This window comes from Tursiops truncatus, chromosome 1 (genome assembly GCF_011762595.2).
Source record: "Tursiops truncatus isolate mTurTru1 chromosome 1, mTurTru1.mat.Y, whole genome shotgun sequence".
Taxonomy (NCBI): Eukaryota; Metazoa; Chordata; class Mammalia; order Artiodactyla; family Delphinidae; genus Tursiops; species Tursiops truncatus.
Window position 1 is genome coordinate 158,562,787 of NC_047034.1, and position 144,179 is coordinate 158,706,965.

The 144,179-nt window shown below is 43.6% G+C and overlaps 3 protein-coding genes across 14 annotated transcripts; all 3 read right to left on the bottom strand.

Moving 5' to 3' along the window:
* Window positions 1-2,238: 2,238 nt before the first annotated feature.
* On the bottom strand, window positions 2,239-56,105 carry KPNA6 (karyopherin subunit alpha 6). 6 transcript variants are annotated; one of them, XR_012326244.1, is made up of 15 exons: window positions 55,887-56,105; window positions 19,383-19,516; window positions 18,490-18,582; window positions 17,985-18,084; window positions 16,671-16,765; window positions 15,751-15,882; window positions 14,149-14,237; window positions 13,142-13,241; window positions 12,468-12,631; window positions 12,210-12,288; window positions 10,509-10,634; window positions 10,063-10,190; window positions 8,857-9,035; window positions 6,402-6,902; window positions 2,239-2,624 (listed from the first exon to the last, which is right to left on the bottom strand). XR_012326244.1 is itself a non-coding variant. In XM_019938226.3 (14 exons), exons 1-14 carry the CDS (start codon window positions 55,963-55,965, stop codon window positions 6,715-6,717), a joined length of 1,686 nt encoding a protein of 561 aa, XP_019793785.1. In that variant the 5' UTR covers window positions 55,966-56,105; the 3' UTR covers window positions 2,239-6,714. The 6 variants fall into 6 exon arrangements, 3 of the variants coding, with proteins under 3 accessions (XP_019793785.1, XP_019793787.1, XP_019793784.3); XR_012326242.1 differs by having other exon boundaries at window positions 2,239-4,668; XR_012326243.1 differs by having other exon boundaries at window positions 4,519-6,902.
* A 112-nt stretch (window positions 56,106-56,217) lies between these two features.
* TMEM39B (transmembrane protein 39B) lies at window positions 56,218-76,785 on the bottom strand. 6 transcript variants are annotated; one of them, XM_033838856.2, is made up of 9 exons: window positions 73,453-76,785; window positions 71,667-71,793; window positions 70,935-71,154; window positions 70,221-70,304; window positions 69,747-69,901; window positions 62,647-62,983; window positions 61,551-61,738; window positions 58,118-58,238; window positions 56,218-56,601 (listed from the first exon to the last, which is right to left on the bottom strand). In XM_033838856.2, the coding sequence occupies exons 1-9, from the start codon at window positions 73,454-73,456 to the stop codon at window positions 56,359-56,361; spliced, it is 1,479 nt and encodes a 492-aa protein (XP_033694747.1). In that variant the 5' UTR covers window positions 73,457-76,785; the 3' UTR covers window positions 56,218-56,358. The 6 variants fall into 6 exon arrangements, with proteins under 6 accessions (XP_033694747.1, XP_033694740.1, XP_033694751.1 ...); XM_033838849.2 differs by lacking the exon at window positions 73,453-76,785 and having other exon boundaries at window positions 71,667-72,841; XM_033838860.2 differs by lacking the exons at window positions 71,667-71,793; window positions 73,453-76,785 and adding an exon at window positions 70,420-70,502 and having other exon boundaries at window positions 70,935-71,071.
* A 136-nt stretch (window positions 76,786-76,921) lies between these two features.
* Window positions 76,922-117,062, bottom strand: KHDRBS1 (KH RNA binding domain containing, signal transduction associated 1). 2 transcript variants are annotated; one of them, XR_002176945.2, is made up of 11 exons: window positions 116,532-117,062; window positions 104,337-104,461; window positions 103,596-103,712; window positions 102,092-102,238; window positions 99,383-99,516; window positions 98,382-98,583; window positions 97,845-97,912; window positions 96,986-97,044; window positions 94,521-94,713; window positions 91,857-91,916; window positions 76,922-82,146 (listed from the first exon to the last, which is right to left on the bottom strand). XR_002176945.2 is itself a non-coding variant. In XM_004319800.4 (9 exons), exons 1-9 carry the CDS (start codon window positions 116,911-116,913, stop codon window positions 94,616-94,618), a joined length of 1,332 nt encoding a protein of 443 aa, XP_004319848.1. In that variant the 5' UTR covers window positions 116,914-117,062; the 3' UTR covers window positions 93,370-94,615. The 2 variants fall into 2 exon arrangements, 1 of the variants encoding a protein (XP_004319848.1); XM_004319800.4 differs by lacking the exons at window positions 76,922-82,146; window positions 91,857-91,916 and having other exon boundaries at window positions 93,370-94,713.
* Between the last annotated feature and the right edge of the window lie 27,117 nt (window positions 117,063-144,179).

The window sequence follows — 144,179 nt, forward strand, 5'->3', positions numbered from 1 at the left end:
AGCCAAGCTTTTCTCCAAGTGTTAAGATCACAATTCTTTTTCTGTTTGTCTATAGATAATGGAATAAAGCCCAGCAACCCATGTGCCTGGAATTTAATGCCTAAATGGTTTGTTTGGCTTCTGTTTCCAGCCAATCCTGCCCAATCCCTCTGCCTTTTTTGTTACATCTCTACTTTTACTATCTCCAGGATTTCCCAGGTTTTTGCAGGTGCTTTTCTACCTTCCAAAATTCCCTTCTTGGTGAAACAAAATCTTTTGAGGCCCACTGAGCTCAAAGTTCACTTCAGAACCTTTTCAGTACTCTGCAGTCTGTCCTAGCTCCCTGGGTCTAGACAGAGTTCTATTACAGCATTAGTGATGAGGTGTTGAAATTATTTACTTACAACTCCCTGAACGTTCAAGAACTGTTGGCTAAATACTTTAGTCCTAAAGCCTAGCAACAGTCTGGGGGCTGAGAAGGCAGAGAATGTTTTAAATTGTTGTGCAAATTGGGCATCTTTTTAGGGCTCTTAAGATGTTAAATATTTCCTCTAGTTGAAGAGACTTCAGCGCAGTGCTCTTTCCCACCCCTTAGGCAGTGTCTACCAGGTAACACTGAGAGGCAATATTCGTATAACAGTATAAAGGTGGAACTCAAGCTCAGAAAGCGTTGGAATTCAAGTCTCTCAAAACCAAGGCCCTCATTATTTCCAGAAAAGCATGTGGGAAATCTCTTGAGGTAACATATGAATCAGGCCTTCGTGGATTTCCATAGGAAGAGGGTGTTCTAGGCAGAGATAAAGAACATAATATAACAAGGTACACATGGGATGAGAGGTGGAGTGGTGCACCAGGAAGGGTCAATGGTGGTCTCCAGGGGCCAGCTGGGTAATGAGAACAGACAGGCAAGGAATAAGAAAATTTGATAGAAACATGGGTTAAAAAGTTACTTTCTTCTTTGCTGTAAGAGAAAATGGCAACATTAGCGCCTGCCAGAGTAAGGGAGCCCTCTGGGAGTGGTGGTTGGGAATGGTGGTGATGGTGATGGGTAATAGAGCTCTTGCAGATTGTTTTCATGCAGAAACTCAGGCCCAGGAGTGCCAGATAGTTTTAAAATATAGACACATCTTTTAATATTGGCAACGAATTAAAACTTAAAATGTACTGTGTCAGCCAACCAAAACCCTCCTTTTTGGGTTGTATCAACTTTTTGGCTGCTAGTCTGTAATCGCCGCTTTAGGAATTGATCTAAACCAAAGTGAGGAGTTTGTGAACTACTTTGGGCTCAAAGGGCTGTGGAGTGGTGATGAAATGTGAAAATCTTACAGAAACTCTAGAAAATGCAAATTAAACCACAGTGAGAGCCAGAGCTTCCATCAGTGGTTGCTGGGGGTTAGGCAGAAAGGAGGGATTCCCAAGGGGCATGTGCAAACTTCTAGAGGTGATGGACATGTTCACTCTCTTGACTGTGGTAATGGTTTCATGGATGCAAATATGTCAACACTTAACCAGTTGTTCATTTTAAGTATGTGCCATTTACTGTACGTCAATTATGTTTCAATAAAGCTGATTTCAAAAATTCTTTATAGCAGAAGCAGGCTGTAACAATTCTTAATTCCACTGTTAGGTCAAAAGTTTAAGCACCCTCACTTCAGTGACTTCCAAAAAATCCAGTCTAGGATCACTCCAAAGAACACGATTTAGAACTTTGCAACAGGTTTTTATTTTTGCTTTATATCTATTACAGTGTTTGAAACCTAAAGAAATACATTTTCTCTTCAAATTTGGATGTGTATATAAATATCATTTGTCTGGACTCAGCACACTCAATGCCATGGTTTCTTGGCCTGTATCTGCTCTGAAATTATCAAGCTTTGTCTGTCTACCCAGGGGCCCTGAGAACATGGAAAACAATAGCCAGAGTTTATAGTTCTTAAAAGCAAATAAATTTGGAAAGAAAAACTAGTAAGGGAAAAGGTTTGATTCACCTTCCTAGGGTCTATAGCTGGGAACCCAAGCTGTTTTTGAGGGATATCTGGTCTGTCCTGGGTAACTGGGACCTCATACCCCCTTTGCTTCTTTAGTGGTTCAATCAAAAGCAGTTCCCACAAATCTGGCTAAAAGAGCCAATACCCAAATCCAGGGCCTGAGGATTGTCACCATGGCAGAGTTTTCTCTTCCCAAACCCAGAGGCCGAACATCTGACCTACACAGGGGAGCAGGGCTAGAGTTTAGCGGAGGGGTTCAGGAATGTGCTAATGTGGACATCAGCAGTCAGGCTGGCCCAGAAGTAGTGAGGTGCGCCCAAATGCACTGAAGACCTTTATGACACACTACACAAATCTTTCTCCTGGGATGTTCTGGGCCTCAAATTTAATGGTGCCTCTTCTAATTCACAGCCAGGTTTGATTCTGCATGTAGCCCAGGCCTGATGCAAAATGCCCTCTCAGAGGAAAACAGCTTTAATTAACAGACTTACTTGGTTTATACTGACCTCAAAATTCTTCCCTTACCATGGTCTTCATCTGGGGGTGGGTCTAGGGAACAGCCAATGGGATGACTGAATCCTTTATGAAGGCCTTGGCCAAAGAGCAGCTATTGCCTACCACATGGATCCCCGCAGGGCCAAATTCTCAGCTTGTTGGCTTAACAAAAAAAATACAAAAGTTAAGACAGAAAAAACACTGGACAAGATTGGTCTAAAATGTGCAATCCTAAAACGGCTATGGAAAAAACCTACTCTGAGCAATTTCTCAGTCTCACATGCACTTATTTCTAGGATAGTCCTACCCGGAAGATGTTGCTACTGGTTGTGAGGCTTTCCTATGGTTCAGTGCACTGAGCCTTGCACCCTTCCCCAGCCTGCCAGGGAGGCAGACAGGCACACACAATCCTGAGGTCCCCAGCCAGCCTCTTCTCCCTATGGGTCCCTGTAGTGCCTGCAAGGACCTGGAGAATCTGGCTCCTTGCCTTCAATTGAGAATCCAGAAGCCAAGCCCACAAGATGAATCTACTGAGGAATATTCAAGATGATGGATACCAAGCTGAGTGAGTCTTGGGGAGAAGAGACATGGCCTGAACAAATGAGCTGAGGCCTTCAAAGAAGGGCCTGTGGGAGGAGGAGGGAAGTACTGCTAGGCGTTCATCTCCTTCCCTTCTATTTTGCTGGAAACGGGTAATTGTACAGTGTAGGCGGAGGGCAGGCAGACATGAGAAAATTGAAATCTAGTTCATTCTGCTAGAGTTTTCATATTAAACTGGTTTGGCTGAAGAGAAAATGAAGGTCAGTGCCTGAGAGCCTTCTTTCGCTCTTCCGTAAGTGTGGTATAGCAGCTATAATCTGTGCAGTTCAGCTCTAAATAGGGCTCTTGGAAAGAGGCTTCCAGGGAAAAGAAAACAGGAGTAGATCTAAAGGTTCTAGGTAAGGAGGAACACAAAGGGTCCCGGAAAGCTGAAGTCATCAACACGTTACTTGGAAGGGTCTTCTGTACCCATTGCCTCAAGTAACTAGGCTGGCCAGGTGAGGGTGGAACCTATGTGGTTCTAACAGAAGGTTGCAGCCAATACCATGGCCGGTCAGTCAGCGGGGATAGCTCAGAACTGAAGGCAGGCTTCTAAGACCAGAGAGCCTGTTAATACTAGAGAAGATGACATGGGGGTGGGATGCCCAGAAGGGCTGGCAATAAAGAATAGCTGGCACTGTTCAAAACAGTATTTGAACACTTGAGCTAAGAAAAAGGCTCCTTGTCCCCTTAATCCACACCTAAGTATCTCCAACCCACCAGAGATCTTAAAATGGACATAGCTATGTGCCAAAGTATTAAGATTCCAAACACAAGTCTTCTCAGGCTACTCCCTACAGCAGGTTGGGGAGCCCCTCCATCCCTGTAACATCCATTCAGAAATCTGTCAGAAAGCTCTGACTTCACCTAGGCCAGGGTCTGGAGTCCAGATGGGGACTGCCCACGAAGAGTGGCTGTCAAGCCTGGGCTAAAAAATATTTTGCTTCCCAAGATGGCCAAAGGAGAGAAGGAGATACAAAAGATGATGTTACTGCCTCTGTGGGCTGGAAGAACTTCACCTGTTGACTGAAAAGGGGGTCAGAGGAATACAGTGGGAAAGCACAGTCTGAGGAAGACACTAACAAAGGAAAGCTCCTAGAGGCCATGTTTATCTGAAGAGAAATTTGTCCTCGTGCCCTGGGAGACTTCAGCCTTTGGAGTCCTTGTAGAAAACAGGCTTCGAGTAGTAACCCATGATCAACAGAGTCTTCTCTTTGGTGCATGGCCCAGATCTGAAGCAAAAGTAGATTTGGGAGGAACAGCTGGGGAAGGCAGGATGTGTATGTCTCACAATAAGAATTTGGTCCCAATGTCAGGGACTTAATTATTGCTAGAGATGTACAAAGTAGATCTTACTAAAATAAAATGCTCTGCCCTTTGGACAAGGGGTGGGGGGTGGCTTTCTTTTGAACTGTAGGAAAATGGTTTTGTAATGGAGTCGGCAGGCCAAGTGAAGAGGGTCCTGCGCCTTGCCTACCTGGGAGAGTGGGGTTGGTAGTTATCATGCCCAACCTGCAGAGCAGCATCTGACTCACTTAGGCAGTACAGCACTGGTGTCACTTTTCAGTGATAGCCACCAGCCGCAACCACTTTTCTCAGAAAATGCCTCTGGAGTTGGATCTCAACACTGGAAAGAGAGGGCAAATTCAAGACCAGTGGCCAAAAACAACTGAATGTTTTATCTGTAAGCAGAGTGGCATGGATTTCACCTGAGCCAGAGGGGGATGTGTAGCAATGGGAGCAAGAATGGCATTGTTCCTGGGGAAGGGAAAATACAGTTTGGAGCAGGGCACCTCTGCCCGACCTCTGTGGGGAAGCAGGGACAGGGCAGATTGTGCCTTCAGCTCCACCACTGGCCTACACTTAGCCAGCAACTTCCTCCACCCCACCCCCAACACCTGGGCTTTACTATCACATGTAGTCCATTGAAGCACACAGGCAAGCCATTGAGGCACTGCAGTAGCTCTACTCAAAGGGGAAAGAAAAGGCATTAGGATTATATTTGTCACAGGAAGGGTAAAATCCAAACCATGTACAAGGATCCCAATCAGGGAAGACATCAATCACTCTCAAAAAAAGTCCTGAGGCTGCTAAATATCTCGGACAGGAGACACGGCAGCCATCTGCGATAACTTATGTGGACAAAGGTGTTTGAGACTGAATCTGAGGAGGCAGACTGCTTTCTGGGTTTCCTGATGTAAGCAGGATGCTCAGTGGTAAGGACTAGAGTGGTAGACTTCACCGGGCCCTGGGGCCATCCTTGCTCCCTCCATTCAGGTACTAGGACAATCAGACCAGGATGCCCTGCTATATAAAGGTTCCAGAGCTACGGGTTGGTCCCTGGTGGTGGCCCGGAACCCAAGCAGAGAGGAGAAGGATCAAGGTCAGGCTTCCTGAGCAAGAGAGCTTCCACATCTCTTTTTGGTCTTCCTCACAGTATCCTACTTACAGAAATTACAGAGACAGTTCCTCCTCTTGAGACCAATTAAGGTTGACCTACGTAATATATAGAATATAAAAAAATACAGAACTTTTTTGACATTCTCTCCTTTGGAAGTAAAATATACATGATCCAACTACGGAAGAGGAAGAAGAAGAAAGGCCAAAGGCAGGGATCCACTGGCTATCCCAATACATGACACTCTCACTCCAACCTCCTCTGCAATTTATGGGTCACCAGAGCAAGGACTTTCTCCTCAGGAGAAAGGAAGGACCACAGCCCTCTGTCACGTGCTTAGGAGAAAATACAGCTACCTCAGAGGTTCATCTCAACTCTGAGGGGAATTTTCAAGTAAACAAATGAAGTTGGGTCGCACCACTGGAAGGTGGGTAGGAAACATGGGATCAGTAGCGACACATGGGAAGCCCCGTCTGAAGGCCTGTGTTCCTCTCCCCTCACTCCCACTGGTGTACATGCCCCAGGAGAGTGAAGGGGATCTCCCAAACTAAAGAGGTCTGGGCAAGGGGTTAAAGGGAGGGAGGGGCCTTTGTCTCATGGTGACCTCCCCCTCAGCCTCTAGTCCCAGACAATGCTGGCAGCTGGGATTCCTAAAACCAGGAACTCATGGCTCTGGGAAAGAGCAATTGTAATACAAGAAAAATGTGCAAAAGAAAAAAAATTAAATAACGCAATCCAAGCATACAAGATTAATATTCTGTCCGAGCAAGAACACTTTGTTTTGGATTTCTCCCCTCCCCTCCCACCCCCGACCTGTGGAATATTCCATCTGCTCAAGTACCCAAGATAAGAGTTACAGAGATCAGGGCAGAGGACTGGGAAGGATGAAGGAAGATAAAACGGAAGGAAGTCACCACTAAAGAAAAAAAAATAAAAAATAAAAAAGGTGCAAAATTGATTACCTCAGTCCTCCTTTGTCTACCCCTGGGCTCCTGGGTTAAAGACATATGTGCAGCCAAAATCTAGTGTAAGGAAGAAAAACCCAACACGTCCCCTTCTTGTCACAAAACCCAAATGTGAGCCTCAGATGGTTCTGTCTGTCCAGAGGGTGCTCCCTCCAGGGAAGGGGGCGGAGCAGGTCAAGAGCACAGTTTCCAGGGCAGCAGAGGTGTGTGGTGGCTGATGGTGGGGAGGGCTGGTTTCCCGCCCACCAGAGGGCTGCCTTTCCGCTGGTTGGTGGTGCTTCCCATCCCCTCCCCTCCCCGGAGGCAGACATTATAGCTGGAAGCCCTCCATGGGGGCCTCAGGCTGCTGGAAGATAAACTGCTGTTGCGTTTCATCCACTTGGGGAGCCAGGCTGCTATCATCATCTTCTACGCCAAAGTAGTGCTCAATGAGGTCAAAGGCCTTCTGGTAGATCTCCTGGTTCTCATGGCTCTGGAGAAACTCAATTTTATCCAAGCCTATGGTGGCAAGAAGAAAGGAAGGAGAAGAGTAAACTTTGAGTGCTTTTCTCTGGGTCCATGAAACAATCTATTTTTTCCTTCCCTGAGTTATGTTAGCATTTATAAACACAAGTAATATGATCAGATCTCTCTTTGATCTGAAAGAGGAGAGCCGAGATCTTTACCTAAAATGACATAACACCAAAGGAAAAAGACCAAAATGTCAGTTATAAACCGGAGAGTCTAGTCCCGATTCTGCTTTTAACCTGGGCAAACCATTACTGTTCTGAATCTCTTGGAGATGAGTGATGAGTCAATCCAGCACTAACAGACCTTGCTAAGGAAACCATAAACAAAACTAAAAGACAACCTGCAAAATGGGAGAAAATATTTGCAACCGATGCGACTGATGAGGGCTTAATTTCCAAAATATACAAACAGCTTGTATAGGTCAATAACAAAAAAAACGAACAACCCAATAAAAAAAATGGGCAGAAGGGACTTCTCTGGTGGTCCAGTGGGTAAGACTCCGTGCTCCCAATGCAGGGGGCCCAGTTTTGACCCCTGGTCAGGGAACTAGTTCCTGCATGCATGCCACAAGTAAGAGTCTGCATGCTGCAACTAAAGATCCCGCATGCTGCAACTAAGACCCGGCGCAGCCAAAAACAAATAATAATAAATAAATAAATATTTTTAAAAATGTGTGTTGTAGGTGTACAGAATCTTAAAAAAAAGGGCAGAAAACTAAATAGACATTTCTCTAAAGAAGACATACAGATGGCCAATAGGCACGTGAAAAGGTGCTCAACATCACTATTATTAGAGAAATGCAAATCAAAACTACAATGAGGTATCACCATATACCAGTCAGAATGGCCATCATCAAAAAGTCTACAAGGGAATTCCCTGGTGGTCCAGTGGTTAGGACTCAGTGTTCTCACTACTGGGGCCCTGGGTTCGATCCCTGGTCAGGGAACTAAGATCCTGCAAGCCATGCAGTGCAGCCAAAAAAATAAAAAAGTCTACAAATAATAAATGCTGGAGAGGGTGTGGAGAAAAGGGACTCCTCCAACACTGTTGGTAGGAATGTAAACTGGTGCAGCCACTACGGAGGTTTCTTAAAAAACTAAAAATAGAGCTACCATATGATCCAGCGATCCTACTCCTGGGCATATATCTGGAGAAAACTGTAATTCGAAAAGATACATGCACCCCAGTGTTCATAGCAGCACTATTTACAATAGCCAAGACATGGAAGCAACTGGAGTATCCATCAACAGATGAATGGATAAAGATGTGGTGCATATATATAATGGAATATTACTCAGCCACAGTAAGAATAAAATAGTGCCATTTGCAGCAACATGGATGGACCTAGACATCATCAAACTAAGTGAAGTCAGTCAGACAGAGAAAAGACAAGTATCATATGATATCACTTATGTGGAATCTAAAAAATGATACAAATGAACTTATTTACAAAACAAAAAAAGACTCACAGACATAGAAAACAAACTTATGGTTACCAAAGGTGAAAGGGTGGGGAGGGATAAATTAGGAGTTTAGGATTAGCAGATACAAACTACTATTAACAAAACAGATAAACAACAAGGACCTCCTGTATGGCACAGGGAACTATATTTAATATCTTGTAATAAACTGTAATGGAAAAACAAAACAAAAGAAAGAAAAGAACTTGCTGCTAAAAACTCAGCTGAAAACATGCCTTCCGGCTCCTGATTCTATTATCAATTCTGGAGCTTTATTTTTGCATCTGTACCATAACCTACTTACTAGGTAGAGCCTATCAGAAACAGAACTCATCTACTGCTCCTCAGAGGAAATGGAACTGGTGGGATAAAACCTTGCATTCAATGATGACCCCCTCAAAACACACACCCTTACATATGTATACTATTTCAGAGTTTCTCTCTACTTACGGCAGAGGTGAGGTTGGGGAGAGGGCACCTACCATAGGCTTCCTCGATGAGGCCACAGTAGGGATTGACCCCTGAGCCACTGCGCTTGCCCTCTTGCTCTCCGAGCCGAAGGATGTTCTCCAGTCCATTGAGGGCGACTTGCACAATCTTTGAATCCATCACAGTCAGCAAGTCACACAGGGGTTTGATGCAGCCCAGGGAGACCAGGTACCTGAGGGGCAGAGACCAGGTAAGTTCTAAATTAAGACAAGGCAAGGGAGGTGCCAGGCAGGTGCTATGGGGCCTCTAGGTCTCCCTCACACACATCGATGCTCTCAGCAATTCACTCTGACTGAGCTTTCATAACCATCCATCCTTTATCTCAAACTCATCACCCTCCCAATGCTACTGGTTTAGTTCATTTCCATGTAGAAGGCTGCCATGGATTCCTCCTCTTTGTCTCTAATGTCTCCTTGCTGCAGTATTACCTACTTTGAACACATCATTTCCCTGCCTAAAATTTCTGTAGTCCCAGCTCTACAGTCATAACAATACAATCTGGCTCCTAACCTTTTCTAGCTTCCCCTCTCATTATTCCCTTCCGAGAATATTACATTCCAGTCAAACAGTAAAGGTCTCCAGGTTTCTGATTTTTGTACCTTTACTTATGCTTTTTCCTGTCCAAAATGCCATTTACAACCCTGTATCCTCAAAAGCTTCACTCAGTGGCTATCCTTTCTCCTAAGGTTTTATTTATACTGAATATATTCCCCTTCCTAAGCTACAAGCTGAAGGCAAGGCACTTCTCCAATTCCCATCACTCCTACTCAAGTTGATAATGGAAACCAAAATCAAAGAGCATCCTCGCACAAAATAGCTTTCCTATTTGCTTCTCCCAAGTATCACTGCCAAAAATGATTTCCCAAAGAAGCTGCTCTGAATGAGCCATAGCATGGTTCTCTTTCATTTGTATGGATAATTGAGAATTACATAGATTTAAATTCTCTTGAGGGTAGAAAGAGGCAGAGGAGAGAGATGTCTGTGTCATAAGTTTCCATTCTCCAGGAGGGAAAAGAGGTACATGGTTTATAGGAATCTACTTCAGATTCCCATGCTACACTCTAGCAGCTTACCAGTTAAACCCTACTGGACAGGGGCAGACCTATCCCAGAAAAGGCAGTTTAGAGGTCACATGTAAACTGTGAGCCAAGAGGTAGAGTACACATATCACTCAAGACAATGGGAAAGGACTGTGATACCTGATTTGTTCAGGGGTTCCTCCTGATGTGGCATTGGTGATGGCCCAGGCTGCCTCTTTCCTTGTACGGAACTCGGCTTTCTGAAGGATTTCAATCAACACAGGGAAGATATTTGCATCTATGACAGCCTGAGAAGAATTGGGGGGTGGAGGGTGGGGTGTGGGGGAGGAAAGAAAGTCACTTCAAGAAGGATAAGCAAATCCAGACCCCAAATCAGCTAAAAGATTAAGACATCTTCCCCTTCCTGAAAGTTCTTTTCACATAGGTAAGACGCTACAGAGGAACCTGGCTTCTGTTACACAGAATCTTTGACTGATAGCATCCATTGACCCCAATTTCAAAAGGGAAATAAAGTTTTTCTTCTAGAGGGCAATATCCCGCAATGTCTCATGTCCCCAGGCCTTTCTACCTGCTGCCCCCCACAACTTCCCTCCTGCTTGTTCTACCTGTATCTGAGCCCTGTTGCCAGCAGTGATATTTGAAATGGTCCAACAAGCTTCCTTTCGGATTGACTCCTTGGAGCTGCTCAGCAAGTGGAGGAGGCAAGGGAGGGCTGAACAATTAAGAATGACCTAGAACACCAAAAGCACAGGCAACAAAAGAAAAATTAGATAAACTGGACTTAATCAAAATTTAAAACTTTTGGGTACCAAAAGACACCATCAACATAGTGAATTACACAAATCACAGAATGGGAGAAAGTATATACATATCATATATCTGATAAGGATTAATATCCAGAATATACAAAAAAAATTTTTTTAAATGCAGGTGGCCAATAGGCACATGAAAAGATGCCAAACTTCACTAATCATTAGGGAAATGCAAATCAAAACCTCAGTGAGATATAACTTCATGCTTATTAGAATAGTTATCCTTAAAAAATCCAGGCAATGCAAGTGTTGGTAAAGATGCGGAGAAATTGGAACCCGGTACACTGCTGGTGGGAATGTAAAATGGCGCAGCCATTGCACTGTTTTGTGTGCAAAACAGTATGGTGGTTCCTCAAAATCTTAAACATAGAATTACCATATGATCCAATAATTCCACCTCTGGATATATACCCAGAAGAACTGAAAGCAGGGACTCAAACAGATACTTGTATGCCAATACTCAATGCAGCATTATTCATACTAGCCAAAAGGTGGAAGCAACCCAAGTGTCTACCAACAGATGAGTAAATAAACCAAATGTAGCATATGCACACTTGGAATATTATCCAGCCACAGAAAGGAATGAAGGTGTGACATGCTAAAATATGGATGAACCTTGAAAACATTATGCTAAGTGAAATAAGCTGAAACAAAAGGACAAATATATATGGTTCGGCTTATATGAGGTACCTAGAGTAGTCAAACTCCTAAGAGACAGAAAGTAGTATGGTGGTTACCAAAGGATGAGGGGAGGGGGAAATGGGAAGTTATATTTAAAGGGTACAGAGTTTCAGTTTGGAATGATGCAAAAGTGGTGGAGATGGATGGCGGTGATGGTTGAATAACAATGTGAATGTACTTAATGCCAGTGAACTATACTTAAAAATCGTAAAAACAGAAAAAGTTATGAATATCTGTACACACAGGCACATGCATGCACACACAAACACAAAACAATGACCTAGAAAATGAGTGTGGGCTTGAGTGAGACTGCTCACCTGTAAGAAATTTGTTAAGAATCCCACAGAATTATGCAAACTACTCAAGACGCAAAGAATACTCAGATCTCTAGCCTTTGAACAGAGAAACACTGTATACTGTGCTCTCAATGGAAGTGTTACTAACAGGAGAGTAACAAGAGACATGGGATTCTAAAGGTCTAGGAAGCAGGGGTGAGGTTCCATAGCTTTTAGTATTTCAAAGGTACCGTAACTCAAAATCTGTTAACAATTACTTTACAATGTCCCAGGTAGTGAGTCAGGTTATTCCATTTAGTTTTTCTTCAATAGCACCCAATGGATGATGACTTGCTTCCAATTTATAGAAAAAAGTGAAGGCAACCAAGTTGCCCCCAAATAATATAGAAAGTGGCAGAGCTGGAATTTTTCACTCAAGCCTATGCTTTCTCTCCTATATCATGTTGCCTCCTACCAGGACCAAAGTCTGTGGCAGGGAAGGATTTTGTCCATAGACAGCTGTCCTCCTCCTCCTTACCTGGGTCTGGATGTCATCCCCGGTGACGATGTTACCCACAGCTCTCAGAGCAGGAGAAGCCACTTTGTTATCGTTGTGCCTACAGAGGAGGGCGATCTGATCAGTAGAGGGCCAGCACATGGCATTCAACTCAGCTGACCACCAAGGCCAGCAGCACTCATGGCTCCAGACCTTTGGATAGGGCAGCAGATTGCTGACTGTAGTTCTGAGTTGGAGAAGCTTAGGGAATCTGTACCCTTTCTGACTGAGATCACTCACATTAGAAGTTCGACCAATCTCCGGCAGACTCCAGAGTCTATGACTGCCTGGATCTTCTCGTTGGGGCCATCAGACAGATAAGAAAGGGCCCAGCAAGCATCTGCCAGCAAGTCTGAGTCGCTGCTGAAGAGTAGGCGAGACAGCACAGGCAAACAGGGGGAGACCTGTTGGAAGCAGAGAGAGAGGGACTCAGGTGGACACGGTTACATCATCTCTACCACTAACCCTAACATCGCTGAGCCCTCCTCTACTTAGTAAGTCTAAGACCTGGAGATTTCTACTACATTAAGCCATCAGGCCCACATTTTCACTTTACCATCCAGGCATATGAGATCACCTACTTCATTGACGACTGCCTTTTTCAGTTTCCCAAGGATGAGACTCTGAGGGTACCCCAAAGACTTGAAAACTCCCATATCAAAATTCCTCCATATGAAGGAAACTGCTTTCACTCAGGAATTGGTAAGAAGCTCTCTTGGGACTTCCCTGGTGGCGCAGTGGATAAGACTCTGTGCTCCCAATGCAGGGGGCCCAGGTTCAATCCCTGGTCAAGGCACTACATCCCACATGCATGCCACAACTAAGGAGCCCACCTGCCGCAACTAAGACCCAGTGCAAGCAGATAAATAAATAAATAAATTTTTTTTTTTTAAAAAAAAGAGAAGCTCTCTTACCTTTGCAAACTCTGGGGGTGGGTTCTTGCCTCGGCACAGGTTTGACAGGGCCCAGACTGCATTCCGTGTCATTGTCAGTCGTGTGGACTTGGTAAGTAGCCTGAAGGGGACAGCAAAGCCAGATCCTGAGCAATGATGCTCTTTTCATAGAGCTGTTGCCTACGAACCCCAGGAGCAAATCCAATCAGGCCCCTAAGACTCTAGAAGCCTGTTTCTTCCTACCCATAGATTTAAGTTAAGTGAGCCTGTTTGGCCCCGGAGGCCGACCTACATCTTCACAGAGGATTAGGACCAGCTGTGGCTTATTAAGACCATAGCTAATAAGGACAAACAGAGGGCTGGACTGTGAGTAAGCATGCTAAAACGTTTAAGATAGGACATACTGTGCCCTTAACTGCGGCCACAAGTTCTAAACAAGAGTATTGTTGTCTTTGGAAATAAAAGCTGAAGGTTTAGTGTGAGGGCTTTAGCCATACACTGTGGAATGATTTTCTGTGACAGGCCCAAGAAGGAGTTATAATAGTAGCCTATGAGATTGTGGCCTCTCAAGAAAAGCTCCTTCCTGTTTTGGTTTAGATGTAGCTCTATTATAAGGGTACAGAGGAAGGGATGGGAGCATCCAGATGACTCTGCAAGGGGTCTTAGATCTGTGGCTTACAACAGAGCTCTCCAATGTACTGGGCATAAACCCATAGCAAATCAATGCATTCCGTAGAGAAGGTTAGATTCTTCCAGGTGGGCTAGTCCTTCCTCTCTCCTCTGGCTCAACAATGAGACAGGTATGACCAACATGAGATTCTACAGTGCTACAAAGTGAGGAAGCACAAGACACAGACCAGTGACACAATCTTCTTACTCTCAAAAGATACTATCTTTTACTCTGGCAATGAGAATGCACTTCTATCATTCTTGTATTCACTCATCGTCTTAAGGTAAACTGCTCCCCAAAGATCTGCCGCATGGCTGCCGGAAAGATACCCCAGGTGCAGATGATAATAATTACTCACGTTAGCAAAGGATTAAGGATGGAACAGTTCAAGACGTAATCTCGGCAGACGGAGCTGTCTCCAGCTATGTTTCCCAGTGCCCAGACTGCCTAAAAAAGGGACGATGGAACTGTCATCCACAGAGCCTAGAGGCTTCTGTGAGTACTTTATACTCACAACTACAGAGTGACACCCACCAGTAACCAGGACAAACACCCCATCAAGACCTTAAACACACTAAATAAGCTCAGGTACCCTCCTTGTTAAAACTGAGCACTTGCTCTATTTTAACTCTGGGAGTTCCTGGTTCACTGGGGGAGGCAGGCTGACATTGTACTGCAGCCAGAGAAGCCAGACCAAGACCTCCTTGTCCCCACCCCCCAGAAAAGGAGAAAATGATGGGAAAATTGCATTCTTGTAGCCTCATAGGACCAACCCTATATGTAGTAATATAGGAAAAAACCCTAGTACCACTCTCCACTTCTATCCAACCAGTGGAAGAAATGGGTTTTTATGATCTGTAGGTGCTGAGAAATGGGTATTGTGGTGTCTTTTTTCCAGCACCACCTCTGATGCCCAATGTGTGGAGTTTTTTCTACACCAACAACCAATTCTCTGATACCAACTGTGTCAATTCAGTTAAATTCTGACAGTAACTCGGAGTTAGGGCAGATCCCACAGGCTAGGGGCTCAGTCCCACAAGACTGCCCTCAATTTAGATACTAGCTGCAATTCCCAGGTGCTACCCATACTTCTTACCAACTGGCTATAAATTCAGGAGTTCCACAATCTCCTCCTCAGGTTCAATAATTCACTAGAATGATTCACAGAACTCAGGAAAACACTTTACTTACGTTTACCAGTTCACTGTAATATATACAACTCAGGAAGAGCTAAACGGAAGAGATGCACAGGGCAAGGTATGGGTTGAGGAGTGGGGTTGCACAGAACTTCCAAGCCCTCTCCAGTCACGTCACCTTCCCAGCACACTGAGTGTTCACCAACCCAGAAGCTCTCTGAATCTCACTGTTCAAGCCTTTTTATAACCCAATCTCTAGCCCCTCTAACCTCCCTGGGGAGGGTGGGGTGGAGGGGTGGGAAGAGTGGGGGTGGGGTGGGGCTGAGAGTTCCAATCCTCTAATCCTAAATTTGGTCTTTCTGAGGACTAGACCTCCCTTCCTGAAGCTATCTAGGGCCCCACCCGGAGTCACCGCTAATGCGGTGACACAGAGACTCAAGGTGTGTCCCAAAGGGGCTCTTTAGGAATAACAAAAGACACTTCTATCACTAAGAAAATCCCAATGTTTTTAGGAGCTCTTTGCTCTTAACCTCTTAACTGGGGATAAAGACAAAATATACTTTATATTATACCACTGGTACCATCAAGAATTAAGCCAGGGCTTCCCTGGTGGCGCAGTGGTTGAGAGTCCACCTGCCGATGCAGGGGACACGGGTTCATGCCCCGGTCCGGGAAGATCCCACATGCCACGGAGAGGCTAGGCCCAGTGAGCCATGGCTGCTGAGCCTACGTCTCCTGTGCTCCGCAACGGGAGATGCCACAACAGTGAGAGGCCCGCGTACCGCAAAAAAAAAAAAAAGAATTAAGTTAAATTTGGGCATTACCTGTTCCTGTACATCCTCAAAGTCCGAGTTAAGCAGCTCTATAAAAATGGGGACAGCCCCTGCTTCAATGACAATTTTGGTCTGCTGAGAGGTTCCAGAGGCAATGTTCGTTAGAGCCCAGGCAGCTTCAAACTGAAAGTGAGATTAAAGCCATGAGTGAGAGGTCATTCCAGATGAGCAGCCGTGCCTACTAGCTGGCTCAGCAATAAGCCTCCTGCCCCTGACTTAAAAACAAGAACAAAAAGCCACACAAGCCTTTCCCTCTCCACCTTTAAATGATAGGAAGAGGTACTGGCAGTGATATAACATAATGGGGAGACAGAATTGGGCTTCCATGGTCCCAGGTCTAGTCCTGCAGTACCACTGCATCCGTGAGTCCTTTGGCAAGTCATGTTTTTATTTCCCGAGCTTCACTTTATTCATCTCTGAAACCAGGATAAGAGTGAGATGGGTCTCTAAAAGTCCCTTTCAGCCAAGTTTCTAATAAGTTCCAATGGATTGACTCATTACCCATTTGTGAGAAGAGAGACCCAGAGAAGCTAAATGGTTCACCTCAGGGTTAGGAGTGGACTAGAACCTCTAGGGTTGGCCAAAAAGTTCGTTCAGGTTTTTCTGTAACATCTTACGGAAAAACCCGAACGAACTTTTTGGCTAACCCAATATATTTATATTTATAATTTAAAATATAACCTCTGAATAATCAGTCTGTCATATTCTGGTATCTTTCCTTTGAGATTGTTTTAGGGAAGAGTTTGTGGGTCTCTTATTTGATTGAGGTCAAGACCTCTGAGGTAACAGCATCTCTTAAATGTTCCCTCAATATCTTGTCTATATCCTAAGAGATGTGTCTGTAGAAACATGCCACTACAATTTCTCGGCAAAAGGGCTTTCATCTGGTAACTCTCCACCCCAGGCCTCACCTGTAATGTACAATTCTCATTCCTCTTCAGAAACTCCACAAACCGATCCACCACTCCTGGAGTATTGATAACTTCATCTATTGGAGGACTAGGTTCTGGAAGAGGGAGAGGAAAAGTCAGGAGAGGCTCTGACTAATGCTTTCACGGGGGTAAGTCCACCATCCTTCCTAGATACTCCTGACCATCCTTCTAAACATTCCCAAACTCCCTTTTGGTGAGGTAGTTTTAACAATAGCTGGTCATGGGGCTTCCCTGGTGGCGCAGTGGTTGAGAATCCGCCTGCCAATGCAAGGGACACGGGTTCGATCCCTGGTCCGGGAAGATCCCACATGCCGTGGAGCAACTAAGCCCGTGCGCCACAACTCCTGAGCCTGCGTGCCGCAACTACTGAAGCCTGTGCACCTAGAGCCTGTGCTCCACAATGAGAAGCCACCGCAATGAGAAGCCCGCGCACTGCAATGAAGAGTAGCCCCCGCTCACCGCAACTAGAGAAAGCCCGCATGCAACAACGAAGACCCAACACAGCCAAAAATAAATTAATAAATAAATTTATATATATATATAAAAAAAACAATAGCTGGTCATTTTTGAACTGTATAAAATAGCTGAGATGCCAAAGAGTAAAGCCAATCCTAATTTAACTATGCTCACCTTTGGCTTCCTAAACCTAAGCAAGTAACTAACCTTACTTACCTAAGCAAGTAAAGAATTAAGGGAGAGAAGACCAAGGGAGGAGCAACCCTAGTCTAAACGCTTCCCTTCCAAGACCAGCATTCTTTTCTTGGGAGGAAGAAAAGTCAGGGAATATTTTTCCCATCATACATCAAATTTTTACTGAGCACAAACTATGTGCCAGACATGGTTCTGGGTATCGAGGATACAGTAGTGAACAAAACCAAAAGTCTATGCCCTCGTAGAGCTTATATCCTCGTGATGAGAAATATCCTGGTATGTCAGAAGGCAGAAAGTGTAATAGGAAAAAAAAAGAACAGGTAGGGCAGGGTAAGGAGACTGAAAATGCTGCAGGGGTGGGGGGAGCTGCAATTTCTGATAGCGTGTCAGGGTAGGCTTTACTGAGAAAGTAGGATCTGATCATAGAAATGTAGCAGCTGTCACACAGTTATCTGCAAGTAAAGGATATCAGGCAGGGGAAATAGACAGTGCAAAGGTAAGAATGTGCCTGGCTTGTCCAAGGACACCAAAGCCAGCAGGGCTACAGCAGAATGAGTGAAAGGGAATAGTTGATGAGGTCAGTGAGAAGAAACAAGACGCTAAAGTCACGCAGGGCCCCCTGCGGAAGACTAGGCTTTGTACCTTTGGAGAGCAGTTTTCGGAATTTCTGTGTGGTTGCTAACTGCAGGTCAGAATCGTCAGAAAAGAGCATCTCCACCATCTCTCTTGTGATCACGCTCTCCTAGAACATAAAACAGGTTCACGACTTTGCAAACCAATACTAGAGCCAGATATGAGCTCATAATCCTGTTTGGAATCCTCCTTTCTAAAGACTTGAGGGCAAGAGGAAGGGGTAACAGCAGGCTCAGAAGGTGTTTAATCCACAGCTGCTTCAAGTTGGAACATTTGGAAGTGATTCTTAACCTCTGAGGCAATTGATAGCTTCCCTTAAATGTTTCCTCTGGTGTTTCCATCAGAGATGAATCCTTACTGACTCCTTAAGTTGACCACCTACAAAAGGGCCCATGGAATAAAGAGCTTAGCATGGTTGTTGGTAAAGCTAACTAGATGATGTGAACTGACCAATTTCTGTTCTGTAGAAGCAGGTACTTCCCAAGCTTGCCTGGGAAGCTTGCAAGGGTCTTACCCCAGTGGTAGAGCTCACATAGGAGTCCATGAGGAGACTATCGAACATGGCGGCTTCTTCATTAATCAGCTCCACATTTCTCCGTTTAAAAAGCTGAAAATAAAGAGAAGAGACGGTGGTAAGACTTCTTACCGAAACAAAGAAAATAAAGTATGACCCAATGTTAAATTATGGCATAACTGTCAAGGAATGCTACTGTATGAGAAAATGCCAAGCTTAATATACTGATATGGAAAGATATTCAAGGGCTTTACTTTCTATGTTATAGATTGTTTACATTTTTGGAGAACATTTTTATAAGCAAAAAAAAATCTTTTAAAATTCCTGTGCCCTTTGTATAAAAGGTGATGCATATAAAAGGCTGTGAAGGAAAGAAATAATGGTAAAGCAAAAGGGTGGGCAAAAGCAGGTTAGCATCTAGATCTGGGCAAGGAACCAATTTGGTGGTGGCGTGTGGTGCATGGTGCGTGGCAGTGTAGACGATGAGGCATTAATACAATCTCAGTTCTAGGGAGACTTACAAAGAATGGACTCAAGAAAGAGAAGTAAGGCAGCCCAGATGGCTGACAAAATTCTTAAAGGGCCAGGCTTGGGGCTGGGCCTTGACGGCCAGATCTAACAGTGACTACTGGGTAAAAACAAGGGGTTAGCACTAGAATGTTATATTGAAGATATAAATGATGTCCAAGTTGTTCTAAATTATGGAAAAGGAATAAGGGACAGTTCTTTCTCAAAGCTTCCAAAATTTCTTTACAACAAAGGAAGCTGGATGAGCGGCCCACAGAGATAAGCTACTTTCCCAAGAGGAAAGTGAGAGTGCAAGGTGGAGGTCAACCATGGTGGCTGGCCTGCCTCCCTGAAGAGCACGTTTGAGAATACTTGGGCTAACCCACTTGTTGCTCCCGTTTCTGCTTCCGGAGCTGAATGCCCTCCTCCTCTCTTCTTCGCCTCATTTCCTCAGGGTTTAGGGCATTGTTCTTATAGCTCTTCATTCGATAATTGTCTTTCCCTGGGCTCGCCATGGTCTCTGGAAGAAGGGAAGATACAAACATATTGGCAAAGGCTCTTAGGAGGACAGCATTTCCTTCTCACTGGCTTCTTTCCCTACCCACCCTCCCCTTCTCACGGGGACTCACAGGTTCCCAAGGAGGCCTAATAATCTCGGTAACTGCACCTGACATCTCTAGTACCACCCACACACAAACAACAGTCTCCTTTAATCATAACAAACTTATTAAGTAAGTGCTATTATAGCAATTGATATAAGCAGAGGAGTTAAAAGGTGTAGGCCCTGGAGGCAGACTGTGGGTTCAAATACCGGCTCTTCTACTTGTTAGCTGTGCAACTTTCAACAAGTTGCTTTAACCTCTATGCCTCAGGAGCTCATCTTTAAAACAGGGATATAATAATTCCTATTTCATAGAGTTGTTAGAAGGATTATATAGCTTAATACACGAGCACGGAGTTGTTAGAAGGATTATATAGCTTAATACATGCAAAGTACCATTTAGAACAACAGGCATATGGTAAATGCTCACAAGCTATGATCACTTCTATGACAAGACAGAAAAGTTATATGACTTGCCCAATAAACTCAAATATATTTAACCTACCCAGGTGATATACGTTATTGTGTACCCAATTCAGTGGAATACCATGTATTTTTTTTAATAACTCATGTGGCCACCCATCTATATTTTAAAGAAATTTAAAATTTTATTCTGTAATATTTGCTACATACAAAAAGATGAAACATAATGTAAAGTTACCAAGCAAAATAATACAATGAGCATCTGTCAACTCACCACTAAACCTAAGAACTAGATTATTAATATGCCTGAATCTAGTAGTAGGGTCTTCCCCTATCCCAGGCGCCTCCATCCCCACTCCAACTCCAGCCAAAAGAAAACGGCTATGATGAATTGTCATTATCTTTGCTTTTGTTTTTATTAATCACATATATGTTTACCCCTAAATACTGTATCATACTATGTTTAGTCTACTGAGAATTGTCGCCCCTCCACTGGGTTTTTGTTTTTTTCTTTTTGCGGTACGCGGGCCTCTCACTGTTGTGGCCTCTCCCATTGTGGAGCACAGGCTCCTGATGCGCAGGCTCAGCGGCCATGGCTCACGGGCCTAGCCGCTCCGTGGCATGTGGGGTCTTCCCAGACCGGGGCACGAACCCATGTCCCCTGCATCGGCAGGCAGATTCTCAACCACTGCGCCACCAGGGAAGCCCCCTCCACTGGGTTTTTAAGATTCACCCATGTTTTTGCATGGAGCTGTATTTCTTTAATTTTTCCTATGTCATATTATTTTACTGTATAAACACATCATAATTTATTTGCATTTCCCTGATGATTAGTGATGTTGAGCATCTTTTTCATCAACGTGTTGGCCATTTATATGTTTGCTTTGTAGAAGTGTCTATTCAGGTTCTTTGCCCATTTTTAATTGCATTATTTGTGTTTTTTTGCTATTGAATTGTGTGAGTTCCTTATATATTTTGGATATTAATCCCTTATCAGATATATGGTTAGCAAATATTTTCTCCCATAGGCTGCCTTTTCACTTTGTCGACCATTTCTTTTGCTGTAGAGAAGCTTTTAAGTTTTCTAGTTCAAGATTTCTCGTTTATGTGATCCTACTTATTTATTTTTGCTTTTGTTGTTTGTGCTTTTGGTGTCATATCCAAAAAAATCATTGCCAAGACCAAGGTCTTTTTTCCTGTGTTTTCTTCTAGGAGTTTTAACAGTTTCAGGTCTTACAATTAAGTCTTTAATCTATTTTGAGTTGGCAAATAACATCTTAGTCTTCACTTCCCAGACCCTCTGAAATAGTCTGCAGATCATACTTTGAGAACCCCTGCTCTAAGGAATGAATTGCTGGGTTTAGGCAAGTAGATGTTAAACTTCACCAGATAGTACCACATTGCCTTCCAATGTGATGCCAATTCACACTAGCTCAGCAATACGTACCAGGTTCCCACTGATGTATATCCTATTACTCAGAATTATCACTTTTGCCAATCTAATAAGTATAAGGTACTTCACTGGGATAATGATTTGTATTACTAATAGGGTTAGATTTTATGTTTATTAGTCATGTTTCCCTTTCTGTGAAAAATATCTGTTTATGGTACTTCGAATATTTTTCTATTGAACTACTTGTCCTTTTCTTATTGATTTATAGTTCTTTAGATATTCTAGTTATTAACCATTTGTTAGTTATTTGTATTACAAATATTTTTTAGGAGTTTGTATCTTTTCATTTTTTGCAATTTTCACTTTATGGAGTTCTTTAACAAGTTCTTAATTATAATGTAGTTAAATTTTTCTTTAATACTTAGCTTTTTCTGTGTGCCTTGTTAATAAATCCTTTCACGCTCCCAAGGTCAGAAAGATACCCTCTCATGTCTTCTGAAAGTTTTAAAGCTTGCCCTTTACATGCCAGTGTTTCATATACATGAAATTTGATTATTTGTGTATAAGCTTTAGGAAGTTAACACAAAGTCTGAACATTAATGACTTAGGTACACAGGTTAGGGAAAAAAAGAAAGAGAAATCATACAGCAGAGAGAATCAACAAGGCAAAACTTGGAACTTTCAAAGATGAAAAATAGTCAAGTCTCTGGTGAGATTTCTCAAGAACAAAAGAGGACACAATGTTAGGTAACTAAAGAGACTGAAAAGCGAATATGAACAACTTTATGCTAGCTAACATGTTTGAAAAGACAAATTCCTAGAATAATATAACTTGCCAAAAGTGACTCAAACAGAATGTGACTAGCCTTATAACCATTAAATATACTGAATCAGCACTAAAGAATATTCCCACAAAGAAAATGCCAGGTTTAAATGGTTTTACAAATGAGGTTTTAAAATAAATATATAAATTTATTTATTTATTTTTGGCTGCATTGGGTCTTCGTTGCTGTGTGCGGGCTTTCTCTAGTTGCAGCGAGCGGAGGCTACTCTTCATTGCGGTGTGCGGGTTTCTCATTGCAGTGGCTTCTCTTGTTGCGCAGCACGGGCTCTAGGTGCGTGGGCTTTAGTAGTTGTGGCTTGCAGGCTCTAGAGCTCAGGCTCAGTAGTTATGGAGCATGGGCTTAGGTGCTCCATGGCATGTGGGATCTTCCCGGACCAGGGACCAGGGCTCAAACCTGTGTCCCCTACACTGGAAGGCAGATTCTTTTTTAAAAAATTAATTAATTAATCAATTAATTTTTGGCAGTGTTGGGTCTTCGTTGCTGCACACAGGCTTTCCCTAGTTGCGGTGAATGGGGGCTATTCTTTGTTGCGGTGTGCGGGCTTCTCATTGCGGTGGCTTCTCTTGTTGCGGAGCACGGGCTCTAGGTGCGCAGGCTTCAGTAGTTGTGGCACGTGGGCTCAGTAGTTGTGGCTCGCGGGCTCTAGAGCGCAGGCTCAGTAGTTGTGGCGCATGGGCTTAGTTGCTCCGCAGCATGTGGGATCTTCCCAGACCAGGGCTTGAACCCATGTCCCCTGCATTGGCAGGTGGATTCTTAACCACTGCGCCACCAGGGAAGTCCTGAGCTTTCTTTTTTTTCCCATAAATGTATTTATTTTATTTATTTTTGGCTGTGTTGGGTCTCCATCGCTGCGTGTGGGCTTTCTCTAGTTGCGGCGAGCGGGGGCTACTCTTTGTTGCAGTGCACGTGCTTCTCACTGTGGTGGCTTCTCTCGTTGTGGAGCATGGGCTCTAGGTGTGGGCTTCAGTAGTTGTGGCAGGCGGGCTCAGTAGTTGTGGCTCACGGGCTCTAGAGCACAGGCTCAGTAGTTGTGGCACATGGGCTTAGTTACTCCGTGGCATGTGGGATCTTCCTGGACCAGGGATCGAACCTGTGTCCCCTGCATTGGCAGGCAGATTCTCAACCACTGTGCCGCCAGGAAGCCCCCCGGGCTTTCTTTCTTTCCTTTCTTTTTTTTTTTTTTTTTGCGGTATGTGGGCCTCTCACTGTCGCGGCCTCTCCCGTTGCGGAGCACAGGCTCCAGACGCGCAGGCTCAGCGGCCATGGCTCATGGGCCCAGCCACTCCACAGCATGTGGGATCCTCCCGGACTGGGGCACAAACCCGTGTCCCCTGCATCGGCAGGTGGACTCTCAACCACTGCGACACCAGGGAAGCCCCCCGGGCTTTCTTTTTAATTGCAGTGAGCAGGGCTACTCTTCACTGCAGTGTGCAGGCCTCTCATTAAGGTGGCTTCTCTTGTTGCAGAGCACAGGCTCTAGGGCGCAGGCTTCAGTAATTGTGGCAATGGGCTCAGTAGCTGTGGCTCGTGGGCTCTAGAATGCAGGTTCAGTAGTTGTGGCACACAGGCTTCGTTGCTCCACGGCATGTGGGATCTTCCTGGATCAGGGATCGAACCTGTATCCCCTGCACTGGCAGGCATGTTCTTAACCACTGTGCCACCAGGGAAGTACCAGAAAGGACATTCTTTTGATAACAATACCAAAGAAGGATAATATGAGAAGGTCCTACACTTTTCCTATATCACTTATGAACAAGGATACAAAAATTCTAAATAATATTAGAGGGAGGTGGGGGAGAGATAAATTAGGAGTTTGGGATTAACATATACATACTACTATATATAAAGTAGGTACACAACAAAGACCTGTAGTTCACTGTATAGCGCAGTGAACTACACTCAGTATTTTGTAGTAACCTATAATGGAGAAGAATCTGAGAAAAAATATACATATATATAAATGTATAACTGAATCACTTTGCTGTACACTTGAAACTAACACAACATCGTAAATTAACTATACTTCAATAAAAAATAAAATAAAAAAGAAGATAATGAAATAACATCATTAACTGTACTGAAAAAAACTGTCAAACTAGAATTCTATGCCCAATGAAAACACTTTCAAAAATGAAAGTGAAATAGACTTTTTCAGACAAAAGCTGAGACTCTGTCTCTAGCAGACCTGCACTAAAGAAATGCTAAAGTTGTTCAAGCAGAAAGGAAATGATACCAGAAGGTAACTCAGATCTTCACAAAAGGAAGAATACTAGAAATGGTAAGAAGTAGGTACATATACAATAACTTTCCCATTTAAAAAATTTCCTTAAACCTAAGAAGATAAAATGAGAATTATAAAAAATAATCCAAAAGAAAGCAGGTAAAGAGGGAAAAAAGAACCAAGAACATATGACAAATAGAAAACAAACTCATTTCCAGAGTTACAACATTATAATATTCAAATGTCCAGTTTTAATTTAAAGAAAATTACAAGGCATACAAGGAAAGAGGGGAGTATGGTCCATTCAAAGGCACAGAATAAATGGACAGAAACTTTCCCTGAGGAAGCCCAGACACTGGACAAACTAAGACAGACTTTCAAACAACTGTCTTAAATACACTCCAAGAGTTAAGGGGAAAATATGGAGAAACAACTAAAGGAAATCAGGAAAACAATGCTGAACAAAATGAGAATATCAACAAATAGAAAAGGAACCAAAGAGAAGTTCTAGAGTTGAAAAGTATAATAACTGAAATGAAGAATTCACTAGAGGGGTTCAACAGCAGATCTGAGCAGGCAACAGACAGAAGTAGCAGGCTTGAAGACAGGAAAATTGAAATTATGCAGTCTGAGCAGAAAGGGAAAAAGAATGAAGAAAAGTGAACAGAACCTAGGGATCCATGGAACTCCAACAAGCAAATCACAATATATGCATTTAGGGAGTCAAAGAAATGGGAGGGAAAGGGAAAAAGAATTCTGAAGAAATAATGACAGAAAATTTCCCAAATTTAATGTAAGACATGAATGTACCAATTAATCATGAGAAAAATTCAGACCCACATCTAGATACATAATCAAACTGTTGAGAGCCAAAGACAAAAAGAAAATCTTGAAAGCAGTAAGGAAGAAGTGACTCATCACATACAAGCCAACTTCTCATCAGAAACCATGAAGTCCAGAAGGCACTGAGATTTTTAAAGTGCTAGAAGAAAAACTGTCAAAGAATTCTGTACCTGACAAAACTGTCCTTCAAAAACAAGGGAGAAACTAAGAAATTCTCAGATAAAAGCTGAGGGAGTTTGTTAACCACTAGACTTGCTCTATAAGAAATGCTAAAAGGGAGTCCTTCAAGTTGAAAATGAAAGGAAATGAAAAAAAAAAAAAAGAAAATGAAAGGAAATGAAAGGACACTACACAGTAACTTGAAGGCAGTAAAGGTTAACTACATGAGGAAATACAAAAGCCAGTATTATAGGATTTTTGGTTTGTAATGCCACTTTTTATTTCCTACATGATTTTAAAGAAAAACATATAAAATAATTATAAACCGATGCTATTGCGCACACAGTATATAAAGATATAATCTGTGACAGCAACAACATAAAGAGGGGATTGGAGATGTACAGGAACAAAGTTTTTGTATGCTCCTGAAGTTAAGTTGGTATCAATCCAAACTACACTGTTATAAATTTGGGATGTTAAATGTAATCCCCATGGTAACCACAACCTCTCTATACAAATACATACACACACACAAAATAAAAATATTCACAAAGGAAATGAAAACAATTCACTACAATAAACCAACTAAATACAAAAGGCAGTAATAGAGGAAGAAAGGGACCAAAAAAGCATAAGGCATATAGAAAAAAAAGAACAAAATGGCAGAAGTCCTTCCTTACCAGTATTTACATTAATAGTTTTTTTTTTTTTTTTTTTTTTTTTTTTGGCTGTGCCACATGGTTCAGGAATCTTAGCTCCTTAACCAGGAATCAAACCTGGGCCCCCAGCAGTGGAAGCACAGAGTCCTAACCACTGGACCACCAGGGAATTCCCGAGTAATTACATTATACTTAAATGGATTAAACTCTCCAGTCAAAAGGCAGAGGATTAAAAAAACATGATCTGGGCTTCCCTGGTGGCACAGTGGTTGAGAGTCTGCCTGCCGATGCAGGGGACGCGGGTTCGTGCCCCGGTCCAGGAAGATCCCACATGCCGCGGAGCAGCTAGGCCCGTGAGCCATGGCCGCTGAGCCTGCGCGTCCAGAGCCTGTGCTCCGCGACAGGAGAGGCCACAACAGTGAGAGGCCCACGTACCGCAAAACAAAAAACAAAAAACATGATCCAACTATATGCTGCCTGCAAAGACTTACTGTATATCCCAAAATGCAAACAAGTTGAAAGTAAATGGATGAAAAAAGATATTTATGCAAATGGTAACCAAAAGAGAGCTGGGATGGCTATACTAATATCAGATAAAAAAATTTAAGTCAGAAACTCTTACAAGAGTCAAAGGAGGACATTACATACTGATAAAAGTATCAATTCATCAAGAAGATATAACAATTATAAATGCACCAACTAGAGCCCCAAAATATATAAAGCAAACACTGACAGAAGTGAAGGGAAAAACAGTTCTACAGTAACATTTGGAGACTTCAATACACCACTTTCAATAATGAATAGAACCTAGACAGAATATCAATAAGGAAATAGAAATCTTTAACATTATAAATCAGGTAGACCCAAAAGACATAGAATACTCCCACCCAACAACAGCAGAAAACGTCTTCTCAAGTGTGCATGGAACGTTCTCCAAGACAGACCGTGTTAAGCCATAAAGAGTCTCAACAGATTCTAAAAGACTGAAATCAGACAAATTATCTTCCTTCACCACATGGAATGAAGCTAGAAATAAATAACAGAAGGAAACTAGAAAATTCACAAATATGTGGAAACTACAGATTCTTAAATAATAAAGTTGGAGAACTCACACTTCCTGATTTCATAACTCACTACAAAGCTACAGTAATCAAAACTGTGTGGTACTGGCATAAGAATAAACATATAGATCAATGGAATAGAACTGATAGAAAAGAAAAAAAAAAAAAGAATTGACAGAATAGAACAGAGTCCAGAAATAAACTCACACATCCACAGCCAGCCAACTGATCTTTGACAAGATGTCAAGTCCATTCAATGGAGTAAGAATAGTCTCTTCAACAAAAGGTACTTGGACAACTAAATGTTCAGATCCAAAAGAATGAAACTGGATCCCTAGCTTACACCATACATAAAACTCAAAATAGATCAACAACCTAAATATAAAAGCTATGACTATAAAACTCTTAGAATAAAACATAGGGGTGGGACTTCCCTGGTGGCGCAGTGGTTAAGAATCCACCTGCCAATGCAGGAACACGGGTTCGAGCCCTGGTCCGGGAAGATCTCACATGCCGCAGAGCAACTGAGCCCATGCACAACTACTGAGCCTGTGCTCTAGAGCTCGCGAGCCACAACTACTGAGCCCACATGCCACAACTACTGAAGCCTGCATGCCTAGAGTCCATGCTCCACAACAAGAGAAGCCACCGCAATGAGAAGCCTGCACACCGCAAGGAAGAGTAGCCCCTGCTCACCGCAACTAGAGAAAGCCCGTGCACAGCAACGAAGACCCAACACAGCCAAAAATAAATAAATAAATTTATACATATATAAAAAATATAATAATGGTCAAAATGGTGAATTACATTTTACACAAAAATTGTTTTAATTGCAGCATATGTCCTCCATTTAAATCTAACATACAATCCCGGTTTTAACATTTTCTTTTTCTGACATTCTGTATTTGTTTATTTGCATTCATTCATCACAGGGCCAATTATATTAACTATATTTTCTTATTTTCTGTGTTCCTGATGTTCTGGTACTTGGGGGCCTTACAAACCCAGGAGAGACTGCCACTCCCACGGCTAGCTAATTCCCACAGATAACAATGTGCCTAAGAGCATGCCTTTGCAAAGGAACCAATCCAGAGTCATATCTACTTTATCTTGCCTGTACACCCAGGAGGCAATATTCCTGCGCTTCAATCATCCCAGGGCCCAAAAAGTAGTAGGCAACTAGAGACTACTCTCATAGCCCAAAGCCCTCCAGAATTATTCAAATTAGCCAGTCCTAAACTGTTTACTCTGCCCTGCCTTCACTTTCCCTCTGAAGCTCCAGGCTCTGACCTAAACCTTCTGCTTGCTCCTGCCCCTTCTGCCTCCTGACCACCCTGGTGTCTTCCTCTGTGACCCTGTGTGGCCAGTGGTGACCCACTTCCCACCCCCTAACCACCCTGCCCCAACCAGACCTGTGAGTATAATAAACTTCTTCCTTACAAACCTCATTCTTGCTTCCTCCTGTGGCCTCAGTGACTTTATCATACCTTACTCAATATTTACATTTTAAAAACAATCTCATTATTTTAAAAAACTGATAACTGGTTCTTTCTCCCTTTATAGGCATTTCTCATCCTCTAAATTTCTTATCTGAAACAGTTAATAAAAGTATTGCAAAAGGGATGAAAAATAAGCTTTATAGGCACACAAAAAGAGATAATTAACTCTAATATTGCCTCTTTTCTGGAGTGGTTGGGGTGATCATGATGAGAGTTGAAAAAGAAAGCTCCCAAAGGCAAGATTAGGGCTGGTTCTTCAAGCAGGAGATCACCTTGAGGACACAAATGGAATAAAGTACATAAATGTGAGGGGGAAGAGTAGTCTATAAAGAGAATCTGAGTGAAAAAGAGATACAGAATGGAAGTTGAGGAGAGAGCTGAAATAAGGAAATGAAACTTCAGAGAAGGTGCCTCTGTTCATTCTGGAAAGTAGCTAGGCAAACCAATAGCAGCAGCAGGGTCTTACAAGGTGCAAGTTTCCACATCCACTTGGCAAAGCCCAAGTCCATTTACTGTTTAAAAGTTCTAGGGGGCTGCAGTGGCCTCCCTCTGGGGTCCCTGATTACCCGTATGCCTGGAAACAGGCACAGGACAAATTTCTAAAGGGAGCATTGTGGACTGCTCTCCCCCATACCTGACACATGGTTTTTCATGACTCTGAGCCTGGGCTCTCCCAGAGGGCTCTCTTCCTTCAAGAAGAGCTGACAGTGAAGCTGGAAGGAGAACCAGGCTGTATTTCTTTAGTCACCATGGTGACAAGAAACTATCACAAATATGTGCTTATGAATTCACTGGAGAAGCCAAGCAGGAGGTTAGACTGGAAGGAGGAACATTTGCAGAAGCACATCTGGAATCAGCAACCAAAGGAATGCTGGACGCTCATTCAGGGACTATCAGGCAGAGGGGCTTTTTTCATCATGCTCTCCCTTACTTGCTGAGCCCAGATCAAGAAATCCACAATACAAACATATCAATACCTTTTCAAGCATCTGACTGTCTCAGGTAGCCTTTGAGTTTTCTTAGTCAAGGAACTCTCTCAAAGTGAATAGTTCCCTTAAATTGTACCTCTCATTTCTAGGAAATAACTGGCTAATGTTGCCATGCATTTTCTAAGCTTTGAGAACCAAGGAGCTAGCAATAAAAATACAAAATAAGTACAGACCCTGTTACGGCCTGAATTGTACTCCATCCCCCACCAATTCATATGTTGAAGTCTTAAACCCTAATACCCCAAAATGTGACTGTATTTGGAGATAGCATCTTTAAAAAGGTGATTACAGTTAAATGAGGATACTGGAGTAAGGCGTAATCCAATATGACGAGTGCCCATATAAGAGAAGATTAAGATACAGATGCACTTAGAGGGACAACACCATTTGAACACGAAAACTGCCATTTGTAAACCAAAGAGAGAGGTCTCAGAAGAAGCCAACTCTGCTAACATCTTGATCCTGGATTTCTAGCCTCCAGAACTATGAGAGAATAAATTTTTGTTGTTTAAGCCACCCAGTCTGTGGTACCTTGTTATGCAGTCTTAGCAAATTAATACAGGCCCTAATTGATAGATGAATAACCTGTGTCTCAAGTCACACACTAAGCGAATAGCCAGATTACTGCAGTATTCCATTTAATCAATGGTATGTTTAAAATTTTAAGATTCATAAAATTTAAAAAATTATGCAAATTTTCTTAGAAAAATGGCATACTACATAAAGCCAGCTTTCCTGTGTATGGGATGGGAATGATATTACGACAGCTGCTGGCTCTAGGACTTTGCAAACCAAAGTCTTACATTCATGGTCTGTATTTAACACTATGAAGCAGTCAGTCAGCCTTTTAAAATTATTTCTCAGGGGAATCCCCTGGCAGTCCAGTGGTTAGGACTCCACACTTTCACTGCCAAGTGCCCAGGTTCAATCCCTGGTCCGGGAACTAAGATCCCACAAGCCACACGGTGTGGCAAATAAATAAACAAATAAACAAATTCTCTTGTCCTGGTGCTAAACTGAGTGGGGGCTCCTCTTTGCAGAGGGCAAGTTTCTAATAAAATGTACCTCCCCAGGCACAGAAAATGAGCTAAACTTAATGCCTCTTCCTTCAGGAATGTTAAGAAACCTGATTCCTCCCAGAGTGAAATGGCTTTTTTCAGCCGGCCTCTCTTACTTCTCACTAGGAATTCTCTACCAAATGTGCATCAGTGTAAGATTCGTGAGTTAAAACATTGGCCACATGCCAGTTAATTAAAAAGGAAGAGCTAAGAGTGTACTGGGATATAGAAACTCTCTCTAGATATAATCTCCAATCTTCACAACAATCCTAAGAATCCACTTTACAGATGAGAAAAATAAGACTCAGAGGTTAAGTGACAAGCCAGGAAGCTAATAGTCAACCCTGATCTAGTTGGTCCCAAACTCCAGGTTCTTTTCATTTCCTGAAAAGGGAAGCAATTGGTAACAGCAAATCCATCTATATATGTGCTGCCAAAGGGAGCACAACAGCAAATCCATCAGAATTCTGGGTTGGGGACTGCTCTGTTACCAATAAACGAATCTGCTCCCATTCCAGAATTTCAGTTAACCACAAACTCAAATGCCTTAAAAGGTAAAGAGGTTATTTTTTTTTTTTTTTTGGCTGTGGTTCACTGCTTGTGGGATCCTAGTTCCCCGACCAGGGATTGAACTCAGGCCAGGGGAGTGAAAGCGCTGGGTCCTAACCACCGGACCACCAGGGAATTCCCAAGAAGTTAATGATTTTTTTTTTTGCGGTACGCGGGCCTCTCACTCTTGTGGCCTCTCCCGTTGCGGAGCACAGGCTCCGGATGCGCAGGCTCAGTGGCCATGGCTCACGGGCCTAGCCGCTCTGCGGCATGTGGGATTTTCCCGGACCGGGGCACGAACCCGTGTCCCCTGCATCGGCAGGCAGACTCTCAACCACTGCGCCACCGGGGAAGCCCAGCTAATGATTTTTAACGGGACAGTTATAATAGGACAACAGGGATTGGGCTCACACTCAATTTTCATAACACTGTGCCAGCCAAACAAAATTTAATTTTAACAAGGGCTAGGGTGAAATCAGCTGTTAAACAGCCCTTGGTTTGAGGACAATTAAATAATTACATAAACCCCAGCACCATGCTTCTCTTTTTAAAAAATGTTTTCTTACACAAGATCTAGCTGACCTCTACAACATCCAATGAGAAAGATTAGTCAATTAGGAGCATATCCACTTAACAGCTAGGGAACCAGGTTCAGAGGTACTGTGACTTGCACAAGATCATTTAGCTATCAAGTTGTGAAGCTGGGACTGAGATCTAGACCCTGTAATTCCATAGGCCTTCTCTTTTCATCCAACCTCAGAGAACAACTTCTTTTCATTCTCTGATAAGACACATAATTCTATTCAATTTGGCTACTGGGCTCCTGCCCTTAGACTAGGTTCTATCCATCTTGATCTATTTACTCACAGTCATTTTAACTTAAGAATTACTAGGGCTTCCCTGGTGGCGCAGTGGTTGAGAGTCCGCCTGCCGATGCAGGGGACGCGGGTTCGTGCCCTGGTCCGGGAAGATCCCACATGCTGCGGAGCGACTAGGCCCGTGAGCCATGGCTGCTGAGCCTGCGCGTCCGGCTCCGCAACGGGAGAGGCCACAAGAGTGAGAGGCCCGCATACCGCAAAAAAAAAAAAAAAAAAAAAAAAAAGGAATTACTGACCACTGACTAATTTTCATTAAATTTTTATCTTGTTAAAAAAAATGAAATAACATAAAAAAACCAAACAGTTACTGGCAATCAATTTTCTAATTAGTGCATAAGAACCGGGAGCAACTGAAAATTAGTACTGGGACTTCCCTGGTGGTCCAGTGGTAAAGAATCTGCCTTGCAATGCGAAGGACTTGGGTTCGATCCCTGGTCAGGGAACTACGATCGCACACACCGCAGGGCAACTAAGCCCGCGCGCCACACCACTGAGCTCGTGCACCTCAACTAGAGCCCGCGTGCTGCAAACTACAGAGCCCAGGCCCTCTGGAGCCTGCGTGCCACAACTAGAGAGAGAAAACCCGCACGCTGCAACTAGAGAGAAGCCCGTGCACTGCAACGAAGAGCCCACGAGCCGCAACGAAAGATCCCGCATGCCTCAACGAAGATCCCGCATGCCACAACTAAGACCTGACGCAGCCAAAAATAAATAAATCAATAAATAATTAATAAATCTTAAAAAAAAAAAACTAGTACCAAAGACGTTTGCCTAAGAGATTCCCCCCTCCACCCACCATATCTGACTTTTTAGGAATTCAACCTCATAATACAGGTTTTTCTTTTGCAGTGAGTTCTCTCCCTAGACCACAAATCCAACCAACCACAAAACTGAAGTATATCTGACCCTTTGTGAACACCTATACCATCAGAATTAATTAAATCAAACTTCCTCCAAAGTGGATGAAACCAGCTATGATGCTCGGATTGGAAGGGTAGGAAGATAACACACAATACACAAGTGACAGATACAGAGACTAATAAATGCAATCATTTTCAAAGATGTTCTTCTAAAACTTACATGGCTGAGTTTCTTATCAAAGATGACAACAAAGACCGGGTTAAATTTTGCCTGTCTTCTTGCTGGTCTACCTGGTAGATAATTGCTGTGAATGTATACAAAGTTGATGGCAAAATTTTGGTACATTTAAAAATTTTTTAAATTGAGGTATAGTTGATATACAATATTATGAAAGTTTCAGGTATACAACAGATTTGACACTACTGATTTATAACTTTGTTAGCTAAAATCAGCAATGTAGGACTAGTTCTAGGAATCTCACCACCTACCAATTCTTCGTACTGAGAATCAGCCAGACACTAATCTTTTCATTGACTACCTGACTCCCCAAGCTACTGCCCTATTTTTCTGTTCTAATGAATAGGAAAACTATTTTTTCAGCAGAAAAATAGTTTTTTTAATTAAAGAGGACTACCTGCCCTCTTTATTATGAATTATTTAAACACTTAAAGTTACAAATGTCATGACTTGGCACTGCACCCTAATTACTTTAGTAATTGTCTCATAATAACGACCTTCTTATATAAATACAATACCATTTCAAACCTAAGAAAATTAACGAAACATCTATTATCTAGTCCATATGCAAATTTCCTTACTTCAAAATGGCTTTTATAGCTAGTTTTTTCGCCCAAATCAGAATCTAGTCAAGTTTCAGCCCTGTATTTAGCCTTCTATTTAACATTTTATTATGAAAAATGTCAAATATATACAAAAGTAGACAGAATAGTAAATAAAATGAAACTCAATGCAACAATCATTCAGATTCAATAATCAACTAGCTGCCATTCATCTATGCTTCCATCTGTTCACAGACCCTGTATCATTTAAGGAAATTCCTGGCATATCATTCCAACAACATATATTTCAGTATGTAACTCCAAACAATAAAAACGGTTTTTAAAATTACATAATTATTCCAACATTTGGTCACTTTTTTTTTTTTTTTTTTTTGCTGTACACGGGCCTCTCACTGTTGTGGCCTCTCCCATTGCGGAGCACAGGCTCGGGACGCACAGGCTCAGCGGCCATGGCTCACGGGCCCAGCCGCTCCGCGGCATGTGGGATCTTCCCAGACCGGGGCACGAACCCGTGTCCCCTGCATAAGCAGGCGGACTCTCAACCACTGTGCAACCAGGGAAGCCCCATTTGGTCACTTTTAATCTACAATGTCCCTGTCCTCCTTTCCCCCAACCCTTTTATTTACTTGTGATATTGACTCTCTGAAGAATGCCTTAATGTCTTAAAGAATGCCCCACATTCTAGTTTTGTGCCATTAATTTATACCCCTATCCTGTGTGTTTCCTGCAAAATGGAAGTTGGGTCTAGAGGCTATAACAGATTCAGGTTAAAAATACACTTTGGCAAGAATACATATAGGTGATGTTCTTTGCTTCATACTACATCACATCAGGAGGCATCTAATGGCAGGTTGCCCAGATGATATTAAATTTGATGGTAATCAGATCTCTCTTCTTGAAAGTCATCTATGTACCCTAAGTCTCCATTCACATAAAATTAATGTGACATGTTTCTTGACTATTACACATTTTATGTGTAAGATATAATAACATAATGAAATAACCAACTTTAAAAAATAGGCATTGCCAATATTGTTGAATCTCTGTGTGCTCTGTTTCACTCTAACTCTTCAAATCTGACTTCCATTCCTTCTACTCCAAAGAAACTGCTTTTATCAAGGTCACCGATAACCTCCACATTGCCTTATCTAATGGATAGAAATTTCTGTCCTCTTCTTAACCCCTCAATAGTAGTTACTAATCCCTTCTCTCGAAACACTCAGTTTTCTTGGCACCACTGCCAACCTCATCCAATCTTCTCAGTCTCTCTTGATGGCTCCTCTTCCCTATATCTACATATTGGTTTCTATCTTCACTCTCTCGAGGTGATTTCATCCATTCCCGTAACTCCCAAATTTATGTCCCCAGCCCAGTCCTTTCTCTTGAGTTCCGAACTCATATATTCAACTACCTATGGAAATCTTCACTTTCGTATCCAAAACTAACTTAATTTCTTACACCCTCCCCCCACCCCCCGCCCCAGCAATACCAAGAGCAACAGCATTTACAAGTTACTTAATCCAAATCCTAGGTTAAAAAAAACCATCATCCTTGACTCCTTCCCTTCTCACACTTTTCTGATCTAACCTACTGACAAATCCTGAATGTATCTTGAATGTATTTACCTCTCTCTCACCCCATACAAGTCACTATCATCTCTTGCCTGGTTACTACGACAACCCACCCCCAACCCATCACCACACAACAAAATCAGAGCACAGCACTGCTCCCATGTAAAAGTAAAATCTTCTTCACAATTTAAGGCGCTGCCTATATCTTCATCTCATCTCATTCAACTTTTTACCCTCAGTCATCATATGCTCCTGTCACAATGGCTCTCTCAGTATTTGGAAACTATCAAGCTGTTTCCGGATACAGTCTTCACATTTCCTGTTTTCTTTCTGTCCACAATGCTCTTCCCTAGCTCTTAGAATTGCTAATTCTTAACTTAAGAATTACTAGGGCTTCCCTGTCACACTAACCCAAAGTAAGCTACTCCATTTTTGTCAGAACACCTGTTTTATTTCCTTCGTTACACTATGTACAATCTGTATCTGTTCTCCTGTGTAAGTTCTACAAAAACTTCTGTTGTATCCCCAGCATCTATGATATATACAAATATTTGCTGACTGAATCACTGTTCAAATATCTAGTCAATACTTACCGAGCACCTACACTGTCCCAGACACAAGGTGTAGCTGTAACAGTTGCTTAACAAGTGTTTGCCAGTAAGTGTAGGGTAAGGGAAGAAATGTACAGCAAAGGAATCTTCCTTGTGACTGGAGTGGAGCAGAACTTCCAAAAGCAGATTTTAGAAAGATTTCTTCCCAGAAACCCAGAAAGCACAGGTTTCCTCCAGAATTGGTATGAAAAGTGAATAGAGACGCTCTGTTGTAAGGACACACACACACACACACACACACACACACACACACACACACAAATAAACAACTTAAAAAAAAAAAAAGACTGCAGGACACAAATGGCTCAGAAAAAGACATTTTAGACAGCTACACCAGTGACCTTGTCAGTATTCATTCTATTTGACTTTCTAATTTGTCACTGATGATCACTTCTGCCTTCTTGAAACTCCACCCATGATTCTGAAGGCACCACCCTCTCCCAGTTCTCTCACCTTTCTAACCACTCCTTCTCAGGGCTTATACTGTGTTCCTCTCCCAACACCAATCTCTCAATGTCAGTGTGTATCAAAATTCTACTTTTGGTCCTCAGCAGAAGCAGCCCCCTTTCCCAAGTGACCTCCCTTAGCTTCAACCTCCACTTTTACACTAAGTACCAAATCTCTGTTGTCACAACCTTTGCCTGTGTGTATTTCCAAATGCATACTGGCTATCTCCACCTCACTTTCTCTCTCCTTAAACCAGTTTCTTCTCCTAGGTTCCCTAGTTAGGAGTTAATGCCATTACCATTCATCTGGTCTTAGAGTCAGCCATGAACTTTCTATTCCCCAAAGACAACAGGCTGGCAAACTGATCTTCACCTGTACCAAAGATTCTCTCCTTAACCTCCTTAACCAAACTCTATCCAGGCTCCTCTGAGCCCTTTCTCAACTAGGTTCAACCTTGGCCCATCAAGATTTGAACAAAAAACACTAACATAGTTTCTAACAGCTCAAGGTCACATCACTAGATGACCCTAGCCCCCCTTAAAGTGCCTGCCTGAGAGAATCTCAAGGCTGCCAAATGAATTTACTGTTTCAGCCAACACCTGAATATAGGGTTCCTGTTTCCCAGGTTCTGTGGGAGGGTAGGAGACTACCTTCAATAAGCCCCAGTAGCAAACCCAGTTGGGTTTCATGTGGACCACCTCCCCCTTCCTTGCATTTTGTAATTTTTCATTTCCCTGACTTTACTGAGCTCTCTCTCACCCCCACCTCCATTCCCTCATCCTTCCTTTAAAACACCCAGTTACCTCTGCACAAAGTTGAAATCAGTTCACACTTTTCCCTATTGCAATGGTATATTACTGATTAAAATCTGTCCTTATCACTTTGGTGTCCAACTTTATCTGTGTTTATCTTTGTTTACCTGTTACTACAAACTGGTTCCCACTGACAACCTCCAACGGCCATGTTTTAGTTCACAACTCATCACCTCACTTCTAGATCATTAACTCTTTGAGAGCAAAATGTGTAGCGCAGTGCACAGCACACACATGCTCTCAAATGTTCTATTCAACATTTTTAAACTTCAGTTTTCCAAAAGATCTGAAGTGGTTTACAATAAATTCAACAAAATAAAAATACCAAACCCAAAAATCTGGAAAAGGAATATACACATACGCATAGAAAATGGGGAAAGATGAATGCAGATCAGCAGAACCCAAGAGTCATTTAATTATTGAAACTGACTTGCATTTTGACATGTCAGCTACCTGTCAGCCAAAATAAAGCAATATGATTGAGCTCTTACATAATTCTCAATATCCATGATGGTGTCCTTTGAAGCACAAAAGTTTTAAATTTTCACTAAGTCCAATTTATCTTTTTTGGGGGGGTGGGAGACTGCTTGTGCTTTCAGTGTCATGTCTAAGAAACTGTTGTCTAATCCAAGGTCATGATGATTTACTCCTGTTTTCTTAAATGGGTTTTATAGTTTTAGCTCTTTACATTTAAGTTTCTGATCTAAGTTAATTTATTTTATTTTATTTTTACTGTTTTATTCAATTTATTTTTTGGTTGTACCGCGCGGCATGCAGAACTTCCCCAACCAGGGATCGAACCCACACCCCCTGCAGTGGAAGCAAGGAGTCTTAACCACTGGACCACCAGGGAAGGCCCTAAGTTAATTTTTATATATGATGTAAGGCAGGAGTCCAACTTCATTTTTCTGCATATGCATACTTATTCTTTTTAGGCAATATATATATCAATAGCACATTAGGATAATCAAAATAAACCAGTGATTCACACAAGTCCTTTCTTAATGAATTTAACATTAATTGAGATGCCTTCAAAGTTTTTATGATAGAACCAATCTACTAAACTAACAAACTCCTGTGATATATAAGTTCCTTTCCTGTGTCAAGTTACTTATTTCCATGTCCTGCTAGGACACCTCCATCAGGCACCAAGGCAGGCAAGGATCATGATGCTCCTGCCAAAAAAATCACACATCTGTGTCCTTGCTGCTAGATGTGAAAAGAAGCAGTCTTCTCAAGTCCAGTCCAGAATGCTTTCCAAAGTCTCTGACCGTGGTGGAAAGTTTTTATCTACTAAATCCAGACTAAAAGCCTTTTGAAAGCTCTTTCAAAAATGCCAAAGTCAGGGACTTCCCTGGTGGTCCAGTGGTTAAGACTCCACACTCCCAAAGCAGGGGGCACTGGTTTGATCCCTGGTTGGGGAACTAAGATCCTGCATGCCACAGGGTGCAGCCTAAAAAAACCAAAACAAAACAAAAATGCCAAAGTCAATCTCTAATCTCTGCAGAGGGTATGTTCCCAGGGAAAATTCAAATTTGATTGGTAATGATTTAGAAACAATTTGCTTAGCTTTTAAGTCTAAGCTCATACAAAATCCCCATTTTATTTATTTTTTATAAATTCTTTTTGTAAATATTCATTTGTTTATGGCTGCACTGGGTCTTTGTTGCTGCACGTGGGCTTTCTCTAGTTGCGGTGAGTGGGGGCTACTCTTCATTGCGGTGCACGGACTTCTCACTGCGGTGGCTTCTCTTTGTTGCAGAGCACAGGTTCTAGGCACGTGGGCTCAGTCGTTGTGGCGCACGGGCTTAAACGCTCTGCAGCATGGGGGATCTTCCCGGACCAGGGCTCGAACCCGTGTCCCCTGCACTGGCAGGCGGACTCTTAACTACTGCACCACCAGGGAAGTCCCTAGAACGCCCATTTTAGAGGTGAGAAAACTGATGCATAACTTGCAGAAGGACCCAGCTACTAAGTGGAAGACTCTAATCCAGATCTTTGAAGACTCTAATCCAGATCCTTCTGACTAAAGCCAAAGCTCTCTCTATTACATATACTCTGCTCAACAGCATACTAGCCACAGGGGTCTCCTTTGTTATTTCTTGGAAGAAGTGTGTCAATGTTTCTTCTTGGATTCTACCACCCTAACCACTGCCTGACTCAATCTGTCAATGACATGTGGTCCAGTTCTTGCCAAGAATAGGGAATACAGGGCTTCCCTGGTGGCGCGGTGGTTGAGAGTCCGTCTGCCGATGCAGGGGACATGGGTTCGTGCCCCGGTCCGGGAAGATCCCACATGCCACGGAGCAGCTGGGCCCGTGAGCCATGGCCGCTGAGCCTGCGCGTCCGGAGCCTGTGCTCCGCAACGGAGAGGCCACAGCAGTGAGAGGCCTGCGTACCAAAAAAAAAAAAAAAAAAAAAAAAAGAATAGGGAATACAAATATCAGAAGATACCAACACAGGGACTTCCCTGGTGATACAGTGGATAAGACTCTGTACTCCCAATGCAGGGGGCCTGAGTTCGATCCCTGGTCGGGGAACTATATCCCGCATGCTGCAACTAAGAGTCCGCATGCTGCAACTAAGATCCCGCGTGCCGCAACTATGACCAGGCACAGCCTAAATGAATGAATGAATGAATAAAAAGGTATCAACACAGATATGAATGGAAGTAGAATTTTGTAGGGACTGGCAGTGGTTAGGTAGTCATTTGAAGGCTATTTGCCACTTCAAAGGAAAACCAAAAACAACCATTTGAGTTAATCCTCCCTGTTCTGGTGTAGGGTTTGAAAATCTTTTTAAAAAGTTTAACATTGGGGGCTTCCCTGGTGGCGCAGTGGTTGAGAGTCCACCTGCCGATGCAGGGGACGCGGGTTCGTGCCCCGGTCCGGGAAGATCCCACATGCCACGGAGCGGCTGGGCCCATGAGCCATGGCCGCTGAGCCTGCGCGTCCGGAGCCTGTGCTCTGCAACGGGAGAGGCCACAGCAGTGAGAGACCCGCATACCGCAAAAAAAAAAAAAAAGAGTTTAACATTGGGACTTCCCTGGTGGCGCAGTGGTTAAGAATCCGCCTGCCAATGCAGGGGACACGGATTCAATCCCACATGTCGCAGAGCAACTAAGCCCGTGTGCCAAGACTCCTGAGCCTGCGCTCTAGAGTCCGCGAGCCACAACTACTGAGCCCGCATGCCACAACTACTGAAGCCCACGCGCCTAGAGTCCGTGCTCTGCAACAAGAGAAGCCAGCGCGATGAAGAGTAGCCCCCACTCGCTGCAACTAGAGAAAGCCCGTGCGCAACAACGAAGACCCAACACAGCCAGAAATAAATAAATAAATAAATTTTTAAAGAAACAAAAGAAATACTTAGGCTGAGTGAAGGCACTGTGCTGGATAGAATATCAACAGGCACACCTGAATAGTGTGGTATTAGTGAAAGGAGCTACAAAGCCAGACAATCTGATTTCTGGTCTGCTACTTAACAAGTGTACAGCCTTGAGTGTCACTTATCTGTATCTCAATTTTGTTACCCTTGCCCTGTCTACCTCAGAGTTACAGTGAAGATCAAATGAGAATACACATGAAAGCACTTTGTAAATAGTAAAATGCTGTGCTAGTAAGGTAGAATTAGGTTTGGTAATAGTTTTTCAAACTTCTGGAATTTCTCTCAGAGCTTTTTATGACCAAGAAATACTGCAAACAAGGAAACAGTATGGAACAGTTCTGACGGCATGAGGTTCTCAGGGTGTTTGTTATCTGTAAGCCTGTCAGAACTGTCAATAACCAAGACAATGGGAGAGACTTCTCTATGGACAACTGGATTAGTCCATAATGGGGCCATAATAAGGCTCCTCATATTCTGGCAGATCCTCACAAGAATGGGCTGAAGAATGATCACTCCAGGAAACAAAGCTGAATCTATAAATCAGGAGGTCTGGCTAAAAGATCATGTGGGAAAAACAATCTTCTGTACACACAACTATATATTCAAAGCTCAAGGCCTAAGTGAAGCATGGCACACTGAGATACTGCATCAACCAGATAGCTGATAGTCCAAGTTCTCTAATCCTAATTCTCTCCTAGGATTTACTAGTCCTTTTGGCCCTTGAATCTATATATAAATGCAATGCTCAGACCTAGGAATGGGGAAGTAAGGGGTGGTGAGACACATAGGAGAGGCCCAGGATAGCTACAGTCCAATTTCTCCAAAAGAAAAATTCCAAACATCCCTTGTAGACTGTGCAGAATCTGGAGGCTCTTACCTTCCTAGCGACACCCCATTGCCACTATCACTAGGTGCTACAAGGAACTAAAATGAATTACTTAAAGTAGGAAAACCAAAGCGCTTACCTTCCATTTCAGTCAATGCAAAAACATTCACTGAATATCTCCCAAGCACTCACACTGCTCAAGGAATCAAGGTGAAAAGAGAAATCCAAATGGTTATCTCCAAACTGACTCAAATAGACAAGTGATTTATTATTCATTTAATAAAATGTATGTGCCAGGCACTGTGCAGAAGCTTCTGCCTTCAGGAAGCTTTACAACCTAGTTTAGTCTCACAGCATCAAGAACAAAAAACAGGGCTTTCCTGGTGGCGCAGTGGTTGAGAGTCAGCCTGCCGATGCAGGGGACACGGGTTCGTGCTCCGGTTTAGGAAGATCCCACATGCCACACGGAGCGGCTGGGCTTGTGAACCATGGCCACTAAGCCTGCGCGTCCGGAGCCTGTGCTCCGCAACGGGAGAGGCCACAACAGTGAGAGGCCCGCGTACTCAAAAAAAAAAAAAAAAAAAAAAAGAACAAAAAACATAATGAATCTAAGTGTGCAATGATGTCAGAGAGTGGAAGTGAGAACTATTTTTACTGTGTGGTGAGTTCTGAAGTGGTCTTTGAAGGCTAGATGGTTAATATTTCTAAAGGTAGTGGCGTAGGGAGGGACAGCAGTTTACCAGGAGCAAAGATTTAGAGATCAGAAAGTCCACGGTTGGTTTGAGGGACAAGATCAGTTTGGTTAGAGAGGTATAAATACAAAGGCCCACAAGCAAAATGTCTTTGGGATGTAACAGTGAACTGCTGGCCCCTATTCTGCAGCACTCCGCCCCTCCATCCCCAGTCTTCAGACAAGGAGGGTTCTGCATGGCCTGTAGGTGCATTACACAAATCTCTCTGACTGGCTCTTCATTTCAACCTTTGGTAATAGGAGAAAGGGTTTTTCTAACAGCCCTTGTAACAAAATAAAAGCAGGATTTCTCTAACCTGTACATATTAATTCAAAAAGGAGGAGCTAGATTTGGGATGCAATCTTCTGAGGAGCCCAGGCCAATATGGGGAAGAAGAGCCAGACTGAGAGGCCACACAAAGGGAACCCTCTCTGTCCTCATTAGACATGCTATGGACAGACACTCAGTGCTGCCCCTCAAACCTTGTCAGCTCCTTCCAATATGATGTAGTGAGAAAGAGCACTGATTTGAGAGTCAGGTGAGCTGGTTCCAATCCCAACTGAATAACCATGGGCAAATTACCCACTATTTTGAGTCTCTGCTTCCATTACCTATAAAATGAGAATAATAAACTTTATAGCCCAGTATGATTGATGAGGTAACGTGAAAGTGTCTAGGGTCTAAATGCTGAATCAATGGTATTTCCTTTTTCTTCTCAGCCCTACTTTGAAAGGCTTCAATTCCCCATGAGGGCAATTTCCCAGAAGTCAGAGTCAAAGAGGACGACTATATTTTCGTGCTCTCCATTAGCAGGTGGTTTTTCCTCTTCCTTTCTCCTAACACTGTAGCTCCCTTCTCTTAACCTTTATCCTTCTATTCCATCTTCATTCCCTCCAAAGCTAGGCTGTAAGAACCAATAAGCCAGAGTTTTTTGTTTTGTTTTGTTTTTTTAGGCCACGCCGTGTGGCATGCAGGATCTTAGTTCCCCAAACAGGGATCAAACCTGTGCCCCCTGCAGTGGAAACATGGAGTCTTAATCACTGGACCGCCAGGGAAGTCCCAAGCCAGAGTTTTCAGAAAGGGCCTGTTCTCTACCATTTACCTCACCCCAAGATAAGCAATTCTAACCACGTCTCATTACAATTATTGCTTCTTTGGAAGATTTAAAAGCTGATGACTTTCAAATCTACATCTGCAGTGCATATCTAATACTCAAGGGGTTCCTTCTATCCATGTTCCATAAGCACCTCAAATGCTTAAAAAAAATTTCTTTTTAAGTCATCATCTCCATAAACCTACTCCTCATACATTCCTTATACATTTCATTATCCACAATCCCATGTCTGGAATTCTGAAATCAAAAGAGCTCTGAAAATAAGAAGCTTTTTAGTATATATAACACAAAATACATTTAGCAACAAAACCTGAACAAAATTAACATGAGACTATTTATAGCCCTTATTAATCCCACTCAATTAATATTCAAATGATTTGCCTGAAAATATTAATATTATTTGACTATACAGGGCTCTATCCCAGACCCTGCTGGAGGTGTTATGCACTCAAAAGGGTGAAACTGGTTCATGGGGGAGGGGGAGAACTTAGATATTACAATGGTATGTGGCCCTCCAAAGCTCAACCTTACAAATAAAGACTTATTCCCTAGTATCTAATTTTTCTTGCTGGATTTTCTTGAGTATTACATAAGCAGCATTGACACTCACTTCATAAAAGGCAGACAAAAAGTATGCAAGAACTATACTACAAAGCTATGGCAAACAGACAGCTATGACTGGGGGACTTTCTCTTGACTGATGGCTGAATCTTGAAGTCATATGACAAGAGGTGGCCTGAGCATGCCTGTTTTGCCCTGTGGATGTTATTTATGTTTGATCCTCAGTGCTTCTGTGTGTGACATGGGTTTTGATAATTAAATTAAAAATTTACATTTTATTATTTAATTCTACAAATTAAAATGTGTCCCAATTAATTATGCCAAGTGCTAAAAAGAAAAATGTTAACAATATCTGAACGACTATCTAGCAGCTAGTTAAAAGTTATTTTCTCATATCAGCAAAAGTTAAAATGTTTACTAAAAATAATGTTAAGAAACTGATTTTTCTCTATTGTTTTGTTTTTGCTGGAAAATGAACAACTTTAAATGATTTTTAAAAATCTGATTACACTGTTTCTGTATTTATAAATACTAATTTGCATATGCAATTTGATACATTACAACTTATATACGTAAATAAAAGTTACTCAGCAAATACAGCTATAAAACTTAGTTAAATGTAAATAGCTTTTTAACTTTTAACCTAAAAATCTTGTTTAGTCACTCTTAACCTTGCACTGAATAAAAAGCAAGCTTTATGCTTACTCATTTAATGTATAAAGCACAGACATACTTACTGTACGTAAAAAGATATAGAGTATATCTGCATGTTAAAATTTCATGGGAGGGATGCATTAGGGAAAAAAGATGTCTAAAAAGGCTTCTTAGGAAGGTGATAATGAATGGAAAGGTTGAGGAAACAATGATATAAGGGATTAGGGAACTGTACCAGTATCTTCTCAGCTTTTCAAGTCAGAAACTTGGGAGTCACCCTTGACAACTCTTTTCCCCTTATCCCCATATCCAATCACTAGTAATGGTCAGCTTTATTTCCTATTTCTGGACTGTCTCTGTCTCTTCTTCTCCATTCCTACTGCCATTACCCTAACTCAGATCTTCATGATCTCTTGCCTAGACTTTATAAGAGCCTCATTAACCTGTTCCTTTTCTCTTTATTCCAAACTTCTTGAAACAGTTTGTCTCTCCTCTCTTATTTCTTAGCCCACTCCAATCTGCTTCCATGCTATCAAAACTGTTTTCGTAAAAGACACTGATCAAGTGCAAAATGCTAAATTCAATAGACCTTTTCAGTCATTTTTCTCGTCCTCTTGGCAGCACTCAATCTTGATAGCCATATCCTTCCTGAAATACTCTTTTCCGTTGGTTTATGAGACATCAATCACTACTTGTTTTCTTCAAATTGTGGCTGCTGATCCCCTTCTTCCTGCACATTAAAGCTAATGAAACTTGAGGTTCTCTTTTCAGCCCATCTCCCATGCTATACATTTTTCATAGGCACTATCAGTGATTCCCATGGTCTTAGTTACCATATATAAACAGATGATGAATCCTCTATCTCCATCCCCAGACCCCACGCTTGAGCCCCAGACTTCTCTATCCAGTTGTTTTTTGGACAGCTTCCCTTGGAGGTCACAGAGATACCTCAAAAATGTCCAAATTTAAACTCAACTCAGTTAAAAGCATCACTATCCACTCCGCTGCTCAAGGCAAGAGGCCTAGGAGTCATGCTTAATTCCACCCTGCCCCAACCACTTTCAGCCTCCAGATGAAACCAATAACCAAGCCCTGCTAATTCAAATTCCTAAATCTTATTCTCCACTGTTACTACCTCAATCTCCATCAACATCTCTTGCTAGGACTACCACACTACTTAAGAACCAACTACTTCAAGAACCTCCTGGTTGGAATGTTATCGCAGTCTAATTCATTCTCCCCAGAGCAGTCAAGCAATATAAATAAATTAATTTGATCACGTCACTTCTGAGATTAAAACCTTTCAATGGCATTTCACTGTTATCAGGATAAGGTCCAAATATCATTCCCCCTATGCTACCAACCCACCTAGCCTACCAATCTTTTGCTTGTGAAATAATCATTTCACCCTGCCACTGACAACTATCCATAGATCAGCTCTCATTAGCTTAAAGGCCTTCCCTGATCCCCCTATGGCGGGGTGGACCCCCTTATTATATAAATCCATAGTAATGCGGACTGCTCCACTCAAAATATTTATCATTTTATAATGGTATGCGATACAAAATCAACTGGGACATAGGAAGAAAAACATACACATATGTTGTAACTAACACACATATATATGTATATAAATAACATATACAAATGTTACATATATATAAAAATAATATATACGAATGTTACATATATATAAGTAAGGCTTACCTGTATTATGCTTTAGCCTATTAATACTGGCAACTTCTATCTGTTGGTCAGGTGGCCAAGTTTTCCTGAAGGAAGACTGGGAGTTATACCAATCAGGTGAAGACACTAGTTCATTCACATTTATCATACTGCATGACACTGTAGTTTGTGTGCCTAGTTAAGTGGATTTACAAGATAGCTACTTTTAACTAAATTAACATTCACAAAATAAATAAACAGCTTAGAGTCCTACCAAGAAACTGTATCGGGGCTTCCCTGGTGGTGCAGTGGTTAAGAATCCGCCTGCCAATGCAGGGACATGGGTTCGAGCCCTGGTCCAGGAAGATTCCACATGCCGTGGAGCAACTAAGCCTGTGCGCCACAAATACTGAGCCTGTGCTCTAGAGCCTGCGAGCCACAATTACTGAGCCCACATGCTGTAACTACTGAAGCCTGCGCGCCTAGAGCCCGTGCTCCACAACAAGAGAAACCACTGCAATGAGAAGCCCGCGCACTGCAACAAGTAGTAGCCCCCACTCACTGCAACTAGAGAAAGCCCGCACACAGCCACGAAGACCCAACGCAACCAAAAATAAATAAATAAATTTAAAAAAAGAAAATGGGGCTTCCCTGGTGGCGCAGTGGTTGGGAGTCCGCTGCCAGTGCAGGGGACACGGGTTCGTGCCTGGGTCCGGGAAAATCCCACATGTCGCGGAGCGGCTAGGCCCGTGAGACATGGCCGCTGAGCCTGCGTGTCCGGAGCCTGTGCTCTGCAACGGGAGAGGCCACAACAGTGAGAGGCCCGCGTACCGCAAAAAAAAAAAAAAAAAAAAAGAAAATGAATGGAAGATAATGTTAATAATGCAGGAAGAGGAACAAAGAAACAGCAGAGCTGATGTCTCTGGAAGTAAAAGCTCCTAAGTACCAGAATTTCACCTGCCACATCACAATAAAACAAAACAAAATAACATAATGACCAGCTAATCAGATCTAAGTCAGCCAAAGATTTAAAATTATCTAGAAGATTATTTAAAATATGGACTTACACTCTCTCATGCACCTTACTCTGAATGTATAATATGCTTAAAAATAATACTTACTGAATACACAATGGTATCATGATCAGCAAGACATTTAAAAACACTTGTCTTGGGCTTCCCTGGTGGCGCAGTGGTTAAGAGTCCATCTGCCAATGCAAGGGACACGGGTTCGAGCCCTGGTCCAGGAGGATCCCACATGCCGCAGAGCAATTGAGCCCGTGCACCACAACTACTGAGCCTGTACTCTTAGAGCTCGCGAGCCACAAATACTGAGCCCACGTGTCACAACTACTGAAGCCTGCGTGCCTAGAGCCGGTGCTCTGCAACAAGAGAGGCCACCACAATGAGAAGCCCGTGCACCTCAATGAAGAGTGGCCCCTGCTCGCCGCAACTAGAGAAAGCCCGCAAACAGCAACGAGGACCCAACACAGCCAAAAATAAATAAATAAAATAAATAAATTTAAAAACACTTGTCTTCATCCTTTTATAATAAATACGGTGTATATATTTTTTGGCCTTGCCTCACGGCTTGCGGGATCTTAGTTCCCTGACCAGGGATCGAACCCGGGCACCCTGCAATGGAAGCAGAGTCCTAACCACTGGACTGCCAAGGAATTCCCAAAATGTGTTTAGATTTTAAAAGTTAACTTGTAACATCTAAAAATTTTTAATCTGTTATGAAATCATATGAAAATTCAGATTTCCAACCTCAAGGGGGAGAGGGATTGTGGAAAGGGATGCGAAATTATGCAGTAAGGCAACACTAGACCTACATTCTGTCATGGCAACAACTGGCTGGACCTCATCAGATTGCATGGGACTCTAGTTGGCCCGCCAGTCTACATTTGGTTGATTTTACTCGATTACCCATTAGAATTTAAGCTCTAGGATTTCACTAAAAATATATATATATTTTTGTCTGTTTTGTTCACTGCTGTATTTCCAGGGCCTAGAACAGTAGCTGGCACACAGTAGGCATTCAGTAAACATTTGCTGAAATTAACAAATAACAGGTGCCTGCCTGCCTAATCCCTAAAAATGTTTCTGACAAGTATTCATAATATGTTTCTGCCTTCCCCTAAAAGACAAATTGATTTATCTTTTATATTTAGCACAGGGCCTGACACATACTAAGTACTTTATTTGCTCACTGTATGACTAATAGCAATTAGTTATCACTTACTGAGTACTCACTGTGTGCTAAACACCACCTTAAAACACTTTACAAGCATTAGCTCATTTAATCACCCTAACACTCCTATGAGGCAGATGCTATCACCCCTGTTTTAAGAGATGAGGAAAATCAATCTCTGGAGATTAAGCAATTGGTCAAAGCTCTAACTGTATTACAGAATGAAATAACTGTAACACAAGATAAAATATGAAAAGAGCTATAGGAAAGGCAAGAACAAAGTGCTACAGAATTCAGAAGGACAGTTCACTTCCAGTTTGGAAGGCATAACACACATATTTGGGAAAGGTCCCTGAGGGAGGTAGCATTTAAACTAAATCTTGTAAAAGGGCCAAGATTTTCATAGGAAAAGATGGGTGGGGAAGGGATTGCTTTTGTCACTTTCTCTACCAGGAAAGGTGAAGTACATACCAAGGAGGTAGTCTGAGTAGAATGTAGGATATGTGGATAAATATTAAATCGAACAAGACTAGTAAAGTCAATAGGAAGGCCTTGAATACCATACCCTATGGGTTATGATTTTATCCTGTAGACAAAAAGAAGTCCATGAAGGTTCCTAAACTAAGGAGAAGAGTGACAAGACCAGAAGGGTGTTTTAGCAACGTTGCTGCAGCAGAACTGGTCAGGGTACGGAGGCTATATAGAACAGATTTAGAAGGCTCCTGAAGTAACAACACCTTTACAATTTACAATATTTTCTGACACCTAGTACTTCACTGACACTTCACTAACAACATTAATAAATAGTATTATCATATTTTCACATCAAGGAGCCTGAGACTTAGCAATTTTAAAGACCACAGAATTAAGTCTTTGTGGGACTATGCTGTGAGAATAACATACACAAAACAATTTAGGGAAGACATCAGTAACAGGATCACAGTATCCAACAACTGCCAATATAGGAAGGGAAGAAAAGAGTAAGGAACCAAAAATAGGTTAAGATTTCTATCTTACGCCCTAGTGTCTGGGCCAGTGGTCCCACCATTAACAAAAATGTAGGAAAGGTACACCAGGAAGGGGGAGTGAGTTTGATGCTTGTGGGACACAGTTTAGTAGCTCTCTAAGTTGCTGTTAGGAACTGTGGGGTGGGTGGGCAAGGCTGGAGGGAAACTAAGAAATGGGATAAATTACTTCCTGACCTGGAGGCATTATCAGAAAGGTTTTGTTACTTGCAGCAAACCAGAAGCAGCTTTTAGTATCCTAGAGCCCAGTGACAGGACAGTTCCAAAAACATCATGAAGAAATGAGATTCTTTCCGTCTTCTCGACCCTCACCCTTCGAACTGCCTGCTCTTATTTCTAAATTCTGCCTCATGATTCCAGCGTTGCTAATGGCAATTTCAGAGTCAGAAAAGGGATCTTTCCTTTCCAGAGGCAGAACACAGCCCTTAATAGCCTATATTTTGGTTAGAACCATACTACCTGAGTATTTCCTCTATTTACTAGCTGTGACCTTGCTTAAGTTACTGAACCTCTCTGTGCTTCAGTTTTCTCAACTAGAATGTGAGAATCTGAGAAATATACGAATTAGTATTACAGTACTTAGTGCCTAGCACATAGCAAGTTCTATGTAAGTGTTCGCTATTATTATAGCTTTCCTATCTCTCCATCTCTTTGAAGCTCTCACACTTTGGTGATACCTGGGTTAAAATATAAAGTGGCAAAAAAACAACAGAATAAAACTTGGCAAATAAGGAACCCTTTTCAGAAGTCCTCCAGGCTTCCTTTCACATTCATTAGCCAAAATCTGCATCACATGCCCATACTTAAATCAATCACAGCCTAGGGAGATAGAATTACAATGACTGGTTTAGTTTATATCAATCAAGACCTACCCCCTGGGGCTGGGAAGGTGCTGCCAGATTCCTGGTTAGCAGGATGGCAGGAACAGCGATAAAAACGACCGGTGTCTGCCAAGACTTAGTCTTGAGAGGCTGCGGTCTCTGCTGGGGAGGGTTAGAAAAAGTAACTTCCAGAGCTGCAAGCCTCAACCCCACAGGGTTCCTAAGAGCAATGAAATCACTGCAAAGGTCTGTTAAGGCTAGTGAAGTTTGGCACAGGAGAAATAGTATAGGATATAGGCCAGAGCTCGAGGAGCGTACTCTTGAGAGGCAGTGAAACACAGCAGGTTCTAGATTCATGGAGGTGTGACGCAGGCCATGTTAGCGTTCCCAGCCCTAGGGCCTAGATCACCAGCCTTGGACTTAATCACCTAATCTTCTCAAAGCCTGTTTACTCATTTATAAATGGGGATAACCCAAATTATCTCGGATTTGATGTTAGGATTAAATGTAAGGATATATTTCACCCCGTAGTATAAGGATCAGAGAAAAAAACAAAAATAACCAACCCACACACAAAAACCCCACCAAACAAAAACCCCAATGGCCTGGTGTTCAGAAAGACAAGGTGCAAGGCGGGATGGGGGTGGCGGGGAGGTACCTGAAATGGAGTTGCAGAGAAGAGAGGAGGCTGCCTGACTCTAGACTAAAACTCCCCTTCAGGACCCTGGTCAGGTTCTGTTGCTCTATTGAAGAACTTTCATTTCAAAGTTTACCAGAAAAGGATTAAATTTAATCACACCTGAAGTCTTCTTAGAGGTTTATGTGCAGCAAAATGGGTAAGAATCTCACTTCTGGCTTTGCTGTAACTAACTGTGTTATGTTCTCTGAGGTAGTTTCCCCATCTATAAAAACTAAGTAAATCACTGTCAGATTTATTTCACTGGGCTTAATAAACTAAATATTAGCCCCTTCCCTTTGAGGCAGCAGTGTTCCTGAAATTGAAGGCCAATACAAAATCTATAACATAAAAGCCCCTAAAATTTTTCATTGACACATAAAGTTGCAGCTACAAGGACAGGCCTATCAGTCTTAATGGAGGATTCTGGAAACCAGAGTACTTAAAGGAAAGGAACAAACATTACTGAAAACATTATTGAAGGTGGAAAAGAATCTGTTCTGATATTTATAGAGCCCTTACTAGTCTCCAAACACTGTGGTATCTTATTTAATTCTCTAACACCTCGATAACCCTGCCCCCTCCCCTCTTTCTAGAGATGAGGAAAGGAAGGCTCAGAAAGGAAGAAAATAACATTTATCGTGGACTGTACTGGATGTTTTCCACATGCATCACTGCATCTGACATTTAAGTGACTTCTCTGGATGAGAGCTAGGAAGTAGCAGGCAGGATTATAATGCCAGATCTGATTCTAAAGTCATTGCCCTGCAGCTCAAGGGAGTAATTTATGTTTCCTCAGGATCAGGTTTCTTACAAAACTCAATCCCAGAATCTCAAGCCCCACCCCCAACACACCCACAATAGTTGGGGTTAGCAATTCACTTTGCAGTTTTCCAGTTTCTTTCAGATTAAAGATTTCAAAGTGGGCCCACTAGCAAAAATACAAAACACCTTTACAACTCTGCCTAGGATTAAAAGCTTTCTTTCCCCCTTTTCCAGCCCAATCACTTGGGGGCCAGGCCATAAAGAACAGCAGCTATAAACTAGGGCTCTGGAGCGATCAACCTGGTTTAAGCCACTGACTGTGTGACCTTGGGTAAGTTACTTTACCTCCCTAAGCCTCAGTTTCCTTATCTGTAAAATAGGGATAATAGCAGTATCTATCTCAATAAATAGGTTGTGCATATTAAATAAAACGTGACATGTAAAGCAATCAGAGCAATGCCTGCACACGGGAAGAGCTTAGCAAATTTAATAGTTCTCATTGCTGGAGAAGAAGTACCACTGATGGTTCTGTCCCTAAGTCCAAAGACTTCGCCATCGTATTCTCTCTGAGCACAGGCCTTGCTACCTGGAGTCCCTTTAGAAAGAGCAACAGGTCGCTCCTTTTCTCCTAACCAGGGCCAGGCCCAGAAACCTAAAGCCCCCGACCTATACATGACTACGAGATCTTGGCACTGGTTTTCTACCACTACGAAGGCTGTCACTCTGAACCCAACCGAACCACCCTATTTCCGCCTCGGCTCGGTAAGTTCTCCCGGCCTTCAGCGGCCCAGGCTGCCTTCGGCATGGCTGCCCCTGGTTACAGGCCTGGAGCTGGCTCGCCTGGCGTCCCTTCGCCAAATAACTCTCTCTGCGACGTAGGGAGGGTTTCCCTGAGTTCAGGGCAACCAGTGAATCCAGTTAAGAGGCGCGTCGGTCAGACACACGCCGGAGAGGGCTGCCTTAAACGCCTCCCGGGCCTGCCACCGGGAGCCCGGCCCAGACCGGAGGGTCAGCCCCTTTCTAACCTCCGGGAACGCGTGGGGTCCGGCCCAGGGCCACCACGTGGGGGCTCCAGGAGTGGCAAGGTGTTTCCGAAACCAGCCCCCAAAGACTGCTCCCCGCTTGGGGCCTAACCTGGCCCCAAACTGGCCTGAGCGGCGCTCCCGGCCTGGCTTCTCCCCTCAACCCTATTTGGAGGAGACTCAGACATCCTCTGCAGACTGCAGACAGGCTCTCGCCAGACTCCAAGCCCCGACACTGCCTCAGACCGAGTCCCCAAATGCCTGGTTTCCTTACTCACCCATCGCGGCTCCGCTCGCTCTTACTTGGCGGCGGCAGCGGCGGCAGCTTCGGCGGCAGCTTCAGCAGACAATATGGCGGATCTGCAGGACGGCAGCCCGAAACGGACAAACAACTTAACAATCCCGGGAAGAAACGCGCTTTCGGCCCCACCGCCTAGTTCACAGCGACGACCGCATTTAAAGAGACCGCAGCTATTAAAGGCGGGGAATAAGGATGGAATATGAAAGGAGTGGGTGGAGAAAAACTGGGAGGGATACCTACGAAAGAAAGTTAAGTGTGCTTAGGATTTCTCAGCTTTTTCTGCTATTTCCTTTTTGTAGTGAGGTCTCCTCCCGTAGAAACTTTTTCTTCCAGAAAGGTATTCCTTCCTTTTGTAGTTAAAACCACCCATAGACCCTGAGCCGGATATATGAATAAGGAGTCATCTGGAAAGGTGAAGTGACTTGCTCAAGGATATAGCGATAAGGAAATGAAGAAGTCTAGAGTAAACCCGATTACAATCTTATTGGGAGATACAAAGTGGAAAAATAATGAGACCGGTGCAGTGCTTTATAGTTGACAGAGCTATTTCATTTAGCCTTACTGCAATCTCTCTGAGGGCACAAGTCAGTTCTATAGTGTTCATCACTGATCTCCAGCACCTAGCACAGCATCTGGCACGTGGTATGTGCTCCATGAATAACTGTTGAATGAATAAACAAACGAATGAATAGATCTGTGAGTTACACAAAAAAAGGGATATGATCTCCCTTTTTAGACATGAGGAAATTGAGGCTCTGAGGTTCATACATCTTTTTTTTTTTTTTAATATTTATTTATTTTGGCTGTGCCAGGTCCTTAATTGCGGCACGCGGGATCTTTAGTTGGGGCATGTGGGCTTCTTAGCTGCAGCATGTGGACTTCTTAGTTGCGGCATGCAAGATCTAGTTCCCCGACCAGTGATCGAACCCACGTCCCCTGCATTGGAAGGCGGATTCTTAACTACTGGACCACCAAGGAAGTCCCGTTGTCGTGTGTCTTTTGAATCATGGAACTTATGGCTGGTGCACATTAGACCTCCCTTTTTGCATAATAGGATTCCAGTCCTTCTGTCCCCCACCTCAACACACAGAGGAAGGCTATGTCTTCAAGTCACTGGTCCCAAGAGGGAGCTATCTTTTGGAAGCCCAGGTCCTGTCATAACAAATTGCCACCTCTAGTTGTGGACCTGGCCCACCTAGGGAAACAACTCAAAAAGCCAATTCTAGGACTCAGGGTCAGGAAAGGGAGTGTTATCTTTCTCTTGCTACTGCCACTTCTCAAGGTCAGACCTCTTCATTCTCTGTTGGTCTATTTTACCTGCCTCCTCACTGGTGTGCCTCCAGGTTCTCCCATTTGCACCCATTATCTCTTTAAAAGCAGAGATCTTTTTTTTTTTTTTTTTTTCTTTTGCGGTACGCGGGCCTCTCACTGTTGTGGCCTCTCCAGTTGTGGAGCACAGGCTCTGGACGTGCAGGCTCAGCGGCCATGGCTCACAGGCCCAGCCGCTCCGCAGCATGTGGGATCTTCCCGGACCGGGGCACGAACCCATGTCCCCTGCATCAGCAGGCGGACTCTCAACCACTGCGCCACCAGGGAAGCCCAAAAGCAGAGATCTTATCATGTCCTCTGCTTAGTGATTTCCTACTAACGGCCTTAGGTAATGCCCAAACATTTCAATCTGACAGTTAGGCTGGTCCTTACTGGCTTCTTGCGCTACTCCCTGCCAGGCAACCCAGGCTCCATCCATATTTGGGGAACCACATTCCCCCAAATATGCTCCTATCTTCTTTTGTGCCTTTGCATATGCTCTTTCCTCTGCTTGGAACGCAATGCCCTCCCTTCCCCCTTGACTATGAGGTGAACTACTCACTTTCAAGACCGAATACAATTTTCACCTTCTTGAAAAAGCCTGTCTTTCCAGACAGAGTCAGACTATCTGTCCTTTCTGCTCCCCGGTGCCCTGGACACACATTTTCCTCAGCAATTGGCAATCTAGGTTGTTCACAAGGTGTCTCTCTCTCCTGGTTGTCTATGAAGGGACAGTATCTTCCTCATCTTTGTTTCTGTCCCAGTGCCTGGCACAATGCCTGCCTCCGCAGAGGTACCACAAACATTTGCTGCAGTGTCTGCCTCCTGTACACCACCATTGGAGCATCTGCATAACTTGTAGCCAAACAAGGGCTCAGGGGACACGGGCAGACTAGATGAATGGCTATGACCATGTCTCCTCTCCTGCCAGCCCCTGAGCCCTCCATCCTATGCTCCACAGGAGCCAGGTGGCCTTCCAAGCCGCTTTGTTTCCATTCAAGCCCTTGGCCTTGCTCACACACCCTCCCTAGCCTAGAGCCATGGGTCCTCCCTGATCCAGTCCCTGCAGACCTTTCCAGATCCAGCCCACCTCCCCGCAACTTTCCTTATCTTTCTTGCTCTAGGAACCACTTTCTGCTTACCTTCTCCAAATACCCCAGGATGCTACTGCTCGGCTTGAAGCGCCTTTACCCCCTCTTGTCCACCTAGGAAGTGGCCGATACAACTCAGACTATCCCCTCCTCCAAGAAGTCCAGAGAGCATTAAATGTTCTCTCCCCTGTGCTATTCTGTACCTTGTAACTGTTATACCCCTCCCAGTGTAGTGACTTGTTTGTTTCTGTGTCTTGGCATCTTCACCATCTACCTCGGCATCTGACACAGAGCAGGGTCTCAGTGACTGCGTGCTGGGAATCAGTACATCACATTCTGCTGGGATAGTAGTGTTATCTTTCAGAGGGTTTTGGGACCCAGCGCTACCACTTCCTAGCTGTGTTACCTTGGGCAAGTCATGATACATAGCTCCCTGAGCTCCTGTTTTCATCTATAGGAGTGACAGCACCTACCTCCTAGGGTTGTCATAAAAACTGGATTAAGACAAGGCCTGTCATACATGTAGAACAGCCTCTGGCACACAGCGAGCATTCAGCCAGCAGCAGCTACCATGCTACGGTGACCTCGGGTGTCTCATCTTTTCTCCACCGGAGAAGGCAGAGCTCACAGGGGCCCCAGAAGCCACACATGGGGCGTCCTGGCCAAGAATCCCACACCTCTGCTCTCTGCCTGACAGGCAAGAAAAGGAGAAAGAAATACAGGACACAGGCTTATTGGGAGTATAAAAATAGGACTTTTTTTTTCTCCTCATAATCACATCAATTATCAAAGAAAAACAGTATGTAACAAAAATACAAAGCTCTGGTGGATTTTTTTTGTCTGTTTTTGTTTTTTTTTTTGCCCCCCACCCATCCCTCCCCAACAGCCGATTCCCAGGGAGCCCCTGGCTGAAGCCTGGATGCTGTCCCTGGGTCGCCCTGGGGCTCAGGAGAACCGGTGGTCTAGGTCCCTCTGGGGGTTGACCGAGTACGAGTAGGCCTTGCCCAATACCAGGCGGTCTCGCAGCAGCTTGAAGAAGGCGTAGTAGTTGCTGAAGAGGATGAGTGCCAGTGAGATGGTCTGGTGCCACTTATCAGAGGACATTAAGGAGTACAGCTGGTAGACGATGACAGCGCCCTCCAGCAGCAAAAGGATGTTGAGGATCCGCAGGGGTTTGCTGAAAAAGAACTGCCCAGGAAAGAGTAGGCATGGACTGGAAAGTGGGCTCCAGAAACCTGCCTCTTGGAAGGGGGTTCTGGGTAGGCCAGTGAAGGGGTCAAGTTCTTGGGCCCCATGCAGACTTGGGTGGGGAGGAAGACTTCGTAGGGTTGGGCGTGGACCTTGCCATCTCTCTGCCTTTGTTTGTGGTGTTCCTTCTGTCAAGACTACTGCTTCCCACAGAAGCTGTTTAAGATCCGGATCAAAAAAAACAAAAAAAAGATCCGGATCAACTTCCACCTCCTCCCAGAAGCTTTTCTTGAGAAGTCCTGCTTGTTCTCTCAAACTTTTGCTGGTCGAAAACCAACACCTTATTATATGTGACTTCCTGGGTACTGTCAGGCCTGAACAAAGTAGAATCTTATGACAGAGGCATGGAAAGTTATTATAGACTCTACAGCCTGAGTCATTTACTATTTCATGTGTAGCATCCCCCGCTAGGCCGGAAGCTTCCAGGGGACACGGAGACACATCACTCTTACCTGGTGTCTACAGGGCAAGGTAGAGTGTAGAGACTAAGAAAATTTTTCTGGTCAGTTTAAAAGAATGATCGATGTCCAGGGATCTTGATTCTGCAGGGGCCAAGGTACCTAAACCTCAAGAGCTGATTATAGGATGGCAGGAGAAGTGCCAGGAAACAGGAGTCTGAGAGACCAGCACGCCAGGCTCAGCTCTGCACCTGACAAGCTGCAGGACCTTGGGCAAGTCCCTTCCCTGCCTGAACCTCAGGTTTCTCTACTGGGAAAAGAAGAGGTTAGCCCAGATCAATGATTTCTCAAACCGTGTTCCTCAGAGCCCCAGGTTCCAGGAGGTCTTTTAGGGGCTACCACAGTGGTAAGCAGGAAGTGAGGGGAGTTCCAACCCTTTCAAACAGAGCAGCGCCATGAAGTCCTATATACTGAACTTTAGTTTGACTGAGTTGGAAAAAAGGATTTTGACAGTAAAATAAGTAAATAAAATGGAAACCACCAGCCCAGATGATTTTGAGCAGCCCTTTCCATAGTACTGAGTCCATGAGCCATTACCATTAGTTCCCAAGTTTCCCAGTAAGGCACCCTTGGAACAAGTTAAACTCTCTAAGCTGATTTCAGTACCTGAAAACCAGGACAGCCCTGGTATTTCTTTCATACACAAGGTTCTGGTGAAGACTGAATGGGAGGGTGCATGGGAAGTGTTTACCACAGTGCCTGGCACACAGTAAGGAATGACTAGTGTAATTATTTTCACCACCAACAACCCCTCCTTTTGTTGTATCATCTTTTCTACCTCCACCCAATGTTTTCAAAGATCTGGTACCAAGTGAGCTACAGTTATGAAGGGATCATTTGTATGGCTGTCCTTGGGCTGCACATGTGCATTGTCTTCTTTTGGATTTGGGAAATATTGAAAATAGCCGCCTCTTGCTATGACATCGCCTTCCTGCCCCGCTGATCCTCCTGCCCTCTAGATCAGGCCCCACCCCTCCTTCCCAGGGGAGGAGACTCACGTGGAACCGGAAGTGGGAGACGTCGGAGGGGATGGCCACGTTGTAGTGGCCCACTGCTTTGTAGACGTTCTTGCTGTGCTTCACCAGCACGCCCTGTGGCCACATGCATTCTTCAGTCCACCTGGAGGCACAGCCCGACAAAACTCCCTTACGCCCAGCTCACCCACACAAGGGGATGTGAGAAGACTGAGCATGGGGTGACCACCAGGGCTCTACTCCCATTTCTATCACTTAGACACAATGACTTTCCTTTTCTGCGTCTTAGTTGCCTTTTCTGTAAAATGGGTAACTGTAAGAAATTCACTGCACTGGGAGTCGGAAGGTTTAGGGCTGACATTCATGTCTCTGAGGGATTTCAAGAAAACCCTTTTCCCTCCCTGGGGTCATTTTCTTCATCTAGCCTCCCATCAGTCTCACCTCTAGCCTCCCAGCAGTCCACCACACAGCTGCCCGAGTGGTCTTTGTGAAACACCAAGCCAAGCCTGACTAGTCTCTCCTCAAAACCCTTTGAAGGCTTTCCGGTGCCCCTGGAGTCAAGTCCCCAACAATGTGTTATGGCCTCCGAGTCCCAGTGTGGCCTTCCATGACCCCCACCACATAGCACCTGCTCAAGCCACCCAGAACTGCCTCTAGTTCCTCCAGCACTGCTCCTGTCTCTTCATAACGTGCTCGCTCCAGCTGGGCTGCTCTTCCAGATGCCTTATCCCACAGAGTTCAGCATCTTTTAAATGCTCCCTGAATCTCCTGCTACCGGTCCACTTTCCCCAATGTGTTGTCACTTATTTATTTCCCTGTATCCCTCACTAGTCTGGGAGCACTGAAGGGGAAGGCATGGTGTCCAGTTCATTTCTGTGTCCTCGGAGCATGCCACAAGGCTTGGCACAGAGGCGCCCCAGAGAGCATGTGAATAAGGTTGTGGGACCAGTGAATTCTCTTCCATTGTTCTTTGAGATCTCCCAGGAAATCTAAGGGTCCTGGGCCAGAGGACTGAGAATAACTGTCCACAAGAAGCTCAATCTCATGCTCCTGTCCTGTTGATTCCTTCATGTAAAAAACAGTTACCATGTCATACGCAACAACATGGATGAACCTCACAAACAATATGCTGAATGAAAGAAGCTGGACCCAAGAAGAATGTCTACTGTATGATTTAATTTACATGAAGCTGTAGAATAGGCAAAACTAACCTATGGTGAAATGAAATGAAAAGATGGTTGCCAAGGGGAGGGGGTCATTGGGAAGGGCCATAAGGAAATTTTCCGAGGGGCTGGAAATGTTCTGTATCTTGATGGGGGAAGGGTTACATGGGTGTGTATATCTTTATCAAAACTCAAGGAATTGTACACTTCAAGATCTGTGAATTTCACTGTATGGAAATTCTACCTTAAAAAAAGCTCACATACAAAAAACACAAAAAATTTGCTGTTGGACCTATCACAAGCCAGGCATTTGCCAGGAGTGAGGAGATGGCCGAGGGCTTGACAGACAAGGACCCTGACCTCCAGGAGCTTTAGTCTTGGAATGACAGGCAAGTAACTAAGCAAACACAGCAGAGGAGGAGCACAGGCAGGGCAGGGACACTGAACCTATCCTGGGTGGTCAGGAAAGTGTTCCTGGAGGACGCAAAGTGCTAAACGATGAATAGGAATTAAACAGGAAAAGAAAATTGGAAAGGTCACTCCACGCAAAACATGCATCATAGGCAAAAGCCTGCATACAAAAGTACATATAGGGACGTCCCTGGTGGCGCAGTGGTTAAGAATCCGCCTGTCAATGCAGGGGACACGGGTTCGATCCCTGGGCCGGGAAGATCCCACATGCCGTGGAGCAGCTAAGGCCGTGTGCCACAACTACTGAGCCCATGCGCCACAACTACTGAGCCCATGCACCACAACTACTGTGCCTGCACTCTAGAGCCCGCGAGCCACAACTACTGAAGCCTGTGTGCTTAGAGCCCATGCTCTGCAACAAGAGGAACCACTGTAATGGGAAGCCCGAGCACCACAACAAAGAGTAGCCCCCGCTCGCCACAACTAGAGAAAGCCCGTGCGCAGCAACGAAGACCAAATGCAGCCAAAAAAAAAAAAAAGAACATACAGAATTGGAGGATCCGAAGAGGTTGGGTCTGGCTAGAGCAGAGTATGAGTTGGGGCATGGGAAGAGACAGAGCAGAAAGGCTGGTAGGAGTCAGTTCATCATGGGAAGCCACGTGAAGGAGCCTGGATCTTACCTGAAGACCATGGTGAGCCATGGGCAGGTTTATCCTCATATTCAGCCATGTACTCTCTTTCTACTCTCCCCTGCCCTCAGAGCCTTAGGCTAAGCCAAGCCCCACTTCAGCCCATTTGGCAATATCCATCCACTCTCTGGACCACCTGGACAGAGCCTGAAAGGGACCCTGACTGGCATGGAGGGCCAACATCAGGAGGCTTGGCCTCTGCGGCCTGCCTTCGCATCTCTGTGCGCCTACCCCTACAAACCTGTCCTAGGGGCCTCTTCTCGGCTGGGCCTTGTGCTGGGCCCAAGACTCAGATGTGATTCAGAGATGGTCCCAGCCTTGAGGAGCTTCCAGTCTAATGGGGGAATACAGGCAGGAAAATTAGCATAACCGGGGTAAAAAGACGGTGATGAAGGGCTGTAGAAATGCTAGGCACCAGGAAGGATGGGTCAGGCTGAGGGGAGGACAGCCCAGCCCCTCAGGGCTCCTGAGCAGGGTGACTTCTGCCTCTGCTCTGAGTGCAATGCCATCCCGCAGCTGGGCCTTTCTCACCCCCCTCATCCTAACTCTTTGTGTACACGGCTATCACCCGCACCAGACTGTAATTCCTCAAGGGGTCTCGTCTTAGCCATTTCCTCCCTGTGGCTTTTCTTCCCTGGCCAGGGTATGTCATCAACTAACACAGCACCATACCCTGTTACCAGACTGATGTTTCTAAGGCACACCTTGGAATGGGTCCCTCCACTGTTCAAAACCCTCCAGAGCTCCCCTCTGCCTATAGGTCAAAGTCCAAGCTCCTTTGTCCAATACACAGCACCAGGCCTGGGACAGCTTAGGTAGAAGTAAATTCTTTCTGAAAGAGTAGATTAGCCAATGATTGGATGGATGAGTGAGTGGAAGGAGGGAAGCAATGAGTGAATGCATGAGCAAATCAGCCAATAAGCAAGTACCTAAGTCAGTGAATGAGAAAGTCAATGAGTCTATGAATTTACCACCTGCCTTCCTCCCATCTTCAAGACCCTGCAAGTTACCCAAGGACAGGAGACATGTCCTTCCTGGGCCCTGCCATATCCCACTCTGGCCACAAGGCCTAGCATACAAGACATGCTCAATAACTATTTGCTGATCGAATGAATGAGTTGATGAGCAGGGAAGTGAGTGACTCCAGACACTGACCAGGGGGGGCTGGGGTCGAGCAGAGAAGGGCAGACTCACGGGTGCTGCAGTACATTGGAGCACAGTGCTGGGTCCACCTTCTGCCAGCAGCCCAGGTGGGCAGCGGCCTTATGCAGCAGGTCGCAGTAGCTGGCAGGCAGCAGGTGCTGCATGAGGATCACCGAGGTGCTGATGGACACCAGCAGGAAGAGCTCGCAGGACCAGCGCTTGTCATAGTAATGTGTGTTCTGGGGGCAGCGGGAGGTGGGTGAGACCTTGGACACCCATAACGGCCTCACTCCCTCCCCCATCCCTGATTCCATCTGTCTCGGAGATCAAGACAGCCCTAGAGAGACCTCGGGGTGGCCTGAGACGAAGGACTGAACACCTAACAAAGGTGGCTTGATCATGGGCTTAAACCCTATGCCCACTACTCAGTTTTCTACAAAGAAAAATTATTCCCACTCTGAGCCAGAGAACAGGCTCTGGGGTTCAACAGAAATGAGTTCAAATCTTGGCTCTGCTGCTTAGTCACTATGTGACCTTGGGCAAGTCATTTCACTTCTCTGGGCTAGCTTCCTCATCTGTTAAATGAGGATGAGAGTAACCACCTCTGAGAGGCGTGAGGAGGATTATAATACTCATCAGAGCTCTAGCAGGTTGTAGGTGCCCAACGGACATGAAGTCCTCTCAACCCCCAATCATTCAGTGCAGCCCATCCTCAGAGAAATGTGTCAAGCCAGCTGGGGAGGTACCTTCCCACATGGCCATACAAGCCAGAGAGAGAGCACAGGCCTTTGGAGTCACTCAGATCTGGATGAGTCCTGCCTTTCGAACTTAATGACAAAGCGGGACACCGTGACATGCCTGTGCCAAAACCGCCACACTGAAACACCAAGTCGCCGCCTTCCGTTACCAAGTATTACAAACAACAATGCCATGTCCCCCTCGCTGGCTGGGGGACCTCGTGCGGGCCACGTGCATTCAGCGAGCCTTGTTTTTTCCACTCTAAAATGAAGGCAGGAGTCACTCTGGCCCTCAAGAGCACATATGGGAATCTCATCAAGAGCAGCAGAGTTATTTATGCAAGCAAGAGGGCTCCTGGGGGGCAGGCAGCAGGGTGAGGCCCCTTTCCTCCCTGGGTCAAGCTACGCACCTTCACGAACCAAACAGGCACAAAGGCCACGTAATAGGCGCTCAGCATGGAGCTGACCAGCACCTCCTTCATGCGCCAGTTGAAGTCCATCTTGAGGAACTCCACCTCACTGCGGATGAGGCTGGGCGACAGGCAGCAGGCGTGGGTGGGCATGGCGTCCGGGCCGTACAGCTGCCTCGTGTGCTGCTTCCACGTCTCCCGCAGTGTCAGCAGGTAGTCCCGGCTCCGTGCCAGGCCACTGACCGCCTCCCGGGGACCCATGGAGGCCATGTGGCTGAAGAGGTTTGTCTTGCGGAGGTCACAGTTCAGCTGCAGGAACGGAATGTACATCCCAAACCTGCTGGGGAAGACAGTGGTGAGGGCAGGCCTGCGCAAGGGCCAGGATCCCAACTCTTAACCACCAAGGGAATCTTCTTTCCTCCTGGGCTTTAGCTCTCCTGGCTGTTCAGAGGGGAGACTCTACCGGTCCCTCTAGCCATCCAGCCTCCCAGCCAATGATCAGTCATTCAACCCATGTATTAGCACTAAGTGCATGCCAAGCATTGTGCTGAGCGGCAGGTATACAGTAGGAAGCAAGACACGAGTCCCGGCCCTCACAGACTATTGCTGCCCAGCAGTAATCTTAACAGTCCACATTCACTGGGCACAACCAGTGCTCCAGATACTGTACTAAGTGCTTTACATGCATTCTCTTCTTTTGTTTCTCTTAACTCTGTGTTAGGTACTGTTAGTTTGTGCCCTTTTCAGCTGAGGAAGCTTTGACTCAGACAGGTGGAGTGGAGTCCGAAAGCTCACACAACTAGTAAGGAAGTAATAGAGCTGGGATTCAAATCCAGAACTGTCTGGCACCGGTGATCAAGACAGATACTCAGCAAATACTACAAGTAATTCATTAATTGAAAACATACATGGGGAAGAGATATGGGAACATATGTATATGTATAACTGATTCACTTTGTTATAAAGCAGAAACTAACACACCATTGTAAAGCAATTATACCCCAACAAAGATGTTAAAAAAAAAAAAAAGAAAATATACATGGTACCACAAAGGAGAGGTAGACATTGTCATGGGTGCACATGGGGGCAGCTCTGTAGCTTGCAGAGGAGGACAGTTCAGGAACAATATTTATTGTGTGTCTATTATGTGCCAGGCACTGAAATGGGCCCTTGAACAGTACAAACCACTTCCCCTGAGGAGTACCCCTAGGTCAGGGCTGGAGCTAATTAGTTAAGAGATAGAGTGTGTGGCTGATATCATTTAAGGAGAAAACTAGACAGACCCACAGCCCAGAAGAGTAGATCATTAAAGTGGGTAAGTGCCAAGCACAGTACATGGAACGTCATGATAGGTGCTCTTGACAGGCATTCCTTGTTTTAGCTTAGGGCCTCTCAATTTCCCCAGGCTCTCAGACGTAGCTCCAGAAGGGTCCCTGGGCTGCTGCCAGGAGCCAGACCCAGTGAGAATGCTACATTTTCTTATCTATAGTAATGTTCTCTTTCTTTATTCTGAACTTCCAGGAAGGGATATATGAGTGTTCTTGGGCACTCATATAATTAGCCTCTTTGGGTTTTTGCTTTCTGGCCTATAGAATGGGAATGCTTCCACTTCTCCTAGGGTAAGGTTCAAGTAAGATAACTTAGAGAATTCTGGTCAAGAGCATAACCTTTGGGGTCAAATAGGCTAGGATTAAAATCCCAGCTCTGCCACTTACCAATGCTGTGATTTAGGGCAAGTTATATAATCTCTAAGAGCCTCCGTTTCCTTAACTTGCCTTAAGTTACCTAGCTTGTACTGATTCTCTACGCTCAGTCAGGCATTATGCTAGTGTTTTTATAAATACTCTCTTTTAATCTTTGCAACAATGCCCAGCATGGTGTCTGGCCTAAAGTAGATCAATACAATTTTGTTTAGGAAAGAAAGAGGTCAATGATTCTGTGGGACAGAAAAGAACACTGAAATGGGATTCCCAAAACACTCTTCAGGGCACTTGGTGGGAATGAGGGCGTGGGGCACCTACATGAACATACAAGGGCTTCAGACTCAACCTTAAGGACAAGTACTTAAGAATCTTCTTGGCTTTCCCACTAAGAAGGACTGCCGATACAATTAAATTATTTGATAACAGCGAGTAGCTGCTCTGACAGGTCACAAGTTAGAAACAACTTCACATGCAAGATGGCAGACCCTCTTTCATCCTCTCCATCCTAGATGTGACAGTATCAATGTAGAAAGTAAATAAATAAAAGTAGAAAATAAATCCATATCAGCAAAGAGAATGGGAGTGAGGGTTATCAGTACGTAAGTGATTCTGACAAATTTACACAGCAGATGGAAACATGTTGACAGATGAGGAGGTCATCATCTAGAGTAGCGCAGTCCAATAGAAATATGAGAGTCACACATGTAATTAAAAATTTTCTAGTAGCCGCATTAAAAAAAAGAAGAAATTAATTTTAATACTCTATTTTACTTAACCCAATATAGGCAAAATATTATCGTTTCAATATATAATCATTATTTATGAATGAGATATTTTACTTTCTTTTTTTCTATTAAGTCTTCAGAATCCAGTGTACGTTTTACACTAACAGCACATTTCAGTTAAAACTAGCCTATTTCAAATGTTTAATAACAATAGGCAGCTAGAAGTTACTAAACTGGATAGCGTAGGTCTAGAATGTGCCATGAGAGGGTTACAACGGGGGTAGGAGCTTATCTGCCCAGAGTGACCCAAGAGAGACTGGCTTGAACTGGGCACATTTGATAGAGGGTAGAAGTGAGAAGCAGGGCTGAACAAAAGGGATTAAACACAGATCTGTATTCATTTATGAGTCACTCCCTTTATTCTCCTACAAACCTGACACAATCTGCCCTGAAAGATTCTTCTCTAAAGAAACTGAATAAACTGAGGAGAACTGAGGTCTCTAATGGGGGCACCCTACAGTAATACCCCCCTTCCCTTTCTGGTCTATGGGTGCACACAGCTTGACAATTAGCACCTCACTCACTCTTCCTAAAGCAAAGTCTACCAGTCAGTGTGCCCTGCCCACATACTTAGAATTCCCAGTCAAACCTCCCATTCACGTATACAATGGCAGAGGGAGAGAAAATGCATTCCAAGCCACTCAGTCCTCCACTCTTAAATGTAAACAGACAACCAAAGAAACTATCTACACTTAGTAAACTAGCAGCATGAAACAGAAAAATTGACCTAGTGGAAAGACAAAATTGAGGGAACGTAAGAGATCTTTAAAACAAGAACAGAATGCTATGAGAAAAGAACAATCAGAAATCCAGAAAGAGGACTTAGAAATGAAAAATATGATTGCTGAAAAAAATCTCAATAAAAAAGGTGGAAGATGAAGTTGAGAAAATCCCCCTAAAGATAAAGTAAAAAGAAAGAGAAAAAGATAGATAGAGAAAGAGAGAGACAGAGTCAGAGAGAGAAAGAAAGAGGGGAGGGAGGGATGGAGGGAGAGGAAGAAAGGGAGAAAGATGAAAAGTATGAGGGAAAATATAAGAGAAACAGATGACCAATCTATGAGGTCTACCATCCAATACAGAGAAGTCCCAGAGAGAACAGAAAAAATGGAAGGGAAGACATTATCAAAGAAATAATAGAAGAAAATTTCCCTGACCTGAAGAAATACACAAGTCTCCAGGTTAAAAAAGTCCTAGAGTACTGATAAGATGAATGACAAAAGTTCCATATCAGACACATTCTTGTGAAATTTCAAATAATCAAAAGATAAACAGAATGCTCCCAAAAGCTTTCAGAAAGGAAAAAACAAGTCATCCACAAAGTAACTGGAATCAAACTAGCATCAGACTTCTCATTAGAAACACTGGATGCTAGACACAATGGAGCAACATCTTCAAAATTCTGACAGAATATGAATTTGAACTTAGAAATCGACATTTGGCCGAACCATCAATCAAGTATGAGGGCAGAATAAAGACATTTTCAGACATGCAAGGACTAAGACTGTATATACCTCCCATATACCCCTTGTTAAGAAAATTACCTCATAATGCACTCCAGCAAAATAAGGGAGAAAACCAAGAAAGAAGAAGACACGGGATCCAAGAAACAGTGGATCCAACCCAGCAGGGCAGGAAAGGAAGTCCCAGGCTGAGAGCTGTATAGCAGGCTTAAAGAGCAACCACTCCAGACTGGAGCAGGAGGATGGAGGGCTCCAGGAGGGATGTCTTTGGAGGGAAAAATGGACTCCAGGCAACAGGTAGTATGACTGACAGGCTGGATAAACTTGAGGATATGTTGAAGGCCCATCATTCTTTTGTCAACAAGAAAAAAGAAAGGCAATTAGAAACTCCAAGAAAAATAAAAAGCTATATAAGAAAGTTACAATCTAAATATGAAGCAAACTAAAATGTGGCATGGTTTTAAGCAATTGATGGAATATAAGAAAAGAGAAACCATTTGACCTTGACACTAGGAACATTCTTTTTTTAAGAGGCCCAAGATTATAATTCAGTAAATATAGAGAAGGAATATCATCTATGCACACTACTTGGTCCTGCAGTGAATAATATTTTCATACTCACAATAATATCAAGGCCACTTATTGGTTTTTAATTTTTAGAATTAGCCTTAGACAAAGAATGGAAGACTTAAATGTGGCTATATAGGAGAATGTGAATGTCAAGCATGACAATATAAGAGTACAGCTGCCAGGAAGTGATAGGAGGAAGAGGGGAGGAAAAGCCAATGGACAGGGCTCCTAATATTATGTTCTTACATAAAAGGGATTAAGACACTGACTATTGTTGATGGAATAAAAAACACAGGCATACTCATATTATTGAAAAAGAGGCCCAACAGAAAATTAAAAATAATAACAATTATCAAATACTAGGAACAGTACGGATAGAAGGTGAAGTAAATCTTCATCTGTCAATGCAGGGAATCAATGTATATGTGCATGTGTGCGTGTGTACGTGTGTGTGTGTGTGTGTGTGTGTGTGTGTGTGTGTGTGTGTGTGTGTGTGTGTGTGTGTGTGTGTGTGTGTGGTATGCTTGTATATGCAGGATATATAAGAAACCAGAAACATGGCGGTTACCTCGTGGTGGTTAGGTTCCCTTCCTTCTAAGAGTGGAAGGGAAACTGGGTAGCTGGGAGACAGGAGTCAAGGGAAGAATTTTTCATTCTATGCTCTTTTATCTGTTTTTCAGTTTTAATGATGTGAACCTATTACCCAATTATAAAATCAATAAATAAATGTGTAAAGAAATAAACAAAAGCATAAGGATATTAAAATTATGGAGGTAACTCAGAGAACACTTAAAACCAGAAACAGTAAAAGAGGTTGCTTTTGAGAAGTGGGACTAAAAATCTGGAGGGTGGGATTAAAGGCTGTTTCTCATCATAAGCTTTTTTTTTCTTTTGGCCACACCACACCTCGTGGGATCTTAGATCCCTGACTAGGGATTGAACCCACACCCTCAGCAGTGAAAGCATGGAGTCCTAACCATTGGACCACCAGAGAATTCCCATCATCAAGTTTTTTAGCACTATTGAATTTGATTTTTTTATGATATATGTGTCTTATAGTAATAAAAATTTAAAGATTAAATAATATAAAATAAAGCAAAATATGAACACTGGGTGATGTCTGAGTAGTCACCAGAAAGTGTCAAATTAAGGCAACTGTTGACATTTCTAATCAGTACAACCTTGGAGGGCCATTTGTTGATATCTATCAAAAATGTAAAACATAGCTTTTGGTGCAATAATTCTACTTCTGGGAATCTGTTGTACAGAAATTTTGGACAAGTGTGCAGAGATGTATGCAAAAGAATGTTCCCTGCCTCATTGTTTCCAATAGGGAAAAGCTAGAAACAACTCACAAGTCCACCAACAGAAGACAAACAAAACCAATTGTGAAAAGTCAATTCAATGGAATACTATGAGGCCATTTAAACAACTGAGGCAGACCCATATATACTGCCATAGGAAAATATCCAAGTTATATGACTATGTGAACGTGTAATAAATTATACATTATCATGCATAGAGATTAACCCTATTTTTCTGTTTTTAAAAAATGTATATGTGTGGGTACTTGCACAGAAAAAATTTAGAAGGACATGCTGCAAGATAATGGTTTTCTGGAGGACTGAGATTATGTGGGACTTCCATTTACTAAGTTAAAAGCTTCTGTAAAGTTTAATATTGTTACGTGACACATGTATCACTCTTATAATTAAAAACTAGTTATAACTAAAGCAAGTGTGATTTGGCTCCTACCATGACAGTGACCTTTTGATCACGCAGGGGAGAGACGAGTGTCCAGTTCTGAAGCTTCCCAGGGAACAGAGGTGACCCAGCCTGAGGAAGTTCATGACTCAGAAAGCCCAGGGCTTGGGAAATGACTGTTAATGCCCAGGCAGCCAGCAGCCTGCCCCAGAAACAGCCAGAGTGGACATCTTGCCAAAGCTCTCCCCAATTCTAGTCTAGAAAGGGGCAGGCCTGTGCTCCTCCCAGACACTATCTTTCCATCCTCAACAATCTGGGTTCTGGCAAGACGGAGGAAGTGAGTGAGCAAAGCAGACACACAGACAGACATACGGATATGCATGTGAAGATACACACACACACACACACACACACACACACGCTTCATGCACAGACACCCACACAGAAACATGCGTGCACCCAGGTGCTTGCAAGCATACATACCTGGGGGAGGCACCGAGAGACTACATAAACACTAAGATATGCAAAGAGACAGAGAAAGAGAAAGAACCAGAGAGAGAGGAAAGGAAGAGAGAGGAAGATGAAGCCCGTGCATACCCCCTCAGGAGCTGTGGGATATACACTCAGATCTGAGTCCCCTTCTGACCTCCCCCTTGAGGGCACCTTGGGGAAATTATGCCTGCCGTCTCAGTTTCTGCTCCTGCAAAAGAAAGCTAATCGTCCTGATCTCAGAACGATACTGTCAGACAATGTGAGAGGGTACTGTTGCTGCCTGCCTGTGAGTCTACTGGGTACGGGGGCCCAGTGCCCAGCCACACTCAGGGCAGAGGTCAGGAACACGTGCTGGGCAGTGAGGGGGTGGAGTGAGGGGTACTCACGGATAGCAGAGGAACAGGAGGTTCAGGAAGGAGTAGGTCCTGAAGAGGTGGATGAGGGAGCGGCACAGACTCCAGCCTGTTGCCGTGAGAACGGTGAAGCGGGTGAGGAACAGCATGATGGAGCGAAAGAGGGAGACCTTCCCCCTCTGAGAAGCCTGGGTCAGGGCGAGATAGGACGGGATGGGGCCTTGGATGGAGGTCATGGGGGCTGTGCCCAAATCCCACCCAGCATGGCCCGTGATCCCGCCCGGGGAAACGTGGGGCAGCAGGCTGGGCAGAACCTGGCAAGGTGAATCCTTTCCCTCGACGCCCAGGAAACTCCAAGAGCCGATGGGATGTAATACTCTTCAACCAAGTTCAAAGGGAGCCCCAAGGAAATGCCTCAGGGTTGAAGGGCTGGGCACACCTCCTTGGTACCCCCATGGGTAAAGGGGAGTCCCAGAGTTCCCCAGCCAGCCTCTGGGACCCAATCACCTCCTTCACGATGGACCCAATGAAGCGGCGGCCCAGAACAATGGTGGTCACCATCAGCAAGTTGAAGTCGATCAGGTGGAAATTCTGTCAGGGGGCAGAGGCTGGGGGTCACGTGGGCCCCCTGCCCATGTACGGGCTTTTCGCATACCCACCTCCCCCTGCCCAGTCCTTTCCATCAGGACTGTCCCCACTCTCTGACCTTCATAGGCCTCCAGCTGAGTCAGACCAGGAAAATACCTAGAGGAGTAGAACAGGACCCAGAGGAGGAAAGTGGGACAGTCCCTGGAGACAAGAGAGTGGTGTGTGAGCCCTCTTGCTCTGATCACCCATGCCCCTGCCCCTGCACCTCTCCTTCTGCACAGAGCTCTTTCCTCTCCTTGAAATAGCCATGTATGCCTGTGACTCACCTCCCCCACAGGACTTAAGACTCTGTGCTCCTTTAGACAAAATCTGAGTCAGATTCATCTCTGCTACCATTACACTGTGTAGTGTGGTGCTGAGCACACTAGGGGTGAGCGTTCAGGAATCATCAGTTTCCTGTTCTTTTTATACCTCTCATGCCCAGCATGAGGCCAAACACACAGGGTTCTGCGTAAGCTATGCTAAACTAAAACCAAACATGTCACTCACACACACACACACACACACACACACACACACACACACACACACACACACACACACACACACAGCGGGTCCTAGCTGGGCACCTACCAGGGAGGTGTGGGAGGGCGGGTGGGAGGGCGGATACCACCACACTGTCTTGTAGATGTTGATGTAGTGGACGAAGAGGGCTATGAGCTGGCAGAAGAAGAGCTGCAACTCAAACAGAATGCTGGCCTGAACTGGCAGCTCGGGGATCTTGCAGTGCTGCAGGGGCACGACCGTCTGGGTGGCCAGTGGGGGGCTGGAGAGGCCCGTCCCAGAACTGCTCCTGGGGGTGGGAGGGAACAACATCAGGAGCTGACCTGAGAACCCTACCAAGAAGCACTTCTGGGGCACAGGATTGCAAAGCAGGACCAGAAAAGCAGTTTAGGGTAGGGATGGAGTCCTCCTAATCCTGCCTGTCAGACAAAGGAGATGACAGAGCCTTTTCCTATTCATAAGCTGATTCAGTCTTTCCAACATTCCCCAGGAAGGAAAGAATTATTAGGTCCACTTTACAGATAAAGAAAAGGAGGCCCAGAGAGGGGAGACAACTTGTCCAAGCCACCAGCAAATCAGAAGCAGAACTGTAACTGCAATCCAGGCCTTCGGGTTTATTACACTATGTCCCCCTGCCATCTGTCCCACTGACCACCCTCTGGGACTTTTCTGCTGCTCCCCACCCTTTAAGCTCCCATCTGGCATCTAGGGTATCACACCCTAGAGCCCAGTCAGGGAGAGCTTTGTCCAGATTGCTCCTGAGAGCCCACAGTGAGGCACAAGAGACAGAAAGTAGTTTACCTGGTGCGGGAACGGACACTGGTGACTGATGCGCTGGAAGTGTGGCCCCCACCTGAGCCCCCAGAGGATCCTGGCTCACAGAGTGGATTTCGACAGTAGGATGTCCTGTTGGGACCTCTTCGTCCTCCTGCAGGGCTCGACATAAGGTAGATCCTCAAGCCAGAGGGCATATATCAAGGATAACAGCAATGATACTGGCTGCCAGTTACCTGCTGTCTCATTTTGTCGCTCAGTTACAGAGACCCATGATCTGGCCCCTGCCCACCTCTTCCAACTTATCTCCTACCATTCCCTGCCTAGCCCCCATGCTTCAGCCAGCCTGGCCTTTCTCTCTTTGAGCAAACCAAGCTTATTGCTACCTTCTGCACTTGCTGTACTCTCTGGAGAGCCATTCCCTGCCATTTTGTAAGTATCTGCCCCCATAACTCTCTATCTTATTTCTATATTTTTTCACAATTCACTCTTCATCTTATTCATTTGTTAACATATTTACTGTCTATCTTTCCCACTGGAATGGAAGGCCAGTGAGGTCACTATCCTGATCTGTCCTTTTCACTGCTGTATCCCCTCCTCCTACCACAGTGCCCAGCATGAAGTAAGTGCTCAATAACTGTTGATGAGGGAATGAATCCGGAAAGGTTCCACAGATTGGTAAACTCAGTTTACATTGTGTCACAGGTAGTCTGGGGGTCTGGGTCCTGCGCTCTTAGCGCTGGTGTACACTGCTCCTTTCAGATACTACAACTCCCTGTAGGCTTACAATTATGGGCACCCTTGAAGTTTTTTCTCCAGGACCCAAGATCCAGCTCAGTGGGCATCCTGGACTCTCACAGTCAGGACCCAGGGCCTGAGCACAGTGTCAAGGGAGAATGGTGTGGTTGTGAACCCAAAACTTGGACCTGCAACCTCTTTTTCTAGGCTTAGCAGTCTAGCCCAAGCTCCCAGGCATCACCCTGCACAAAAGTCCTGCACAAAGCTCCAAGGCACCACCCCAGTCCCAGTCAAAGGTATAGCCTTGTTCATACCTTCTCATGGCAGCAGAGCAGCCTCCACACACACACACCCCTTGCCCTAGCTTCTCAGCCTGTAAGTTTTTCCCACACGTCTCGGAAAAGTTCTTGTCCGGGAGCTCTGCCCCAAACAGCCCCCAGCCCCAAAGCTCTGTTCATGCACTACTGTACCTGGCTTAGAAAATCCCACACAGGCACCCTCAGTCCAGATGCTCTGCCCACACCCACTCTCCTCTGTTTAGAAGCTCTGCACCCACATAAAGCCCCTCAACCCAGAAGCCCCGCCTACACACAATTGTCAGCTCATAAAACCCGCCCACAAGCCAATAAAAGCTCTCTGCCCAGAAGCCTCGCTCCAGAGTGGGCTCCCTTCTTCTGGAAGGTCTCCTTCCAGGCCCACCTCACCAGTACAAAGCCCCTACTGCCCAGAAAGTTTGCCCCTGAACCGGGGCCTACATCTCAGGAGCTCCGCCCTTAGCACTAAGGCCGCGCCCGCCGCTAAGCCTCGGCCCACTCTAGCCCAGAAGACTGGGTCCTCACCAAAGCCCCCAAGGAGCCTCCGCATTTGGAAGCCCCTCCCACCGCTCCGATGTCCCGCCCCCACAACAGAAGCCCCACCCGCAAAACGACAGGAGGGGGCGGGGTCCCTCTACGCCCACATCCCCTCCCCCTCCCCTCGCCGGGATCCTGTCCGCGTGGGGGAGCAATTAGCAGCTTGGCCGTCCTAACCCCCGAGCCCGCCCGTTCCCGGGCCGAGTTGGACCCGCGCCGCTCACCCATCTCCTCCCCCCGGCGCTCTCCGCTTCGCCGCCGCAGCTCCAGCGGGCAATATGTCGGAGGCGACGGCGGCCGGGAGAGGACTAACCGCCGCAGCCCAGTCCCCTGGTATCAGCTGCGCGCTCCCGCCTCGCCGCCAAATTTGCATACAAGGCGGGCTAGAAGCTGGGGGCGCGCTTCTTAAAGGGGCCGCTCGGACCAAGGCAGTCCCGCGCGCTCTTTGTCTCGCGGTCCCCCACGCGTTTCCTGCAGATGCTGCTGAAAAGCCCGAGAGGGAGGGGAACTCACCTTCTTCTCTTACCTTGCGTGCCTTCTCCCAGCACCTCTTCAGGGCCGAGGGAGGGGGCCGGAATAGCCTCTCGGTTCCTGCATCCATGAGTGTTCCTCCGGCGCCTCAAACTCATCGCGTCCCAAGTTGGGCTTTCATCTTTTCTCTTTGGCCTTATTGCTCTTAGGTCCACCCCAATCAAAACCTGGGAGTTATTTCCCCATTTCCTTCTACCCCCACATCCAATCTTCCACCTAGTATTGCTGACCCTAAGTTCTAATTATTTATCACATCTGACCCTATCCGTCTTCCACCACCTTAGTTCAATTCCTGATTCTGCCAGTTCCAAGACTTGAAATCCTGTTTCTTGCTCTTTACTGGTAATATTCACCTTATAGGCCTTGGTGGCCTATAAGGTGAAATAATGCATGTAGAACAGAGTCTGTTTTTGTTTTTTTCAGAGTCTGTTGTAATTAATGTTCGCTGTCATTACTATCATGATACATGGCAAGCACTTAACACAGAGGAAGCACTCGATAAATGAGCTGCTACTAGCAACCGTTATGATTTCTTCCCTCATAAGACCTATAAGACGTCTCAATCGTCTGGTACCTCCGTTACTTAGCACAGTCTTTGGTACATAATAGACAACAATAGTTAATTAAATGATTTAGTAGATATTTAATTAATAGATACTCACAGAGCTTACAGTTAAATGGGAGGAGATGGATAAAAAAATTAGTAAATTCTGCAGTATGTTAGAAGGGAATGATTACTGTGGAGGAAAACAGGAAAGGGGGATGGGAGGTTGCAATTTTAAACAGGGTAGTCAGTAGGCTTCATTGAGAAGGTGACTTTTGAACAAACACTTGAAGGAAATGAGTGAGTCAGTGCTGCAAATGTCTGGAGAAAGCGGGCAGTCCAGGCAGAGGGGAAAAGTCATTGGAAGGGCCCTCAGGTACAAGCATGCCTGGTGTGTTTAAGAAACAGCAAGGAGGCCAGTGTGGCTTGGAATGGAATAGACATGAGAGTCAGACATGAGAAGGAATGGACCTGTGGCTTTTACTCTGAATGAGGTGGGAGCTAGTGGAGGGTTTGTACATCCATTTTTTATATTAATTAATTAATTAATTAATTATTGGCTGCATTGGGTCTCCATTGCCATGTGCGGGCTTCTCATTGCGGTGGCTTCTCTTGTCGCGGAGCACAGGCTCTAGGTGCACAGACTTAGTAGTTGTGGAGCACAGGCTTTGTTGCTCCGTGGCATGTGGGAACTTCCCGGTGCAGGGCTCAAACCACTGTCTCCTGCATTGGCAGGCGGATTCTTAACCACTGCACCACCAGGGAAGCCACCTGAACTTCCATTTTTAAAGAATCACCAGCTGCCCTGTGAGAATAGACTGTAGTGGCACAAGGGTGGAATCAGGGAGACCAGGATGCTTTGGCAGTGATCTTAGCAAGAGATGTTGATAGTTTGTACCAGACTGGGTGAGGTGATGAGACATGGTTGGAGTCTGGATTTGAAGGTAAAGTCAACAAGATTTGTTGACAAATTTGGATAGGTGTGTGGAAGAAAGAGAAGATCAGGATTACTCCGAGGTTTTTAGCCTAGGCAAATGGAAATATGGAGTTTAACACATATACATCTATTATAGATTTTATACCAAGTCAGGCCTTCCTTTCTGGGGAAAAAGAGGCCCAGGGAGGGAGAATGACTGGGTCACAAAGCAGATCACAAAGCCTGCTTTTTCTTTTTCCAGCCAAGGAAAGTCTGGTTAGAAGAGCTCTTTCTGACCTCTTTGGAGTCCTGAATTTGAAGTGTATCTTGTTAATTACTGAATCCCCAAAGCAGCCTAACACCACCTGGCACGAGATAGGCATTCAGGTAGGATTAGTTCAGTTGAATTGAGGTAGTGGCAAACTGGCTCTTGAAAAGGCCAGTTGGGAAGGGAAGCTAAAGGGTTTCAGGAATATTCCATAGAAGACTGAGGCTGGGACATTCCTGGGAACTCATTTTAACTCAGGTCAGTAAACATTTCTGAGCATCTATTATATCTTGGGCACTGGGGATACAGAGATGCCACTCATCAGTGGGAGACAGAGAGGAGAATCAATAAATTATGACAGTGTGATAACAATAGCAGTATGTACCAAGTTCAGAGGTGAACGGAAGATGACTAACCCTGACGGGAGGTAGTCAAGAGAAGGCTTCATGGGAGAGGACATCAGAGCTGGTTTCTGAGAGACGAATAGGAATTTGCCTGTTATACTCCTCAGGGAGAAAGCAGTAGCTTGAGTCTGGTAATTGCCTTACTGGGGCTGGTGGCAGGGGACTGTCTAGCTGTGCATCTATTATATGGAAGGTACTGGACCTTGTACATGGCAAATACTCAGGAGACGTTTGCTGAATTGATTTGAGGGCATTTGTACAACCCAGGGTAAGAGGGTAAGGCCACTCAAATGGACCACTATGCATGTAACCCATGACCTGTGGTTCCTGCCCACCTTCTACAGGTTGACTACTGATTTTACCTGCCCAGCATCCATTCCTCTTTCTTCTGGTAAGAATACCAATTTTCCCTTGGGAATCTACCTTTCCTCCCACTCTCTCAGGCCATGTGGTTTAGTGCGGCTGCCTTACTCTGCAGTTTCAGTGTATGCAGATAACCCTGGCCTGACAAATCAAAGCATTCCATCCCTGCCACATCAGGCTACACTGACTGGTTGGGGTGAGGGTGGAGGTGTGTTAGTGACCCAAATTAGGCCAAATGAGATGCAATCCTGGGATCTTTGCTAGAACTACTGGGAAATAAATATTCCCCCCTCTGGGATGGCTAAGGAAATAAAATATAAACTTGAAGTTCTTGGTGGTTATCTTGCCACCTTTTGGGGGGAACTAGCTGACAATGAAAGAAACACAGAAAAGTCAAGAAGTCAGGGGGCTTCCCTGGTGGCGCAGTGGTTGAGAATCTGCCTGCCAATGCAGGGGACACGGGTTCGAGCCCTGGTCTGGGAAGATCCCACATGCCGCGGAGCAACTGGACCCGTGAGCCACAACTACTGAGCCTGCGCATCTGGAACCTGTGCTCCGCAACAAGAGAGGCCGCGATAGTGAGAGGCCCGTGCACCGCGATGAAGAGTGGTCCCCGCTCGCCGCAACTAGAGAAAGCCCTCACACAGAAATGAAGACCCAACACAACTAAAAATAAATAAATAAATGTATTTAAAAGAAGTCAGGAGACACTTTCTTGATGGCATCATTTGATCTAGTTATACCTGAAGCCTTTATGGACTTTGCTGTTAACAAAAAGCCAGTTTGTGTTTAGTGTCTGACAACTGCTACTGCAAGAATCTAGAACAATATACACTTCTCAGTATCTACCAGAAACGTCTAGGGCCTTAATCCTTTTACATCTGCCGCCTACAGGCTCCCTGGGAAAATAATCATAAGATGGCAGGATGTTGGTTAGGTTCTTGTCCTCTAGATCTGTGGCCCCACATCTCAACTGTTTTGTGACCTCGAAGCCCTCACTTCCCTCCTGTATGTCTTCATTTCCTGATTAACTTGCTCTCTATTGGCTCTTCCAGGAGTCTTGAGTTTTTGAGGAAATGCCACTGGCTCTAGGCCAATCATGTGTCATTGGATATCAGGAATTGGGATCTCTTCCTTGGTCCCGTTATTCTGGGGCCAAGGCTGGCAAGTCTGATCAGTTTTCACCCTGGATTATGCAGACCTCTGGTGGTACACAGCGGGGGTCCTGAAACCGCAGGATAAAACACAATACTGCTTCCTGGAGTGTCAGTTTTATTCATGGCAATGTAAGGCAATATTTTCAATATTAAAAGTGTAGTTATCCACAGCACCTTCTCTGAGCCAGACTTATATGGAATCAAATCCTGGCTTTACCACTTACTTGGTCCACGACCTTAGGAAATTACTTAACCTCTCTATGCCTTAGTTTCCCCAGTGTAAAGTGAGGATAGTATAACTCACAGGTGTAGAGAACAAGCTAGTGGTTACCAGTGGGGAGAGGGAAGAGGAAAGTGGCAAGATAAGGGTAGGGGATGAAGAGGTACAAACTACTATGTATAAAATAAGCTACAAGGATATATTGTACAGAACGGGGAATATAGCCAATATAAAGTTATAATAACTTTAAATGGAGTCTAGTCTATAAAAATTTCGAACCACTATGCTGTACACCTGAAACTAATATTGTAAACCAACTATACCTCAATTGAAAAAAAACTGAGGGTAGTATTAGTATCTATCTTATGAGATTATGATGAAGATTAAGTTAGTCTGTGTAAAGTACTTAGAACATACCCGGTGCCTGGGAAGTGCTATTTAAGTATCACCTGTTATCACCTGTTATTGTTATTAAAACATGGATATATTAAGTAACAAGAAAACTAATGTGAATTTAAGATCGGTGACTTTTGAAGAAATGTCACCTGAATCTCTGCCTCAGCTTCCCAGAGATTTGCTCTTTGGCCAGCAAGAATACTTACAACATCGAATTTTCACTACAAAAACCTACCAGAGAACCCAGATGTCTTCATGTTCTTTTAATTTCCTGGGCAATTCTCACTTCCACGTACGTTAGTCTCCCCATCCAACCTTCCACATCTCAGGGACACTCACCCACCTGTTCTCATCCAGACATTTGTTCTCATCCATGTCTTATAATATTTGGTTATTACAAAGATAATATATGCAAGCTTGAGAAAATCCTGCATTTCTTTAGTTTTTCAAAAATGTGTGGATTTTGGTATGTAATGTACTGTGTGGGGGTGGGGGCAATGAAGATAGAGAAAACAGCATGAGCAAAGGTCCAGAGGTAAGCTATGTTCCAGAAGAGTAAGTCATTTTGGCTTGGGAGAATGGAATATGGGGCTGGAAAAACAGGCTAAGTTCCTATCACTTGAGGATCCTGAACACTACAGGCTACATACAGTGAAGAGTTTGGATTTGATTTCACCTCTCTAATCCTGTTTCATCTGTAAAATTAGGGTAATTCTCATGTCATTGAATTGTTGTGAGGATTAATGACCTAGAGAAGCAAACATATGGCAGAGTAATCCTATATAGGAAATGGAATGGCTGTCATCAGGAGTTGGGGTCAAGGATTCTTCTTGGTATAGAACAATCCCATCTCTCAGGGCGGCCTGCAATTTAGTCTCGCTTGAGGTTATTATTTTATGCAATGCACAGCTAAGCCACCAGAGGGAGCTCGACACAAAGGAAGCCCAGCTCCCAGCTCCACAGGAAAACTGGTGGGCAGGGCTAGGCAGGGGATGTGGAATTCTGGACCCAATCCAGAGCTTCTCGATGGTAGGGGTAGGGAGTGGATCCAGGCGCCCCCTCTCTGGCCCTCTTTTGTTTCTTAGACCCATCCCAAGGAGAGGAGTGGGCATGCTGCTGCAAGCTAGAGTTTAGCAGCTATTCAGACTGAAGAGCTCTAGGATGGAGGTGGGGGGGTGTGGTAGAAGAGAGTGAGGGCCAAATCCAGTTTGGGGGCCTGAATTTCTGTATCTTAATCAAAAAAGGCTTTCATCAACTCTACTCATAAGGGCCAAACTCCTTAGAACACCGTGGGCCAGGCCAGGGAACTTCAGAAAAGGAGCTGGGGCTACAGCATGAGGAATGGGGGGCGGGGAGAATTGGAGGCAGTGCCACATCTATCAGCCTTTAGAGTGGCATCTACATTGCCCTGGGACCCCAGCATGCAGGTCTATCAGAAAGGGCTGTGGGACCTAGCTGCTCCAATCATGACTTACTAACCAAACTTGTTTCATCGGATTTTTACAAAACCTCCTTTGACTTACCTTCCCCACTTACAGTGATTTAAACAGGGACTTTTCTGTTACAGATGTTAAAATCAAGGCCCAGAGGTATTTAGCAATTAACCCAAGATCAAGTGGTACTCGAGGGCAAAGCTGGGCCTGGAAAGCAGTAAGAACGGCTCTGCGGGGCCCAGGAAAGGGAAGGCAGGCAGACAGAGCAACAGCCTTCAGAATCGCTGCTGCAAGCACTGGCTCTTGGCCAGACTTCAAACCCGCCCCTCAAGGGCCAGCTCTGCTTCTAGGCCCCAGGCTGCCGAGCCCCGCCTCCACACTCCCACCCCAGTCCCCTGAGAGTCCATCACCCCAGCAACAGCCAGAGAAAGGCCCAGCTAAAATATTTATGGCTCAAAACAGTCCAGAGGCTTTGGATGGGGGAGGGGGAAAAGCTGATGTCATCCCTTCTCCGCTTGCAGGCGAGGTGACTGACATGCAGGGCAGCTGGGTGGGTGGGCCAGGCCCACTAGGGTCAGGGCTCTCAAAGGAAAATCCCTAGGGCTGCAAGTGGTAATGGGAGGAGGGAGTATGTGATAAGACTCGACAGGTGACAGGGCTGGGTAAGAAACACAAGCCGGAAAAGAGGAGGAAGGACACCTAAGTGTTGAGCAGTATTTGGATAGACTCTGTGTGAAGTATTTCACACACATTTCAGTTGCTTCTCAGATGCCATTCAGTGGATTGGGACGATTATCCTACTTTTACAGAGTAAACAGGCCCAGAAAAATACACATAAGTGAGGAGCTAGGATTTGAATCTAGATGTTTGGCTTTGGCCCTTGTGGTCTTCCCTGTAATTCCATGGCTCCCAAGTAGGTATCCTGCATCTGGGGGTTGAAGGTAAGTCTGCCTAGAATCTAGCGCTGGCTTCTCAAATAGTGACCCAGGTTCTGCACCTCCATTTTTCCATGACCAGGACGCCATCTGATTCCCTAACTGCCCCCTGTCCTAAATTCCTCTCCTGCCTGCTGGACTGAAGCAGGTCCTCAAATGCTAAAGAAACTGGCCACAAGATGAGGCGTAGGTGACTAAGAAGTCAGGGAAAATGAAGCCTCAATGGCCAACTCTGGACTGAGTCTCAGTGCAGACAGACTGACAAACTCATCTCAGTTTGCCTGGGACTTTCCTGGTTTTAGGACTGAAGTTCAATACCCCAGGAATCTTCTCAGTCATGTAAAACCTGGATCGTTTGTCACCCTAAATAAATCTCTCAAACACAATGCTTTACTGTTTCAAAGTACTTGGTGGCTCTAAGAGGTACAAACAGGTCAAAAGCAGGGGCTATAGAGTCTGATAGCACCTTTCTTTAACCTTAGGCAAGTTATTTATCGTCTTTGAGCCTCTGTTTCCGCATCTGTAAAATGAGTATAGTGGATTGGAGGATTAAGTCAAATAGTACATATAAATGCTTGACATAGTGCCTGGTACAACTAAGCATTCAATAAATTATTAGCTATTATATATTTTAATCAATAATGAAGATAAAAATGGGCTTAGAGGTTAAACAACTTGCCCAAAGTAAATCAACCGATTTCAAGGTCCCTTTACTGCTAAGAACAGAATCCAAAGCTCATTAGAATGCCTCAGGCACAGTCTGGATAGGTCTCTCCAAACTCAGCCCTTCCCCTGGTTCCCTTGTTGGGATAAATAACCAGAGGGCATTGAAGGAAGAGTGTAGTATTAGAGGGGTCCCTAACCTCTCCGGGTGCTCAGTGTAAAACCAGCCTATGGCATTGGCCACAGGAAACCAGAAGTCTAGGAAAGGCTGACTTTCCAATCCTTTAAGAGAAAATGTTAGGATAAATGGCTAGCCCAATATAGCTGGATAGAGAGTGGGAGTTAGACAGGGGACCTCCTTTGGCTCTCTCCCAAAGCTGATAAAAGCTACCAGAGTGGGACTATTCATCACTTGACTGAACCTTTATTGAGCTCCTCAGTGCCAGATGTTTGCTGGGGAAGGGATATAGTCCAGAGTGAAGTGGGAAAAGCCCTACCCTATCCTTCAGGAGATCTTTGGACCTTAGTAATCAAAAATGAAGAGAAAAACAGGCTCCGAGGTTAAATAACTTGCCTAAAGTACCCGAACCTTCTAACTTGACTTTCCTCAGCCTGTTACAGAGTTGGTGACCAGCCACTCTCTGGGAGCCCTCTGCAAGTGTTCAAGGCTGGCATCCACAACACACGTGTGGTAGGGTGGGAAATAGGTGGTGGTAGGGTGTTCCAGCCAGTGCTGCTGGAGACTAAGGGGAAGCAGGCAAACTGGGAATGACACGGTAAGAGCTGCCAGTTTATTCACGTCTAGGAGGCCATGCTGAGGATACTGTTAGTCCCTTTCAATTCTTTAAAGTCCTAAGCAGGTTTAACTGTTAGCATCACAGCCCCCTGTAGCCCTAAGGACTCCATTCTGGGCCTAGGGACTCTTAGAGGATTCTGGGTGGCTTTCTGTGGGTAAATCAGACAGATCAAGAGGTGGGTGGGAAAAGACTGTTGATCTCCTCTCCTGGGTCTCTCTGTGCTCAGCAAATGCCCTCAGGCCAGCCTTGACACAGCAGGCGGCTCTCCTGGTTTCCGGGAGTCCTCTGATGCTGCAAAGACATAGGCAGAAAATTAAGAAGCATGAAGTTGCTGTATCGGGGGCTTCCCAGCCTCCCATTTGGCTGGTCTGCCTCCCTCACAACCTCCCCACCCCACAGCACAACCCCCGTTGCTGCATTCAGGACAAGGTTTTTAGGTACACAGGTGGGTAGAAAACAGAAGTCCACAGCCTATGAGCTCCTTTTGCTATCCGTCAGGCAATGAAAATGGAGACTCACACCTCACACCTCCCATCCTTGGCCATGCCTGAGCTGAGTGATCTGGGGCAGAATCACCTAGACCTTTGGGGCCTTTAACTATACAAGCTTTGGGGCCTCCAGCTATATTAAGGGGAAAATAATCTCTGCTCTCTCAGAGATGTGAAAAAGATAACGATTGACAAAGAGCTTTAAATCTCTTGAAAGAAAGGGAATGGGGAACAGGAATCTTCTCGTAGCTATTATTAGTACCTCAATCCTAGGCTCCGGGGTCCACCTCTTCTGGCCTTATGAGGGGTTCTTCCTAGCCCCCAGTTCTCGGCGTTATCCACAGGAGAGACACATCCTAAGCCTGGGGCACAGGTCAGAGCCCTAATCTTATGCCAAAGCCTGTAGCTGTGCTCTTTATCTTAAAAAAAAAAAAAAAAAAGCCCCAGTTTTTCAAGCCAGTAACTTGGGGGCCCTCACTGGTACGTCCCTATTCTCCCACATCTAATCAATCATTCTATCTCTGAAGTTCTTGAATCCATTCATTTCTCCAGCGTAGGTCTTTCTCATTCATGTCTTTCCTCATAGGTCCCCATAACCCATTCTCCACTCAGCAGCAAGTGAAGTTTAAAAAGCAGACATCTAATCGTGTCACCCCTCACTACTGGAATTCAGTGGTCTTCAGTGATGACCATAGCATAAGCCCCAGATTTCCACCTCACCTTGAACCTGCCTCAGTCCTACACTTTGCCTAGAATGTGTTTTCATGCCCTTTCCCCAAACCATCTCCCAAACTCTCTGCTTAGTTAACTCTGCCTTTAGATGTCAGCTTAAACATCATTTCTTCAAGGAAAACCCCAGAGCTAGGTTAGCTCCTGTTGTATACCCTCATAGCACCCGTTCCTTTCTTTCACAGCATATGTCACAACTGAGATGATTTATGCTATTTATGAGATTAATATGTTTAGTGTCTGTGTCCCCAAATACACTATAAGCTCCACGAGGTCAGGGACCAATTTTACCTTGTTCACTTGCCACTGACTCTCCATTGCCTAGCACATAGTAGGTGTTCCAATTTATAATAATGAATGTATTTTTTAAAAAAAGAATGAAAGGGGTCATTCATACTGATCTCTGCAGAAAAGCTTATGAAGAATCATATCAGAGCACAAGGTATTTCTATTTCTCAAAGGCAGATGCAGAACTTGTTTCCTACATTCCAACCCTGGAGAGACTGAGAAATGGGGAGCACCCCATTTTATACCTAAAGCTGGGCTGTAAGTAGGAAGCACGAAGGCTGCAGGAGCCAGAGGAAAGCAGAGAAAAATTAGCTCTGTATCTAAACCCAAACTCATCCATCTCAAATTCCTTATGTGCCTGGTGAAGAGACTGGCTATCCTGAGGTGGGCCAAGGTAGGCTCCCAAGGTTGACAAGGGAATAGCTAATCCAGGCATCTTAATGCAGTATTAAGAACGTAAACAGTCCCCAATTTTCCAGCAATGTGTTCTACTTTGGTGATTCATCTGGGCTGACAGCCTGGCTGTACCTCACACTCTGCCTGGAAACATGTCAAACGCGCTGTCTTTCTTCAGGAGTCCCCACAACCTCTCCCAATCTGACCTGGAAATGACAAGGCCTCCTTGAAGTAAAAAGTTCCCTGGTCTAGTGGGGGGAAGCACTGTGACAGCTTGTGTACCTATCTGAGAACTCCTACCTGCCCACTGCTGCCTGAGATGCAGCCAAAGACAACCAGCACAGCTTAGGCTAGGAGGGAGAAGTACACCTACTGCTGAGAAGCTGCTGGATTTGTAGTCAAGGAATGTCAAGAAGCTAACCTCCAGCAGCACGGTTATGAAACTCAAATCCCTTTCAGATACAAGGCTCCCTCCTTTTAGAAGAGAGAGCTAGTGTTCTCTGGAAGAGAACACATCCTCAGCCCCAGAGCCATAACAGGCTATTGAGCAGAAGACCTCCAGCCTGGGGGTTAGAAAATTGATTTTTAGAGGTCAGTGAACATATCTGCTCATTACCTCAAACAAAAGGGTTTGGTCTACTACTTGAATGCAGCCTCATTGGGAGCCCAGGGGAGCTATCAGGCCACAATAGGACTAGGGTGCAGTGCCCACCATAGGTCTTTGCTCCCAAGGGCTGAGGCCAGGGAACAAAAGAATGCGCAGTTAGGCAGTGCACTGTGCTTCCTCCCCTTCCCCCCAGCAGCTGCTGTCTCAGACAACTGTATGCAGCCTGTCTGCTCAAGGCTATTAAATATTCATCAGATGCTTGCTAGCTTTAAACATGCAATGACAATTAATCCAGAGAGCAGCAGGTACATGAGGGTCCAGAGAGAGAGAAAAAGGGAGGGCAAAGAAGGATCCACTTCTTTTAACTTCAGGAATCTGGAAACCAAGCTAGGGGCACCATACATCCTGTATATCAAAGCCCGGAACTACTTTCAGTGTAAGCTGATCTTCTGGTGGCCACTGTAGGTACAGAGGAAAGACCAGGAGGCAGCTAAGTAGTAGCAGAAAGACTAGGGTCTGAACTCTAGTTCTTGGACCCTGTGGTCATCCTAACCTGTGCATGTCAGTTTCCCAGGATAATCCTCACTTCACAGAGTTGTGAGAATTACATGGGATGCTGCAATATGATACTCCCCGGAGAGTTAGCACAGAATTAAGAGCTTAAAATGGAGGCAGAGACTTCATTCATTTAAGACTTAAAAGTGGTGAAGCAAAGCCTTGCTTAATAATTCCTTAAGAGTGAAGTTTCCATCAGTGGAGACTCACAGAGTTTTAGTCTCTAATTCACAGGGTGGGTGAAAGGGATAGGATACAGGATGATGCCCTCAAGATATGGTGAAGGCCTAACACCCCACCCTCAAAGAGCCCAAATATCTAAGAGGAGAGAAGGTTATTCTTTCTGAAAAAGGTAAGAACCATATGGCTTTTAGGTAAGAGGGAGCAGAAGTCAGGCATGGGGAGGGGAGAACACCTCCTTTGCTCTCCCACAAAGGGTGGTGCACTTTATGGAAGATGATTCCCTTCTGCTTCCCTTACTTCCCCAATTTGCCAGCACAAGGGCAAACACGAGTGTGTTCAAGTCACTCCCCTACTTAAGGCCTTAAAATAGCTCCCTAAACTTTAGAATAGTGTCCAAATCCCTTGACTAAAATTTAGCTTTTCAAAATCGGCAGTAACTTACTCTCCTAGCCTCTGTTTACAGCTAACATGTACTGACTGGGTGCTTATTACATGTCATGTTGAATGTTTTACATGCATTAATTCACCCAATCTTTACAACAATGTTATAAAATAAATGATATTATCCTCCCATTTTATAGATGATGAAACTGAGACTTGGAGGGGATAACCCATCTAAGGTTCCAAAGCTAGTTGCACTATGTAAAAATGTGTTAAACTGTGTAAAAGTGGGATAATAATAGCTACTTTACAGGTGGAGCAGACAGTGCATGGTACACAGTAAAGAATGTTAGAATTGACAAAAATGCAATAATAGCTAAGTAACCTTTTTTCAGATTTTAACATTTCTGAAATCAGGACTCATCTTACACTTATATGAAAACAAAACACTGTGTCAGTTTAACTGGCAGTATTTTTTATTTCTTCGCAGTATTTAATGATGCATCTTATAATACATGGCCTCAGTGTCAATGAAATATGGTGTTCATCTTATAGAAGCAGCATGCTTTCAGCATAAAGAATGGGCTTTGGTATACAAAAATGCTGATGTGGACCTCCTCCACAACTCGCAATACAACTGTGGTAAATTACTTCACCTCTCCTAGTAACAGCTGCCTCATTTACAAAAACAGAGACACAGTAGACATGCAAATTAAATTTTCTTCTCCCTTAGCCAGGCAAAGCTGCCTATTTTCTCTACATCACTTTCTCCTTTTAAAAAAATGGGGTCAAGACCAATTAATGCGAATAGACAGAAAAGTAATAAAATGAGGGAAAATTAAAATGACTACTTAATAGTAACTCTGCCAGCTAACAGCAGCCTGTATAGGCTCACACAAAGCACGAGAACATAGCAAGAAAAAGGGAGCCCACGTGCTGCCTTATGAATTCTAACTCAAATGATCTTTGGGCGACATACAGCCGCAGAGGTTTGAGGTCAGGGAGGGATTATTTAAGCTTCAAATATCTGAGCAAAATATCCACCATCACTACCTTTATCCCCCTAGTTCACTTGGTTCGGGAGCACTCTGCATACGTATAGGCAAGAAGCCTTATGGGTCCTAACTCTCAGGCTGCTGTTCCTGAAAAAAAACACAGTCTGAGTCTGCTTCATCCTTGGTGGCCAGAAAGCCCTAGCAGTTGCTGATGCATCTTCACCTACATTCTTAGCCTGGGACAGGAGGGGGAAGTGGTAGGAGAGAAAGCAAGAGTGGACAAACCCTAAGGCTATCTGAATACTGTCATATCCCTAGGTAAGGAAGGGTGAGAGAGTTCCCTTAGCAGCAAGTGTCATCTATAAGAGTACCCTGGAAACCCTGGAGGGAGATGCGGGGAGGAGCAAGGGAGGCTGATGGTGGGGGAAGGGCATGTAGGGCCTCAGCCTTTGAGCCTCTGGAGAACTACGTATGGCCAGGCATAGCAGCTAGAACAGCCTCATTTCCACTTTAGCAGCCTGCAGTATTACAGACATGATTTGGGGTCACCCATACCTGGGATCAAATCCTAGCCCCACCACTTACTAGCTCTTATTGATGCCAAAATAGTCCAGTCAGCTATTATTTATTATTGAGTAGCTACTATACGCCAAAAATTATATCAATCACTTTAAGTAATACCTACTTCAAAGGGGAATAGATCTATACCTCTATAGTCAATTGATTTCCAACCAGGATGCCAAGATCATTCAATGGGGGAAGAACAGTCTTTTTCAATAAATGGTGCTGAGACAAATGGATATCCACATGCAAACGAATATGAACCCCCCACCTCATTCCATATACAAAAATTAACGCAAAATGCGGGCTTCCCTGGTGGCGCAGTGGTTGAGAGTCCGCCTGCCGATGCAGGGGACACGGGTTCGTGCCCCGGTCTGGGAGGATCCCACATGCCGCAGAGCGGCTGGGCCCGTGAGCCATGGCCACTGAGCCTGCGTGTCCGGAGTCTGTGCTCCGTAACGGGAGAGGCCACAACAGTGAGAGGCCCGCATACCGCAAAAAAAATAAATTAATTTAAAAAAAAAAATTAACGCAAAATGGATCATAGGCCTAAATGTAAGAATTAAAACTATAAAACTCTTGGAAGGAAAAAGGTATAAAATTTCAGGACCATGAATGAGACAATGGCTTCTTACCTATGACACCAAAAGCACAAGCAATGAAAGAAAACAACAGATAAATTGGACTTCATCAAAATGAAAAACTTCTGTGTTTCAAAGAAAATAAAAAGAGAACTCACAGAATAGGAGAAAATACTTGCAAATCTCATATACGATAAGAGTCCATCATCCAACTATATAATGAACTTACAATTCAATAATAAAAAGACAAATCGTCCAATTTAAAAATTGACAGAAGATTTAAATAAACATTTCTCTAAAGAAGATAAACAAAATGGTGGATAAGTACATGAAAAGATGCTCAATGACATTATTCATTAGGGAAATGCAAATCAAAACCACAATGAGATACCAATTCACACCCAGCAGGATAGCTGTAACAAACAAAAAGAAAATAGCAAGTGTTGGTAAGGATGTGGAGAAATTAGAAACCTCATACATTGCTGGTAGGAATGGTGTAGTCTCTGTGTAAAACAGATGGGCAGTTCCTCAAAAAGTTAAACAAAGAGTTACCATATGACCTAGCAATTCCTCTCCTAGGTATACATCCAAGAAATTGAAAACATATGTCCACACAAAAACCTGTACATGAATGTTCATAGAAGAATTATTCATATTAGCCAAAAAGTGGTAAATGGATAAATAAAATGTGGTATATGCATATAATGAAATAGTATTTGACAATAAAAGGAAGTACTGACAACATGCTACAACACGTATGAGGCTTGAAAACATTATGCTAAGTGAAAGAAGCCAGTCATTAAAGATTATATGTTGTATAATTCCACTTTATGAAGTGTCCAGAATAGACAAGGTGATAGAGACAGAACATGGACTAATGGTTGCTTAGAGCTAGAAAGGATAAGCTGATTGTGGGGAAATGGCTTAATGGGCACAGGATTTCTTTTCTGGGGTGAGAAAGACGTTCTAATATTGATTGTGTTGATGATTGTACAACTCTTGTATATACTAAAAACCCCCGAATCGTACACTTTAAATGAGTGAATAGTTTGGTATATGAACTATATCTCAATAATCCTAATATGCCTTTTAATCTGTATTAATAGAAGCTAACCAGCAGCTGCAACTGGCAGGTGATGGGCAGAATTTGGCTTGCAGCATATGTTTTACAGGGACTGACACAAACCTAAGCAAACATTAACCAACTGGCAGTATATAAAATCCAAATTTCTAGTTTTTCTTGAAAATCAGATCTAGCAAGTCTAACAAATAACTTTTAGAGCTGGGAAAGAAACATGAGTGAAAATGATCTTCAGGGACTTCCCTGGTGGCGCAGTGGTTAAGAATCTGCCTGCTGATGCAGGGGACACGGGTTTGAGCGCTGGTCCAGGAAGATCCCACATGCTGTGGAGCAACTAAGCCTGTGCACCACAACTACTGAGCCTGCACTCTAGAGCTCGCGAGCCACAACTACTGAGCCCTTGTGCCACAACTACTGAAGCCCGAGCGCCTGTGCTCCACAACAAGAGAAGCCACCACAGTGAGAAGCCCACGCACTGCAACAAAGAGTAGCCCCCTCTGGCTGCAACTAGAGAAAGCCCGCATGCAGCAACAAAGACCCAATGCAGCCAAAAATCAAAAAAAAAAAAAAAAAATCTTCAAATACATGATAGGAATCCCTTCAGAAGTCCAAAATAGAATCAGTATAAGCTACTAGAGTGACATTCAAAATGAGGGAAAACTTCTAATACTTGGAGCTGTCTTAAATGAAATGGGCTGCTTTGGGAAGTAATATTGTGTCCTATCACTATATGAAGTACTGATATGTACTATAACATGCGTGAACCTTGAAAACATTATGCAAAGTCAAAGAAACCAATCACAAAAGGCACATATAATATGATTCCATTTATATGAAATGTCCAGAATAGGGAAATCCACAGAAACAGAAAGTAGCTTAGTGGGAGAGAGGGGAATTGGGAGTGACTACTAACACGTATGAGATTCTTTTGGGGCAATGGAAATTTTCTGGAATTAAATAGTGATAATGCTCATACAGCACTGTGAATATTCTAATAACCACTGAACTGTGCATTTTAAAATGATTACAATGGTAAATTTTATGTTATGTGAATTTTATCTCAATTAAAAAAGAAAAAGGTAGAGAGGACCAAATGAGATAGTTTTTATTAACTGCTTAGGATATTATGATGCACATAGTGATACATGTTAGCTATTATTATCAACTCCATTTAATGATAAAGAAATAAGACACAGACCTGCTATATAAAAAAAAATAATAACTAAAATAAAATTCAAATCATAAAAAGAAATGACACAGGGAATTCCCTGGTGGTCCAGTGGTTGGGACTCGGTGCTTTCACAGCCATGACCCAGGTTCAATCCCTGGTCGGGGAGCTAGGATCCTGCAAGTCGTGTGACACAGCGGGAAAAAAAAAAAAAAAAAAAAAGATGTTCATTATGCTTAAAAAAAAAAAGAAAGAAAGAAAGAAATGAGACAGGGGGTAAGGGTTTTTTTCTGGTTGTTAAAACAAAGACAAGGGCTATGATGAGGCAGAGCCAGGACAGGTCCCCAGTCTTCCCTGGCTCTAAAACTTATAGATGTAATAAAGTTCACAGGTAGTGACAGAAAACACTGGGACCGAAACTGCACACCCAGAATAGGCAGACCACTGGCAGGCCTGGGTCTGCCAACAATGGAACTTGCCTTTCCAAGCACAAATTACAGGCCAAATAAAGAAAGACGTTTCCCCAAAATTCTGCTCTTAAGACTACCTTAGGAAGAGTTGAGACTAAATTCTCTGCATTCAGGGACTTTCCCCTAAAATTTTCTAACCATTCATGTGACCAGTATCAAACTTAGGACTTCTGGATGCACAGAACCATGCTCAGTACACATGGTCCTCCTTAAAGCCTCCGTATCGCAGAGGCTCCTGGCCGAGAGGTGGGTGTGGAAGAAATGATCTCCAAGAAGGCAAATTTCACTGTCAAAGGACACAGTATCTTTGGCCTACCTAGTTGGATCCTTTCTCCTCAGTGCCCTCATAACCCTAACAACTTACTCAGGGGCAGAGAAAAAATCAATAGGAAGGCTCACTCAGTTGTCAGAGCCCCCAACTACCCAACCAGGGAGTTAAAATTTTTTAGGGAAAAAGACTAATATTTACTATGTATAGGGCACGGAATTGGTTGGCCTTATATATATTTGAACTCCTTCAGTTTGCCAACCACTGTGAAGTGTACATTATCACTGTCTTCCTTCTCAGATGTGGAAGTAAGTGATGTGTTTTAGGTCACCAAACAAAAGATAGCTCATAGATTCAACTCCAGGTTTCTCAGGTTCCATGTCCTTTCTACTACACCACAATGTCTCTAACCAGGGGTCTCTTCTGCGTGAGAAATACCCCTTCCTTAGATTAAAAGTGGTATAGTATGAGAGGTAAGATGTTAGGTTCTGGCAACACATAAACTTGGGCTTGATTACCACCCACACTAATTATGTAATCCTGGGAAGTCACTTACCCTCATTAAGTCTCAGTTACTTCTGTAAAATACGGTTATTACTGAATAACTGTCGTTTGGTTGCTCAGTATCTATTTCTTTCCTAATAACACCCTGACTTCCTTTTGAGGAATTATTTTCTTACTGCATACTGGTGAAGTACGGGCATGTGACTCAAGCTAATCCAGTCTGACACTTTGCCTCTCTAGAACTTGAACCTTGAAACCAAACATGGCTAAGAGTGTACTCATTCCAGCAATAGTGTCCAAGGAGCTAATCCCAGCTTTAGAACCACTCCTGTGGTCTACCACTGCTGTCCCAGTTCGCTGTAGCCACTCTGGTTCCCAAGCAAGATTTTCTAGCCTTCACATTAAATCTGCGGACCCCTAATATCCTTCCAATAAATTCCCTTTCATTTACATGAGCCAGTCACTTTGTTGCTTATAACCAATGAACTCCAAATGAAACACCACCTTATCAGGTTATTGACAAAATACAGTGGGACTCAAAAGATGTAAGCTGACAGTCTGGTCATTGCAAGTAAATTCAATATGGACTGTAAACCAACGTAAAAGCATGGTCAGGTTGTAAATATGGTACAAAGTACACACAAGCAAGATTTGCCCATTGATTACCTCCCAGGCTACCACCTGGCAAAACTGTTTTAGTTACGATAAAAGTCCAATATCCTTAATAGAAAGCCACCTTAACATACCTGACATGGGTCTTCACTACCCATTCTACTCCAAGAAATGCCTCAGGAGTTTTCAATCACCTGAAAATGGAGAAGTAAGAGATAAGTCTTTTAAAGAGGAAGTTCTAAAGACATACAAAATAAAAGATAGAGATCCTGCATGCAGTTTACACATTACAGGAGAGAAACATGCAACTTTAAAGAAATTTTAACTAACATTTCATTGTGAATATCAATACGGGGACCTATAGGGGCTCACATCCTTGTACATTTTAAAATAGCTGAGCAGAAAGCTTTACTTTGGGGAGCAGCAGGTCTAAACTACAGTCATTGAAATTTTACAATGTGTCATTTAAGATGTCAGACTTTGTGCCCAGGTTACATTACAGTTCACTTGTGATGGGCAGGATTATTAAGAGTTATGGCTAATTTATGCGGCAGCATATGGTTTTTCTTTTTACAGCTATTTTTATTAAACAAGTTTTGCAAAGTTTTAACATTAAAATTAACAGCTAAAGAATTGTTTATGCAAGTTGCTGTCACAGTTTATGTAAAAGAGAAATATGTGCTATTAAAATCAGACATTTAGGTTACCTTTGGTTTTTTGCGATGCATGTTAGCTTTACACATCCTGATTCTCTTGCGATAATTTTCCTTTAAAAAGGGGGGTATAGAGTGATCTCTTTTCATCAAAACAAGACATAATGCCCTGAAAGCTGACTTCAAACCATGGTTGAAAATTCAGTTATTTACACTTTATCACAATCTACAAATACATTTTTTTGTTGGTGTGTTTTAAAAAGAAAAAAAATGTCCATCATGCACTGCTGCAGGCAGCTTGGCACTTCATACAAGAGGATTTTTCACCCCCGAGCAGTTTAGGTGGCTCCCTTAGGGAAGGCATGAGAACCCTGAGAATTAATGTAGAGGAGTGGAAACAGGGTCAACCAATTCCATCATTTCCTCTCTTGGTCTCTCAGGAGGGAGGTTCAGAGCCAGGCTATCATGCCACATCCTGCCCCAGCCCAGTTGATTTATTAACAGCATTTCTGGGATTGGAAGGGAAACCCTTAAGGGCACCCAGGGTTTGCTGAATTGTCATTATCTAAAGGCAAGTGCTATCCCTCTCCAAGTTCACAGAGATTATTTGGTGTCACTCTTAGGGCCACCTACAGGCTCTACAGAAGGTGCAAACTAGGATGGCTGGAACTTTAAGTACTGAGGCCTATGTATGGAAACCAATCCAAGTTTCAACTTAGTTGGATTTTTCTCTCCAAAAATTAGAGCTTGTGATAAGGACTGGATAAAACTGCTTTCAACAACTTCCAGGGGGTGAAAAAGCTTTGGTTATTTTTAAACTAAAACTTAACAACTCATAAACTTTTTTTTGGTAAACTTAAAATAAAATACCCCCCCACCACTTTTAAGAATGTCTCCAACTTTTAACAAGCCCATTAACTTTAGAGTTAATTTAAGTTTATTTGAAAGAGAAAACTATTTTATTGTCCACCCAAAAAAATGACAATTCATCACATTTACTTTGATTAAAAAAGGACTAAACTTTATTGACAAACTGCTGCAGACATTTTGACATAAGTTTAAGCTACCTATTTAGGCAGACTTACACATGTAGCATTTAATCTTCCAAGAACAAAATGGGAGGACGGTACAAATCCAATTAGGACTTTAACTTATGTACAAAGTGGATTTTGATTCCTTTTTCATTCAGCTGCAGTGTCCCTTTTTATATCATGCTAGTGTTGAGACATACTTGACTAACTACCTTGGTAACAGTTCAATATTGACAACCGTCAACTTAAGAAAATCATCAGCTTTTGGCCCCAGTGTCCAAGTGAGCTTTTCATGGAGTGTAGAATCTCAGATGGACAAAATACTTTGCCTTTTTAAATACTGAAATGTTAATTATTAGTACTATTACTGAAAGGTTGTTCGTGACTAAAAAGCTCTGCATCAAATTCAAGTGGCCAGCCCCTCTCCCCGTATCAACCGCTTCGAAACCTACTTCCCACTAAGTATCTCTCAACACTGTATGTCTGGGGCTAGATTTCAAAACCCACATAATGAAAAAGTCAGTTTTACGAACCTAATTTTGCTGTTGTTGTTTTTAAGTCAATTAACGTTAAAAATTGCATCAACTATTTAATTCATGAGGATCTTTCATATTAAAATTTAACCTTAAGATTCAACCGCCATGTGCTTTTAAAGGAAACATTTTTAGAGACGTCTGAGCTCACTTTTACATGGTGGCACCTACTGCCGTTAACGTTTGTGATTTTAAATCTTAAACAGCCCTGAATTTTGAAATGTAGCCTAGTTTGGGATTCTGCAACTACAACTTTACGGGATGCCTCAAGTCAAAACTAAGAGAAAGTTAACAAGCCTTAACTTCAGAACCTTTAAGCAAGCAATGTCACTTTTGAAACTAACAGGTTTGTGGTTTTTTTTTTTACTCAACTTCTGTTTTATTAGAAAAGGTACATTTCTGTTTATATTTAAACAACAAAGAAAAAAAGCATCTACACACTTAAAAAATTAATTCGATATTCCTAAATCTATTTTAACTCATTTTAAAATACTACATACAGAAGCCAGAATGCAGAGTTAAGAATGGAGTAAGGTGGGGGAGAAGAAGGGGACCACGAAGAAAAACACTTAGACAATTACTTGTCTGTTGTGGGTAAAGCAACAGGAATCCTGGGAGATACAAGAAATCAGTAACAACTTTGCTCATAACTGATATTTTCCCCTCATGTTTGTTTTTAATAACGTCCATATGGGTGCTCTCTGTATGCTCCCTTCACCGGCCTAGCTGGAGGGGCCTTCAGCGACGGCCTGGTCCCATTCCAGTCATCTTGGCCTGTGGGGAAAAAGCAAGAACAGTTTTATAACCCACGTGCCAATGGCATTTCTAGATGGGCAGGCGTAGGTCACCTGGTCACCAAAAACACTGCTTTGCTTCCAATGTCTTGCCACCTCCTGGGTGGTCCTTACTTTTTTACTCTGCTTGGCCCTCCTGAGCAGCTTAGGCAATTTTCCAACTGTAGGACAGTTCTGAGTGGACAGAGGAAACAGTTCAGGAAGAACTTGGAGTGATGTCCAGGAAAGAAGCTGTCCATAGGCAACATAATCTATACTCCAGCCCCCAAACCTGAATAAACCCAACACCTTGCTTGGGACAATGAGGAAATCGACCTCAGTGGATCTGCAATGCTCTTTCCTGTTTCCAAAGCAATTTGGCACAGAGCCTCAGGTAAGGTGACAATTTCTGGAAGTCTTTCAGATTGGAAGCAGCAGGTAGCTCCCGTCCCATGCAACAGCAAGTCTGATTTCCCCGTGGAGAAATGTCCTCTGGCTCCCTGGGAAGAGCAAGCAATGGCCACGTTTCAGGAGCCCTCCACCAGCAGAGCTGGTTCACTGTTCTGGCAGTGGGAAGTACAATCAAATGTGTTAACAGCACTCATTAGGAGAATTCATTATCTCCTTTTTTGTGCCAATAGTCCAGAGAAGCCAGACAACATGACTGACATCCTCAAATGGTTTTCCTTTGTGACAGGGAAAAGCCTATAGGAGAGATGATCACTTACTAGAGCTGATCTCTTATGAACACGAGTTGTATTTATAAGCTTATTCTTCCCACTCACCCCCAGATGTTACCCAGGCCTGTTATTTCTCTAGCTCCTTGCATTCACAAACATCTGCTTCCATCAATATAGGTCTAAAACTCCTTTATGGATGTTGCACAAAGCCCTATGCTATCTAAGCCTGTTTATACCTCTAGTAAAATAGATATGTCCATCACTTTCCAAGTGGCTTCTGGGTACCAACAAGACAGTTTATTTTTCTAACTCTGCTTATAAAGGCAGAAATCAGAACAGATTAACGGCGGCAACATCATACCAGGAGAACAAGGAGCAGCCTGCCTATTTCAGTGCAGTCTTTTCTCCAGCAAAACAGAAATGTAATTTAGTCAAACACATACAGAGGCCCCATTGTGCTGCTTCACCGATGAAGGGAAATACCCTGGAGCAATCATACCACCCTTCTAAATAGTGGCATATGAGCAGAGAGCAGTGCAGTGTTACGGATGGCAACTGTCCAGTACCATTTAGCTAGAACTGGTAAAAACTGTTTCCCGGGCAAGCAGCTGACTGGTTACTACATACTGTGCTGAGGAGTTGAGGAGTCTGTCTGTGGGAACCCTAAGAGGCTCCTCTTTTCAGTTAGGGGTAAGGGAGACTGTCAGCTGGTAACTTAAACGGTCAACTGCTGACCCCCTTGCCAAAGTCTCTGGACTTCCCTTGGGTATGCTGGAAACACCTCACATTTAAAAGGCTGCTCTCTCTGCATCTACTGCCACATGGTACTCCCTCTGGGACCCATTAATACAGGGCCATAACTGGCTCTTGAGGATACTCTTGAGCAATGTGTTTTCAACCAAGCCTCAGGAAAGGCAGTTTGGTCCTGCTGCCATTCCAGCATCTATATAGCTCTCTTAGGATTATAGGACTGAACGGAGATGTCTCCAAGACAGTAAGGAGCTTGGTGCCAGTACTGCCCTGAATTGGCTTCAGCCCCCAGTTTCTAATCTAATGGACACTATTCCTGCCCCCAACCTGCTCTTGCCGTTTAGGTTTCTTTCAGCTAGCATTTCCTCTACACTGAGATTCTTCATGATGAGATCCAAAATTGTTTTTAAAAATGAGGTGGGGCAGAAGAATTGGATATGATTAAATTCTTATTATCCACCGCCGTGGCCTAGGTATCAGCAGCAAAGGCCCAGCAACATAACCCAGGCCTAGCCATCTCCCAGCCTAAAGTCCAAAAAGAATCAACATCAGCTGAAAAGCCTGCTGCTCCAACCAGGCCAACCTAGACCTGAGCCCTAGTTTAGGACACCTGCTTAGCCGTCCAAGAGTAATAGCACACCTATCTCATTTCAGTAAGTCCTTCTTTCTACCGCACACCACACAATTTAAGAGCAGGACTCCTATTGCCACATCTATCAACATATTGGCCTTCTGTTAGAGGTTTCTCCTTAGATGCATGACTGACCCCCAATAATCCGGTCACCAGCATTCTCCAGGGCACTTACTTGCACATTTTGTCCCAACACAGAAATAAATACATACCATATGCTTCATAAGAATCTTGAACCTCCCCATGTCCATAGTCATAATATTCTGAGTCCCTGAAAGCCAAAGACAGAGTGTTAGAGCTATGTAGTAACCACGTTTCAGTTTTACCTTTCTCCCCAATACTTCCATATTTCAGTCATTTTTTCGTGGGTATAAAACAAAAAGATGCTCATTTTACCCCATCTCCAAACCACAAAATATTTCCAAAGCATGTACACACTAGGTACTCATCTAAAAACTGTGACAACCATAGCAAAGAAAAACGAATAGCAACAATTTAAAGTGAAAAAGCTCAATCCAAAAGCTCAATCTTAACCACAGTGTACATACACATGTATTCACAGGGCTAACTGGAAGAGATTAAAGAAACATGAAAAGAACTGTTCTGTCCTCATTGTAGAATTATGAGACCTTTTCAATCACAGTTAAGATATATATATATATACACATACACTAAAAATGTTTTTTAAAAAAAGAGCAGAAAAGAACCTGACTTACAACAGTGGGATTCTAGTATCCTTTTAAACTTTTATGCAACTTTAATGTGGCTGTGACATTTTGTAATAATAAATCAAAATAATTTTAAGGCCTCTTCCCTTTGTTTCCATGTAGTCACAGCTCAGGAATTTTTCATCTGCTAACCCCAGATTCTACACTATAATTTAAGATTCACAGTTATCCAAATTTGCAGATCCAAGTGTGTGCCTTATAGATGTCAAAAGCAGACGAGACACCCTCAAGAGAGGTGAGCCACCCTGCTCCTTAGATTTGTGCTGCCTAAATCTCTCAGTTCCTCCAACTCCCTCTTATCCATCCCGAGGACATGAAACAGCACTTCTACTGCCTGACTCACCCTTGGCTTTGGCTGTAATAGCCTTCGTAGCCTTCATAACTCTGTTCTGCATATGTATCATCATATCCCTAGAACAAATAAAATGAAATAGAAAGTCAGAATCACGGAAAGTAGGTAAGGTAATTATATCCCATGGGAGTATGGCGGGCTTCTGGATTAAGAGAACATGGAATTTCCCTCCAAAATGTTAACACCTGTTGTGGAATAGTCAAGAAAAGAAAGGACTAAAGAAAAAAAAAAGAAACAATGTTTCTTTTGAACTTCAGCATCATCAGCAGTAGTAGTGTTGAGTTCCTTTAGTAACACACTAAACATCAAGGGCCAACTTATTTCCTGTTTAATCTACATACATACAGTAAACCATGCTTAAAAATGGAAAACTCTTCTCATAGTTTAACATTCACTGCAAGAGAAGAGGGCAGATTCCAAATCTTACAGGCAGTCCCTGCCATCTACATCAAGGGCCAAGGCCCTGTCATTCAACTTCCTTTGGCAACCTGTTAGGTATTAGGAAATGGCATTGTCCGAATGTCTTACATATTCTTCGTAAGTTTCTGGTGCAGGTGGTGGAGGCAAAGGTATTCTCTGGATGCCTGCTGTCCGTGCTCTTGGTGCTGGAGCACCCCTCACAGTAGGTGGGGGTGGCACTCCTCGAGTCACAGTGGCACCTCTGGTGATGGCTCCTCTCACTGGTGTACCACGCACTAAAGCCCCCCGAGGTGGTCCAACACCTCGGCCCCTGCAAAAGAGAAAGTTTATTTTAAATGGAGATTTTTATAAATAGGCTACTTTCATGTTCAGATTTGTTTGCAAATTCTGGAGCTAGACAGATTTTACGATGCCTTAAATAGACTATTATCAAAACACAGAGGAATGGGGAGTTCCCTGGCAGTCCAGTGGTTAGTACTTGGCGATTTCACTGCCGTGGCAAGGGTTCAATCCCTGGTCAGGGAACTAAGATCCCACAAGCCACTCAGCGCAGCCAAAACAAAACAACACAGAGGAATGTGTAGGTGGGTAAAGGACCCATATTGTAAGGCTCCCCAGGTCCCATGGTGGACCTGTTAATATCTCATTAGTGGAGCGTCTGCCTTGGAGAGTCTGAACAGTCCATAAAGGTCAATCAGCAAAGGTAAAATTCTAAAGTCAAAGACCATTTAAAAATGCTAAAACTGTCCAAAAGTTAAAAAAGCTTTTTTTAAAAGCTTTAGTCCTGAAGTCCTAAAGCTTCAAGACTGTTGTACCTGATTATAGTCAAAGTGACGAAGATCTAGAACTCCACTTTTTTTTTTTTTTTGGCCGTGCCATGCAGCTTGCAGGATCTCAGTTTCCCGACCAAGTATTGAACCTGGATCACAGCAGTGAAAGCGCCAAATCCTAACCACTAGACCACCAGGGAACTCCCTAGAACTCCACTCCTGATGCAACATACAAATCCTGAGACCCTTTCTAAGCTGGAGATAAGAGCACCAGTAAAACAGAGATGGTACCAGCAGTCAAATTCACATCCCATTTCTAGTTGTCTCCATTATTTATACCTGGGAACAGGTGGAGGAGGAGGTGCAGCTCCCCGGCCTCTCACCGGCACCCCACGTCCGCGAGAGGGCTCTGGTACTCCATTCAAGTAGGAGAGCTCTAGGAACTGCTCCTGGCAGATATCATCCATCATATCCTGTGGATAAAAGATAATGGGAAGGAGTGTTATTCTCTACCTTCTGCTGAGAAGTCACCTAGCCCATACGGGCCTTGGATGCTAAGAACAACTTTGAAAGCCCAGATGAAGTCTCAGGTCATTCATTCTCTGAAGTCAAATGGGACTCCACCTGTCACCTCTTTGAGGAAAGTCTTGATGGTAGACCCCTCATTATTCAGATGAAGTTCTTCATGATGTGGCCCCTGCCTAGCTCTCCAGATCACTTCCATCCTCTCTCCATGTATAACCTCCTTTCAAGCCATGCTGAACAACTTGCAGTTCAGAACATGGCATACTCTTAAACATCCATTCTAGCAAATAGTTTCCTCTTTCTAGAATAATAAAAACCACTACCATTAATTAAGTTCTATGGCTGGGTACCATATAATAAACTTTATATAGGGTTTTCAGTTTAATCTTCAAATTAACCCTGAAATAGGCAGATCTTCCCATTTTACATTTGGGAAAACAGATTCGGGAAGTATAAAGCAATCAGTCTAAGGACACAGAGCTAGTAAGTGGCAGATTCTACATGTAAATTCAGAATTACCTGTCTCCAGAATCTAGGCTTTGAATCATCAGACTATGTTATTGCCTTTTTTTGTCCACCTGAGGGACTCTAACTCTCACAAGATTTAATCTAAAATATTACCTCACCTCTTTTGAAAAACTTTCTCTTGATGCCAACCCTTCACTCCCTCCTCTTTTCCCACAGCACCATGTAATTTTCTCTAAGCACTTACCACATCACTTTAGAATTGTTTGTATGTCTTTCTCACTAGGTTGTGAGCTCTTCAAGAGCCATTTTTGTAACTTCAGACCCAAGCATAGTATTAGGCACCTACCAGATACTTAACAAATGTTTGGGATGAACAAGGAACCTGAGGCTCAGAAAAGTGATATAATAACTTGTCCAAGATGATGCAGATAAAGCTCCCAGTCCAGTGCTCTTCCTACTGTACCAGGTTCTAAGGGGAAAACGGAGGGCTCTGGTCATGGACGCAAAAACAGGCTCACTTTTTTTCTTCACAGGGGGGAAGAACTGAGCCAAATGCCATTTGCAAATCTTTTCACATATTTCCTGAAGAGAATCATTCAGTCTTAACTTCATGCATTTTTATATATTCCAGGTGTATACAGCTTTTAGAAGATTCTAGTCACCACAGAGATGCCCCCCTCCACCAACTCTTCACCTCCTCTTACCGTACACATTTCTGCTGGTTGAGATTCACATTGGAGAATCAAGGGACCAATGATGGGCCATTTGCTCATATTCCTCTAACTGCCACAGCAACACTGAGGAAACCCAGATCTCCCTGGCAGGCTTCTCTTTTGAAGATCCACTTACATGGAAGCCTTATAAGCCTAGCCCTTTTGAGAAGTATGCTGAGACTGATGATAAAGAGGAGATGGGCATTCTCCTGCAGTCCTTCAGAAAACGGATGGCTCAGGATGCTTCAACATATACCTCAAAGAGTAAAAAGCATATCCTCAAGGGAAAATTTACGAGCTCTGAGTTTTTCCTAGGATATTTTAAATTGGCTGTTTCATGTTGAACACTCTAATGATGATGAGATACTTAGAAGCAAAGCAGCTGCTGAGACATTTAAGACAGTGTTGGAATCCTTGGAGCTCAGCATTACAGGTACACATGCCCTATAAATTTTTGCTCTACCAATTCTCACATGCTGATACAGTTCCAACTCCCTCATTTTACATATACAAGAAAACCAGGAACTATATATCACCTCCTCTTAGTGATGAAGCTATGATGCTTACTCAATTCTAGCTGAATAGTACTCCAAATGCTTCTTAAGGTTCCAGATTCATACTTGGTTATTAAATATTCAACAGTAAGTAGTTTTCAGAGTAACTCTGAAAACTAACAGTTCTTGCCAAATGGCAAAAATTCATCATTTTCTACTTACTCAAAGAATGAAATCTCTGACCAGGTAATAATAAGCAAGACAGGTAACCTGGTCTGTTCCAATTCTTCCAAGGCCTTAGTTACATTCTGAAAGGAGCTGTACACCAATCTGTTTAATATTATCAACAGTTAAGCCTAGAATCATCATGCCTCTTTCAAATCATCTCTACTTGAGTAAACTCCTCCAGGAGAGAAAGCCCTGAATGCACTCAGGTCGGAATTCAATCCATTAACACTGGAGGCTAGAGGCTTCTTGCTGTTATCATCTAGACTCTCTAGAGTCTAGAATAAGACCCCCCTAAGTGCAGGGGATTATGACCACCTCAGTCAAATCTCTGTTAACCAGATGTTAAAATGCCAGACACAGTGTGGATCCAAATTATTGACAAGATACTAGTATACAACTAAAACCACATTAGACATGGAGTGGGAGAGTGGCCTTGGGGCACAGTGGTTTGAAAACCAGATACAAATAATGGACCACCTCAGAAAAATGAACATAAATGAAGAATTTGGTATATAATTTCAGGTTATACAGATACCTTGGATAAGAAACCCTGCCTTAGCAATAAGCACAAGATCCCAGTTTTCTCTTGCTCAAAAGATACAGGATATAGATTTCCTTACTGGTACTAGAAACTTCTTGACTTCCTCCATAGCATGGGCCATAAGAGCATAAGCCTCACACGGGGGTCCAAAAACTTCAATGAAGACATGCAGATCCATATTCAAGTGGGCATATTTGGGGTCTCCACCTTTGCGCAGCTCTTCCTCCTGTGGAAAGATGCACAAAAACATCGCATCACTTGGACTAGGGAGAAAATGACACCTTTACCTCTAGGCCAAAGAGACATTGAGAAATGACCCCAACACCTAAAAAGATAGGAAAGTGTAAGAAAAAAGCAAAACAAACTCTGGAGAATAGTAATTTACACAGTCTGCTAAACCTGCAATTAGTCTGCTGCTCTTCTGTTTTGAATCACTGGTGTATTCACTGGAGCTCTTATTAGAAGGTACAGAAGAGACAAACTTATTTCCAGTTTCCATTCAGATAACAGCTGTTTGCCAAGCATTCATCCATTCACTCATTTATTGCCAAGCATTTGCTTTTAAATCCCTGGTAGAGCTCTTAATTACCAGCTCTTCTTATCTGCTTATATGGTCTGGGAAGTTCTAGGGAAGGAAAAAAGTCAGGACAGAGAGAAGAAAATCTCATGTAAATCTCATTAGCTAGAATAACATACCTCAGCCCTAACTGTATTCATCTAGTGAGAAATGTGAGTGGACAAAAGAGGGTCTGAGAAAACATGTTTGTCTATTAGGCTGCATAAAAGGAGGCCTGGGGCTTCCCTGGTGGCGCAGTGGTTGACAGTCCGCCTGCCGATGCAGGGGACATGGGTTCATGCCCCGGTCCGGGCAGATCCCACATGCCGCGGAGCGGCTTGGCCCGTGAGCCATGGCCGCTGAGCCTGCGTGTCCGGAGCCTGTGCTCCGCAACGGGAGAGGCCACAACAGTAAGATGCCCTAGAAGGCTAAGACTATTCTGTTTCGGTGGTAAGTTTCTCCATACTTACAAAGAGCATAAAGAGTATGGGGCTATGGCATGGAAAAAAAAAATAAGCATTAGGTTCTGTTGTTAGGATTACTCATGGTTCCTTTTGTAATATCTTCTTCTAGAAAGCCTCACATTCCAGCTGGCTATAAAACAAACCAGCCAACTAATCCTCAGACTCACCTGCACTCACAAGACTAGTGCTCTCACTTTTCCACATTACTGAAAAGGGAATGTGCTGCTCACATTTTAGTGTCTTTAGTCTCAGTAAGTTTCAGTACATCCAGCTCCCCTTCCAAGTTTTCATAGATAAGCTTACTAATGCCAAAGTTGCTACTGCTGTTTCCATTACTATGCAGTCAAAGTCAGAAAGAAAACAATTACCAGGGCACACCTAGGTTCTTCCAGCGTTGCCAAAGAAGTGAATTAACTGGTCTATAATCTCTTATATCCAATGCAAATTTAAGGGAATCACATTCTGTACATACGCAAGTGCTAACTTCCATAAGGAATCTATACTGGACTCTGGGCTACTGGAAGGCATTAGGGTGTTTTCTTGCCTCATTAATGTGAGCTTACCTTGGCCTTGTCTCTCATTGAGCCCTTTCCCAACACAGAGATCTTTGCACCAGTCTCTTCTTGCAGTCTTTTGATTGTATTCCCTTGTGGTCCAAGGATCTTCCCCACAAAATTGAACTGACAGAAAATAAAGACAGATTTCTAAACACATATGTTCCTATAAAATATTTTCACACGTATTATTTATCTTCAATAATCCTGTAAAATAGGTAGAGTATTACCACTCCCTTTTTACTGAAGTATTATACTGAGGCTGTACGGATAAAGTGATTAGCCTACGGTTATACAACTGGAAAGTGGCAGTTCTTAGACTTGAATTTCCTGATGTAGTTTGGCACTCTTTCCATAATATCACACTGCAACCCTTCATACTTTTACATAAATATTTTAAAGCCAGTTACTTCAGAACAGAACAGACATATGGTACCCTCTGGTAGTACTGGTTTGATAAACTAAATATAACTAGTTGCTTTCCAAAAAAAAAAACTTTGAAAAAAAAATTCTTTTTTTTTTTTGATAATAAAAAGATGATTATATTTCCGTCCTGGCTATAGCTATGCTATTAGGGACGGACTTGCATGTTTCAACTGCCAGATACATATATGGGACAGAACCTTCACCAGCTTAAGTTTCTGACACATCACAATCTCTGTAAGTCTTCTGCTACAGCCCACGCTACAAGACATACTACATACTCTCATACTACAAAGACAACTCAAAGTGAGGCACTCTTTCCCTTACCTTGGGATACTGCTTGACAGGTATCAGAACCCTCTCCTTCAGCTTCATGTTCTTGTGAGAAAATAAATCCAAGTAATTCTCCTCATCGTCCTTTTTTGAATCCCCTTTCTGAATCTTCTCAATTTCTGAATAGGACAAACAGAATTTCATTTAGTTTTTTCTTTTAAATAAAGGCAAAATTCTGAGTCTGCTCAGCTTAAAGCAATAACACAGAGTACTGTGTAATGAGAAAGTGCTAATTTCAAATGGAGACTGGGTGAAAGCACCAAAGCTAGATGAAGCTAACTAGGAAACCCAAAGCCTGCTTCTAACAAGAGCAGTCTGCTCTTCCACTTCTAGTGGAAACCTCTACAGAGACATTCAAATGTTCTTAACACAAAATGGATTTAGCAGTGAATTGGGGAAAAGGGGATAAACGAACTAAAAATATTAAAATCTGCATCAAGAAAAAAGTACAAAGTCATATCTTAATGAAGAGACAAAGTCAATAATTTAAATACACAACGGAGAGTCCCATTAAAATTCTGTAACAGTAGTGCTTTGGATAGTAGTAATCCTTAAGAGTCTGAAAGATCTGGTTTTTACTCTGCCACTCACCAGTTGTGTGAGCTCTGAAAAATTTTTTAATTGCTCTGAATTTTGGTTTCCTCATTGTAAAATGGAGGCAATATCTACCTCATGAGGTTACTATAAAGACAGAATAAAATAACATATGTAAACATGCTAATTAAAGCCCATTTCTTTCTTTCTTTTTTTTTTTCCTTTTGGCAGGTGGGATCTTAGTTCCCCGACCAGCAATCAAATCCGAGCCCCCTGCAGTGGAAGTGTGGAGTCTTAACCATGGGATCGCCAGGGAAGTCCCAAAAGCCCATTCCTCAGGAAGTGTTTTAATATATACTGAACACTATCTAGCCCAAATTCACTCAGTGTCCTAAAGGAAAAAATGCACCAAGATAATTTCAATTCATGGGTTAAGACAGTTTCATCAGCTAGAACCTTAGCAACCAAAAAGATTTTCTATCATTAGGGAACTTCATTCACCCATCCATCCATTCATTCAGTGACTGCAAGTGTTTGAGTGCTTCCTATGGAGAGGCACATGAAGGGACAGATACAGGTATGATCACTAACCACTATGGAAGACTTACTAAGAGCCAGGCACCTTGTCCTGTAAAGTATATGAGAAACAACAGAACAAGTCAAACATGGTCCCAATCTCCACTATGTTTATATACTAGAGTTCCCAGTCTATGAAGTCAGCAATGAAGTATAGTTAAATGCTACAACAGGAGTACTAACAGAGATGGGGGCCGAGTATGGAGGCAATGAAGAGCAGCAACTAAAAGGTTATATACTATGGTCCACTGAGAACAACAACAACCAAAAAAATTATACTCCCTAAAATTAGTGGAACATTCTAACTAACACAGAATGTTCTCCTTATATAACATTTCCAGTGTTTCTTCTATAATTTTAAGGCAAGTGTTCTCAAACTTCATTGAATCACCTGGAGGGTTTGTAAAACTAGACTGCTGGGCTCCAATCCCAGTCTGGGATTGTGTTAGGAGTTTGCATTTGTAACAAGTTAGCAGGTGATGCTGATATTGCTGCTCTAGGGATCACACTTTGAAAACTACCAGTTCTGTATAAAGACATACGACTTCAAACACATACTGCAAATCTAAACCTTTAACAATTAAAAAAAAATAACTGTTTAGACTAAGTCCAGCTGTAAAGTACACGGATGAAGGAAGGTTACTGACACTGACAGACTACAGAGTTCAGAATTTCAAACTGAAGGCTTCTGTTTATTAAAAAGCCTAATTTCAGATGTTACACTCTTATAAGAACGGTAAATGACAGTGCTCTTTGCACTCCTATTTTTCATTGCTTGGAATAGAAAACAAATTTAACCTTACAATCAACAGACTAAATGCTTCTTCATTCAACACCTATTTGTTTACTGTTTCACTGGTAGTGTATCCTGACCCCACCCCTTCCCACTTACTGCTAATATTAACTTTTTGTAGTCTCTAGTTTTGAGCCTACCACCTCTGAACACACCTCTTGAGTTTCTGGGCTGGGAAACTGGGCACTCAATCTTCCAAAGTCCACAGGAACAAAGATGCCACATTTCTAATCTGAAAACATCACTGAGGAGCTTCTAAATATGTGGAACAAATTACATGCTTCATTCATCTTAACTATGTCTCTCCGTGTGTCCTAATTGCTGCCATCTAGTTAGGCCCTTCAGCTGTACTTTATACCACTTTCCAGAAACTTTAATTGGTTAGAACAAGAAAATAAGACTCAAAGTCTGTTAATCTGTACTCCCATAGGAAGCAGGGATGCAAAAATTGAACCCAGTAGAAAGGTTTGTTTAATATCAATGTAATGTGCCCCGTGAATTTAAGACCTTTCTATAACATGGATCCTTCTGCTATATTTTGAACTAGGCAGATCTTTAATTAGGATCCCCTTGTCCACTTACCTCACAATTTAAAAAATAACGTTAAAGCATTTTCAGAGAATTCAGAGAACAATGATTTAAGTAAAACAGAACTGAAAAGATAAAACAATCAGGGGGTTAGCCTAGAAAGCAAAAGAAGCAGCAGCAACTTGAGCCTTCAAGAAGGGTGGTCTTCCATGTTTGGAAGGGGAAGGACCAAATATTTATTAAATGCCTACAATGTATCATACTCTATACACATATTACCTCATTTATCCTAAAAAGTAACTCAGTGAAGTAGCTGGTACTATCCCCATTTTATAACTGAGGAAACAAAATCAGAGAAGTTAAATCTCTAAGTCACAAAGCTGTTAAAGTAGTAAGAGAGTAAGGATTAAAACCCAGGCTTTCTCTAACTTCAAACCTCATGCTTTTATTATTGCCTTTCAGTGAGGAGTTGTGGGGGGCACTTTAAGCAAAAAAGAGCTGATTCTGTGAAGTTTTGGGAAGTACTGCTTATACCCCCAGACACTGTCATGCAGCTAAAGACAACAAGAGGGCTCTGCGTGTGCCTCAGATGTTCAGCTGCCTGATCTTTCTTTTCTTTTTCAATTCTTTTTTTTTTCTCCGTTTTTCTTTTTCAATTTCTCTTCTTGGCCTCACTTCTTGTGGAGGGCAAAGGAGCAGGCTGTAATGGGAAGAAAATAAAATCAAAGAGAAGCTTCCTAAAAATGCCTCACCCTCAGGCAAAAGTACTTTCTAGACAATCTTCTGAAATTGACTCCTTTACTTTTTTTTTTAATTTGTTTACTTTCGGCTGTGTTGGGTCTTCGTTTCTGTGCGAGGGCTTTCTCTGGTTGTGGCAAGTGGGGGCCACTCTTCATCGCGGTGCACAGGCCTCTCACTATCGCGGCCTCTCTTGTTGCGGAGCACAGGCTCCAGACGCGCAGGCTCAGTAGTTGTGGCTCACGGGCCTAGTTGCTCCGCGGCATGTGGGATCTTCCCAGACCAGGGCTCGAACCCGTGTCCCCTGCATTAGCAGGCAGATTCTCAACCACTGCGCCACCAGGGAAGCCCTGAAACTGACTCCTTTAAAAGATCTTTGCTTGGGCCTCTGGAGACCCTGGGTATCCCAAGAGTCAAAGAAAGAAACGCTAAGGTGTAAACAACACACAGAGAGGTGACCCATTTGCTTCAAAGTTAGATGCTGACAATAATCATATCTTACCGAGTGCCTTTTATGTGTCAGGAATTTTGTATTTATTGTTTCCCTTTGTCTTTATAACCAGGATTATCCCCACTTAACTAGTGAAGAAATCTTGTCCAAGCTCACAAAATTAGTGACAGAGCAGCTATTTAAACCCAGGTTATTCCTTACGTCAGTCAGAGCAAATTCAACAAATCTCGTGGCTTTTCTTCTACTCTTTTACTATAACTTAATCTTTCCTTTTTTTGGTAGGTGTTATCACAACCAGACTGTTAGCTCCAAAGGATGACAACTGTTTCTTAAATGTATGACTGAGAGGAAAGAACCTGAGTTTTGAAGCTAAACAGAACTGGGTTTGACTCCCAGCTCTGCTACATGCTTGCTGTGTGACCTTGGGCAAGTCATTAAACCCCATTTAGTCTTCCTTCTTACTTTTAAAAAGGATTTTTTTTTAATGGATGAAAGATTTAAGGAACACAAAACTGTTAATACAAGAGAAGTTTGAAAAAAATTATATACAGATTTTATCAACTGGACTGGCTTAACTAAAAATGGCTATCATGTACATTCCATTAACTGAACATGTGATAAGGAGCAAGACAAGCAAGATTTTCTGACTAAGACATCCAGAGATAGTGCTTCTAGGAGGGCAAGATTCATAGGATATCTGCTCCAAAAGGTCAGGTGTCATGCCCTCCTCCAGACTATCAATGTATTTGGTTCATACATCTAACGACAGCACACCTTCCCCTGCTATGAACAATTTCTGGACCCTTGCCATTATTAAACTAACTGCAATTTATAGTACAGTGTCTATTAGACAACAGGCATCTATGAACATTTACCAAATTAAAGAAATGTACCATTAACACCCCCTAACTTCCCTTAACGACTCATATAACTTCATCATTCCCACATTTATAGTTCTTTGCCCTGTATCTTTTCTGTTGGTAAATCCTTTTGGAATCACAAATCCAGTAAGTTCATTAATTTTGTATAAAACCACTCCATTTTTTTCATTTTTCAAATTATTTATTATTTAAAGCAAGAGCACCGAGTTATAGGTTCTTAATCTGGTTTGGGGTCATGAGCCCCTACAGACTAGCTCCCCAGAAAAAGATACCAACACAGTATTTCACACACAGTGTTGACTAAGGGTGGGTACTGGCTCAAAAAAAATCCCTCAAAGCCAGAGTTAAGAGCACTCTAAGGGGCTCAATTCCCACATTCCAGGATAGCGGCAAACTCTATTATGGCATATCGACCATAGTTTCACAAATCTCTTAGGGTACAACTTAAGAGTTTAAGCCTTTTTTTCTCTTAAAAACAAAACAAAACAACAAACCACTTTATTTTGAGATAACTGTAGATTTATATGCAGTTGTCAGAAATATGAGATCTCGTATATCCTTCACCCACTATTCTCCATAAAATTTTGCATATCTATAATATCATAACCAGAAAATTCACATTAATACAATCTTACTGACTTTACTCAGATCTCACCAGTTTTGCATGTACTTATGTGTGTGTGTATGTTTGCTTAGTTCTATGCAATTTAATCATGTGACCACCACCACAGTCTCAGTACAGAACAGTTCCACCACAAAGATCCCTCATGCTACCCTTTTATAGCCACAGTCACCTCCTTTCCTCTCTCCCCAACATTGGCAACCACTAATGTTCTCCATCTCTATTATTTTATCTTTTCAAGAATGTTAAACTAATGGAATTGTACAGTGTGTAACCTTTTGAGATTGGGTTTTTCATTCAGCATAATTCTCTTGAGGGAATTCCCTGGAGGTCCAGTGGTTAGGACCTGGCACTCTCACTGCCAGGGCCCGGGTTCAATCCCTGGTCAGGGAACTAAGATCCTGAAAGCCGTGCGGCCTGACCAAAAAAAAGTCTCTTGAGATCCATCCAAGTTGTTGCATTTATCAATAGTTCATTTCTTTTTCTTGTTGAGTAGTATTCCATGGTATAGATGTACCACAGCTAAACTATTCATCAATTGGAGACATACGGGTTATTTCCAGTTTTTTGGCTATTATGAATAAAGCTGCTATGAACATTCACGTACAGGTTTCATATGAACATAAGTTTTAATTTTTCTGGGATAAATGCCCAAGAGTACAACTGCTGAGTCGTATGGTAAACACATGTTTAGTTTTGTTAAAAACTGCTCTATCACAGACCTATGCATGCTAACGATATTTTACTTCATTTTGCTAGTATTATGTTCCATAAAAACAGTATTGTAGGGCTTCCCTGGTGGCACAGTGGTTAAGAATCCGCCTGCCAATGCAGGGGACATGGGTTCAAGCCCTGGTCCAGGAAGATCCCACATGCCATGGAGCAACTAAGCCCGTGTGCCACAACTACTGAGCCTGCGTGCCTAGAGTCCATGCTCTGCAACAAGAGAAGCCACCACAATGAGAAGTCTGTGCACTGCAATTAAGAGGGGCCCCCACTCGCCGCAACTAGAGAAAGCCCACGTGCAGCCACAAAGACCCAACACAGCCAAAAATAAATAAACTAAAATTAAAAAAAATAAAGAAATAAACAGTATTGTACCTTAGGTATGTAGCCTTATGGGATTGACTTTTTCACCTAACATTAGATTTCCAAGATTTCTCCATCTTGTGGCATTCAGCTATAGTTTTCATTTTCACTGCTGTATTAAGTATTTTATTTTGAGAATCTCACAGTATCCAATCAATGGTGAAACAAAGTGCACTATTTTATGAGTGAGACATTCACGGGCAAAAGTTTCTTTGAGTATATTCCTAGGAATAACCTTGCTCAATTTAAAGAATTTGAATGTTCAGCTTTCAAAGGAAATGCCAAACTGTTATCCAAAGTGGTTGTACCAATTCACACTTCTACCAGCACTGTTCCTTCTAATCCACATCCCCTCAAGCACTAAGTCTTGTTTGACTTCATTTCTGTCAATGTAGCAGGTTTTCATTATTTTCCTGTCTCCAAAATTTTTTTTCCATTTATCTTCATTTACTTTTAGCTACTTAAAAATTTTATTGAAATATAGTACATTTACAAAGTTGTGTTTAATTTCTGCTGTATAGCAAAGTGACTCAGTTATACACATATATATTCTTTTTCATATTCTTTTCCATTATGGCTTATCACAGGATATTGAATATAGTTCCCAGTGCTATACAGTACAACCCCTTGTTGTCTCTCTCTTTTAGCTACTTTATATTCAATATGTCAAGTTGAAAAAAATAAATCCAGTTTGGAATTAGTTTGAAAAATGCAAAAAACCAACATGTTAATTTAAAAGTTGTCATCTTTATAAGACTAGTTCCTCCTCCCACCAGGACATGGCATATTTCTTTTTATTCACATCTTCGCTTACCACTTTCAATAAAATTTTAAGTCGACAATATGTGATCACAATATTCCTCATCTGTAATATAGAGATAAAAATTCTTCCTGCATCATAGAATGGCCATGAAGATGGAATTAATGAGTACCACAGGTCATGGCACATGTTATATGCTCTACAAAGGTTACAGATTGTTATTGTTTGTTATGAATATTCACATACATTTTGAATTGATTTTTATTGCCTATCCCAAAGTTTTTGCTATTCTAAAAAATGAGATCATTTTGTCAATTCTTTTCTAATTGGCTACTGCTTCTATATCAGAAAGCTACTGATTTATACATCTTTACCTTGTAATCAGCCACATCACTCACCATTTTCCTAGGTAAACAACCATGAAGTTGTTGCAAATAATGATAAATTCTGCCTCTTTCTTTCCTAATATTTATACTTATACCTACACAGTCATCCCTTGGTGTTCCAGGACCAAACTCCCATACCAAGATCCAAGGATGTTCAAGTCCCTTATATAAAATGACATAGTACTTGCATATAACCTACGCACATCCTCTTGTATACTTTAAATCATCTCTAGATTACTTATAATGTCTAATACAATGTAAATGCTATGTAAATAGTTGTAAATACAATGTAAACCAGCGCAAAGCCGATTCAAGTTTTGCTTTTAGGAAATTGTGGAATCCCTCCCACCCCCGAGTATTTCTGATTCATTGTTGGTTGAATCCACATATATGGAGAACCCGTGGATATGAAGAGCCATACTTGGTCTATAGTTCCTTTGCAATTCCACTTTCTGGTTTTAATAGGTCTTGCTAGCTCTGTAGAATGAAATGGGGACATCTAGGTGTATTTCCATAGTATACTGTAAATAAAATAAAGAAATATACTATTTTGAAATTTCAATAGATTTTTGTCTGGAAATATTCTGCACTGAGGGGTTTTTTTTTGGCTGCTCCACTGCGTGCGGGATCTTAGCCTTGACCAGGGATCGAACCCATGCCCCTTGCAGTGGAAACATGGAGTCTTAACCACTGGACTGCCAGGGAAGTCCCTGCACTGAATGCTTTTGGAAGATGAATTTCTGCATATCTTTTCAAGATCATCTGGGGATTGTTAATCTACTGAAAATGTTTACTTATTCCTGAGTCATTTACACTAACTTGTATTTTCCTAGTTACAAAAAGTAGAAAAAGAACACTGATATACATAAAAACATCTTATGTTTATTATGTAAATATTTAACACAAATAATATGATAAATTATTTTTGTTTCAGAAAACAAGCATGGGTACCCTGAGAGTCTTTGTATGTCTGCAAACGCATTTAATTGTCATCGTGGTTGAAGATCAATTTGGCTAATATAGAAATCTATATTCAAAATCGAAATCCCTCAGAATTGCGTTATTTTTCCATCATGCAACGAGGATGAATATTCATTTATCAAATATTTAGTAAGAGGCCACTCTGTGCAGCACTCTTAAAGGAACAGAAGATACAGCCATGAACAAAGCAGACAAAAGATCCCTGCCCTGGTAGAGCTGACATTCTAGTCATAAAGAAGCAGCAGCCAACAAGCAAACACATTAACTACAACGTATGGTGCATCAGATGCTAAGTGAAAAATAATATAAAGCTGGGAAAAGGTACAGGAAGGGCTATGTGGCTGGTAAAGAAGAGTGGTCTGGGTCTTGTAGCACCTCTTGGGAAACAGGCAGAGTTGCCTGGAGGAGTCACAGTCCTCAGTGCTAGGCTCTGCTCTCCTAGCAGAGGGTTTCCCCCTCCTTTGTCTTGCCCTGTGATCTTCACTGCCCTGTTGGCTAGGACTTTGATGTGTTCAGAAAATCTGATGAAACAGATTTTCTTTTAATATTTTAGCACAAAATTTATTTTTATTTTTTTGAGTACAATTTGTTGCAGGTACTATAGTGAGGGGTGGGGGGGGGGGTGAGCAAAGAGGGTTAGGTGTGAGGATCCAGACTCAGACTGACTTCAAATTCTCCATATGCTGCTTACTAATTTTGTTACCTTAGGCAAATGATTTAATCTGTTTGCCTTGGTTTCCTCATGTGTAGAAGTAAGAATAATAAGAGTAACTTCCTCATAGTATTGTTATGAAGACTAAACATTTGATGTAAAGTGCTCAGGCCAGTGTCCAGCATCCAGCATAGTGTTAGCTGTGTTTTTCTTACCTGTATCCTTATCAGAGCTTAAATACTACTATTCCGTCTTCTCAATCTCACTTTCTCACAATTGGTTGACTTTACTACGACCACTTTTCCAGATCATTCAAAAATATCTTAAAATAAATCAACTGTATTTCAATTTAAAAAAAAAAATCTTCAAAGCCAGGTCCAACATATATCAAGACTTATCCATGCTAAGAAATATTCACATATCCCAAGTTAGTTTTCTCAATGAGCCAGCATTACCTCAATCCCATTTCTCCAATTAAAATTCAATTTGGTTAAAGGAAAAAGACATCAAAAAAGCCCAAGTTTAGAAGATGTGGCACATATATACAATGGAATATTACTCAGTCATAAAAAGAAATGAAATTGAGTTATATGTAGTGAGGTGGATGGACCTAGAATCTGTCATACAGAATGAAATAGGTCAGAAAAACAAATATCGTATGCTAACACATATACATGGAATCTAAAAAAAAAATTGGTCCTGAAGAACCTAGGGGCAGGACAGGAATAAAGACGCAGACGTACACATAGACAGTGGACTTAAGGACACGGGGAGGGGGAAGGGTAAGCTAGGACAACATGAGAGGGCGGCATTGACATATATACACTACCAAATGTAAAACAGATAGCTAGTGGGAAGCAGCCGAATAGCACAGGGAAATCAGCTCGGTGCTTTGTGACCACCTAGAGGGGTGGGATAGGGAGGGTGGGAGGGAGACGCAAGAGGGAGGGGACATGGGGATATAGGTATATGTACAGCTGATTCACTTTGTTATACAGCAGCAACTAACACAACAATGTAAAGCAATTACACTCCAATAAAGATGTTAAATAATAAAATAAAAGGTGTTAAGAGTGGGAGGAAAAAAAGCACCCAAGTTTAAAAAATGTAAGAAGGGTGAAAATCGGAAGTAACTTTTAAGGATCAATAGTTTTTGATGGCTATCCTAAGAAACCTTCTTTTACTAAAAAGACGAGCACCATACTGGACACTTGATGTGCTCAGAAAGGCAAAAAAAGCTTGCATTTTCATACCTTACTCAGTACCACGAATTTACAACTAGGAGAAAACTGGTGACATGTTATTATCTAATGATTACAGGTCAAAGGGAACTGTGCTGGTGCTTTTTACACAACATTTAATCCTCACAACTCACCATCCCACTTTACAGATGAGGTTACTGAGGTTCAGAAAGTTTCCCGGGAGTAGGTGACTAGTCAAGAGTTAGAATTTCAAACCCAAGCCAACACCTTAAAGTTCTAAAGTTCGTTATTTTATTCTCATTTAAGATGGACTGATTAAAGACAGGAGGAAATAAAAATAAGACCCAGTCAACCTATACCATTTAGTCTGACGTTCCTGAACCTGCATGTACTTGCTTTCAAACACCTGGTGTTTGCTATATGCAAGACAATATGAAAAATATAAAGATTTAAAAGCATTCCTTGGGGCTTCCCTGGTTGCGCGGTGGTTAAGAGTCTGCCTGCCGATGCAGGGGACACGGGTTCGTGCCCCGGTCCAGGAAGATCCCACATACCGCGGAGCGGCTGGGCCCATGAGCCATGGCCGCTGAGCCTGCGCGTCCGGAGCCTGTGCTCCGCAACGGGAGAGGCCACAACAGTGAGAGGCCCGCGTACCGCAAGACAAACAAACAAACAGAAAGCATTCCTTGCCCTCAAAGAGCTTGCCAGAAGAACACAATGAACAGTAATGTTTCAAACAATCTGACTGTGTTATAGAACAGCAAAGCACAGAGTTGAAAATGTAAGCAGTTTATCTAAATGTTCTTATTCTTGACCACCTCAGGCTTTGTTTACTGTGTTTAAAAGTAAAGACCTCTAACCAACGGTGGGAGACAGAGAACAAAGGGAGGGAAATGATATTTTCATAACGGACGTGTCCATTATATCAACCCTGCCAAAGAGTCCAACTACTCATTCAGTGTTGGAATGCTGTGAATTTTTATTTGCTTAATAAAATTTAGGTATCATAAGATACACTTATTAAAACGTTTTAACTAGAAGGGAGAGCAAAACAGACGGCTTGAGGGAGAAATCAAGGCGACTAGGTGATGGCCAGTTTTGAGCAAAAAAGGAGCGCTAGTGTACACACAGAGAACAAAGACTACTATTCCTAATCTATTTCAGGACTGAAGCAAAAAAAGGGGGGGAGACCATGCAACTTCTTTCAATTTTTTCCCATCTTACTGGGAATGTCATGGAAACCATCCTGAATCTCCCTGTATCACCCCCTTTCACTGTCTCTAGGTTTGTTTTTCCCTTCTCCAATGACGAGCACGCGTTGTAAAATAAAGGGATCCAACCGTCTGGTTCTACAGCAATTGACCATCTTATCGGCCGAAGTCGGCAATCTGATTCGGAAAACCTCAAGCTCCGATTCCCACAGGTTGCTCCTGCCTCCGAGCAACTCAAGCTCCAGTTACCGCGAAGTCCGACCCGGCCCCGGCGGCCGCGGCGCGCTGGACAGGGCACCCCAGCCTCACCCCATCTCACCTCGGCCCTCCCTCCCTCCCTCCCGGCTCAGGCTGCCTTCACCTCCTACACCCTCAGTTGAGGCGCCGACCGCCACCCGCGATCAAAAAGCTTCCCCTTTCGGGAAAGCGGGAGATGAAGGTTCATTTCTGGAAGAATCTGAGCACTCGGAGCGCGGGGCAGCTGCAAGAGGTGGGAGGGGGAAGGGTCGGCAAGGGGGCGGGGAGCGCGGCACTATCCATCAAAATCTTTGCGCTAAGAGATCGCCAAGTCCCCTTCGGGCCTCCACTGCAGCCTAGGAATTCTCCCTCGCACCCTGGACCGGAATGGGAGTTGTAGAATCTAGGGTCCCGAAGACGAGGACGAGATAAGGGGAGTCCTCGACTGCCTGGGTCCCCAGGGGGCGGTAAGGGAGAGGAACAAAGCCGCTACCACCCATGACCCCGGGTGGCCGGGCGACCCACAGGGACCCCGGAGGCGCCCTTACCTGCCGTCAGCAACTGCATGGCGTGAGTGAAGGACGGGTCGAGCGAGTCCTTCTCGGCCATGAGTTCGGGCAGGTACTTGTTCTCCGGCTCCATCTTGACCGAGGCAGTGGCTGAGGGGGGCAGCAGCGGGGTCGGCGCTGGACCGCCCACAGTCGCGTCGGGACCCGTGGCCGAGGGCGGCAGCAGCGGCGGCGGCTGCGTGGCGGGCGAGGCCCGGGCGCCCCCCCGGGACCCCCCTCCGCCTCCCCGGGACCGGTGAGGCAGCGGCGGCTGCCGAGACGGCGCCTGACGCACCGAGGGGTGGGCACCTGAGGGGTCCATGGAGCCGCTGCGGCCTGAGGACCGACTCATGCGCGCGGCGGGGTCGTCCCGGCGCTGCATTGTGGAGAATATGCGATCGAGGGATCGAGGAAGCGACGCGGCAGCGGCAGAGGCCCGAGCGACGGTTGGCGAAGGTGGGAGAGCGGGAGCGACGGCGACCGAAGCCGACCCGAGCGACCCAGCGAAAGAGAGCACCGGAAATGAGGCGGCGCGCGTGCGCAGCCAGTACCGGCACCGCCCTTGGGTTTCTCCGCGGAGAACAAAGTCCCTGGTCGGGCCACGGCGCCTGCGCACCGCCGCGGAGCCCGAAGAAGTCGCCTCCCCGCTCCCCTTTTTCCTCCGAGCCCGCCAGGCCGGAGCCTTGTGCGCGTGCGCGGGTGTCCGCGGGCTCCGTTAGTTTCTTTCCCTCGTGACTCGGCGCTAGAGGAACACGTGTCTCCTCCCACTTATGGCCGAGAGCGCGGAGGGGGCGGGGGCTGTGGAATGTCTTTGTCTGCGCGCGGGCCCACGGCTTGTGGGGCGGGAGACCTGATGCTCGCGGGGCCACGCCTCCTCCAACGGCTGAGCTGTGGAACTCAATGGGGTGGGGGAGGGGAGAGGGGTCACTGAAGTATGGAAATGAAAGAAGACCCGCCTGGGGGACGCGGGAGAGGAAGGAGAGAGAATTGGGGCTGTTTGGGCAGAAAGAGAGGAGGGAGAGATTAGCGTGGAGAAGGGAAGACTAAAGGAGAGTCTGACTCAGAGTTGAGGGGTGGAGAAGGGAAGCTTAGAGGGGGACATTGAGGAAGGACGGGTCAATGGAAAGGCTGAAGGCTATTGGAGGAGTTAAACTAAGAGGGAGGGTTCAGATCGGAGACCTGATATCTAGCCAGGAAAAGGGCCCCAGACCAAAGCAGGGAATCCAAGGAGTACGTATCCCATGGTTTCCAATATAGTAGGTTCTTAAACGTTAGCCTTTGTTGATCAGAGGAGTCGTCTTAAAGGGCGAAGCATTTTAGCTCTCTACACATAGTACTGCTTTCTGCAGACGTGTTTCTTCCACAAAAACATGGGGTAGAGGCCAGCTGCGTAATCCTTAGGGTGGCGCCTTCTACGGATGTGAGTGCTAAGCCTCCTGCCCTTCACGATGAATAAATCATTCCACACTTGCTCAAAGAGACAGACCGTTACCGCTGCTCTCAAGGCCGAGGTATTATAGTGGACAGTCTCCCACAGCGTTCTCCTCATCCTGGGGTGCTATATGCAAATGAAAGCTACGTCTTTACTTTCCCATAAACTCTCAAACACCTGGTACCTTCTCTAACCCTTTCCTTCCCTCCACAGATTTTTGCTTCCCTCATTGAAAGCACTCGTTCCCATCCCTTCTCCTGGATCAGTTCCCCTAATAAGCCCACACTTTTCAAAAGCATTTCTGGAAATTGTCTTCTTGGTGCCTGGGAACTGCTGATATTTAGATCTGAAACTTAGAAGCCTTCAGCTAGGGAACATTAGGGGCTGGCTACCTTCTTGGGGGTAGGGAGACAAATCACCAGCAGAAATGAGAACAAAACACAAATCCCTCCGTAAATTATCACATATATGTTATACATATTTATCTCCAGTGTCTAGGGCAGTACTTTACTTTGAGGTCACATAGGTAGTTTACAGTCAAGTAGGAGGGGGAAAAAAAAGAATGGTTTTGAATAATTGTGATGAAGAATGTAAAGTGACAGGTGTCCAAAGATAAATTAGGTGGGATTGGAGTTCAAAGTGGAAGATAGATTTCGGCCAGGAGAGAATGAGTTCCAGGCAAAGGGAAGTGTGAATAAATGAGCAGAGATGAGAATGTCACAAATAGTTTAAGAACTGGGAGTAATCCAGTTGTGGACTGTGAAGAAATAGGTGAGTTGAGAGAGCAAATGCCTGGAGGAGGGGAAAGGGGATGAGGAGGGTTTATAGCTCCCTTGCAACACATTTCTGCTGCTGTCCTTGAAACTCCTGCTTGGGTGGTGGTGTTACAAATGGCTGAAGTGTCCTTGCTCTGTAATGAGATGCCTAGATGTAGGTACCTTGAGCTGAGGCTAATAAAACTTTGATAAAGAAGTGTCTGAAAAGGCATTGGGTAGTGGTATCTGTGGGTTTCTAGACTAGACTCAACATTCTTTCCAGGAGGCTGCCAAACCTTTACGTACTTTGTCTAAAGGTGGGGTTGAGGCGAAGTTTGAGCTCTTCTTCCTAGTGAGACACACAAAAGGTAATCTCTGAGGTGATGGGTTGTGAGGCTGCAGTGTAGTTACCAAGTAGGTGAAGCAACAGCCTTCTGTTTGGGGGAGGGGGGCCTTCCCTGGAGTCAGGGGAGAGTAATTCCTGTCCTGAAAGCCTAGAGGTCTGGATTTCATTTTGTGTTGACCATGATATGCTGCCTCAGGTTCACCTGAAGGTACTAACAGCATGGCCTTGTGAAAAAACTGATTTTGGGGTGAGGCAGACAAATTCATAAGCCAGCGACGCCTTGTCCTCACTGTGTGTCATTAGGAGAACTACAGCCTGTCTGAGCCTTCGTTCCCTCCTATATAAAGTGGAGATAATGACATCTACCTTGCAGAATTGTTGTGAACATTAACAAATAGCAGTGTAAACCTCCTGGACTTATAAGCAGAATAATAATAACTATTATTCCACTTAGTGCCTAATGAAGATTTTTGGGTGTTTCATGTTAGCTGTGGATCTGAAAGGCCTGTTCTCTAATCTGTCTCGTTTTCACTGACTATAGCTAGACTTTGTTTGGGGGTGGGGGAGGGAGAAGTTCCTTCTACCCTATTTTCTCCCTTAATTGAGTTACTGTGGTGTAGGATGCAGGAGCAATTGAGAGCATTGTGATTCAGATGGAGTTAGGTCCAAATCGGGCTCTTCCTCTTACCTGCTGGATAATTGAGCACATTACTCAAACTTGCTCAGCCTCTGCTTTCTCCTGCTTGATAAAAAAGGGGTCATAACAATCCTACCTTTGGGCTGATAGAATTAAAAGTGATAGTATCTGTAAAGCACTCAGCACAGGAGCTGACAGTTAGTAGGTGCTTGATAAGTGATAGCGGCCATTGTTATTACTACACACTTTATTGAGTACCTTATTGCATACTTTCACTTTCATGTGAGTCCCTAACTGAGGGGCTGGAGGATTTTTTTTTTTTTTTGCCTGTAGCTGATTGACCCGTGCTTGACCCACCAATGGAGGATCTGTAGCCCCGTCCGCCTCCCCTGCTTCACAGACGGTTTCCAAGAGAAGAAGGGCTCCAGCCCTGGGCAGTTTCTCTTCTCGGAAGGAAGTGCCAAATATGTGGAGGGTGTGGAAGGAGAAAGCAAGACTGAGAATATTTAATTTTTTTTCTAAGATTTTTTTATTATAAAAATATATGCTTTGAGTATTTGACATCTCTGTGCTTCATTTCTTCTTCTATAAAATAGGGCTAACTACTACCTGGGAATCCCCTAGTGGTCCAGTGGTTAGGACTCTGCACTTCCACTGCAGGGTGCACGGATTCGATCCCTGGTTGGGGAACTAAGATCTCGCATGCCGCATGTTGCGGCCAGAAACAGAAAATAAACAAACAAAAAACTACTACCTACTTCATAGGGCTCTTATGAGGGCTTAAAGAGTGCATTTATATAAAGTAATTAGAGTAATGCCCAGCAGACTATAAATATCAAATATTACATTTTATTATAAAAGATACATGCTTCTAGTTTTAAGAAAAATCTAACTATAAAAAAGGCATAAAGTGAAAAGTAAAATTCCCCTTAAATCCTGACCCATTCACTTGACTGTCCTTCTCTAAAGACACTATTCAGTGTTTGCTTGTGTAGCCTTCCAGACATTTTTGTTGCATCTATTGTATATGTAAGTCTATCTTTTTTTTTTTTTTTTTGTGGTATGCGGGCCTCTCACTGCCCTCTAGAGCCCGTGCTCCGCAACAAGAGAAGCCACTGCAATGAGAAGCCCGCGCACGGAAACGAAGAGTAGCCCCCGCTCACTGCAACCAGAGAAAGCCCCCGCGCAACAACGAAGACCCAACGCAGCCAAAAATAAATAAAAATTAAAACAATAAGTCAAATAGAGACATGGAAAATATATTTTTTAATTAATTTATTTATGCGTTGGGTTCTTGGCGCGCGGGCTTCAGTAGTTGTGGCCCGTGGGCTCAGTAGTTATGGCTCGCAGGCTCTAGAGCGCAGGCTCAGTAGTTGAGGTGCATGGGCTTAGTTGCTCCACGGCATGTGGGCTCTTCCCTGACCAGGGCTTGAACCTGTGTCCCCTGCATTGGCAGGGGGATCCTTAACCACTGCCCCACCAGAGAAGTCCCCTCTACTTCATTTTTCATGGTAGCATATTATTCCACCAAGTACTTCTCAATCCGTTCCCTTCTGATAGAAATATAGGTTGATTCCAGCTTTTCAGTATTGCAAATGATGCTGCAATGAGCCTCACCATCTTTGTGCATTAATATCAATATATCTATGGGATAAATTCCTAGAAATGACACAGAAAGACTGTGCCAAACAGCAGGATAAGCAGCATCCTCTTCTTGTACCTCCTCAATCAATTCTGGGTACTCTCTTCCCATAGTTTTATTTTTTTTTAACCTGATTTTATTTTATTTTTTCATGGAAAGGCATTTTATTTTAAATACAGCAGTGTGTGCATGTCAATCCCAAGCTCCCAGTCTATCCCTCCCCCACCCCGGTAACTGGTAACCATAAGTTTGTTCTCTAAGTCTGTGAGTCTGTTTCTGTTTTGTAAATACGTTCATTTGTATCATTCCATTGTGTACGTGTACCACATCTTCTTTATTCCCTGCCCATAGTTTTAGTCTTTGCCAATGTGGTAGATGAAAATGGCATGAGCGTCAACACTGAGTAAGAGAGTTCATGCCCTCAAGGAGCTCACTGTAGAGTGAAGGGAACAAATATATAAATCAAGAGTTAGTAGTGTGAAAAGTGTTATCACAGAGGACTGTACAAAGAGCTGAAGGAATGCACCGGAAGGAGTGACTGGTCAACTGCCAACGTAAATGAGGAAAGTTGGATTTGGGGGGAAGATGCCAGGTGGAGTGGGGGCAGGGCATTTAAGTGTTGGCACTTCAGCAGAGCTTGGTCCCGTGACTGTTCTCCCTCCTCCATGATCTGGAATGTAGATCTCTAACCCAAACTTCTGAGTTCCAAATCCAGGTAGCCAATTGCAGCCCTGTTACATCCCCATTTCAATTTCTCAGAGAGCCATCAAACTCAACATGTCCCCAGTAGAACTCAAACTTCTGCCATGAGCAGTGCTGCTTCAGGGCTCAGATGACTTGAGAAATTAAATCCCTCAGTAAGACCCAGTCCTGCTCCAGCACCTCAGAGCATCAGGGCCAGCAACACTTAAGGAGGCATCCACTTTCAGGGCCATCTCCTTGCTTGCCTCACTCTAGTCCAGGGGTGTTCTTAGTGTTCCCACAGAAGGCACCCTTGGTAGGGGCAGTGGGCAGGGACAAAGGGGGTCAGAGCAGGGCTGATGTGCCCAATGACTTGACCCCACTGCTTAGTCACACAGTCATGTGTGAAAAGTCCCTAGAAATGTCCCAGAAATACTTGAAGGGAACTTTGCAGGGGCAACAACGGGAACTTGGGATGATTAGTGCTCATGTAGCTTTGTTTGAGTCCACAGGGTTATGAGGCCTGCGTGATATTTGGATTATAATAACTTTTTTTTCTGCCTGACCTGCCATCCAGAGCAGCTTGTGCGCCAGAACCACTTCTGTCTTTATATAGACAGAGGCTGGCACAAAGCAGGCCTTTGATAAATGTGTGTTGACCAAGTAAATACCTGCTAAATAATTAAACTCTCATTCTCCTCGTTGCCTTCACCTAACCTGCTTCTCCTCCACTGTTCCCTGTTTTAGGGAACAACACCCCCAACTTACCACACAGCCAGAAATCTGGGAGTCGTCCTTAACCTCTTTCTGCTGCCTCACCGCTCTATGCCTACCATACACAATCCATGCCTGAATCCTATTGTTGTTTACTTCATAAATGGTGCCCGTCGGTGTTTCTCTGTCTCCACTACTACCTGTGCCTCCATCTGAGGTTTCATAGTGCCTCACCTGAACTTCTGCAACCTCTGAACTGGTCCCCAACTTCTTCTCCTGCTCCTGCCCCTCTTCTCTACTCTCCACCCAGAAGCCAGCATAATGTTTTCAAAGTGCAAATCTGATCATATTTGTGTGTGTGTCTCTCTCTCTCACACACACACACATACCCTTAAACCTCTTCAGTGGCTTCATATTGCCCTTAGGATAAAAACCAAAACCTTTACAATGTCTGACCCAGCCCTGCCCGCATGGAGAGCTCTGCCTGGCTTTCCTGCCTCATCTCATGCCATTCTCCTCAGTTCCTTTGCTTGGCAACCCTGGCCTTTCTCAGTTCCTCAAACAAGCGAGACTCCTGCCTCCTCCGGACTGTCTGGTTTCTTCTCCAAAAACTCCAATCACACCTCCCCTCCCCCCACTCCAGTCCCTCCCTGCTCCACCTCTTTTCCTTAGATACTGTAATTCCTACACATCCTTCAGACTTCTAAAAATGTCATTTCTTCAGGGAAGCCTTCCCAGATCCCCAGGGCAAGTCAGCTTAGCTCTCGTTGTTATATGTTCTCAGGGCTCATTCCTAACACTTACCACATTTGAAGTTTACTTCTTCATGTGATTATTTGAGTAACATCTACCTCTGCCACTTGAATGTAAGCCCCATGGGGGCAGGAACTTTGCCTGCGGTGCTAATGGTTATGTCCCCAGCAACCAGCACATATTGGATTGGCTGGATTGGCTGATCAACAAAGAGTTGTTGGCTCAGTGACTAGAAATAGGAACAGCACATGCAGAGACATGAAAGCATTACAAAGCTTGGCATGGCGCCCTGGAATGGCAAGTCACATGGTATGATCTAGACTGGGGGTGGAGGGAGGTGCATGGAAAATGGCAGGAGAGTTTTCAGGCCCCAGAGGTAGTCCATGTCTTGATGTTCAAGTAAGGAGATAGAATGCCCAGGGGGAGCATCAAGATCACATGGTCAGAGATGTACAGCAGAGAAGGAAACCAGTGGCTCACAGCCCATATCTGGCCCGTGCATATGTTTTAATTGGCTTGCCTAATTAAAAAAAAATTGAAAGAGTTGTCAGTACTTATACATTGGGAGATTTCACATATTTTTTTTAATTCTGCATTTCTAGTTTTTCTCAAAACATCAGCTGTTCTAGAACACTGGGTTTGTACTCCTGCAAACAATAATTAGCTTCCACCTTTAGAAGGCACTGCCTCTAACTTCCCAGGCATTTTTTTTTCTACCAGTCTGACTCTCTAAGCATTTGAGTTAGTGACCCAGCTCTAGAGGGATCATTCTGGTGGGCAGAATGGAAGAAGAGACTGGAGAGGGTTGAGCGGGTGGGGGAAGGGCAATGGCAGCGGGAGGAACTCAGAGAACAAAGGGAGTTCATATTCAACTTGGAGACACCTAGGCCCAAGGGACCCTACATCTGGACTCAGTCGGCTGAGCTCAGGCTTGGGGTGGGGGAGGGGAATAATCTTCAGATCCTAGGACCCTTCTTCCACCATCAGAAGCTTTGTTTGGACCAAAGAGAAGATAAAAACAAAACAGGAAATCCACTGTGATCCTGGCTGGTCTGAGAGTAAATGAATGGAAACTTTAGAGGTTTAGCAAGATAAAAGCTACCTTCTTCTGGGCCCGCCCTTGTCCTCTCCATGTCTCAGAGAGATATAAGATAGATAAGACCATGGTCCTTAGTACAGAGGAAATTGACAGTCTTGTTGTGGAGGAAGACATTTAAATAACTAAATAGTGCTATATAATAGAATAGAAAGCATTCATTCATTCCACAAATATATTTTGAGCCCCTACCATGTGCCAGATACTGTGTTAGGTGCTGGGAGTATAGTCATGAAGAAAACAGACATGGCCTCTGCCCTCATACAGTTTACACCTAGGTGGTTTGGGAGATCAGTGGATGATGGAATTAATTCTGAAGGATGGGAGCTCTTGAAGGGAAGCATTTGGGCTGGGCCTGGAAGGAATAATAAAATTTTACTAGGACTTGGGTTGGAGCATAGAAAGTCCATTCTAGTCAGAAGGAGGAACAGGAAGAACTGGTGAGAATGCATGAGATGTGTGAGGAATAGAGAAGTGTTGGGTTGGAATGATTTTTATAGAAGAGAAGAAAGCAAACTGTTTAGACCCCCAAGTTGTTTTTTAATCTAAATACCATTGGGTTGTTGTCTAGAAATTGAATTCTTTAAAATGGAACTATTTCAAAATAACTAAAACAAGAAACAAATCCAGAGGTGAAAACACCATTGTCCCACTGTATGAGGTTTCACCGTAAAATAAGGTAATCATTTAAAATTAGCATAACACTCCAGAAATTACATGTTGAAATCAGAGGTTTTGAGTTCCTCTTTTCAAATTGCCTTCAGAGCCTAAAGCTCATTCTTCTGACTACTATCAAAGCTGACAATTTGTTGTTGTTGTGTTCATGAATTTATAGTTGACTCTTTGAATTAACACATATGCAATTTATGCAGTAGCATGAATAGCATTTAACATTAAAGCTGACAAATTTTTATTCTTTTTTTTTTGAACTTTAAAAAAATTTATTTATTTATTTGGCTGTGTCGGGTCTTAGCTGCATCATGAGGGATCTTCACTGCAGCATGTGGGATCTTTCATTGCGGTGTGTGGGCTCTTCGTTGCGGCACGTGGGCTTCTCTCTAGTGGCGCGCAGGCTCCAGAGTGTGCGAGCTCAGTAGTTGTGGCGCACAGGCTTAGTTGCCTCGCAGCATGCAGGATCTTACTTCCTCCACCAGGGATCGAACCCGCGTCCCCTGCATTGGAAGGCAGATTCTTACTGGACCACCAGGGAAGTCCCCAAATTTTTATTCTTGAGGGTGAATTTAATTTGGGGAAACAGGTAATTCAGAGCCAAAGTTAGTAAATAAGGTAGTAATCAAATTGGGAGAAAAATTTCAAGTAAAGAATTGAGTGTGACTATAGAGTAGTGAATCTGATTTATTTGTGTAAGTTTTAAAGTGATCCTCAAATACTTTTGACAGATGATGGCACTGTCAGAACACACCCACCCAAAGTGTCTACTTCAAGAACAGCACTTGTTTTATTCACGCATGCATGCATTCATTCAATAAGTATTCATTAAGTACCTACCTAACAGATGCCAAGTGTTGTTCTGAGTGTCGAGGTAAGTGGTGAGCAAGATAGACAGGGTCCCCGCTTTTGTGCCACTTTCGAAATAAGGGAGATGAGTAATCACCAAGCAAACTAACAGGGTTGAAAGAAGTTTCAGAAAGACAGTAAAGCAAGATACTGTGATAGAGTGACTGGGGGTTGTATACTTTAGGTGGAATAGTCCCGGAAGGTCTCTCTGAGGGGGTCCTGATGAGGGAGAAGGAGCCAGTCATGGCCCGTGCTGAAGGAACCTTGCTCTGGAAAGAAGGAACAGCAAGTGCAGGGGCCCTGAGGCAGGAACTGGCTGAGTGAATTCTAGGGCCAAATGGCTGGAGAATAAGTGAGCACAGGGGATAGATATAGGAGTGAAGTGGGTGAGGTAGGGAGGATCAGAATCCAGTATGGCCATGTAGGTTGCAGTAAGGAGTTTTCTCTAGCTTCTGTTCTCTGGAAGAACAGAAGCACAAAGGCCAATGAAAAGGCTATTACAGTAAATACTCAACAAATATTTGTTTACTTAGTACAGAAATTAACCTGTGTTTTATTGTTGTTATTTTTTCTTCCAGTTTTATTGAGACAAAATTGACATATGGCACTGTATAAGTTTAAGGTATATAGCATAATGATTTGACTTATATACATCAGGAAGTGATTATCACAGAAGTTCAGTGAATGTCATCTCATATAGATACAAAATTAAAGAAATAGAAAAAAATTTTTCCTTGTGATGAGAACATTACATCCCTAGTACTTCTTTATCTTATAATTGGAAGTTTGTACCTTTTGACTGCCATCATTCAATTCCCTCTGCCCTCACTCCCCGCCTCTGGTAACCACAAATCTGATCTCTTTTTCCATGAGTTTGTTTGTTTGTTTGCTTGCTTTTGAAGTATAATTGACCTACAACAGTATGTCAGTTCCTGTTACACAACAGGATGATTGAGTTTTTCTTTTTTTAAAAAATAAATTTATTTATTTAATTTTTGGCTGCATTGGGTCTTCGCTGCTGCATGCGGGCTTTCTCTAGTTGCAGTGAGCGGGGGCTACTCTTTGTTGTGGGGTGCAGGCTTCTCATTGTGGTGGCTTCTCTTGTTGCAGAGCACAGGCTCTAGGCACGTGGGCTTCAGTAGTTGTGGCACACGGGCTTCAGTAGTTGTGGCTCATGGGCTCTAGAACGCAGGCTCAGTAGTTGTGGCGCACGGGCTTAGTTGCTCTGCAGCATGTGGTAACTTCCCGGAGCAGGGCTCGAACCCGTGTCCCCTGCATTGGCAGGCAGATTCTTAACCACTGCACCACCAGGGAAGCCTTGAGTTTTTCTTTTTGGCTGCACCACGTGGCTTGCAGGATCCTAGTTCCCCAACCAGGCATTGAACCCAGGCCATGGCAGTGAATGCGCTGAGTCCTAACCACTGGACTGCCAGGGAACTGCCCTGATATTTCTATATACTTCAAAATGATCACCGTATGTCTAGTTATGATATGTCACCATGTAAAGATATTACATAGTTATTGACTATATTCCCCACACTATACATTTCATAACCATGACTCATTTATTTTGCAACTGGAAGTTTGTACTTCTTAATCTCCCTCACCTATGTCTTTCCTCCCTCTATCCCCCTTCCCCTCTGGCAACCACCCATTTGTACTCTGTGTCTCTTACTCTGTTTCTGTTTTGTTATGTTTGTTCATTTGTTTTGTTTTTTAGATTCCACATATATGTGAAAACATACAGTATTTGTCTTTCTCTGCCTGACTTATTTCACTTAGCATAATATCCTCTAGGTCCATCCATGTTGTTGAAGTGGCAAGATTTCATTCTTTTTTTAAGGTTGAGTAATATTCCATTATATATATATATATATATATATATGACACATCTTCTTTATCATTTCATTTATCCATTCACCTATTGATGGGCACCTAGGCTGCTTCCATATCTTGACTATTGTAAAGAATGCTGCAATGAACATAGGGGTGCATATTTCTCTTTTAATTAGTGTTTTTGTATTCATCAGATAAATACCCAGTAGTGCAATTGCTGGATTATATGGTAGTTCTATTTTTAATATTTTGAGGAATCTCCAAACTGTTTCCATAGTGGCTGCACCAATTTACATTCCTACCAACAATGCATGAGGGTTCCCTTTCTTTCACATCCTCGCCAACACTTATTATGTGTTGTCTTTTTTTCTTTTTGGCTGCGCTGTGAGGATTGCTGGATCTTAGTTCCCCGACCAGCGATTGAACCTGGGCCCTGGCAGTGAAAGTGCCGAGTCCTAACCACTGGACAGCCAGGGAATTCCCTATATGTTGTCTTTTGGATAATAGCCATTGTGACAGGTGTGAGGTGATATCTCATTACGGTTTTGACTTGCATTTCCCTGATGATAAGTGATGTTGAGCATCTTTTCATATGCTTGTTGATCATCTGTATGTTTTCTTTGAAAACAGGTCTATTCAGATCCTCTGCCCATTTTTAAATTAGGTTATTTGTTTCTTTGATGTTGAGTTGTATGAATTATTTGTATATTTTGGATATTAACCCCTTATCAGATACATCATTTGCAAATATCTTTTACCATTCAGGAGGTGGCCTTGTCATTTTTTTTTTTTTTTTTTTTTGCGTTACGTGGGCCTCTCACTGTTGTGACCTCTCCCGTTGTGGAGCACAGGCTCCAGACACGCAGGCTCGGTGGCCATGGCTCACGGGCCTAGCCGCTCCACGGCATGTGGGATCTTCCCGGACTGGGGCACGAACCCGTGTCCCCTGCATCGGCAGACGGACTCTCAACCACTGCGCCACCAGGGAAGCCTGGCCTTTTCATTTTGTTGATAGTTTCCTTTGCTGTGCAAAAGCCTTTCAGTTTGATGTAGTCCCATTTGTTTATTTTTGCTGTTGTTTTCCTTGCCTGAGGAGATATATCCAAAAAAATATTACTAAGACTGATGTCAAACAACTTACTGCCTATGTTCTCTTCCAGAAGTTTTATGGTTTCATGTCTTACATTTAAGTCTTTAATCCATTTTGAATTTATTTTTGTGCATGGTATGAGACCACTTTGATTCTTTTGCATATAGCTGTCCAGTTTTCCCAACACCATTTATTGAAGAGGCTGTCTTTTCCCCATTGTATATTCTTGCTTCCTTTCTCATAAATTAATTGCCCATATAAGTGTGGGTTCATTTCTTGACTCTCTATTCTGTTCCACTGATCTATGTGTCTGTTTTTGTGCCAGTACCATACTGTTTTGATTACTGTAGCTTTGTAGTATAGTTTGAAGTCAGGGTCAATGAATAATTCTTGACCATCTCCTGTGTGCCAGGGACTGTGCATGTGACTAGGGATATAATAGTGAATAAGATGTGGGTTCCTGTTCTTGGGTTGCTGACAACAGTGGGAGATACAGACAAGTAAACTGGCAGTTGCTTATTGGTATAGTAAATGCTAGAATAGGAGTAAGGTACAAGGTGCTGTGAAAGTACAGAGGAGGGTCACCAATCTGAGGGCTTAAGGAATGCTTCCTGGAGGAGGTGCCATTTAAGCTGAACTTGAAGGGCCTCAGGAATTGGTCATGGGAAGGGCTGGAGAAGAGCATCCCAGGCCTTAAGGGGGTGTAGAGGGGAGCAAGAACTTGGTGAAATTGAGGACCCACAAAGAGTTCAGCATGGCTGGGTCTTAGAGGTATACATCCTGTAAAAAAAGAAATCAGCCTTAAGTTTTGTGTTTTTTAAATGTAAACCTTTTGAGTTTGCATAGGAAAGACTTTCAAAAGTTTTTCAGCAGCAGAAGGACATGGTTCAGGGGACTGCCCAACCCTCAATTGCTTCTCTTCCTGATATCGTCAGTCATAATAATAACGTGTTGAGCTGTAACTTTGAACCTGATACACTCAGTGTTGAAAAACACAAAGCATTCTTGTTGAACACCTCTGGTTATCCCTAACTAGATGAAAAGGAACAGAGGAGGGAAAAATCATTATTCTCTGAGTAATGGAAAAGACCTAGCCAGGAAACTGCCTGAGACCACTTAAATCCTATCATCTGTGAGGCCATAGCCTGGGGGTGTGCAGTGTGGCAAAGAGACTTAGGGCCTGCTTAAAGCTTTTTTAAGGACACTTGACAAATCCAGCTTATCAAAGGATGGGACCAGTCAGTGGATTCTGTGCTCCAATAAACTGACTCATTAGGTTTGTCCCTAACCTCTAGGGTAGTTGTGCATAAAATGATTCCTTAATGGCACAGTTGGTCTGTATTTCTTGGGATAACGGTTCACTGCCTGTATAATCAGACTTTTTTTCTGAGACAAGCTCACTAGGGCACTTTCAGATACCTTTTTTGATAGAATGGGCTGTTCTTTACTAGGACCTAGGAACTTGGAATCACAGAAATAATAATAGCCAACATCTACATGTGTTCAGTTTATTTCTCACAATAGTCCTATGACGCTGGTACTGTCATTCCTATTTTGTTGTTGAAAGAATAAAAGTACAGGGAAGTTAAGTCACTTGCTCAAGGTCACCAGGGATTTGAACCCGGCAGTCTGACTCAAGAGCCCAAATTCTTTTAAAATGAATTAATCTGGGCTTCCTGGGTGGCGCAGTGGTTGAGAATCTGCCTGCCAATGCAGGAGACACGGGTTCGCGGTCCGGGAGGATCTCACATGCCGCGAAGCAACTAAGCCCATGCGCCACAACTACTGAGCCTGCACTCTAGAGACCATGAGTCACAACTACTGAGCCCACACACCACAACTACTGAAGCCCGCGGGCCTAGAGCCCGTGCTCTGCAACAAGAGAAGCAACTGCTCTGAGAAGCCTGTGCACTGCAACAAAGAGTAGCCCCTGCTCACCACAACTAGAGAAAGCCCATGTGCAGCAACAAAGACCCAACGCAACCAAAGATAAATAAATAAATTTATTTATTTTAAAAAATATATAAATAAATTTATTTTTAAAAAGAATTAAAAAATAAAATTAATCTATTTTTTATTGAAGTATAGTTGCTGTATAATATTATATGTTACAAGTGTACAATATAGTGATTCACAATTTTTATTATTTATTTATTTATTTATTTATTTTGGCCATGCCGTACGGCTTGTGGGATCTTAGTTCTCTGACCAGGAATTGAAGCCATGCCCTTGGCAGTGAAAGTGTGGAGTCCTAACCACTGGACCACCAGGGAATTCCCTACAATTTTTCTTTTTCTTTTGTTTTCTTTTTGGCCGCACAGAGCAGCTTGGACAATTTTTAAATGTTATACTCCATTTATAGTTATAAAATGTTGGCTAAGTTCCTTGTGTTGTACAATATATCCTCGTAGCTTATATTTTCTCTTTTTTAACATCTTTATTGGAGTATAATTGCTTTACAATGTTGTGTTAGTTTCTGCTGTATAACAAAGTGAATCAGCTATATGTATACATATATCCCCATATCACTTACCTCTTGCGTCTCCCTCCCACCCTCCCTATCCCACTCCTCTAGGTGGTCACAAAGCCCTGAGCTGATCTCCCTGTGCTATGCAGCTGCTTCCCACTAGCTATCTATTTTACATTTGGTAGTGTATGTATGTCAATGCTACTTTCTCACTTCGTCCCAACTTACCCTTCCCCTCCCTATATCCTCAAGTCCATTCTCTTATCCTTGTAGCTTATTTATTTTATACATAATAGTTTGTACCTCTTAATCCCCTACCCCTATCTTGCCCCTCCTCCTTTCCCTCTTCCCACCGGTAACCACTAGTTTATTCTCTACATCTGTGAGTCTGTTTCTGTTTTGTTATATTCATTTGTTTATTTTAAAATCCACATATGAGTGAAATATACAGTATTTGTCTTTCCCTGTCTGACTTATTTTACTAAGTATACTACCCTCAAGGTCCACCCATGTGGTTGAAAATGGCAAGATTTTACTTTTTTAAGGCAGAGTAATATTCCGTTTTGTATATCTATATATCTTCTTTATCCATTCATCTGTTGATGGACACTTAGATTACTTCCATATCTTGGCAATCGTAAATAATGCTGCTATGAACAGTGGGGTACATATATCTTTTTGAGTTAGTGTTTTTGTTTTTTACAGATATATACCCAGGAGTGGAATTCCTGAGTCATATGGTAGTTCTATTTTTAGTTTTTTGAGAAACCTCCATACTGTTTTCCACAGTGGCTCCACCAATTTACATTCCTACCAACAGTGTGTGAGGGTTCCCTTTCTCCACACCCTCACCAACATTTTGTTATTTGTAGGCTTTTTGATGATAGGCCATTCTGACAGGTGTGAGATGACATGTCACTGTGGTTTTGATTTGCTTTTCCTTGATGATTAGCCATGTTAAGCATTTTTTATGTGCCTGTTGGCCATCTGTATTACATCTTTGAAATAATGTCTACTCAGGTCTTCTGCCTATTTTTTAATCAGGTTGTTTTTTTTTTTGATGTTGAGTTATGTGAGCTGTTTATATATGTTGGATATTAACCACTTATCAGTCATATCATTTGCAAATATTTTCTCCCATTTAGTAGGTTGTCTTTTTGTTTTGTTGATGGTTTCCTTTGCTATGCAAAAGCTTTTCACTTTAATTAGGTCCTATTTGTTTATTTTTGCTTCTATTTCCTTTGCTTTTAGGAGATAGATCAAAAAAATATTGCTATGATTTATGTCAAAGAGAGTTCTGCCTATGTTTTCCTCTAGGAGTTTTATGGTTTCCAGTCTTATATTTAGGTCTTTAATCCATTTTGAGTTTATTTTTGTATATGGTGTTAGAGAATGTTCTAATTTCATTCTTTTCATGTAGCTCTCCAGTTTTCCCAGCACCACTTATTGAAGAGACTGTCTTTTCTCCATTGTATATTCTTGCCTCCTTTGTCATAGATTAATTGACCATAAGTGCGTGGGTTTATTTCTGGGCTCTTTATTCTGTTCCACTGATCTATGTGTCTGTTTTTGTGCCAGTACCATACTGTTTTGATTACTGTAGATTTGTAGTATACGCTCAAGCTAGGGAGTGTGATTCCTCTAATTCTATTCTTCTGAGAGCCGAAATTTTTAAGCACTACACCATAGATGTGACCAATTTAGGAATTTAAAGAAAATGATACAACTATAAACTCCTAAAATTATGTAAATTGGTAAATTTTGGCCTCTAGTTCTATAAAACTAGGTGTAATTATACTGAATTTGGTGATTCTACAATGGCGTCAATACAATGCCTACGAAAAAACATTTACAACACATAAAAACAGAATTTCTTGGTACCATTAAGTTGACCTAAACGAATTAATTTGTTCTCAAACTATTATAATATTAAGTTGCTATAATAAAGCTCATGTTAAACAATTGCGTTTTCTTTCTTAAAGTTTTAAAAATATTTATTTATCTATCTATCTATCTATTTTGGCTGTGCTGGGTCTTAGTTGTGGCACGTAGATCTTCCTTGCAGCATGCGAACTCTTAGTTGTGGCATGCATGTGGGATCTAGCTCCCCGACCAGGGATTGAACCTGGGTCCCCTGCACTGGGAGCACAGAGTCTTACCCACTGGACCATCAGGGAAGTCCCTAAGTCATTCTTTACTAAACATTTATTGAGTACTTACTATGTGCAAATTAGGTGTTGGGAATGTAAAAAAATTTTTTTTAATAAATAAATAAATTTATTTATTTATTTTTGGCTGTGTTGGGTCTTCATTGCTGCGTGTTGGCTTTCTCAGTTGCAGTGAGCGGGGGCTACTCTTTATTTATTTATTTATTTATTTATTTATTTATTTATTTTTGGGGGGGGCTACTCTTTGTTGCGGTGCACGGGCTTCTCATCGCGGTGGCTTCTCTTGCTGTGGAGCACCAGCTCTAGGCGTGTGGGCTCAGTAGCTGTGGCTCTCAGGCTCAGTAGTTGTGGCACACGGGCTTAGTTGCACCACGCATGTGGGATCTCCCCGGACCAGGGCTCGAACCTGTGTCCCCTGCATTGGCAGGCGGATTCTTAACCACTCTACCACCAGGGACGTCCAGGGAATATCAAAATTAATGTCAGTTGCTGCTCTAGTATACAAGCTAGCTGGGAGGCAGAGGTGTTCACAAACTGCAGTGTGATAGGTACTCTCTAAGAGAGGTGTCAAAGTGCTATGGAACAGATTTGAAGTTTACTCATTTATTTCACAACTTGGATTTATTTTAATCCCCCTCCCCCGACCTAGAAAATGGCCATTTGGGGGCATGTAAAATCTCAGAGAAATACAATTAGTTTTTAAATTTTATTTTGTATTCTGTCATAGTATAGGGTATCAATTCCCAGTACAACAGAAAAACATCTGGCGGGATACCCACCAATTTCCAATTGTTACCTTTGAGAAGTGGAACAAAGAGAAAAAAATTTCATCATCACTTTACACCTTTCTATATCGTTTTCAGGTTTTTATTTTTTTTCTGGTCACGCCACGTGGCTTGCGAGATCTTTGTTCCGTGACCATGGATTAAGCCTGGGTCATGGCAGTGAAAGCGCCGAGTCCTAACCACTGGACTGCCAGGGAACTCCAGTTTTTTCAATTTTTAATTAAAAAATTGGTTAAAACTCTATGCAGTTAAATAAGTAGTATAAGTGAAAGAAAGGAAATAATGTTTATGGCCTATCTCAGCAAGGAGGATATTGATTTGGGCTTAAAGAATGAGTAGGAGGGGGCTTCCCTGGTGGCGCAGTGGTTGAGAGTCCGCCTGCCGATGCAGGGGACACGGGTTCGTGCCCCGGGCCGGGAGGATCCCACATAACGCAGAGCAGCTAGGCCCATGGGCCATGGCCGCTGAGCCTGCGCGTCCGGAGCCTGTGCTCCGCAACGGGAGAGGCCACAGCAGTGAGAGGCCCGCGTACCGCAAAAAAAAAAAAAAAAAAAAGAATGAGTAGGAGGAATTCATGGAGTAGAGAACAGGGAGAGAATAAAATATAATCACAGAATACCTGATCCTTTTTTCAGATTGGCGTAGTACCTCCTTCACACCTGCCCCTGTAAATTAATTTGTTGATAGCATCTTGTCAGAAAACAAATATATATTGAGTTCCTGCTCTATGCCAGGGTAATAGGTACCAAGGCAGTATAAGTCAGAGTTCCTGCTCTCAAAGCATTTACAGTCCCACTGGGGAATTAAGACAATCTCAGAACAGTTAGGGACAGCCCATGGTTAAGTGCCAACGGGTTTGGCCCATGAAAGAGTAGGAAAAGCTGAGTACACTGCCAAGGTTTGAACCTGGGAGCATTGGAACAGTGGTGCCATTTATAAAAATGGAAAGTTGGAAAAGAGAGCTGTTTTGAAAGCAGATATACCTATAGTAAAATATCACAGTCTATGTAAATTACTATTTGACTATGCAAACGAGCAGGGATGCATAACTAATGCTTAAGCTGAAGGGTGCCAGGAAATATAATAATCTCTACCTTTTATTGAATTAGACTGGGTGCCAGGCACTGTGCAGGGTTGTTTGCATACATTATCATTTAATCTTCACAACAAATCTATGAGGTCATTATGACTGCTGTTTTTCAGATGAGGAAGTGAGACTGGGAGAGGTTGGTCTTGCAACCAGTGGGAAAGTGATGTGTTAGGATTTGAACACGCCTGTCCAACTCCAAATCGCTATGACACTATGCTGTGCCATCCAGGAGGATGTTCGAGATACCAACTCTGCCCTCCAGTGTAAGTTGAAGGCATAGACAGGTGTCTCAGTAGGCATCGACCAACTCCTCAGACAGGTAGCTCTCCATCACCACCACCACACCATCAGAGGAAACTCTGAGAAAATGATAACTGTGGAGAATGTGGAGACGAAAGGTCAGAAGAATAAGGAGTAAGCCAAGGAGGTTGAAGAGTTGGGAAGAAGGAGAGAGAGAGAGAGAGAGAGAGAGAGAGAGAGAGAGAGAGAGAGAGAGAGATCAGGGGATCAGAGTCAAGAAAACCATGGGGGACAGGGAGGCGGTCTCAAAAAATTCAGAAGTGATCACCGGGGTCAAATAGTATAGAGATGGCTAGAAGAATCAACAGGGAATTTCCCTGGTGGCGCAGTGCTTGGGAATCCACCTGACAATGCAGGGAACATGGGTTCGATCCCTGGTCCGGGAAGATCCCACATGCCATGGAGCAACTAAGCCTGTGCGCCACAACTACTGAGCCTGCACTCTAGAGCCCACGTCCCACAACTACTGAAACCTGAGTGCCTAGAGCCCGTGCTCTACAATAAGAGAAGCCACCGCAACGAGAACCCCGTGCACCGCAATGAAGAGTAGCCTCTGCTTGCCGCCAACTAGAGAAAGCCCACACAGAGCAACGAAGACCCAACACAGGCAAAAAAAAAAAAAGAATCAACAGGAAAGAGACCACTGGCTTTGATAAAATCAATATGCTGCCACAAAGTAAGTCACTTTGAGCAGGGTTTTTTCTCTCAGTAAAAACTACCGAACAGACTATGTGGAGGATGCTGGAAAGAGGGTGATGATTCTGTACCCATGCAGCTAACATTCCCTAAGCACCTTCTAGGTGCTCAGGCTCAGTTGATGGCTGGGATCTATCCATCCCATTGACAAGGTCGGTATTATTAATGTTTTCTTGGAGAGGGAGACTGAAGTTCAAAGAAGTGAATTAACTCTCCCAAGGCCACACAATAGAAGTAATGGAACTAGGATCTCAAACCAGGTCTGCGTGGTCCTAAAGGCCTCCCCACTTTCCACCTCACCAATGTCTGTGCTGGAGTGTGCACTGATGGCTCCGTGACAATAAGATGAACATCTACCATTTAGTGAGCACTTTTTGGGCACTAAATAGTGTGCTAGATAGTTTATGTGTATTATTTTGTGACACCCTTTGAGGTAGGTGTTATTAATTCTATTTTACAGGTGGGGAAATTGAAACTCAGAGAGGTTAAGTGGCATGACCAAAGTCACACAGCTAGAAAGCGGTTGAAGTGGCCTATATATGAAGCTGTGGGCTTCTATTGCCTCTCAAGAATTTCTTAAAGGAAATTTCTACTCGGGACCCAATAGGTGACCAGCTAGTTCGCTTAAGTTTTATGTCATTAATTGTATCACACACTTCCTGGGTGATTTTCAGTGGCTCGAATGCTGAACTTCTGGTGGCAGTTTCCCTGTATAGCATCCGTATAACTTCAAGACCGCTCTACTGAGTTGCAGTGCTTTCTCTTTATCACATTCCTTGCTTCACCCCAGGCCTTGAGGACTGTGTGTGGCTTTTAAATTTGCTTTTCATCAGGGATGGAGAAAGCCTTGAGAGTTCATCCTTTGCTTTAATTGTTAGAAGTGTTCCAGCAGAATCAGGCATTTGTGGCTGGCCAGTGCCACTCCCTGGCTGTTGCATCAGCCGGCATCGCTTTTCCTGTCTGAACTTGGTGGGAAGAGGCTGGCTGGGTCGATAGAGACGTCCACTCGGCAGTCAGGGCCTGTGAGACAGCTAATTCTCTCCCAGAACCTTCGCCCTGGCCTAGGGAAAACCTAGTGAAGGCACCGTCTTAGTGACAGCAGCCTGCGGGGCGAGGAGGCAGACACGGAGATTTCCCTGTGGGGTTCTGGGCAGAAAGAAAGCTGGAGATGGGCTGACATGTGATTGGTGGGCCCGAGCAAGGAGGAAGCAGTAGGCCCAGTACATCTCTTCCCCTTAGTTGTTAGTGAGGGCCTCAGGGAAAATCTCAGCCTTCCTGATCTGATATCATCTCTAGCCCCTGCTGCATAACTTGAGCGATTCTCTCTCTGCACATGGTCAGCAGCAGATTTTTCTCAAGGTGAAAGCAATTAGGCCTTCGTCTCCTCCTCCCCCTGCTGCTGGAAAGGAAAGGAAGATGCAAGGGAAGCCGTCTCTGCCCCTGCCGAGGTCAGCCAGGCTGCCCCGGCTCGTTCTGGTAATTGGCTCCCCCATTTGCTCACACCTCTCACAGGTTGTTCTGGTCTCAGGCATTTCGGTGTCCCTCAGGGCTGACACACTGAAGAGGGCAGAGCTGCTGCCTTTACGCTTCTCTCCAGAACAAGAAAGAGGGCAGCTCACCCCGCCCAGGGCAGAGAATTAGCTGGAACACAGTGAGCCGGGCCTGAGCAGCACACACAGGTGGGGCTGCCTCTCTCTGGAAGATTCAAAGCCAGGCAGGAGAAAATTCTTTGGAAGGTGGAAGAATTTATTCATTTGGTTAACAGCTATGCCAAGCACTCTGCTAGGAGTTCCTCGTCCCTGTCATCTTGGAGCTGCGGAGAGCACAGTGGGTACAGGAGGTAGAGGGGTGGGAGAGGTAGGGAGCAGGAATTACAAAGGTCTGAATGTCGCAACAGAGGAGGGCAGGATACCACGGGGACCTGATCTACTGTAGACATCAGGGAGGGCTGCTTGGAGGAAGAGACTTTTGAAAAAGGGATAAAATCTCATGATAAAATATTTAAAGGTAAAAAGGGGAAAAATTGAAAATAGAAGCTTCTGATTATCCACCCCTCCCCCCCTAGTAGTAACAGCTGTTAATACGGTACTTTTTCAGGAATCTTGCTTATGTAGCCAGGTATAAATATATATATATGGCACTCCTTTTAAAAAATGGGATTCTATTAAGCACCTACTCTGCTGGTTACTTTTCCTCACTTCACAATGTATCCTGTGCCTTTTTCCACGTCAGGACAAGCTTTGCCTCATTCCTTTTGAAGGCTGTGTGCGGTATGGGGAAGTGATTTTTGAAAAGGCAAAACCTGAAGAACGAGTGATGTTAGGAAGGCAAAGGGGTGGTGCTCTAAGGAACAGAATGTCGGAAAACAAAAACAACATAGATCTCCCGAACCATACCTCCTAACATCTCCCCTCCTCCGGTTTTCAGACCTCCCTCCCTCTCCCTAGGGCCACATTTCCCCACTCTAATTTGCAAAGCTATTCAGCTCCTTTTGTCTTGCCTAGCCCTGGGGAGCTTCATTCTTCATGCCAAAGCAACTTATTAAGTATTTTCCTAAACAAAGATCCCTATACCCAGAGAAAACTTATGCCACTCCCCTAACAGACAAAAGTAGCTGCAGGCAGTTGTGGTTTTAAATAGCAATTAAGGGGAAAAAATCTGTTACATAAAGCACCTGGCAGGTTTTAAATGGTGGCTGTTGGTTACTATTATTATTTTACATGTGCTGATGGATGAATTTGCTGCTGCAAGAGCCCTTCCTTCGTCCTGGAGCACCCACCTCTTGGTTGGCAGCTTTTAAGGGCAGAGATGGTGTTTTATTTGTCTTCATACTCCTAGCTCTCAGCACAGGGCCTGGCACAGAGCAGACATGCCAGAAATAAGTGCTGAGTTGAACACTCAGAGGCTGGAGTGTGCTGCTCTGAGCAGACGCTGAGTCCTGGGTGCTGTGGGCCTGATGAGATCTGAACCCCAATATAGATGCTTTGGAACAATAGAGATCAGAATCCAAAAAAGACTTCTGGCCCTGGGGGACTTCACTATCAAGCTGGGTCTGGGGAACTGTCATCTCATATCACAAACTGTAAAATATTGATAGTCCCTGGGTCAGTGCTATCATAATTTCTTTTGTCTTTTGGAGGAGGGGCTAAGCTTCACTCCTGGCTTTTTAGGTATAAAATAGATACAGTAATGTGCACAATCTTTTTTTTAACTCTTCTAAATACTTTATTTTTATTGAACTATAGTTGCTGTACAATATTCTATAAGTTACAAGTGTACAATATAGTGATTCACAATTTTTATAGGTTATACTCCATTTATAGTTATCATAAAATATTGGCTATATTCCCCATGTTGTACAAATGCACAAATCTTAAATGAACAGCTGGATAAATTTTTATACTGTAAGCACCTTTATAATCACCATCCAGATCAGGATAGAAAACATTTTCAGCACCCCAGCAAGCCTCCTGTGGCTCCCTGTCAGGTGCATCTCCTCCCACAATAGAAACTACTGTTTCTGACCTCTATCACCATCAACTAGTTATACCTGTTTTTGAGCTTTTTATAAATGAAATCACCGTCTGGCTTCCTTCATTCAACATTGTAACTGTTAAGGTTCATCCATGTCAGTACTTAGTTCCTTTTTATGTGTATGGTGTAGTATTGTATTGAATGAACATACAACAAAGGACATTTGGTTTGTTGGCAGCTTTTGGCTCTTTTTTTTGCGGTACGCGGGCCTTTCACTGTTGTGGCCTCTCCAGTTGCAGAGCACAGGCTCCGGACGTGCAGGCTCAGCGGCCATGGCTCACCGGCCCAGCCGCCCCGCGGTATGTGGGATCTTCCTAAACCGGGGCACGAACCTGTGTCCCCTGCATCGGCAGGCAGACTCTCAACCACTGTGCCACCAGGGAAGTCACGGCTCTTCTTTTTTTTAAAAAAATAAATTTATTTATTTTATTTATTTTTGGCTGCGTTGGGTCTTTGTTGCTGCGCATGGGCTTTCTCTAGTTTCAGCGAGCAGGGGCTACTCTTCGTTGCAGTGCGCGGGCTTCTCATTGTGGTGGCTTCTCTTGTGGAGCACGGGCTCTGGGCGCACGGGCTTCAGTAGCTGTGGCATGCAGGCTCAGTAGTTGTGGCTCGTGGGCTCTAGAGTGCAGGCTCAGTAGTTGTGGTGCACAGGCTTAGTTGCTCCGTGGCATGTGGGATCTTCCCGGACCAGGGCTCGAACCTGTGTCCCCTGCATTGGCAGGCGGGTTCTCAATCACTGCACCACCAGGGAAGCCCCTTGGCTCTTCTGAATAATGCTGTTATGAACATTCTTTTATGCATCTTTTGGCGGACTTAAGCACTTATTTCTCTTGGCTATATATATATGTGAGTAGAATTGCTAGGTCATAGTGGATACATATGTTTTGCTTTAATAAATACCGCCAGTTTTCCAAAGTGGTTATGCCAATTTACAGTCCTATTAGTAGTGTATGGTAGTTCTGTTTGTTCAGCATCCTTGCTAATACCCGATATTTTCATTCCTTTTAATTTCAGCCATTCTGGTAGATGTGTAGTGGTATCTCATTGTTTTCATGTGTTTTCCCTAATGAGTAATGATGTTGTTTTCATATGCTTATTATTGGCCATTTGGTTGTTCTTTTCAAAGAACATTTGAACATTTGGTTGTTCTTTCCCCAAAGTCTGATCAACCTTGATCCTCTCACCCAGAAGTGTCTCACCCACACTTTAATGACCATCCTTGTGCTGCTTCCAGAGGTTCTGCTCCTAAACTCTCCACCCACATATCCAGATGGCTCTTTGATATCTCTAACAGGATGACCCTCATGCTCCTCAAAAACACCCCAAATTGAAATTTTTTTTTTTACATATATCCACTCTTTGTTTTTAGATTCTTTTCCCGTATAGGCCATTACAGAGTATTAAGTAGAATTCCCTGTGCTTATCAGTTATCCATTTTATATATAGTAGTGTGTATATGTCAATCCCAATCTCCCAATTTATCCCTCCCACTCCATCCCCTGGTAACCATAAGTTTGTCTTCTACATCCGCAACTCTACTTCCAAACTGAAATCTTCATCTCCTCTTAACCCCAAATCCGTTTTCCTTCCTTTTTGCTCAGGCCCAGTTCATAATCTGGCCCATCGTCTTCATTCTCGCTGTTCCTCTTAACGTTCAGGCCACACTCTCACATATCTCAAGAAACTTGCAAGACCTGTTTTCTCCTTTCCCCTTTCATGCCCCTCCTTGTCCTGAGACCTCCTCAAGTCTCAGTTTACAGTCACTTCCTCTGGGTTAGGTGCTGCCTATGCACTCCCTTAGCCACTTCCTTCCCACCATGTCATTTATCACACTGTGTTGTAATGACCAGAATCATTGCCTGAATCCTTGGATCAACCGTCTGTTGTTTTTGCCTACTCAGCATTCATTCCCCTCTTCTTAGTTAGTACTGCAATTTTCCCTGGGAACAATCCCTCCACCCTCAATCTGTGTGGTCTAGGTAGAGCTGCACAGGAGGGTGTGCCTATCACTCAGGCCTGGTTAGTCAGCATATTCCATCCTTAAGCCCTACAACTGGGTCAGTGTTAAGCGTGGAATCAAGGTAATTGATCAGAGCCAATCTTAGGATTTTTACTGGAACAACTGGGAAAGAAACAACCTTTTTCAGGGGCGGGGGTGGAGGGATGGTACTGACAGGCTAAGAAGAAAACCTGGAGCGAGGGGCAGCCATCATGCCACCACAAGGAGAAAAGCTGCCTGAGAATGGAGGAAACCCAGAGGAGAGCAGAGTCAAGGTAGGAAGAGACTGACTCCCACTGACATTTTTGAGCCCCTGGATCAACCAGCCTGAAGCCCATCCTACCAACTGACTTTTCAATTAAGTGAGCCAATAAATTCCCCTTTGTTGAATCCAATTTGAATTGGTTCCTGTCACTTGCAACAGAAAATGTGCTAATATGTTCCCCCACTAGACTGTAAACTCCGTGAAGGCTGCAGTGCCTGGCATAGGATAGGAATTCAGCAAACAGGGGTTTAAGGAAGGAAAAGAAGGGATCCTCTTCTTCACTTTGCTAGGTCCTTCCTCCCAACTTCCCCTGCCAGCTGATGCTCCAAGCACCATCCTCAAGTTTACCTTTGCTGGTCTGAGGGTTGCTCACTCATTCTCGGCCATGGATCTCTGTTCCCTGATTCCTCTTTTAGCTTACCTGCCTGTCCCACTAGACACTCGGATGGCTGTTCCTCAGCTCTCTGTTCTCCAGATTTTCTTTGCTGGTCATTCCAACCAGCCACACATTCTAGGTGGGAGATCTCTCCTCTGCATTACTGGAGCACATGGATTCTACAGAAAAAGCCTCCTCCAGAGCATGTTTTTCATTTTTAGTGCTTTGATGGGTCTTCTAATAATCTCACTTAGCTTTATTGTTAAACTACGGAGTAGCAGTTGTTAAATGCATAAGTTCAGGAGGCTGACTCAAAGGGTCAAATCCCAGCACTGTCACTTACCATCTGTGTGACTTTGAGGAAGTTACTTAACCTCTCTGTGCCTCAGATGCCTCATCTATATAAAATGGAGATGATAACAGTGCTTACTTTATAGTGTTTTTGTGAGAATTAAATGAACTGATTACTGTAAAAAGACTTGTTTACACTGCGGGAAAAATACCACATGAAACATTTCACAAAGGAAGTGAAAACAAGGCCAATTTTCCAAGTGGCTAAAGACGGTTTGTTGGCAGTGGAAAATGGGGCAGGGTGAGCGTCTTACCAGTAACTCCTAGTCGGTTCCTTTGCTTTCTCTATTCTGTCCTTAAATGTGTTCTGACATCACTAATGAAATTTTCTTCAAGTGTTTGGCATCTCATTAGGGTTTGAGAGCCAGAGTGGTGACCAAGTGGGTTTAACCACAAAGGGACGATCGTGGTGTCTGCTGCAAAAACTTGGGAGATAGCGTTACTTACAGTGTACAGAGTATGTGCATAACAAGTTAGGTTCCTCGACTGTGATGCCAGCACATGTATATACATGTTAGAGAGAAGATTCAGGAACTCCTCCAGCCGCTACCTAACTCTGGGACTGCACATAGCTGGGCTGTAGTAAAACATTTCGGTTTTAGGAGCTTGGGCTTCATAGCTGGTCATTCCTCCTGTTGCTTGCTTGTGTGAATTTAAACTAGTAATTTAATCCTCTCTGAGCCTCAGTTTTCTCCTCTGTAGATACGGATAAAGTAACTGCTTCTAAGGTGCCAATCTGAAGGGTGCCAATGACAACATATTCTATATATGGATAGCACCTACTTTACAAGGTGGTCATGAGGATTAAATGAGATGGTTTCTACAAGGCAATTAGCTCAGTGGCGTGCGCATAGAAAGCACTCGGTAAATAGGAGTTGCTATCGTTAGTTATTTTACATGCAGAAGTACTTCAGGTAATAATCACCATAATAGCAGGAGAGTGTAGGTCAGGCAAGTTAATGAGGAAGGTTTCTGAGGAGATCCTAAGGCTTAAACTGGATTTGAAAGGTAGGGAGGAAACTATTTTGGCAAAAAAAGAGTAGGGTGAGTTGTTTTGTAAAAGAAGAAGAGGGAACAGGTGTCTGTGTGGCCAAAATGAGATACTTGGATGCCGCTC

Coding starts and splice junctions, on each gene's coding strand:
- KPNA6 (XM_019938226.3), bottom strand. CDS start 55,965: ATGCTCGCTGTGTGCCAGAGGCTGTTCTACATGTATGACAGGCCTTGT. Junction 10,635..12,209: donor GGGATGACATCCAGACCCAG/GTAAGGAGGAGG, acceptor TTGGTGTTCTAG/GTCATTCTTAATTGTTCAGC. Junction 6,903..8,856: donor CCTCATCGAGGAAGCCTATG/GTAGGTGCCCTC, acceptor TTGCCACCATAG/GCTTGGATAAAATTGAGTTT.
- TMEM39B (XM_033838849.2), bottom strand. CDS start 71,836: ATGCCCTCTGGCTTGAGGATCTACCTTATGTCGAGCCCTGCAGGAGGA. Junction 71,155..71,666: donor AGTGTCCGTTCCCGCACCAG/GTAAACTACTTT, acceptor TCCCACCCCCAG/GAGCAGTTCTGGGACGGGCC. Junction 58,239..61,550: donor TCCAATGTACTGCAGCACCC/GTGAGTCTGCCC, acceptor CTGTGCCTCCAG/GTGGACTGAAGAATGCATGT.
- KHDRBS1 (XM_004319800.4), bottom strand. CDS start 116,913: ATGCAGCGCCGGGACGACCCCGCCGCGCGCATGAGTCGGTCCTCAGGC. Junction 104,462..116,531: donor CATGCAGTTGCTGACGGCAG/GTAAGGGCGCCT, acceptor TGTCCTATTCAG/AAATTGAGAAGATTCAGAAA. Junction 94,714..96,985: donor AGATTCTTATGAAGCATATG/GTATGTATTTAT, acceptor TTTTCCCCACAG/GCCAAGATGACTGGAATGGG.